The sequence below is a fragment of the Paroedura picta genome, chromosome 3, assembly GCF_049243985.1.
Source record: "Paroedura picta isolate Pp20150507F chromosome 3, Ppicta_v3.0, whole genome shotgun sequence".
In the NCBI taxonomy this organism is placed as follows: domain Eukaryota; kingdom Metazoa; phylum Chordata; class Lepidosauria; order Squamata; family Gekkonidae; genus Paroedura; species Paroedura picta.
The window spans coordinates 145,207,363-145,316,944 of NC_135371.1; the positions used below are offsets into that span (position 1 = coordinate 145,207,363).

Sequence of the window (109,582 nt, forward strand, 5' to 3'; positions counted from 1 at the left end):
AATAAGACCCATAAGGCCAATGCTCACATTAATTCTTTTGCATCATTTTGACATAAGAATTGATCTTCTGAATGTTCAAGCAGATGGTGACAGCACAGCTCATTTCATCCTAGAAAAACTTTGAAAAAAGGGTTGGGAGACCAGGCATTGAAAGTAGGCCTTGCTATTCTATATGGGAAAAAAGCCATTTCAAGGCAAGTTTGGATTAAATTGACTTTGATAGTTCCAAAACTGGAGAGTGCTCGTGAACACCTAAAAATCTTATGAAAGTGAGACAATCTTTAAAGAGTATGATGATGTAAACAAAAGTTTTTTAATTATTTGTTTGTTTGTTTATTTCTGGATTTCTAGTCCCCCACTCTCAAGATACTCATGGCATCTTAGAATTATAAAGTCTCATAGTCCAATAAAGCCCCTATAACAGTGGTCCCCAACCTTTATTAGGCTGGGGACCGGCAGGGCATCGGGCCGCGCCCGCGGGGACCGCGCCCGCGCGGGCCATGGCCACGCTTCGGGCCGCGGCCGCGTATCGAGCCGCGCCCGGCCGCGCCCGCGGATCGGGCCGCGCCCAGAAGCCACGCCCGCAGATCGGGCCGTGCCCGCGGATCGGGCCGCGCGGGCGCGGCCTGGACGGGCGCAGCCCGGCCCTGATTCCCTCTTCCCGCCCTCCCGCAGTAAGTAGCTTCCCGGGCCGCAAGCTTGCGGCCTGGGAAGTTTTTTACTGCGGGGGGGGTGGGGAGAGGGAGCTGCGGCCCGGCGCCATGGCCAAGTTGGGGACCACTGCCCTATAAAATCCTTGACAACCCCCCCCCCAAGATTGGCAGCCAAATACCCCCTGACCTAGATGTAAATGCCCAGCCTGAGGAGGAGCCATGTTGATCTTGGCCCTGGCCTCAATCCAGGACCTGGCAGAATGGCTCCATTTTGTAAGCCCTGTGGATCTGTGTCAAGGCCCTCACATCTCCGGAGCTCATTCCACCAGGTCAGGGCCAGGACCAAATAATCCCTGGCCCTGATCGAGGCCAGGCATACTACCTTAGAGCCAGAGACCTTCAACAAATTAATACCTGCAGAGTGAAGAGCAGTTGGGAAAACACCATGCTGATTTGAGCCTCCATAGATTACCCCCCCCCATAACTTGAGCCTTCATAGGTAAGGAGGAATCCAGAGTCACACCCAAATTCTTTGCAGAGGATGAGATGTTAAGATGAACCCCAGCCAAGGTAGGTAGGAATAGTTCCTGTCCTGCCACTTTTCTGCCCAATCACAGGACCTTCGTATTGGAGGGATTGAGTTTCAGGCAACTCTGCTCTAAGCATCCAGCCTGACAAATGTATCTGGGGAAGGGAGTCCAAGAGGATATAGTGCTGGGTGCCCAGCCCATAACTCCAGACTAGCATACAAACTATCTGCTGTGTAAATCTCATGCTGTTATTTTCTCAAAGGTTGGCGGGTGTCAACAGAGAGTAAATCTGAAATCTGAAGGAGCTGGGCAGTTCCACTTCCTTTGCTCCCCAAAAGCTGAATTCCTTCCCCAGTGATGCTGGATGGTGCATGTGGCAGTGTGGTGGCACACCAGATAGAGGACAGAGGAAAAGACACATAGGCAGATGGCTGGCAGATCAGGTATATGGACAACAGGTCCATGGTACTGAGGCCCACGAGAAGTCCTGGCAGCTGCCACATTTCAAGGTGTGCTGATGCTAGCCTTAGCCCAAGGGGTCAATTTATCACACTGGAAACTCTTTGCATAGCGGCCTACAAAGAGGACATATTATTTATATCCCGCCTCCCACCGGAGGCTTGAGGAGGGTCACATAAAACCAATCCCCTAAAACAATAAAAGCACAATAAAACATAATACAATTAATACAAAAGTTAAGACAAGAATGGCGGCAAAATTCAATATAACTAACCCAATTCCACACCCACTAAGAAGGGAAAGGGAGGGGGCAGATGACAGCATGCCCTGTGTGCCTCCTCCCTGCAAGGGCACATAGACTGCAGCTTCCCTGCCCTGCCCCTCTCAGGCTCACACTGCCATGCGGGGTGGACAGTGCCCTGGGCAGCCCCAGCGCACCCTGTGTGCCTCCTCCCTTTGGCCCTCCACCACTTCTGTGGCCTCTTGCAATCTGGCAGCCTTCAATTATGGCATAGCTGTGTTTGTTTTCATTTGGTTAAATTGGTAACAATTTAATTTTTTAAAAGTTTGCTGCTAGCTTGAACTAGATTTTTAAAAGCAATTCTGTTATCAATCTCAGGAACGTAATGGATGGAGAATGTAGTATATAAATATTTCAGACAAACAAGGGCACTAAAGAGTTTGCTTTCTACAGCAAACCCTACTATGTATTCTCACAAATTTAACCTTATGGACTGCCTGTTCACAGCCTCTCCTAAAAATCTCTCCTGGGCTGAGAAAGAGGGAAAGCAAGAAGAATTATTTGAAATCTCGCCAGTCAGCTTTTTGACCTCTTAACTTTGCAATGTTTTCTGGGATAATTGTTTCTTTTACCTCAAATGGCCAACTCTTGTTTGTGGTCACTGACTTAACCATGTCAATAAAATAACACAGATGAAGAGAGTTTTCTTGTTTTTGTTTAATGCCATGGTATTTGTCTTTTCATGGTACATCTGTTTGGATGTTTGGATGAACCATTCTTTTCAGTGTGAAACCAGTATGATTCATCAGTTCAGATAAGAACAAAAGAATATCCTAACCAAACGTCTATGTCGTTTTCTATTGCTATATTTCTATATAAATATGTCATTTTCTATTGCTGCAATGGATAGGTGTACGGTCTTGTCTCTATTTTTTTTTATTTTGGAAGACATTCCTGGCTTTGTTAACAGACTAGAAATATAATGATGTTTAGCACATGTTTGTGCACTTGCTTGTGCACTTGACAGTGCACATTTGTGCTTGCTTGTTTGTTTATTATATTTATACACTGCCCTCCTTTGTGGTTCAGGGCGGTTTACATAGAACATAGGAGAACATAAAGATAAATATTTTGTAATCCAGAATATCATCAATTGAACAACAGTGGTTTCATAACAATTCATAACTAACCGAAACCATATGCACCAAAGAAGATCATTTATCTATCCAATTGGATTTTCAAATTACAACTAAAATGCAATAAGAGTAGTAATGGCCAGACTATCACAGGTATGTAGAATACATACCTGCTTAAGGGCTCCTTTGTCCCCTCCCCCTCTCTCAGACACACACACACACACACACACAAACTCCCTCCCTCCCATTCCCCCCTGCCCTCACACACACACTTGCCTGCCCTCTCTGATCCCTCACCCCCTCTCCCTCTCTCCAACACAGACATACACAGAAACACAGACTCCCCCCCCAGATTCCTTCCTCCCTCCCACCTCCCCCCACCTAGACTCCCTCCTCCCTTCCACCACCCATAGGTGGAGATCCCATGTCCAGCCAGTAGTGCAATAACTCAGCTAGTTCCCAATTGAATTCCATATTAGGCTTAAGGTTTTGGTAATTACCTTCAAGGCCATATGTGATCTGGGCCCAGTGTACCGGAGTGACCATCTCTCTGCCTGTAAACCCAAAAGAGCACTACGCTTTGCCATTGCCAACTGGCTAGTGATCCCTGGCCCAAAGAAGCACGGTGGACCTCAACAACGGCCAGAGTCTTCTCTGTCCTGGCCCCCACCTGATAGAACAAGCTCCCTGAAGAGATCAAGGCTCTGCCTGAACTCCCAGGCCCATTCCGCACCAGGATCAATACGGCAAATTGGTTTCGGAAAGAAAAAACACAATTTTAAATAGTGGAATTCGTCGTTATGCATACCTGCCTTTGTAGTGGAATCCAGTTGCGTTTCAATCATTTCCCACAGGTTTCTGGTCTCGGCAAAAATCGCTAGAAAGGAAGTGATTTTTTCTGTGTTTTGTCCCGCCCCTGGCTGTCACTCAAATGAACAGCCAATGGGCGGCCATTATCATGCTCCCGAAAAGCCCCTTTCCCTTTAAGGCAGGTTTAAAAAAAACACACACACGTTGCAATGAATCTGCATTGATTTGTTGCAACGGAGAGACCCATCTAGCTGGCAGATGGCATGTGAGCTGCCGTTTCATCGTTGCCACTCTCCCCCAAGTGAAAAAAAATCCCCCCCCCCATGCACAGGCGCGATTTTCGGTTGAAAATAAAGGGAACCAGCAAACGGGACTGTGTTGTGCTTGGTGACTTAAAACAGCTCTGTGGAGGGACTGCAGCTGGGAAAGCCTCGCTGGGTGAATGAAGGCTTGCTGGTTCGTTGCTCTCCGCTCGCTCCGAGAAAAAAAAATGGCGATCGCTTCGCCGGAAGATCAGAGGAGAGAGCCAGGGGGAGGGACTTTGCTGAAACCGCAACAATGGTAACACAGAGAACTTTTTCGCTAGTGTTGCAGATTGGTTGCAAGAGTGTAGCACTTTCCAGAGGGTGAATCCACTTTTTGGGATTTCCCTGGAAGCGCTACAACGAAGCGTTTTGCTGATCAGTTTCAGGAGTGTGGCAGATTGTGTACGACATTGTGCATAACTGCATTTTAGTAGTGATTACAATTTGCCACACTCCTGCTACAATGAATCTGTGTGGAATGGGCCCCACAATTCCACAGGGCCTGCAAAATGGATTTTCTCCACCAGGCATTTGATTGAGGCTAATGCAACCCAACAACATCCATGAGTTCTCACCCCCCCCTCCAGATACCCCCCATGGCCTGAATGAACCAAGCAGGTTCACTGAGACTTCCTTCTCTTCTTCCCCATGACAGTGTTTGGAAGTAGCTTTGAGTCCTGTGTGGTTCCCAGCATCCAGTGCAGCCAGACTCCAAATGATTCCCAACAATCACCATGGCCAGGCTCCAGGGTTTTACTGCAGCTGCTGCTAGGTGCAACTGCCACAAAAGCAAAATAAGTGCACTGTCTGCACAGGCACAGACAACACTTCTTAATTTTAAAAAATCACTGTAATTTGGGGGAAGGTTAAATATTTCAGATTCCACCCAGGATTGCTTAAAAATCTGTTTAGAATCTCTGTGGCCCCAATCTGTTGATTTAACTATCTGCAGATAGGGGCCATATGTCTCTAATAGTACACAGATGAAGTATAGAAAGATGCAGAACACAGTAGCACAATATTCCATTCTCTCACTACTCACACACACACACAATATTCTTCTCTATGCCAGAGAAAGCACAAATCAAGCACAAAGGAGGAGCAGCTAACATCCCTATCTACTACCAACATGTTCCCACAGTGTTGGATTCTTGCTGCAATCAGGGTATATTCTGTCACATTATGTTAGATCAACTATTGTGTGCTATGATAAAGGCTAATGCACCATGCTGGAAATGTGAATTTAAAACAATAACCCATTTGTCATTTGGTTCATTAATCACTGTGGCTGTAACCAAGAATAGAAATGACATTTGGGGATATGAGAAATTGAATTAGTTAGAGTGCCATGAAGAATAATTTTTAAGCTCACTGTTCATTTAATTCATTGTTCTATAGCAATTCCAGTATCCGAGACCATTCAACTTTCTATAGGCTTTTGTGATTTTGCTACTCTAATCACTATTTAAAAAATCCAGGTATTGGTTAATCGGGGTGTTTTTTTAATTATCTCTGTTTCATCCTCTGCTGATTACTGAAGAGATGTTGACCAATTCCAAAGGATGGTGTTGGCATTTAGCAACTGTACTTGTTACTTCTTGTAAACTTAACTGGTCTACTGATATCTAAAGATAATATATTGCACATTTATGAATACTTCATATAAACTGTGCCACATAATTCACTATAACAAGCAAGGTATTCCCAGTTGGCATAGGACACTCCTTTTCACCAGGCTCATGGGCCCAAATCATCATGTAAAGAGATGACTAAACTACATGATATGATGGACAGAAGATCCTGTCCTCTATTCCTCTTCATTCAGCTTGAACCAGTCAGATTTGAAATGTTGGTTGGAATGATGCTATAACAATCCCCACAACATTCAAGGACACACTACAAAGGAGGGAATTGGATTTTGGAGGAAGGAACAAGAGTTATTGTAGAGTCCAATAGGGATTCCTTCCCATTGAAAAAGCAATGAAGTATTACAGACACATTATCTCAGAATAGGGAATTTTTGAAAATCTCACTAGGAAAACAGTGCCATATTCTCTCCTGGATCATGTCACATATTCTCCCACTGGGAAGAAAGGAGGAAAAACACCATGGGAGATGGAGAATGAAGACACCCCCACCACCACCACCACCACCATTACCTCTTCATAGCCCTCTTTCAGCTTTTCAAATCCCCTGGATTGCACCTGAGAGTGCTCAAAGAACTTTCTGGAGAGTTGCTGAACTTTTCTCCATCATCTTCACAACCTCTTGGAGGACTGGAGATGTGCCAAAAGATTGAGGGGGGAGGGAGCAAAGGTTATCCCAATCTTCAAACTAGAGAGGAGAGATTACCTGGGAAATTACAGGCCAGTGAATCTTACCTCAGTTTCATGGAAGACAATGGAGCAGATTTTAAAAGGGGCAATCTAAAAACATCAGAAGGACGAATTGTTGATCTGGGGAAGTCAACACAGATTTATCTCCAACAGAACCTGCTAGATGAACCTGATTTCCTTCTTTGACTGAGTGACAGGCTTACTAGATCATGGAAACTCAGTGGATGTTTTTTGCTTGGATTTCAGTAAGGCTTTTGACTAGATTCCCCATGATGTTCTGATGGTGAGGTCTGCAGAGTGGATTTTAAGATAGTTAGGTGGATACGGAATAGGTTAGGGAACCATACCCAAAGAGTAGTTGTCAGTGGTATTTCATCAGACTCGAGAGAGGTGAGCAGTGGGGTGCCACAGGGCTTGGAACTTGGTCCACTACTTTTCAACATTTTTTATCAATTATCAATTTATCAATTATCAATTATCATTTTTATCAATTATCAATCATTAACTTTGCAAATGATACCAAATTGGGAGGAGTAGCCTGGGTCAAGTAGCTTCACTCTTCATCTGGCACTGCTTTATCCCTCCAAGCACCGCTGCCATTTCTGCTTCCATGCTCAGTGACTCTGCCTGGCTGGGAGGAGGGAAAAAGGTGCCTCTGAGCACCAACTTGTGGCCACCCACACCCTCTGGATCCCAACAAGAGGGAAGAAAAAGATGGGGGGGGGGAGAGGAATCTCACACCCAGATTTGATAAAAAGGAAAGCAAAGGCGAGGAAAACTTTTCAAAACCCCCAAAAATAATTTAAAGGGATTGCTTTGCTCTTCAAGAGAAAGCTCACATCCTGCTTCTACATCAGGGCCAAAAAAACCTGGACATTTCTTGGGGAATCACAAAAACCAACAGGGATCACAAAAACCTACTCAACCCTGCCACTTAGAAGAGGAGGTTCTAACCAGGGTGTAAACTGCACGGAGCTTTTATTCCAACCCCAGATCGATTCAGTCCCTGCCCTCTACACAGAATGCGATTTCTGTTTGGATTTGGGGCGATTTAAATTTTCCTTCTGCAGCAAGAAGGATTGATCCGGAGTGACCCTACCTTTATTGTGCGATATGTCAGAGTGCTGTTAATCCTCAATATCCAGATTGGGAAAGAAAGCTCCGTGGTAGAGAACCTCTGATAGGCTACACCTGGTCATGTGACACACTTGCCTTAAAGGAGAAGCCCCTAATTTCTCTCAACTTCTGTCGGTCCTGGATTTTTTTCCCCCTCCTCTGCCTTTTTCGATCTTCTCCCCCACCCTCCAAGAAAAGAAAGAGGCTCCCTGCCTGGCTCCTTCCCCCCCCCCTTCAAGAAAAGAAAGAAAGAGGCTTGGCTCCCCCCACCTTCTGAACCTCCCTAACCACGTGCAGAAGACATTCCTGTTTCAATGGGGAGGAGGGGGGGAGAGGAAGACCCGAGTTCAAAGCGATCTGAATTCAACAGGATTGACAATGGAATAAACAAAGTAAGTGCAGACTCTGCCCAGGTGAGAGAGGAGCTTCTAATCAGGTCCTACCAGAGGATCACTGGAGAAATGTCTGTGCATAATTTTTACAAAGCTCTTCCATGTGCTACATTAGTCATATTTTCCCCTATTTCTTCAAATTCAGAAGCTTTCCTGTGAAGTATTCTAATTTATCTGCTTCTTGGATAAGCCAATTAAACAGCTTCCAGTTGGCCTTGAAACACTTCTGTTTACACACATGGTGCTACACAGCAGTCACAGCCAACATACAAATGTTTATTATTTGTGTTCTTCTGCCTCAGTATCTGCATTGCCTAAGCCTGGATGTCCGTCTGAAAAGTCCTTTTACTGTTTCCCTTCCAGTTCTGACACTGCAGAAGGATAAAAGTAATAAAAAATATTAATAACTTTAAGACCATATTTATGAAGTCAAATAAATTCTATATATGCCTGTGGGATTTAGTAGGCCTGTTCACATGGCGCGCACAGATAATATTTCAAACATAAAGATGTTAAGTATGATCTGTGACCGGTTTGTGTTTCCTGCACCCCATCAGTTCAGTTACTCTCCCAACTGCTCTGGAATGGCCTCATAACTTCTTAAACAGAGATGAAGTTATCTCTGAATTAGTCATCCTTTTCCTACTTAAAACACCCTAGGACTACAAACCTCTGATCTTTTCAGGAGTTCCTGATAGGGCACATCTATACTACATAAAAAATTGAAACCCCTTATCTTTTGAAGGATCCTCACCAAAAGAACCAATTCCTTTAAAAGGTCAAGGGCAATGACTTGCCAATGGCTTCAACAGTCTTGGTTTCTCCTTCATTCTTTTTGAATTAGCAGTGCAGAAGAATAGCAGGTATGAAGGTGAAATGCAGTAGAATTCCCTGTGCAATTTGCTGTAATCTGCACTGTAGTCAAAGCTCTTCTTTTTCCCCCTTTTAAGTTTCTCCACTTCCTTTTCTATGTTCCTCAATCACGGTGCACATGTGTAATCCCTGCATGCATAAAACAGCCCTGGAATTACTTCTGAGCCTCACGGGTTGGGATATATGGAACACTTGAAGGGCACTGACACAGTCCTATCATTTGTGACTCAAAGGCTACTACGGTAGTTTTAATGAGAGTGCTGTGTGTGTTTTAGGCAGCCAAGTGACCCTGTAGTGATTCTTCTGACTATCATATAATTTTAATACCCACTGTTGGTTCAGAGTAAGAGATGTATAGTGGCATCAAGTGCAGTGGGAAAAGTGGCTATTGAGTGGCAACCAGTGATGGAGGAAACAATGGCTGGCTCTGCCCCTTATGGCTGCTGAGTAGCCTACTGCAACTGGGATGGTCATGTGATCAGTCTGCATTTATTATTCACTGGGTATTACCGGCCAGTGAGCAGCTATGTACTTGTACACAGCTGATGAAACAGCTCCATGTGCATTATCACATCATGATGTTTGTCAGTGAGGATACTCCTCCCCACCTTTGCCTAATTTGTTGTTCAGAGGAAGGCACTGGCAAACCACCCCATATTGAGTCTGCCAAGAAAACGCTAGAGGGCGTCACCCCAAGGGTCAAACATGACCCAGTGCTCGCACAGGGGATACCTTAACCTTTAATGGCTACACTAGAAATGTATAGCCTTCTGTGGATGTTATATTCAAAAAGTCTACACAGTACTAAAATTCCCAATTTTTTGCCTTGGACGGATCATATGCAACACTCTCCAAAAATAATTAAGACTTTAATTTTACTGCACTTACAGTCTACCTTTCTTACTAAGACTCAAATAAGATTGAGAAAAATAGCATGAGCAATAAACAATGCTGCCGCTGTATAACATAAATTCAAAATTGATACAGTATTGTGGAATTAGGGAACAAGCCAGTCAGAATTAACCACGCTTCAATGGCAGAGTTAAGTGTATGTTCCCCAATAAAATCAGCAAAGTTTAAAATCACAAAGCATTGTTGGAACCATATTCTTATAAAATAAAAAAATGCAATAAAATATTGATAATTAAGGTAGACTTTCTACAAATACAGTTAAAGTGCGCCTTACTCCCACATATTATGGGTGTCTTCCATTAAGGAAATCTATTTACAGCATTAGGATATTGAAGGAGGGAAATATTAATGACATTAATATATTTTCAACATTCATAGGCAAAAGAAAGATTATGAACAAGAGTTATGAAAACCCTGCTTAATTTTTGTCCGCTTAATCATTCCATGTGCCTTTTTGAGACCATGCTGTATAGTCTTGAAATCTCAATTCATCCTGATCACAAGGACACCATTAATTAACATTAGCACCTAAGTGAAAAGTAAAGATGAAGCTCTTATCTAGAAGCTGTTAGTAACTTCTCTGAAGCAGCATAAGGCATTCCATGCTCTATTTTCCCCCCCAGGAATCGAGACTCTAGTCAGATGATTTCTGGTTACAGCTACAATCTTCAGGGAAATGTATTTCTTTTCCATCTCACCATTCTGATCATAGAAAAAGGTCAGGTATGTCAGAGTTGGTTAAGATTTTAAAGAAGATGCACACTGAATTGCAGAATACAGGGAAGAAAACAGTGTTCTGTGCGGTGCTGAAAGGCTTCATGTCCTGAGAGGCTACAATTATATCTGAATTTTCATTTCATTGCAAGAACTTGATTTGGCAGCTGGCTGATTCCTTGCTCCTCATCATCCACCTGCTGCCTCCAAAACATGAAGGAACAAGAGATTCAAGGATAACTTGTGAATGGAATTACCATATTAGCTTAGAAGAAGGGTTCTTGGTTTTTATATCCCACTTTTCACTATCTGAAGGCATCTCACAGCAGCGTACAATCGCCTTCCCTTCCTTTCCTCAAAACAGACACTCTGTGAGGTATGTGGGGCTGAGAGAGCTCAGCCAAGACTGCTCTGTGAGAACAGACCTGCTCTATCAGGCCTTTGACTAGCCCGAAGTCACCCATCTGGCTGCATGTGGATAGTGGGGAATCATGAAGCACAGCTGTCTCACCTTCCACCTTCCCCCTGAAATCCTGTCCTGTGAGGTCCCCTGTCTCTTATGAACAAGAGAAGATTTCAAAAAGTATTTCAGGATGCTGTGGGAAGGGCAAGTTGAAAAATGTATGCCCTGAGAGTACAGATCCCTCTGTTCACAGAATACCTCTAGGGAATCTAAGCCCTTATATCTACATCAACTAGGTTATGATTCTCCATCTTATGATTCTCCATCTTTCCTTGTTGCTTAAATTGCTGAGGGAATCTCAGAGGCACTGAAGCTTCCTGCACTTTCCTCCTTTTATGAGAATGATCTGGGGCCAGGGGACCAAGCCCTATAAGGAAAGACTGATGGACATGTTCAGTCTGGAGAAGAAGAGGTTGAGACAAGGCATGCTTGCTGTCTTTAAGTATTTGAAAAGTTGTCACTTAGAGGAGGACTGGGAGTGGTTCCTATTGGCAGCACAGGATAGGATCCTCTGTAATGGCTTTAAATTAAATGTAGAATGGTATCAGCTCTATATGGGGGTGGGGGGAATTCACAATCAAAGTAGTTCAGCAGTGGAATCACCTGCTTAAGGAGGTGGTGAGCTCCCCCTCACTGGCAGTCTTCAAGCAGGAGCTAGACAGTTACTTTTAATGGATGCTTTAGTCTGATCCTGCATTGAGCAGGGGACTATATGGCCCCTTCCCACAATAATGTTTGAGCTTATAGCACAGCCCTTGATTGTTTTGTGTTGAGGGGGTCACACATAGGCAACCTCATTGTCAATGGTGGGTATTGTTTAAGCTTGCTTTAGAAATACTTAGGCTAGTAGATCCATATATATATATATATATATATATATATATATATATATATATATATATATATATATATATATATATATGGATAGGGGAGAGAGAACAAGTGAAATTAAATATATATAACACATAATTAAGTAGGATATATCCCATTGTTAGTGGTTGACTAATAGCTACAGCACCTATGCTTACTACTGGTTAAGTGTACTCCAGCAACTTGACAACCAGAAAAAAATCTACAGAGGAATTGATTGTCATTTAAAATTCACTGATATGGAGATCTACTCTCAACCCTCCAGATTAACTAGGCATCAAAATTTTGTTTGCTCACTTTGAAATTCATCTATGGTGATGAGATTCCTCTGATAACCAAGGAAAAACCTCCAGATGTGCCTAGAAATTTTGCTTTAGACAAAACTTGGTGCCCATTTAGGGATTCTTGTGGGACAAGATTTGTTTATTAACTCTACTTGCATCCTTCAGAATTCCTCAGATGTTTCTTTAATGAACATTCACATTTAAAAATCTCTGGCAAAATTGGTTTCAACTTCAGCAAAAATGTTCATCATTAACAGCAAGGCTACTCAATATGCATGAAGGCATCTTGACAAGCAGAACACAGGAGTCAGACCATTGCTGTATCAAGGCCAGTACTGTCTCCTTCGACTAGCACTCTTCACCTTCTGTCTGAGATGCTACTAAGTGGAGACGGCAGGGACTAAACCTGGGACACTCCGTGTGTGAAGCAGATGCTTAGGGCTGCCAAGCCCATGATGTGGGTGAGGGGATCTGCTGCCCCATTTCCTGTTTCCTGCCAGAACTCAGGGAAAGCCAAAATGTGACATTAGCCCTCTACGAATCACTGGGAATCGTTTGGTTTTCCCACAGTTTCCTGTGATTTCTAGAAAGGGCTGGTGTCACTTCTGATTTCCCCCAGAAGTGATGCCATGACATAGCCTGGACAACCCCATGAAATGCTATGCTAGGAAATGAAACTAGATCCATAGGATATACTGTTGATCCATCATTATTCACATATACTTGCAGCAGCTTCCCAGGCTGTCACAAGCTCTTCTGTGTTCTGGGAGACACAGAAAGCATCCTCTGAATGAATGCCATCAACCTGCCATAAATCATTTTGATGCAAGGATACTATAATAAGATTTTGCCTCCATGAGGTTAAACTAAACCCCAAAGCCAGCTTGGGAGTGAGCGAGCATGAGAGAATCTATTTAGAAGTCTAAAGGCTCACTTCCCAAGCCAAAAAGAGTTTTTGACACTAGTACATGTGTAAAGGCCACTTAGTAAGTGGAGGTATCCTGTGAATCAGTTATCAAAATCTTATACAAGACAAGAAAGATCCTGATGGGAACTGAAACCTCCAGGGGTCACTGAACCTAGTTAATGAATGTATTTTGATTTAAGCTGTAATAATGGAATTGGACAAAGTTTGTTTAAATTTCTGAATAAAGAAAAACCTAAGGTCATTTTTAGGAGTGTTTTTTTTTCTAAAATGTGAAGAATTAGGGGATACATCTTTTATTTTGTTCCTAATTCTAGGTTGGTGTTGTAAGGTGTGAGTTTTTACTTTTACTTAATTTTTTTGAACACTTACATAATATAACAAACTGTTTCTTATTAGTCTGCCAGATGTTTTCTCCCTTCAATAGTACTGGGGCATGATCAAGTTTTTAAACATTTTAATCTGTTTTCATTATGAACCCTATGGTTCACTTGTATGTCTTTTAAACTGCTGTTAGCCACCCTGTAGCCTGCATTTCAGAAGCTTGGTGGGATATAAATAAAGGGCCATAGAAAAGGAGCATCAGGCAAAGACAACATGAGTGTACTCAAGCCAGGGTTGTCCAATAGTGGTGGAGCAAGAGGGGGCTGCTGGGCCTCAACACAACAGTGCCAACAAATCCCCAATAGACTCTAGATGTGCACTTGTCCATTCCATATATCCCTCACAAGTCAACAGCCCCATCAGGTGTCCAGCAGCTGCTGCCATGGACACTGCCATCCCCTCCATGTACCAGTGACCTTAGGAGAAAGCATGCCTCCACTTGCAGCAGTCTCCAGTCTCTCCTGCTTGATTGCAGCCCACACCGAAGAGAAACAGAGTGGTGCATGATGGTCATGGCCACTCTGCCTGGTCCTCGGGCTATGCTTCCAAATCCTTTCCATCTCAAGGGGGCACAGCAGCCATAGCACTTGGGGCCCAAGACAACTGTCCACCTCCCCACACCTCTCCACCCTACTCACCTCTGAAGAAACAAGAACACCTGCTGCATTGGTTCCCTCCAGCCATTAGCTCAGGAGGTCCTGTTATGACCAGCATCCAGAGGAGGACCTGACTTGTCTTGAAAGGATCAGGGGATGAAGATGGCTCTTTGGAGAATATCAGAACTAAGGGCTTTGATGGGGTTGGAGCAGTGAGCAGCACCTGAATCATTGAGCTTGACCATACCTTGCAACCTCATGACTGTGGCTCATGCCCACAACTAGCTCACCTTTCTCATTCTCTGGCTTCACAGTCCAGATGCTGTGGTCCACAGCCCCATCACTGACCTCGTCTCCTCATGGCTGTGGCAAAATGGGATTGCTGGGTGGGTCACTGTCAATTGCAGCCTTGATGGGGCAATCCAATGGGTTACATGATGTCCCAACAGTGGCACTGAGTTTTTCAGCCCCTAGAACTGAAGCTGGTTCCTGTATGCCCATGACACTAACTAACCCAGCCCACCTGTCAACAGCTTGGTGATACCATCCCCACCAAGTAACTCACTTTACAGGAAAAATGGAAAGGTGTAAGCAAGTGGCAAGGGAAAGTGGGAACAACAGTGAGGTGGAGTTGCTGACCTCAGTCCAGAGGTAAACTTTGGCCAAGACTCCTCATGCCACTGGACAAAATCTCAATGCCACAATCATCCACCACCACAGGCAAGACAGCCTCAGCTCTACCTCAGTCCTCCACAAAATTATAACAACGTTGAAATGACAAATGTGCAATCACTTCCATCTAAAATTGCAAGTACTTTTAGAAGAAGAAGAAGAGTTGGTTCTTATATGCCGCTTTTCCCTACCCGAAGGAGGCTCAAAGCGGCTTACAGTCGCCTTCCCATTCCTCTCCCCACAACAGACACCCTGTGGGGTGGGTGAGGCTGAGAGAGCACTCATATCACTGCCCGGTCAGAACAGTTTTATCAGTGCTGTGGCGAGCCCAAGGTCACCCAGCTGGTTGCATGTGGGGGAGCGCAGAATCGAACCTGGCAAGCCAGATTACAAGTCCGCACTCCTAACCACTACACCAAACTGGCTCTCAAATTGATATATTCCTTAACCAGAAATGTATGGTTTACTGCTCATACCAGATATTGAAAGACATGTAGTCATTCTCATCGAAGCATAAACAACATACAAAATCAAAAATTCCCCTTTAGGAAAATACAAGGAACATTTAAACTAGAAATAAGGTTTATCTTCTAATTTTATGCAAAGAAAGTGCACTGGTTTTATTGTATTAATCATGATAATTTAATTGCATGGTAAAAGCCAGAAAAGACATGTTTAGCTCTTATGTGGAACATGACTTTTTAGCTCTAGGCTAATTTCTCTCTCCCTCCATGGTAGTGATACATTGCAAGCTTTTGAAGATGAGAAAATCACTTTGCGCTTTACTTGAATACTGTGAACAAACAATGCTACACTGAGCTGCAATCTTTCCTCTGGATCTGGAAAAGACAACACCGCTCTGAAAAAAAAAAACTTAAATATTTTAACACACACACACACTCTGTATATTAAAGACTTCCAAGCTGCTTGGTTCAGACATATAGCAGGAAATTCATGTAACTCAAGACATTGATTAGGTAGATAAAACACCGTTTTGCCTGTTTCTTCTGAGATCAAGAATTATAAAAATTTCATGGGAGAGCCACAGACCTTTCAAAACTCAGTACCCATCTGAGGCAGATCTGTACACACAACAGATCCCTCAGGCTGTTCCTGTAATCAGCATTCTTCACTTCTATGACTCTGAGATTAACATAGTGAGCTAACGGATGGAAGCAGAGTGAAATAAAGGTGGAATTATTTCCGTATACTGTTTACCTCATTGCACTGAGGGCTCCATATCCAAGGGATTTACCATCATTTTAACAGGATTATGAATCTCATTGCACAGGTTGGTTCTGGGGTCCCCATCCTGCCTAACAGCCAAGCATGAGTTGTGGGTTTTCCTCAGTTCCTACACATGTCGTTCCTAATTTAGACTGGCACTATGGCACATGGAGTAGAAATTTTAGCCGCCCCCCCCCTTGTTATTTTGGGGCAATGCTGGTTCTGGGGCAATGCTGGCTCGGGGCGCTGCGTGCAGCGGTTGCTGGGAGTCCCGGGGCAATCGTTGTGTCTTGGCGCGGCGAGGCAGCGCTGGAGTGGGTGGGGGTGGGTGGTGAGGGGGCGGCACAGTCAGCGCATGCCTGTTGTGTGTGGGGGGGTGGAGCAGGGGGGAGGCAATGGGGATAGGAACCACCACTACAACAAGGTACGTCTGGAGCCTTTAAGAATGCTCCTATTCAGGATGCCATATTCCCTAAAAATTTATGCTGCCTTTTCTTGAAAGAAATAAGAGCCTTATAGATCCTTCTCACCAAGAGTAATCTATGCAGAGTACTGGCATCATTAACCTGCCATAAATACTGGAGGGTGATATGCACCTCTTTGCTCTCTTTCAGCAAACTAAACTTTATCACAACTGAAAGCAATAGAAAAGGAAGGCCTTGAGACACTAGAAATGTTTGTCATCAAGTCACATGGGTTTTTCAAGGCAAGACATCTTCAGACTGTCTTCCTGAACATCATGACTCTGGTATTCTGTTGTAATCTCCCTTTCAAATATTAGGCAGAGCCAGCCCTGCTTAGCTTCCGAGATCTGAAAAGATGAGGCTAGGCCTGGGGCTAGGAACAAAAAAGGCTAAGAAATCTAACAATTCTTATAATAAAAATACACACATTTTATTGTACAACGCTGAACAATGTCAATTTAAAACAATACATTAAAATCACAGTAGAAAATATGCAAAAAAAAAACATTTGAGTGACACATACAGTGCCAAAAATATGCCAGATACCAGAACAACCTGATGTATTTTGATCCAACTGGATCTTCTTCAGAGGTCAATTATCAACTCACACATACATAAATAAAATATCCATATATTAAAACCCCCACACTTTTTACACCTAGGGAGATCGTTACATAGGTCTTTACCGCTATGAGGTGCTAATAAATATCCTGGATCTATATCATGGGTGTAAAGTTTATGATCACTAGATTTTGTAAGCCTCTCCTGGACTTGAAGTGAAATAATCTCTGAATGACTTTGTGCATATCTAAGGAGTACTTAATCCTGGAGAAGTTTACAGAATTGTGTCTTCCTGTCTCTCTGTGCAGTCATGCGATTTAGGAGCAGTTCCAGCTGATCCTCCCTTATCCAGGACTGACTTGTTTTAAACAAGTCTGGACTGCTCCATATTGGCCCTTCTGAGCCACCAGTCAGCTACTGGGATGGGGCCTTTAATGGCTCTTTTGCCATTATCTCTGCTGTGCCCAGGAGCCCCACTGTAGTTGCCACCACTGGCACAGACCTGGCCTTCCTGGATCTTGCTGGCTGCCAGCATCTCTGCATTGTACCACAAAATCTTATTGACCAGTAAGTCATGCCAGTGAGAAGCATGGGGGCTGGCATGTTCTAATCATTGGATGAGTGTTGTCATCCTGACATACAAGAACAATAATTCCCTCAGTCATTTGTCTTATATTAGAGGCAAACTGACAAAAATGTTATACAAGGGTCTAACCATTAGGTACATTTGACCTATGATGGCCCTGGGGCCAAACAGGGTCCTTTTGCATAACCACATCAGACTGGAAACCTTTTAATATTTTTTTTATTTTAGCTGCAGCAAAAATAGGGCAGTCACAGAGGACTTATGTCCACTAAAGCAAGTGCAAGAACAAAAGGTCACATAGAATTTTATACATCTACGTCTTAGGGTTGGCTCACAGGGCTGGCTGTATCCCTGGATCAATGCAATAAGGCCAGAGCTTCAGAGTCATCTCCAGATGTACTTTGGTTCTCCCCCAAGGTCTCCAGGCAAGCCATGGAGCCTTGATCTCATACCTCTGATGTGGCAGGGTCACAAGGTCAGTGCTTAGTCCCCCAGATTTATACTATGGGGGACTGACCTAGGGGGTCAGCTCAAATCAGGTTCAGCTCCATCTGGAAGGCTGAATTACAATGATCCTTAATTTTAGTCAAAACATAATAGTGTATCTGGAAAGCACTCTGTAAACCATTTCTCCTATATTTCATTGTAGGAAAAAACCCCACAAAGTCTAGTCCAGTAAGCAACACTGCATACAGAGCAGAAATAGAAATCAGATCTTGGTCTCCAATATGGAACTAAAGGCAATTTCCAATAAGTGTATAATCAATTAGAAGGGTATAATTATTTCCTTTATCACCAATCCATCATCTGCTAGTATTTGAAGATACTGAAGGCCCCTAACCCTACATGAATTCTCCTCCACAGGGGTCAAACATCCTGTTGAACTGCTAACTTCTGGGTTAGCTTCAGAGTTTTCTGTGTTATAGCTGGAGATGTCTCTGATGCCAAAGAAGCAAATTGACTGAAGAAGGGAACTTCATAAAGGGAAAGAATACATCTTGGTTTGCTTTGAACTGGGGCACTCCCCTGGCACACTTATGAACTTTGTTTCCTACTAAAATCTCTGAAAACACTAAGTATTGGTACAAGTTCAAGCAAGTCTGGTTCTCTGGACTCTGCCAGTTCCTACTCACCAGAATCCAGATCTGATATTACTCCTCTTCCTTATTCCTTTCTTCTTTTCCTCTCTTTGCCTTCTTCTTAGACAAATAAACTTCACACAAAACTTCACAGAAGTTCAGAAGCTGATGCTTGGTGTAGTAGAGTGGCAGCTTCTACTCTGGAGAGCCAGGTTTGATTCCACACCCCTCCACATGCAGCCAGCTGGGTGACCTTGTGTTACTCACAGTCCTGTTACAGCTGTTCTCACAGAGCTCTCTCAGCTTCACCTGCACCATAGGGCATATGTTGTGGGAAGAGGAAGGCAAGGCAACTGCAAGTTGCTTTGATACTCTTGAGGGTAGAGAAAAGTGGGATATAAAACCCAACTCTTCTTCTGAGGAACAGTGCTATGCACATGTGACCCTTTGTAATGGGGAAGGTTCAATTCAATAAATGACAGCACCTTTATGGCTTGACAAAATGAGAAATTACTTCAAAAGAAAAGAAACCATTTCAGTCACTGAATAATTTTAACTATAACAATATTTATCATCAACCCCAGAACTGTAAAACTAGATATATAACAAAATCATAATGCTCTTTAGTTCTTCTTCACATTCTGCCATTACATAGCAACATTAATGGGAACAAAATCTTCAGTGTTCTTCAAAAAAAGGGCACTCAGAACAGAACCAATCCTAACACACTGGAAGAAGAAAGTCCAACTTGAAATTATAGAAGTGCCTGGCTGCTGCTTTTTATCTTCCACTTCAGGAGTTGACTTGCTGCTGCTGTTCAGGAGCTCACTCCCTGGCTTGGGCCTGCAAAAGAATTAGCAGTTCCCTCAGTCAAGCTCTGGGCCTTCTCTCTGCTGCTGCAGGGCCAGACTGACTGAGGGGTGGGGCTTTTGCAACTAATATATGAGCAACTTAACTTACTGATCATGCTCAGTAACCTTTGGCTACCTAGGCCTAAATCCTAAACTGATGGAAATCATTAAAGCAAAAATGACATGGGTTACACACACAAAGGTATAAAATTTTCTTGGATTTAAAGCTGCTTCAGACCAACAGGGCTGCCTACCTGAATCTAAGCTCATGCAGAATAAGGGGAATGTAACAGACTGTGTGGATTGCTGGAACTCAGTAAGTAGGAGTTCAAAATTTATGACAAAGAGAATTGCCTCCACTTTTAAACACACTCCCAATGGAATTATCTCATCCATTCATCTTCAACACACTTTATAAATCCCAAACAAGTTCTGAATTTTACTGCCACGGAAGCTATCACGATAATCCAGCAGCAACCAGTGAAATCACCACAATTGTTGCAGGTATTGTCCATTCAAGCCTTCAAGACTCAAGGTGGAAATGACCGCCAAAGTAAAAATAAAGAATTAAAGGAGATAAATTTTAGAACCCACTGAAGAAAAGAAAAACCTAAATAAAACATTAGAGCTATTCAGTCCTATTATAAAGCCTTAAAGTCCACCAAGAGTAAACTAGCAACCTCTGCCCTCTGATATCTTGTGCTCTGTGAACTGAGATTAATTTCCAATTCACACATTACAGAAACACACGCCACAGTCCAGTGCTTCCCAACTCATAGGCCCAACTCATGTTGGAATCATGGTGTGTAGGGGAAAGAGTTCAGGCTTCCCCTCCACCTTCTGCCATATATGACATGGATAGTCAGACATTTGATTTTAGGAATGAAAAGCCTTTAAGAAAATTCACCTATCAATATATTCTTCTTGCAGTATTCATAGTGATATTCTTATTACTTCAGCATGCTTGAGCTGGTTTTGCAGTCTGAAAACAACGTTCTGCTTTTCAGATGACACATTCTTTCACAATGCGTAAGCAAATACGAATTATGACAGAAATAAGTGCCCTGAGATTTACTAGATGGGTAAGTCTTTTGCACATATCCTGTATTAATGCAGTTGAACTAGTTTATCTTGTGTGAAGCATGTGCTCATCTCTGAAGAACAATCTGAGACAGGTTTAAATAACAGGTAAAGAACAAAATGATGATGGTAATTACCAGTATATACATTTTGCATAGAAGTGTGATTGTGCATCTCTTGAATTTAATTGCCTTTTGATACCACTGTTCACAGTTTTTCTTGTTGCTGCTGTGAATGTGTGTATGTGTGCACACTCTCAAACAAAATGAGAACAAAATCAATGCATAAAACAGGTTTTAGTCCATGAAAGCTTATGCCACAGCAAATGTTCTATTTGTTTTTCTTATTCATGATGATGCCAGCCATTTAGCCATGTCCATCTCTTGGCAATCCTACAGCTCAGCTATCGCCATGTCTTTCGATTTTGCTCTGTTTCTTTTAGTTGTGTAATACTCTGGCCAGTGTCTATTTTGATTGTGTCTAGCCATCGTGTTCTTTGTCAGCCTGGTTTCCTTTTACCACTGACTAATCTTTAACCGCTCCTGCGGTTAAATAAAGCCCTAAGGGCGGGCTCTGTTCGTGATAAAAACTCGGAGGGGCGAATCAGGATCCGTGAAGTGGCTCCTGATTCGCCCCGCCAAGTGCCACTCAAGGGCCAAGTGGCCAATGGGGAGGCGTGCGAAGCGCCTTCCGATTGGCCTCTCACCAGGACAGACCAAAATTCCATTCACCCAGCCCAGTCTGGCTGCCAGTCTGCTCCTGACCACCGCGGGGAGAGGACGTCAGTAGGGTTGCCAAGGGGGATGAGAACACAGGCTGTGCCAGCACTTTTTGCCCCAAGGCTGTCCTAACTGCAACTGCAAATTGCCTCAGAACCCTGACAGAGCTGGCAGGAGGTGTCCCCTCCCTTTCAGGCCTGCTGTGAAGGAGCCTCTGACAGGCCCTGACTGAGGGGAGGGAGGCCTTTCCAAGAGCAACGCAAGGGAGCCTGAGGGCCTTCCTTTTGAGGGTGGGGAACTTTCCCCCTCTGCCAAACAGTTGCCTGACAGGGAGGCCACAGAAAAGCCCCTTCTCACTTAAAATACTGCTCTGCCCGGAGGTTAGACACAGCCAAGCCATGTGTCTTTCTTCTTTGCAACTCTCTGCAGATTTGAGGTCACTGCACAGCATTATTCTGCAGAACAAACTGGTTCTTTTGTCTCCTGTTCTATCTGCACAACAACCCTGTGCAGTAGGCCTCAAGTCTTTCAATTCAACAACAACCTGTGTGGGAGGCATTAAATGTTTCTTCTCTACCTCAACCCTGTCCAAAGTTGCCCTTTCTGCTTGGGAGCTGATCTTTATACTCTGCAGGTGAACTGTAATTCCACGAGCTCTCCAGGCCCCACCTATAGGTTGGCTACCCCTGGGTTGGAAATATTCCTGGAGGTTTGGAGGTGGGACTTCAAAATCACACAATGCCTCAGAGTCCAGCTTTCAAAGGAACCATTTTTGCCTGCAGTTGGGAGGGAGTGGTGCAGGTGTGTCCCTCCTGGCCTATGGGTTATGGCCAGCATTTACCAGCAACCGTTTGTATTCTGGGGCACAGACAGGCAGACCAGCATTAGTCCTGTGAGTCTGGAAAGTGCAGGAAGATCTAAATAAATATTTACAGCCTGAAACTGTAAATAGAGAACAAGTAAATGTCTGGAGACACATGGTAACTGAAATGACTTATTGGCCTGGCAAATAACCTTGGCCTGGCAAATAAAAAAACAGTATAAAAAACCTTACTAAGGTCAAGACTGCTGTGCACAGAGAGTCTTCCTCTTAGGGTTGCCAGCTTCCCTGTGAGGTTCACTACCCCACCGCCCTCATGGGGAGTCTGCTATGGGGAGAGAAAGGGAAGACGATTGGAAAATTGTGGAGAGACGAATAGAAAAGGTGTTTGTTAACTGCTTTGCGACTCTTTTGGGTAGCAATAGGGTACAAAAATCCGTTCTTCTAAGGAGCGACCATGAAAGAAGCATGTGGGCACATAACATTTTATCAATAGTGAAAAAATGGAAAAGAAGGAAAAGGGTGAACACCTGTGTACTGTGACTACCCCATGTGTATTAGGGCAGAGGGGCATTTCGGTGAATGTGGCCTAATTCACACAAGAAGGGAAATGACGCAGAACTGGGAGGAATTGGTTGCCATGTAATCTTCCCCTAAGAAGAGTCTCCAGTCTGATTTTCCCTTCACATATCTGAGGACATGGCTCTGGAAAGCTCATCTGTAACCACTATGCCAAAATTCCCAAAGGTCAGTCCTCTCCCACACTCAACGAACAGTCCACACCACAGGTTCTTGACACCCATATCTCCACACCATACCCTCATATGCCACCACAACCTCCCACACAACACATACATTCAACCCCATGCCCTTACAGACTGAACAACTCCTCCCCTTCCTCTTCCCACTGCCCAGCTCTAGCACCCGTTGTATTTTTGGATACAACAGGCTTTGCCCCTAGTCCTAGCATAATTGATCAAGGTAGATCACATGATATGGCCAAAGTTAGTGAGCCAGGGTTTCATGATTTTGCCTTCCAGTGATATATCAGGCTTTATGCATTCTACTATTTCTTTGTTTGTGCCTGTCAATGGAATCCAAAAAAGCCTTCTCCAGCACCAGAGTTCAAGTGAATCAATTCTCGTCTTGTCCTCTTATTCATGGTTCACCTTAATCACTGAGATTCAGACATCAGTTAAATGAAGTGAGTTTAATCCTAAAACCAACTTCCGTGGATTGATAAGGACAAGTGAGGGGCCTGTGAGACTCACCAAAGGGGGGAATCCCATCTCCTCATCACCTAGCCTGGTGCAGCTCTGGATCCAACCTCCCACTGAGCTTATTAATGGTGCCTGGCAGCCACATCATCTCACACAGTCACTGGGCCTGGAGCTGCTCCCTGCAGCAGACACTGCCCACGCTACTGATAAATAGAGCTTGGGGGAAGAGGGGGCAATTTAAACATCCAATGTATTTTTGCTTTTAGAGTTTTCTGTTTGCAGAAAAATCTCTTTAGATCTCCGTAAATTTATGTGTGGCCCCAGTCCACAGATTTAGGTGTTAAGAGATAGGAGCCAGATTTTATTAGTAGATATATAAATGTTTAGGATTGCACTATAAACTGCAGCTGATTAAAACAACCTGTGCAGCGGATAATTGAAACCAGTAGCCAAGGTATGCATGTAGTCCTAGACTGTGTGCATGCCCTGGTAACATCTAAATTAAATGTAAGCATACCTAAAAGACCACCTACTCATATGAACCTACCTAACCACTGCAGGCATCTACAGAAGCTCTGATTTGGATGCCCCTGCCATCTGAGGCTAGATGGATAGGAACCCAGAAAACAGCCTTTGCAATGGTGGTACCAAAATTTTGGAATTTTCTCCCCATAGATTTACCTGTCTCCCTCTATTGTTGTCTTCCGTAAGTTGTGTGAAGAGAGAGGAAGTAAAGAAGCAACAAACATAACAGTGAGCACAATATATTGATGCTGCAAAAGAAGCAAACATCAATGTAATGTACCTTTGCCTCGTGCCCTCCTTTTCTCGTCTCACAATCTCTACAACTTTGCTAATATGTCTGACAAGTCCAAAGTCACCTGCAAGCACCCAAGGCAAAGCAGGGATTTTAACCTGCATTTTAAATATACATCAGCTTCCAGTCACATTACTCAGGTCTTCTCGTTTTTCAATAAGCTTGGTGGTATTGGTTCTTTCACCACTATGTCCCTTATTGAAAAGAGTACATTTCACTTTTAATTTTGGGGAAGACCCTGATCTTTATTGGAAGAAACAGAAACCAAGCAACTATTTTAAAAGGGATAAGATTATAGCAGTTGTTTATTTCACAGAAGGATGCTTCAGAACAGCATATAAAGCTCCACCTTCAAATCTAGAGCAAACCAATTGCTGAAAGGGGGAGAAAGTATAGCTGTGTTCCTCTGCTAGATAAGTGGGAGACAGCTGAAACAGAGAAGCTAAGGGGAAAAGTCACTCCAATGAAGTAATGAATGATGTCAACTGTCAAGAGAGACATACTTGCAAAGTTGTGGAAGATTTATTTTGTAAACTTTTATCCCACCTTTCTTCCAAGGAGCACAGGGTGGTCACACCATTCTCCCTTCCTCCATTTTATCAGGAAGAGGAGGAGGAAGAAGAGGAAGAAGAGTTGGTTCTTATATGCTGCTTTTCTCTACCCAAAGGAGGCTCAAAGCGGCTTACAGTCGCCTCCCCTTTCCTCTCCCCACAACAGACACCCTGTGAGGTGGGTGAGGCCTAGAGAGCCCTGATATCATTGCTTGATCAGAACAGTTTTATCAGTGTCCTGGTGAGCCCAAGGTTACCCAGCTGGTTTCATGTGGGAGAGTGCAGAATCAAACCCAGCTTGCCCGATGAGAAGTCCACACTCCTAACCACTACACCAAACTGGCTTTGTTAGGCAAGTAAGACAGAGGGACTGATCCAAGGTTATCTGAAAAGCTATCCTAAGTAGGACATATCAAAGTGGAACTGATGTCTAGTGGTGTACCTAGTCTATTTGGTGCATGAGGTGGGCAAGGGGGGCTTGGTGATGCAAACCACGTGCTACTATCACCCAACTATGGATGCTATCCTCTGCAAATTCCTAGGAGCCACCATTCAGCATCCTTCCTCCTTTCCCTGCTAGCTGCTGCCTATTGTCTCCTTACCTCTTTGCTTTCCCCCTTGTCACCAAAGGCTGCTCCCCACAGGGACCCTAATGGAACACCCACCCCTCTCAGAAGTGCCTTCCCCACTGCACATTTTATGCTAGTTGAAGCCAGCCAACTTCTCAGTGCTCACATACTCATAGCTGGCCATGACTAGGATGTAGAGTGAGGGTTGCTCCATCCTCCCACCTTACCTTCCCCACCTTCAGACAGAAAGCAGCAGTAAAGCAACCACCTGGCTTTATAAGTGACTGGAGGCAGTATCCCTTGTCTCGGCTTCTGTACTTCACTCCTCCTCTTCCTGGGTTTGTCATTGCCCTCCTTTCTCCTCCCCTTTGCCATCCAAGATCAGCCCATGTGTGGTGTGGCTCCTTCTACAGCTCTGCCCAGGAGGAGCTGGAGAGCCCTACGTGAAAGGGGGGGGAGGCTTGAGTCCACTTGGAATCCCACAGCAGTGGCAGAATCTCCCTGGGGAATGGAGGGCTACAAGCAGTGACCCCCCCCCCAGGGTATGTGCCATGGTTTTCATACCCTAAATATGCACCTGCTGAGGTCAGTCTAATGCAACTTGCTCTTCTACTGCAGATCAACACCTTTACCCTTTGAAACAATTCATTAAGACATGTAGCTTCCCAAAAAGCTTCATGAATTCAGCTGTCTAATTTTAGGTTAGTAGTTGTTTACATATTAAATCAAGACTGTTTCTAACCAACAGGATCCAAGACACAATACAAAAGAGTTAAAAAAACATTTCAAAATAAAACATCACAGCAGCATGTAACACACAAAACCATATAAGACGCTAAAAACAGCCTTCAGTCCAACCTCTAAAGACACACTCCTAAATGCCCTTTTGAAGAGTTTTGCTTTATGTCATTTCCAAGTACCCATGAGAGACTGTGCCTTCCTGACAAAAAGGGTTAGCTATAGTACAAAGCTAGTGCTCAGACAGAGGCAGTTCTCACCACTTTGCAGGTGGAAACAGACAACAAACCCTGCTGAGACAAACAGAACTTCTACACTTACTTCTAAATCCAGCAGCACTTACAGCAGTGTATCGGCTGAGAGGATAACCTGCTCCACCAATTGCCAGCTAATGGATAAAAGAAGAAGACATCTACAAAGGTAACATATGAGCATATGTGGCAGTTCTGCAAGCATGAGAGTCTCAGGCTGGGAAGGGTGTCAAAAGTTAAAACTAGTATGTTGAAATGAGCCCAGAAATGATCAGACAACCAATATGGAAAATCTGAAACCAGACTCAGTTGCAGCTTCTGAGTTGCTATGGACAGTCCCATGTAGTGTGTTACAACAGTCTAGTATTTAGGTTATTGTAATAGAAAATTTGTCAGAGTTCAGAAGAGACCAAGCATAACCAAAGAGCATTTTTTGTCATCACACTACATTTCTGTACCAGTGGGACTGAATCCTACGATGACTCCTACATTGCAATCCCATACACTTACTTCAGTTGAAGCCAGTTGGCTAGATGGGTTTATACAGGAACAACCCTACACACTTATACAAAATTGCATAGCTAAACCAGAGTCCCTACTTCTCTTCAACAGATTTCCCCTATTATGCAAGACGGTTCCTGATTTATCTTTATAGGCTTTATGCAGAACAAGCACAGAAATGGCCCATGCCATTCATACCACCTCCTCACCCTTCTCCTACAATTTCCTTTCCACTTGAAATGAGCAGTGCCCGAATCTGGCTATGCGTTCACGAGAACATCATGCAATTCGACTGCAAATTACCTTTCCCTAAGACTAGCCTCTAAAGTCACTGAGTAGCTACAGGAACAGCTGGCAAAACTAAGCTGCTACCTGTTTCTCGCTCCTCCAGAAAGTCGCCCTTTTCCATTAAAAAAAAATAAAAATCCGTCTACTCCGCGAAATACTTCCTTGCGCTCGGCAAGTGCCTTAAGGCTGCTTCTGGAAGCGCTCCCCTCCCCGCCACACAGCTGGGGCGCTTGTCCAGGTGCTGCGCGGGAGAGGCGGAGCTCCAGCCTGGGGCTGTGCCCGAGACCCCCTTCCTCAGATGCGCCTCCCCAGCTGTTCAGGCGGCGGGAAGAGGAGCTGCGAGGCGTGTGTGGCGGCGCGTGGAGCACGCTCGAGAGGGCGGCTGCGGTCAGGCGGAGGAGCGCCCAGACGCGACGCGGCAGCGCGAGCGATTCGGAGGGAAAGGCTCGAGGCTCGGCTGCTGCCCTCGCCTGTGGGCGCGGAGGGCTTTCCGCGAGGCACTTTGCCCCTTTCTTCGCCTCCGGGCCGAAGTCTCCCTTTTCTTTCCTTTGTCACTCCCAGCCCTCCGCCCATGTTTTGGCTTCCTCGCCGTGATCTGCGTGGATGGAAGGAGGGACCAAGAGGGGGCGAACGAGGGGGGAGAAGGCGGGAAAGCTGCCGCTCGGGCGCGGTGTCGGAAAGGCGGCTCTGGGCTCCGTCTGCCTCTAGCAGCCCCCTGAGCCCGTCGGGGGGAGTATGAAGCACCATGGTGTGGTGCGACCGTGGGGTCCAGATGCTGCTGACCATGGTGGGCGCCTTCGCTGCCTTCAGCCTCATGACCATCGCCATCGGCACCGACTACTGGCTCTACTCGAGCGCGAACATTTGCAACGGCACCAACGTTACCACCCCAGACGACACCTCGCAAAGCCAGCCCAAGAAGGTGAAGGGGGACCTCACCCACTCCGGCCTCTGGAGGATCTGCTGTATTGAAGGTAACCAGGCGGGAAGGGCGAGAGTGGCCGGGGGGGCGTGGAGGGGGGGGGAGGACGGAGCGGAGGAGCTGAGGAAGGAGAGAAAAAGAACAAAGAAAAAAAAAGATTCAGGAAAAGTGTCCAACTTCATCGACTGGCGCTGTTGGGAAGGAATAATGGAACCGGAGGCTAGGGGCCGTGGCCAAGCGCCTTTCTCGTTTCCCTGGCCGGGCTTTGTCGAAGCGGCTCCCCCTTTATACAGAGAGAGACCCTCCCCCTCCAGATTCAGCAGCCGAGTTGGTACCTCTGAGCTGATGCTGTCTGGGAAGGAGGATGTTGTTGCCGTGGCAACCGTGTATCTGATTGCTATGGGAACCGGACATAGGGAGGTGATGCTTAGCCCTGGGTGTCTGCTTGTCTCCAGCGCTGCACAGCCCTTACCCTTTTCCCTGGGCACCTTGGCATGTTGCACTGATGGGCAGAAAGAAGAAGTTGGAGATGGTGTTGATGCTGTTTTTATTCCTTGTTAAGAAAGTTTGTTATTCCTAAAGGTTTGAATCTTAATGACAGAATAGTAATAAATGCACAGGTTCTTGTAAGACTTCCTAAGTTTGGTTGCACTTTGATTAGCTAGACGTGTCCGGAGACAATTCAGAAGCAATTCAGAGAAGGAAATAACATGAGATGTTGAAAGGCATAAGCCCCAGATGTGGGGAACTGTGCCTACTAAGGATATGCCTAGTCTAAATTTCTGTCTTTGAAAGAAACCCACTATACAGTCAGCATGGGTTAAGAGCGGTGGCCTCTAATGTGGACAACCAAGTTTGATTCCCCACTATTCCACGTGTAGCCAGCTGGGTGACCCTGGGCAAGTCACAGTTCTCTCAGAGCTCTCTCAGCTTCACCTGCCTCACAGAGTATCCATTCTGGGAAGAGGAATGGAAGATGAAGCCACTTTGAGACTCCTTTAGGTAGTAAAAATCAGAGTACAAAAAAACCCAGCTTTATGAGAAATGAACTGCATATGCTGATTGCAGAAAATGGGTTCCTTAGTTGAAAGTTGCCATGCTTCAGCAGCCCCAGTTAATATTCTTCCTATGTTAGGAGAGTTAATAGAGACTCTGTGATGGCAGACAAGAAATAAGCTTAGAGGAGAAGGCTGGTCACTTCTTACTACCCTTTAGCTTCTGGGGAGGATGGGGGGTATTCTTTCCACATTAGTGCCCTTGACATATACCTCAGGCATTGCAACTTAGTGCTCACAAACTTTACAAACTAGGTTTTCCAGCTGGTTTTAAATCACAGACAGCTCAAGAAATGAAACCAAAGACCATCCATCGCTGCTGTTAAAAGTGGATATAATGATCTAGAATAAGCTTGTATAATTTTTTATTTTATATAAGGATTTAGGAATAGAGGCTGACCTTGTGAATTTTTAATTAGAAATAAATTCCATTATTCCATTGGGACTTACACTCAAAAGGCAAAATTTATTATACGGGCAGAGACCAGCAAATCATAAAATCAAATGATCAAAAAGGTTAAATTGCAGTGTAAGAGAAATGTAGCAAACTCTGTTTAAAAGGGAAAAAATCATAAGGTAAGTATAAAAATATTTAATTCTTATACTAGCCCTGAAGTCAGTATCAGTTGGTGGGTTTTGCAAGCTCTGTCAAGAAACTTTGCTTCCGGCACTGTGAATTTCGGGTTTCTGTCTTCCAGTAACAGCCTGGTATTTTCCAAGTTTGGAAGATGGTCATCCAACAAGCATTAGCTTATTACGAACCTCAGAATATAATGAGCAGCCAAGGAGGATGTGACTTACACTCAATTCACCATACCCAAGAACTGTATTCATACAATGCAGTCCTTAGCATACTAAGTAATAGTTTAATAGTTTAGACAGGAGAAATTATTGTTTTGGTTACATAGATACAGAAATGGATGATTATCCCAAGATGCTACATACATGCTTTGATTTAAAGCAGTGGTCCCCAACCTTTTTTGGGCTGGGGCCCGGGGGGAGAGAGGGGGGTACAGGCGCCAGCATGCCGGCAGGCGCAAACGTGCAGGCGCGGCAGCTCCGTGCCTGCGTATTTGTGCCCGCTGGTATGCCGGCGCCTCCCTCCCCCTGCCGTGGGCCGGTACCGAGAGCTCCACGGCCCAGTACCAGTCTATGGCACGGAGGTTGGGGAAGACTGATTTAAAGTACTTGGGCATGTTGTAATCCTGCTCACTTCATAAGCTAGCTTTGGTTTTTTAAGTTTTCTCAAAGAGTATGGTTTCTGAGCTTACAGTTGTGTAGAAAAGCTCATCCCTGATTCTTCAAGCTAACCCCTACTTCCCAAAACTTGCCCAGGTGAAGAGCAATGGCAGCAAAGTAGGCTGTTATGGAAGGCATGACAAGGGGCAAAAGCCTAATTTTAAAGGTCTAAAAATGCCTGCATATCCTGTTGCCACTGGGAGCTGGAGAAAAGAAGGGGAAAGTATTTGTATTAGGCTTTTCTGTATCTTGATGAGTTTCAAAGCAGCTTTCAATAACATTCCCTTCATTTCCTCACAAGGTGTCTGTGGCCAGGGCTGAGAGAGCTTTGAGAGGGCTGTGGCTGGCTGGGGATTGCCAAGCAGGCTTCATGTGGAGAACCTGGTTCTCCAAATTAGAATGGGCCCATCAACATGTTTTAGTTATGAATTTCTTGCTCAACAGTTCTCCATTTATTGTTCCTTTGCTCTTTGATGAATGATTAATGATTTCTCAGTATAGTTCCTGTTCCTATATTCCATGTAAACAGTCCTGAGCCTCTGGGGAGGGTGGTATATAAATAAACAAAAAAACAATTAAATACACACACCCCATGCTAGTGATGTAGCCTCAGAACTCCATTACTCAGGCTTCCTGATAGTAGCTGGCATGTTAGAATGTTATTTTCTCTGTTCATTGTTATTGATATTGTTACCCTTCATTTGTTATAATCACTGAGTTTGATGTATTGTTCTTGTTTACCTTCTATGTGAACCGCCCTGAGCCTTATGGGAAGGCAGTATACAAATACATAAATAAATAAAATTCCACTGCAATATCCAGCCTTTGCTTTGGCTGAAGTCCTGCATGCTAGCTTCCCCTTCTGCCCCCAAACTCTCCATCAGTTAATATTCTTCCTTGTCACTGATCCCCCCCAAATACACCTTTCCCCAAAATTTACTTTGATAGGATGTAAAGGCCATAACTTTAAGTGCGGAATGCTCCTGCAAAATGGTCATTGTGGTCAATGGAGACAAGAATAGGATGCTCTGTTTTTCAGGCTGTCTGATAGCTTTGGCTATTCTACAGAAATGTCCAGGCCTCAAAATGGGTTCTTTGTCACTTCCATGTTAGCTCTCGTCATCAGCCCCTCTCAGCCAGCTAAAACTGGGGAAGAGAACACTGGTGGCAAAGAATATGGACTGGTGGCCGGGATTGCTGGTGCTGGGATGAACTATTACAAGCTGAACTTAAGTTAGGGCTTGGCTCACATTGGGTGTTATTTTATTTCCCATACTTGCATTTTAGTATTATAATGAGTTGAAATGATAACTGAGATACCCTTTCAAAATTTGAGTCCAATACCATCTTCAAGACCAACTAAGATTTATTCAAGTGTGCAGGCATACTTCCTCAGACAAAATGGAACAAGAATCATGAGAGTACAGATGTATAAAGGTAAAGGTATTCCTTGTGCAAGCACCGAGTCATGTCTGACCCTTGGGGTGACGCCCTCTAGCGTTTTCTTGGCAGACTCAATACGGGGTGGTTTGCCATTCCCTTCCCCAGTCATTACCATTTACCCCCCAGCAAGCTGGGTACTCATTTTACCGACCTCGGAAAGATGGAAGGCTGAGTCAACCTTGAGCCCACTGCTGGGATCGAAGGGTTTGTAGGGTTTGTAGGGTGGAGATTTTTAAAAAGAGAACATTTCAATAAAACACCAACAGGAAGGAAGGACAGTGAGGGAACACTAAACAAAACAGAAAAATCTTCGCCTGTTGATAGAAAACAATAATAGAGAGTGACAGATAGAGAGTTCAATAAATATGGCACCATCGTTGATAAGACTCTTTCTTGAGTTTTTTAGCCTCAAATAGCAGGGGCAATCAAAGCAAAGTTTCTGAAGATGACTGCAGCAGACAGGTTCATATGGGAGTGGGCCATCCTTAAATATGCTGGTCTAGCTATATAGGGCTTTAGAAGTTATTATGAGCACTCGGGCTTGGAAGCAAATTGGGAGACAGTGTAGGTGGAGTAAAACTGGATGGATGTGGCCCCCATAACCCATTCCAGTTATCTTACATCTTTTCCTAAGCAGCTTTTAGATCTAGTATGCAGTAAGCCAGAACTGACAGAATTGAATGAGCTGGAGCCGTTCAATAGCAGATCACACAGATTTCAGATCACAACTGTAGGTTACAAGGTCTATAGAGAATCGGGGACAGATTAAAGCTGTGCATGACCTAAAAGAGCTCCTTTGTTGATCTGACAGAGCCTATAGAGATGTGACCTATATAATATATCAAAAACCTATAGAAGAGAGTGAGTGAAAAGAATTTCCTGTGGGGGGAAAAATGATAGTTTGCCAAGAGGCTGTGATCTTTGTCTGAATAGTTAGCTCTTCACCAATTTCAGCTCCTTTTATTGAGATGTGGTTAACTTTTGGACATCAGCTGAAAGAAAACCTAGTACAGCATGAGATTTCAGGTGGAAAACACAAGTAGGTTTGCAAGTATTCTCCTGGGACCAGAGGCAATGTGGATGTGGATCCCCCCCCCCCACACACACACACCAGTTTCCATCTCCCACTTCTTTTCCTACAAGTTGTACACTAAACCCAGAGCTTCCCTGCTATTTCCTGTTCTGGCATTTAACCTTGTGTGTGTTAAGTACCATCAAGTTGCTTCCAATTTATGGCAACCCTTTGAATTAAAAACCTACAAAACATTAGCAGCCGTGTTCAGGTCTTGTAAACTGAGGGCTGTGTTTTCCTTGACTGAGTCTTATTTAGTTTATTCAAAGTTGGAGTAAATCCAACTCATGCTGGATCATCCTCTATTTCCTACTGCCTTCCATTTTTCCTAGCATATTTGTCTTTTCATGTGACTTGTAATGTAAGCAGAGTACAATAACCTCAGTTTGGTCATTTTAGCTTCTAGGGAGAGTTCATGTGTGATTAGATCTAGAATTCATTTATCTTTTTGATTTGCAATAGAATTGATCTTTTTGTAAAACTCTCTTCTCAAACCACATTTCAAATGAAAATGCTTTGTTATTGTCAGCCTTCTTCACTGTCCAGCTTTCACACACATTCACAGAATCAGAGAATCACAGAATCATAGAGTTGGAAGGGGCCATACAGGCCATCTAGTCCAACCCCCTGCTCAACGCAGGATCAGCCCAAAGCATCCTAAAGCATTCAAGAAAAGTGTATATCCAACCTTTGCTTGAAGACTGCCAGTGAGGGGGAGCTCACCACCTCCTTAGGCAGCATATTCCACTGATGAACTATTCACATTCATAGTAATGTGAATGCTATTGTATGAAGTAAAATCATAGAATCATAGAGTTGGAAGGGGCCATACAGGCCATCTAGTCCAACCCCCTGCTCAACACAGGATTAGCCCTAAGCATCCTAAAGCATCCAAGAAAAGTGTGTATCCAACCTTTGCTTGAAGACTTCCAGTGAGGGGGAGCTCACCACCTCCTTAGGCAGCCTAAGATTAGCCTAAGTATTCTGATCTTGGTCACTAGTGATGCATCCTTATACTTAAGAATCTTTTCTAGCTCCATCTTGGCTGCCCTTCCCAGTCTCACTCCCCTTGTATGTAATTTCTTGGGTGTAGTCTCCCTATTGGTTGATGATTGAACCAAGGACTATAAGTACCTGTAGCTAGTAACTGACATATAAAGCCATATAGAACACTATCTTTTTGGTCATAGGCAAGTTCAGAGACTCTCCGCCACAAAAGCTCTCTCCCAGCCCTACCCCTCCGATGTTCCACATACCTGCTTGTGGTATACAGCCCCCTCTTCCCAAGAAAACCTGATTGGAGGTGCTTTTGCCCCCAGCATAGGTGAATTGAATGGGACTTGGGATGGTGATGCCAGGACAGGTAGGGAGAGCTTTCTAAGAGAAGGGGAACACCTCTTAAAATGCCTATGCTCACTGGCTCTTTGTTACAATATTCTGCTTAGTGAGTGGCCCGTATTTCTTTTGCTTGACTTTCTTGGTCTGCTGCTGACTGTCCTGGCCTAGACTCTTCTTGCCACATTTCTGCAACATTACATGACTTCCTATCATACAATTGCAGCTTGGTAGGCACCATTCAGCTGCCTGAGTATTACTTGACTGCAAACGTCAATCTAAAATGCTGATAGTTGGATACAGAGTCCTCTCCCTCCAGAAAAACAAGGAAAACAGAAGGAAATGTAAAACCAACCAACTGTGGCTTGGAGAATAAACTGCCATAGTTGGCCCAGTTCAAGCTTCAAGAGGTCTAAGCTAACCCTTCTGAGTTTAGAATTTGCCATTCACTAATCTTGTTCACATTACATAATTGTTAACTGGACTGACATACATCGAGGGGAAGGGGGGCAAGTATACCGATTCCATCCCCACTGTTAATCATGAAAAAAGAGTTTATATGCATTTATCTTATGTGCATTCCTGTTTGGTTGAGCATGCATAGAATGGGATAGGGGAAGAATACGTAGTCACAAAACGATGACTGAGAATATGTTTCCTCCTGCTCGCTCATTACCTGCATTTTCCTCTTCATTAATATTTTATGGTATAGTTATTCTACCCTGTTCTTCAAAGACTTCTTCAGGGTGCTTCATATAGAACATCAGGACTAGGTTTAGGGCAGGGGTAGTCAACCTGTGGTCCTCCAGATGTCCATGGACTACAATTCCCATGATCCTCTGCCGGCAAACGCTGGCAGGGGATCATGGGAATTGTAGTCCATGGACATCTGGAGGACCACAGGTTGACTACCCCTGGTTTAGGGGCTCTGAGGTTGCTAGGTAGGCAGCCCTGCGTTATAACCATGATCTGAAGCAGGCTTTCTCAACCAAGGTTTCATTAAATCCTGGAGTTTCTTGACAGCCCTGGAAGGGTTTCCCAAATGGGTGGGAGTTTTTAAAATTTATTAAACATTTATTATGTGATATGACCATATATGGTCATGTTGACCCACCCACCAATGATGGGCCCCGGGTGGGTGTGTCCACAGCTATGCTTCCCAACCATACTCTGCACAATCGTGCTACTTCTGGAGTTTCACAAAGCCCAAGGAATGTTACAGGGTTTTCTCAATTGAGGAAGGCTGATCTAAAAGTGTTATCAGAGGCAACTGGGTGTGTGAGTCACAATAAGAATTACTTGGGAATTAGACCTGGCAGAATCTGGATGGATTTGTGGATGAGTTATACATCTGAGTCTTCTTCCCTCCTAAAAATAAATTTTATTTCTTGAGATGGATAACATGATTTTAATCTAATTTTCTCAATTTGATTTCAGTAAGGCTTATTCCCAAACAGATCACCTGAAGATTCATTGGAAAGATACTTTTAAAAATCTGTAGAACTGAAAATTCCTCAAACTGCATGCTAAATTGACACTGACTTGACTAGCAGCAAAGGAACACAAGTTCATTTCAGGTTAGATGACATGTCGTGTTTGTTAAAATATTGGTTTGAAACTCTTGCATAAAAGAGTAGAGCTTCAGTGAGAGATTACATAATAACTTCATGATATTGTCTCTAGATTATCTAATGAGCATCATTGTTGATTTTATTTAGAAGTTAACATTAAAATGGTATAATGAATAGTGGTCCCAAAATGCATGGTCAGGTTGAATTGCTTAACAGTAAAATGGAATCGCGCTAGTTAATGTTTATAAAGTTTAAGATACATAGCTGATCCTTGATGCTGGCTTTCTACATCATCATTACAGAGTTTGAGTCCAGCGGCGCCTTTAAGACTAGCAAAGTTTTATTCAAGCGTGAATGCACACTTCCTCAGATACAGTGAAACAAAATATCTTCAACCATTACATATAGTTATGTATGGGGGGGTTTAATTGCCATGAAGTGAAAATGTATAATAGCTGAGTGAAAATGCATAATAGCTGAGATTGTGTGATAATAGCTGAGATTGGATCCAAGCAGTAATCAAGATCTGTAAATTGCGGTTTTAAAAAGCTTATGAGTAGCTCATGAGATTGTCTAGGTGTTAACAAACAGACATAAGGAGAAAACAGCCAAAAGTCAACCTGGCCAATGGGTGCTGTGGGCATTACATGACTTCCTATCATACAATTCTGGTAGATTCAGGACCACCATTTCCGTGTTACCTCCAGGAGGTCATGCTCTCAGGGCACAGAACAATGCTATCCAAACGGGCTGGGGGCGGGGGTCCTGGAAGCAATTGAGAAGATTGCTGCGCATGACCAACCCAGTTTGGTGTGGAGAGCCAGTTTGGTGTAGTGGTTAGGAGTGCGGACTTCTATTCTGGCATGCCAGGTTCGATTCTCTCCCACATGCAGCCAGCTGGGCGACTTTGGGCTCACCACGGCACTGATAAAACTGTTCTGACCGAGCAGTGATATCAGCGCTCTCTCAGCCTCACCCACCTCACAGGGTGTCCGTTGTGGGGAGAGGAAAGGGAAGGTGACTGTAAGCCGCTTTGAGCCTCCTTTGAGTAGAGACAAGTGGCATATAAGACCTAACTCTCCTTCTCCTTCCCCTTCCCTCTTCCTTCTTCAAGCCACATCATGACACCCTTTCAGGTTGGGTCTTAGGGCTTTGAGTCAATACATCTACATATGTCGTTGCAGCCTTTAGGTTTCTTCTGGTCTCAGGGATTCAAGTCACCACGTCTGCGTACCACATTACATGCTTTCAGGTTTGGGTATAAGGTAGACTCAGAGCTGTGAAAGCTACTGTCCCTTTCACCTGCTCCAATCATAGGGGCACATTTCCAGGCCACCATTTGGAAACACTTCTGCACCTTATCTGTCCTTCAAAACCTGTCTTTGGAGACTGGGGGGGGGGGTCTATCAACTCAATATGTGTGCTTATATTTCTTGAGTACAAGAATGATGATGTGCTTTGGACCTATATATTTCAGTGTGTGGGGGGGGGGGCTATAAGAGTTGTGAACATGCTTCGAATTCTTGTGTTGTCTGGCTGAGGTGTCTGCCAAGTTGCCATATGGTAGCTTTGGGGAACCCCTGTTGAAACTCAGAAGATGTCTTGTCTGCCCTTCTCTTTTCAACCTACCTTTGGGGGCTTGAGGGGCTGTGACTGTAGGGAGGGATGCTTATCTTGCTTTCAGTGTCTGGTGGGGGGGGGTCTGCCCAGGTGAAGTTTCCCTGTGAGTTTGTGGTCTCTAACTGCAGGTGTCTTTTCCATTGAGAGCACTCAGATGAGATAGCTTTTTGCAGGGACTATATTGGGGGACATAGATGTGTAATACACTCCCAATTTAGAGAGATCGTAGAGAACAGACAGCAGTGTGAGTTTCCCTCTGTGTTTGGTGTATGTATAGCTTGCAGGGGGTTAATTCTATACACTTCTGAACCTGTTCCTGCAATTTCACACAAAAACACTTTCTTGGCTTGACCTTAGTCCTGTTGGGTTTGCAGTGCCACAGTGGCACTGGTTCTGCGGAGTATATTGCACTGATTCTTCTGGGCTTGCAAAAATGCTCCCACCCTACCTTAAGTTTCTACTACAGAGATTCTCTGAGACTTTGATTCTATTCTGTGGGGCTTCTAATGCCCTTGCTTTTTTGCTCTCTCCTCCTTCCATTGGAAACAATAGAGGATGGGGTAGCCTCTTTGAGGGGCTCAATTCTGACCCCATAAATACAATCAACACGTAACTTGGAGGGCAGGTATGGGAGAATAAGCCAGGGATCCCCTGCAAGTTTGGTGTCACTAGCATGCTGGTGGCATTCTACTACATCACAAACATCATAATCAGTTTGGTTCTTATAAAGCCTTTTTTAGTTTGTGGCATTTTATGGTTTGGTTCATGAGTCTACCACAAACTGAACTGCACTTTCCTGGTTTGTGTCCACCCAACAGAACAACTGGATTTTGCCATCACGTTATGTCATTCTGTCATAGCAGGGTTAGTACCACTAGACCAGGACTACACCTATCTCAGATAGGTCATTATTCAACATGCAGAGAAGTGAAATAAGATGGGGTGTGGTCTGAATTAGAAGAAAAAAGGTGAAATGGCCTTAGAGTATTCCAATGATCACACAGTCATCTATCGGTACAAAGCTACACATTTGGTACTATGCAATCAGAATGAATGAATGCTGCCATGCCAAAATAATGGAACAGATGGATCCTAATTGCTTCATAGAATACTGTATTGATAATGCTACCACACAGTCTCCTTACTTCAGTGTTTGCCTTCGTCATCAGAATTCAAGCTACTGAACTTGCAGATTCAGGGTGATATGTCAGCCACTAGTGAAATTTGTTGTTGTGTGTGTACAGTTTAGTTACGCTGCAGCTGAATTATCGCAACCCCGGGCAAGAGGCTTCCAAGGAAAGTGAGAAGCAGAAATGGCGTGTGATACCTTCTTCAGCCAACCTCCTTGGCTTCCAAGATCTGGCTATGTCATGCTGCCTTCCCTCCTGTGACACAACGAACTGCCTCTAATGATCCTCCATTATTTTTGCTTTTAATTATTACTAGTTGCAATTTGCCATTTAAGTGATTGGTTGTTACCTTATTAATGTTCCTTGACTGGGATCATCCTTGATCCCAAATATTGACTTCCAAATATTGATTCCAATCAAGCATCCATATCTTTTCCATCTTTTCCACATAATATATTTCTGTTAAGGGCTTGGAGGAGGAGCTGGTCTCATGGCTTAAGTGCCACTCAGCACTTAATACCCTCTCAGGGTGGCTGTCCCACCCTGAGTGCCTCCTCCTCCTCCAACCAGCTTGCCTGTCTATCCAGTGGCCAGCCAATCACCTTCCATATCCCTCCCCTGACCACTCCCTCCTCCTTCCACTTCCCTCTGAGAATCCCTGCTGCATGGGTTCCCTAACAGCTGCCTGCAGCCTTTCCAGTTCCTGGGGGAGGGGGAGGCTGTCCACAGAGTTCTTCCACTCCACCCCCCAGATCTAGCGCCCATTGTATTCCTGAACGCAACGGGCTTGGCCCCTATTAAGTATATGGGGGCAGAATATTTACATCCCTATTGGAGAGAAGGTGATGACTTCTGATTGTTTTCCATGTAAACTTGATTATTTTTAAATGTTTTATTGCTTTATGATATGATTTAAATATTGTTTTATTATAAGATATGCTGTAAACCAGCTGAGCCCTCAGGAAGGGAGGCATAGAAATTTGAAAATAAAATAAATAAAAATCATGACTGCATTGCCATTTACTGTTTCTTTATATTAAGGGAAGTAATATTAATGTACACAGAACCAGCCAAATTTCTGTAGTTTAAGATTATCAGGATCAAAGCAATTGTGGAATGCAATCTTTAAATATAAAGTTCTGTTAACCTTCTAAGAGTCCTGGACAGTCTGTCTGTGAAACTTAATGTGATCCTAGAGATCTATGGGTAGGATCTTATATAGTTTTAGAAGAAGAACAAGAAGATGATGGACCACATTTAGATTCTGGTCATGGTCATAGAGATTGTGTACCTGTCCATTAATGGAGGTAGACTCTATGAAGCATATCTTCTTTCATTACCCCATGTATACCACAGCTCCTAACCACAGTGGATTGGACCCAAGAGCTTCTCATGAGTGACAAGCCTCAAGTCTCTCTACAGACAGCCAAATGTTGTGCCTCTGTGATTCAAGCCTGACGGAAGGAAACAAAACACCTCTAACATTTTTTACGAAGGCCAATTTTATTTTTTTATACACCCAACGAGTTTTAAAATCTTAATGTTACCATTTTTATTTTTTATATCCTGGTCTGACTGTATAAATAAATAAATGAAATGAATGAAAAACTATTGTGGTCATGGTACTAGGGCAGAAGTTAGCCCTTCTCCTATCTGGTTTTTCCAGTTTCATTCAACTTGTTGAGCTACTGTGTGCCACACTGAGAAAAACATACAGGAATCATATTGGTACCTATAGTGGAAATACCTGAATAGATAAGGAAGCGGGTGCCTCTTTAGCAGCTTCTTCTTTTTAGAAAAGAAAAAGATACCCTAATCATGGATCTCCTCAGAAAAGTCTAATGTCTCCCTGAGACAACTATATCTTTGGCCTCATGGTCTGATACTCCTTAGGTACTTATGAATAATTATGCTATGAGATGATATATTTGCTTTCACAGAATCATAGCGTTAGAAGCAAACTATGCTTCATTTTTTTCCTTTAGAGACAGATTTTTCCTCAAAATAAAATCTGCACCTTCACTGACTGAATTGGCCAAGTTTCTTTATTGAGATTAATAAACTTGACTGTCCCACCCTGTGTCTGAAAGATAATTCAGCTTTAACTCAACCCTGGAACATCATGGGAAGGTGTAGGAGCCCTCTTTATTGAAACTACTTCAGTGTAGTCATTGGATCGCTATCTGTTGGCAGTAAGGGGTAATTTAGTTAAAATAGGCCAGTCCATAGAGTTTGGAGACGAAGTTGTTTGGAGGATGAGGAGTTTGGAGACCAAGTCATATGAGGAAAACTTGCTGGAGCTTGGTCTGTTTAAGAAGGGGCCTCAAAGAGGCTAACAATCACCTTCCCTTCCTCTCCCCACAACAGACACCCTGTGAAGTAGGCAAGGCTGAGAGAGACTGCTCTGTAACAGTTTCTAACACGCCTGTGATGAGCCCAAGGTCACCCAGCTGGCTGCATGTGGAGGAGTGGGGAATCAAACCGGGCTCACAAGATTTGAAGCTGCCACTCCTAACCACTACACCAAGCTGGCTCTCTTAAACTGGAGAGAAGATGGCTGATAGGTGATATGATAACCATCTTCAAGTGCTTGAAAGACCCATCTTATAAGATGGAGCAGAGTTTTCTGTTTCCACAGAGGGTCAGACCAAAAATAATGGGTTGAAATTAATTCAAAATAATTTTTGGCTAAACATCCAGAAGAAGTTCCTGACAATTAGAGCAGTTCCTCAGTAGAATAGGCTTCCTCAGGAGGTGGAAGTTTTTAAATAGAGGCTGGCTAGCCATTGGACAGAAATGCTGATTCTGTAAACTTAGGCAGATTGTGAGTGGGTAGTCAGGAAGGGCTGTGTCAGTGCTTTGCTCTTGTGGCCCTTTCTTGCATCCCCGGGGAAATACTGATTGCCACTTTGGGGTCAGGAGGTGAGTTTCCTCCAGGCCAGACTAGCCAGGGATTCTGGGTCTTTTTTGGGTGGGGAGGCATCATCTGGGCACTGTGGGTGGGCAGGTAGTTGTGATTTTCCTGCACTGTACAGGTGGTTGGACTAGATGACCATAGAGATTCCTGCTAACTCTGATTCTACTAGGTCCAGTCAGTGAATCATAATTATTTTTATGCATAAATACATAAATGTGGAAGAGAATCCCAGTCTAAATTATTATCTCTTAAGGTCAAAAGAGTATCTTAATATGCCTTCTGGTCACTGTACAGGGTTTGGACCACCACATGTACCCCCCCATATATTCAGGGGGCTTTACCCTCGAAGAAGGCACACACTGTTTCTTGGTCCAAAGCCCAACACTTGTGCCAGCTGCTCCAGAGTGGAGTGCCCCCAGAACAATTGCTCAGTCAGACACTGGGATCTGGCTGCACCACAAAACAATCTTTGAACCACTGCAAAAGACACATTCTCACACTCTAAAGACTGTCCCCTGCAAGCAGACATATGGTGGTACCCAGTCTGGTGTTATGAGCTCCTTTTTGAACTATCCCCAGAGTCCTGTATTTCAAGAAAGATTTGAATAAGGAACTGGGAAGCCTCTATGCCTGCTGCAACCCATTATAAGGTTTGGATCATCATGAATCATATATACCCCCCCCCCCGAAACATTCAGACTTCAAGAAACCCCTGAAGTGGCATGATTGTGCAGAATATGCTTAGAAAGCATAGCTTTGTACATGCCCACATGGGGCCCTTCCCACCCCGTCCAAGCCCATTATTGGCCATTCCCACTCATTCAAGAAACCCTTCCACAGCCATCAAGAAACCCAAGGATTTCATGAAAGCCTGGTTGAGAAACCCTGTCCTGGGGGTATCCGATTTTGAAGCAGCTGGTGGAATAAACAGACTTTGAGCCAGGAAGCAGCACATGTCCTCTCAAAGGGGGGAGTACCCTGAATGTGGGAGTGTATGACATGTTGTGGTCCAAATCTTTTACATATTGTTGGTTGAATGATTTCATGAATACGTAACTGCAAATAAGGAATAAAGATTGCATGAACTGTTTTTTAGAGAATGCTGTCAGGAAGCATTGTTAACAGTTCTTAGAATAAAAGGCGTACGGGTTGGTAGTGAACCAAGAGGAGTTCACTGTGTTCATGCTGAGAGGTCATTGGAGAATTTTTTTTGGATAAACAAAGGAAACTGAAGCAGGAGATGAATGAGAAAGGGAAACCTTTAAATAGAAATGTGGGGCCAACTGAAAAGGCTGAAAAAATTGAAAGTAGTGGTACTAATGCAGAAGTAAAATGGAAATCAAAATACTTAGTATCTAAGAGAGAGAGATGGCTAAACTAAAGTTTACCCTTCAGCAAGCAGGGGAATTTAGCAGTTCAAGAATAAATTTTAGAATAAAGAGATCTGTAGCATCCAAAAGCCACAGTAAAATATTATGATGCTTTAATTGTGGACTAAGAGAACATTTTAAAAGTGTGACAATCAGCCAAATCCAGTATTGGTTCATCAGAATTTATTAAATGCAACAACCATCAAAATAAATTTGTTCAGTGAAAACAAGTAAGAGCAGTGAGTCAGTGGACATGTGAAAGGACAACTGTAGTCATGGGTGAAAAAGAAATATTGAAGGACTTGATAGGACACATATGTAATGATTATGTCTGAATGGGGCAAAATGTAACTGTTTAGTACAGCCTTTCTCAACTTTTCTACCATTGAGAAACCCCTGAAACATTCCCCAGGCTTTGAGAAACCCCATAAATGGCACAATCATGCAGAACATGTTTTGGGAAACATAGCTGTGTATATGCCCACCTGGGGATCCTTCCCTTCCCACCCCCTCCAGGCCCATCTTTGGCCATTTGGTGGGGGAACAGGACATGACCATATATGCTCATATCACAAGATAAATGTTTGACAGTTTTTAAAGATGTATTAAAAATCAGTTAACTCCCACCCATACAGGAAACTCTTTGTGGGCCATCAAGAAACCCCAGGGTTTCAAAAAATCCTGGTTGAGAAAGTCTGGTTTAGTAGTTCACAAATACCTGCATATGTGAAACCTTTTATGAGGCCCACTTAATTCATCAAAACTTGCACCCTTTTAGAAATCTGTTAGAAACAGAAACAGAAGAAACAGCAGAAAGTGCCCTATTTGGGATTCATAGTTTTAGACTTGCAAACTCTACATGATAATGAAGGTGATAAGGATCGTGAGATTTTGACTCTAGTGTGTCCAGATCAACACATCAATGGGTTTCAACTGTTGTTGGTACTAATGTATTTAAACATATAATTGATGTCAATATTAATTCAGATGGAGTTAGTTTCTCAACCAGCACAGGGTTTCCATATTGGTGGAAAGAAACTTGCAGTTATTATTTGGATAGTCAAAGAAAGAAGGCTGAATTGAAAGATGGAAGTGAAGTACAGTTGTAGTGAGGAAGTCCTGTCAGTGTGTCATCAGAAAGATCATGACAGGTATGTTGCAGACTTCACTACAGAGTATGGGAGCCACAATCCTTTTAGAAGACCCAGAAAGAGTGGGTGGATCAGTACAGGAGGGTTAGCAATTTTTCCACAGGCAGTGAAACTCATGGTGTCTAACACGAAGCTAGAAGTCCATCTCAAGAACTTGACCCCAGAGGATATTGTATTGAATCCTCATACGGTAGTGGCTAAAGTTTATGAAGTGGAGTCGGCAAAAGTCCTGGCCATGCCAAGTACGGACTGCAAATTTAAAAAAAAAGATTTTGCAGTTCTAAATTTTGAAGTCTCAGCATTAAGTAAATCAGAGCAAAGAAGGATTTCACAGTGTGTAGCAACATAAATATAAAGGGGTTTTAAAACACATGAATTTGACTTTGGGAGAGTTTTCAGGTGTGACTCACAAAATTTGATTTAGAGAGAACTAAATGAGTTTCACCTTCAGGTTTTGAAGATCTACAATAGCATTTGAGGGAACCGGCTACTTCAGACATAATTCAAGAGATTAGTAGCCCATATGAATCAACAGTAGTGATGGTAAGAAAGGAGGTCTTATTATGGTAGGAGACTACAGGAAACAAATAACTTGAGAAAGGAAGATGCCAAGAATAGAAGAGACTTTTGCATTGCTTGCAGGATCCCAGTGGTTTTCTCTTTTGGATTGAGAAAGTGGATATTATCAAATGCCAATGGAATCTGCAGATTATCACCCCATTTGGCAATAGGCAATTTAAGATGATGCCCCAGTGCCTAACCAAATGCTCCATCAACATTTCAGCAAATGTTAGAAAATATGATGCAGAGGCTGAATCTAACAGAAATGGTTGATGATTATATTCTCTGCAACTAAAGATAAACATAAGGAATGCCTCCAAGATTTTGCAAAGACTTCATAACCATGGATTAAGGATGGCTCCTTCTAAATGTAACGATTCCAATCCTCAGTAAAATATCTAGGTCATGTAATATCTGCATCCGGAATAGAAAGAGCAAGAAAAAGAAGAAATGGTACCGTCTGAGTCACCAGTTGTGGTTCCTCCCAATATAATGACTCCTGGAGAAATTAATAGTGAATGATCAGTATCAGTGCTCCTAAACTAGACCCTTCTTTGGGACAGCTGCCAGAGTCCTGTCCATATCAGCCAAGGAGAGTGGGCTGAGGCAGTCCAAAACAGGATCCTGAGACAGCCAAAGGGCCTCCAGTTCACTATGATCAAAATTGTCAAATAGATCCTGTCAGAGCAAAATGATTTTCACTGCAAAAAAGCTTCATTGCAAAAAATGTTTCATAGCTAATCTCGTAGCTAATAATTTAAGAATTTTGAACACTCCTTTAATAAAGATATCAGGAATTGAATTGTTTTAAATGATTGAGCCAGGTGTGCACTGGTGGAGAGAATAGAGGCCACAAAATATTCTCTTTTTGTGGCCTTTAATGCCATCTCATATGTCCTTGATACCTCATCATGAGTTTTCTACCAAATTTGCTCTAGATGTCACCACTCCTGTTTCCACTTGTGCAACTCAGATGTATACAAGTGGGCTGGCTTGGTTTGGTAGCAGAGAGTGATCTCATAGATGGCATCTGAAAGATGGCTGTGCCAGTCTTCCACCAACACATCACCTGAGTCACTGGGGGTATTCTGGAAACCAGCTAGATCCATAAGTCTCCGTGGGGAAGCATAAATCAGCTCTCCACCTATACAGGGAGGGAGCAGAGTATTGATTCAATTGTTAAGGGCAAAATGATCTGACCATGGCACTCCAGTCAATTGCACCAAACCAATATTAATGCTGACCTCAGAGAACAAGTCTACGGTGTGGCCTGCTTGATGTACTTTACCAGTAACAAATTGGGAGAATCTCAGTGTTGCCATAGCAGAAATTAGGTCCAGGTCCTGTATGGGGTCAGCTTTCTCTGAATATACTTTGAAATCCCCCAGAATTAACAGTCTGGGGAACTGCAAGGCCCACCCAGCTGCCAGCTCCAGGAAATTCAACAGGACATCTGCTGGGATGTTCAGAGGTCAGTAAACCAGACAGATTGCCAAACTTTCTACTGCATTCTGCACATTCAATTTCTACTGCATTCTGCACATTCAATTTCTGGGATTGTTGGGCCCTAAAGGTAAAATATTTTTGGATCAATATTGCAACCCCCCCCCCCCCAACATTTCGTTGAGGATTGGTTAAGGACTGGGATCACAGGTGGAGTTAGTTGTTTCAGGGTGATTGTCTCAAAACCCCATATGGTTTTTAAGGCAAGTGTTTTAAGCAAAGATGGTCTGTCATTGCCTTCATCTGCAAATCTTCCTTTGTAGGCTCCTATCCAAATATTGACCCTGCTTTCATGTGTGGGAGTGTGCACACGTGCCATTAAGTCACAGCTGACATTCACATGTGGTTTGCCATTGCCTGCCTCTGTTCCATGACACTGGTTTTCCTTGGCCATCTGCCATCTAAATGCTCACAAGGACTGAACATGCTTAGCTTCTGAGATTTGACAAAGTCAGACTATATAATACATCCCCCATCATGTCAAGGCACCCTGTTAAATCCCAGGACTGGGGGAAAGGCAAAGTTAATGTGCATGTTCTCTCTCTGAAGATTGCTGATATGCTTCTTACTTGTAATGGCTTTACTATTTAATTTGCATATTATTCAGTTATGCTCTTTGAATTCATATTTAATTGATCTCATTAGATTAGTGATAAGGAGCATTTCAAAGAGCAAGTCAGCATTTCAGCTTGAAATATTCTCTTTCCTCCCTTAAGCATCCCAGACTTGATCAATAATGAAGATTAAAGATCAGCATCCTTCTTTTCACAAACCTAAAATATCTAAAGATATTGATAACTGAACTTTCTCTTGTCCCAAATTGTAACGTGTAAGTTAAAACTGTCAGAACTAAAGCAGTTCCACAGGGCCTGCAAAAGGGAGTTCCTCCAACAGGCATTTGGTTGAGGTCGACCTGTCCATCGCTTCCAATTGGCCCCCAAGCCCTCCCCTCCTACCATGACTGTTAACAAATCCAGCCAACCCCTGGGTCTCAGTATGAGTTGAGCTAAGGCTCTTGCAGTTTCACCTTCCTTTAATGTTATTGTTATTATGTAAATGTTGTTACCACCTTACTGTTACTTGAATTATGTTACCTGTACTATTTTGTTGTTTCATGTAAACCGCCCTGAGCCTTTGGGGAGAACAATATATAAATACAATAAATAAATAAATTAAATTATGCCCACTGGTCATTTCTGCTCTTGGGAAGAAAAATAGGTGTTAATGGGAAATAAACACAGTGCTAGACCTGACAAGAATATGGGCCCCTGCTGATGGGCGAAGATGGTGTTATTCTGTTTGCACCTGTTTTGGTGACCAGTTGGCACCGTATTTAAACTATAAGTGTTTTTTTAAGCATCTAGTACAATAGGCATTATATTCAACATGCATCAAGCATGCCTTTAGGCTCCTGCCTGGCAAATGCAGTATTTTATAATGACCCCGATGGCTCCCAATAGCATCCTAACATTTTTTTTACATAAATGTAAATGATATTGTTGTGTCACCAGTTTATAATTAAGATATACCTGGATTTGAATGTTGGAAGCTTCAGTTAGCCAGCATGACCCTGCTCCCGGATTTACTTCCCAATGAAAAACAATAATAACAAGCTCATATTTGTCATCAGACCCCCCCCCCCACTCCTCAGAGCAGCGTATTTAAATGTGCTCACATCTGACCCTTTTCACCAAAGAATTTTTTTTGCATCAGCAGTCTGGCATGCCATACAAAGGCATCTCTGATTTTTATTGATATTTAACCTCCTCTAACATAAAATGATTTCTGTTTCATTATACAACATATTTATTCAATTCCCAGGTGCATGGGTTATTCAAACACTAAATAGGTCATTAACTATTTCAAGCAGATCCCCAATGAAACATGAAAAATTCTCTACAAAAATGCTTTGATTTCACTCTTTGGAAATCGTCATTATCCTCTCTTTATTATCTCACATTATCAACTCCATTTGAACTATCTAAGTGAACTTATTTATATGGTAGAACAATGAAGATGTCAAAATGATGTTCTGGGGCATTGTGAAAATCTGATTCTTGAAGCATCGTTGCTGTTGCTATGGAGGAAATGTACTCAATAGTGAACTGTGCTTCTTTGTAAACCAACTGGATTGAAGGGACTTGTCTCTCTTAATATGCTATGCCAGTGCATCTTGGGCATCAGAAACCTTTAGCAGTTGATTTAGTTAATAATGGTTTATTTGGGGAGAGAGGAAGAAATCTGATGAGCAGTATAGACTCTAGTGATTACAAGAAGAACGAAAGGAGTGCCAGTTACCTTGGATCCATCCAGAACAATAGTATTATGTTAACTGAGCATCAGTGGAAGCATTGATTTGGTGACATTTTAATCCTACAGTATATATTTATTTTAACAATTTATATGCCCTTTCCCTTAGTATATAAAATTACTATAAATTATTCTTATTACTTATTATGTTACCCACTCTTTCTCTTAAGACTCAGGGTGGGGAACATTGTAATAAAATACAAAAGAATAAAATATGTATAAATATAAACGTAAAGGTATCCCCTGTGCAAGCACCGAGTCATGTCTGACCCTTGGGGTGATGCCCTCTAGCGTTTTCATGGCAGACTCAATACGGGGTGGTTTGCTAGTGCCTTCCCCAGTCATTACTGTTTTACCCCCCAGCAAGCTGGGTACTCATTTTACCGACCTTGGAAGGATGGAAGGCTGAGTCTACCTTGATCCGGCTGCTGGGATCAAACTCCCAGACTCATGGACAGACAGCTTCAGACAGCATGTTGCTGCCTTACCACTCTGCGCCACAAGAGGCTCATGTATAAATATAGCATACAATAAAAACTAAAAATTGAAAACAATTCAGTTCTTCATTGCTTCGAGACTGTATTTGGAGACCCCATGGCACAAAACGGGGTTGGGGGAGAGAGTTGAAAAAAATCCCAAAAAATTGAGGGGGGGATGAAATACATGTAGCATTTACTCTCTTGTTTGTTTGTTTGTTTGTTTGGATGTTTATACCACCCATACTTATGGCTCTGGGCAGTTTACATAGAACATTGCATAAATTTACATGGAATATTATAACAATCTACAATTTTCAATAGAACAACACAACAATCTATTGGTAACAATTACAACACAACGTAAATAACAACAACACTGGGGAGATCAAATTGTTCAGTCATGGAAGGGTGCCTGAGGGGGGGCCAGCAGATGTTACGAGTCAATCGGCCTCAAGCGAATGCCTGGTGGAGGAGCTCCCTTTTGCGGACTCTGCGGAACTGTGGGAGTTGAGGCAGGGCTCTGATTTCCTCAGGGAGCGCATTCCACCAGGTGGGGGCCAGGACCGACATTTGATATATTTAGAAGAAGAAGAAGAGTTGGTTCTTATTTATGCAATTTAAAACCAAAAACATTTCCTTAAGAAGCTTTTTACACATTCCAAAAAAAGAAAATATTTCATGGAATATTTTTTAGTACTCCCTCAAATTTTCCAGTTTTTTTATCAGAAAAATCAAAAACAATGCAACGATAAAATCATATGACAAACATTAAAATTATTGCTGTTAACCAACAATAAGAGCTCACTATAGACATAAAAACAATGTAAAACAATATTTAGTGAGTGCTCGCTTCGGCAGCACATATACTAAAATTTAAAACAATATTTAGTGCCATAAAATAGAATCCTAAAAAATCTTCAGGCTAGCAGCAGCTATAAAAACACAAACGCTTCTCTGTGATATTAAAGAGATGAGCAAAAATACAACTTATTTTAGGTTTAGAGTTCACGTACTGATCCTTTCAATTACCTTGTTGTCAATTTGGCCTGTAGTCTCTATCAGACCATGTGTCTGTGTATGACGAGTCTCTAATGCACATTTCTCTGGAATAGCTGCTTTTCCGTGACTATCGTTAAGGAATGGCTTCCCCCTTTCTTTAAAGGAGCTATTTTTTCCTCATTTTTCTGAGCATTGCAAAATTATCAGCAAACTTGGCATCCAGCGGAGTGCTGAAATTAGCCCATAAAACCTTATAAATGTATAACTGAGGCTGTTACTTTAACCTTTGTTTCATCATGCTTTTCACTCTTTCATTAATAGGCTGTGGACACTATAGCAGACTGATCATAGTACAGATTTCAAAACAGTGGTTGGCTGGCATTGCTGAGATTAATATCTGGAGTGACATCATTTCATCCTTTTTCACTGCACTTTATTTTCATATGCGCTGTGGAAGAATGGTTCTTCCCTTTAAAAGATAGCATTAAAGCCATAAAAGGAAATTTGGATAGTTAGAACAGGGGTCCCCAACCCTTTTCAGCTAGTGGGCACATTTGAAATGTCAACAGGATGCTGAGTGCCAGCACAGAATGGCTTCCACATCTGGCATTACCTGTCTTCATTTCCTGGCTTCTAACACACTTATGCAAAGGTGGGGGGGGGGACTTTTCCTGGCTGCTTCCTTGCTTTAGATGAGCCATTCTCTCATGAGCTTAGACATTTTCAGCCTGCAATATTTCTTTTAACAATGACGGTTGGTGCTCAAGGGCTGGTCAGAACTCATTGCTTATGTAATGTGTGCAGTAAGAAAGATCCTAGTCAGATTTTGATAGGAACATAAATAATTTTTGCAGGGGTACCAATATATGTATTACAACCTATTACGAAGAGTAAAAATTTTAAACATAATATTTAAACAAAATATTAAAGCATCACAATAAAGACCAACCTCTCTCCCCTTTTGCATGAATATTAGATGCTTGCAAAATGGGGACAGATACAGCAAGATTTCTTAGCTAGCTCAGGTATAGTTATTAAATGTGCATGCAAGAATATGTTTTTAAACAATGTTAATTTTAAAGACATCCCATTAAACAGAGCTTCTGTCAGAAATGCTGAAGTACAATTTTAAGAATTCTATATAACCTCAGTCCTTGATATTATTTAATTGGCTCCACCTTCCATGGAAGCCATCTTGTGGTTGGTTCCACCACCTGTGAAAGCCATTTCATGGTTATGTCTCTTGCCTCCTGTCAGCATTCCATTTATGTCCACAGACTGAGGAATGTTGGGAACCCTTATTTTAAGCCTATAAATAAAGCTGGGTAAAATAAGAACAGTCTTAATTAGCATGTAAATCTACAGAGGATTGCCAATATATCTTCTTTTTTCTTGACTCGCCCCTTTCCTCTCTCCATTATAATTTGATGTCAGCAGGGTGAGATTCCACACAGACAAACATCTTATACATGAAAAGCCACAAAACCTTCAGCCCTAATGTGGACTTTAGAAAAAACTCATCTAGGACACCAACCAGCTTTCCTCCCAGGAATTAGATAGAAGAGATATACTTCCCCTGTTTAAGCTAGTCAGGCTGATTTTGCACGGGCAGGAAAGACCAGGGTGACATCAATATGAACCCGGGGATAATCCCTGTGTCCATATGATGGTTGCCTCCAGGCCACCACCCTCCCGGGCCTGGTGCGGATTGGGCCCCAGAAGCCCAGTGCTAAGGGAACGCAGATTCTTCCACATTCCCTTTTGGTACTGGGGTGCCAATGGTGCCTGCCCTGCAGTATGCTCATCTGGATGGGAAGAGCTGGGCCTCCAGACCAGCTCCTCCCCACCCTACGGAGGCCTGCAGGGGCAAAAATGTCCTGGAGCTTCATGGCGCCACGGGGCAGACCAGGGCATATTTGCTTTATTTTGCAGGAAAGTGGGATTGTGTGGAACTCCCCGCTGTCACCCCCATGTGGAAGAGCCTTCCTGCTGCCACTGTGTTTCCCAGGCATACGCATTTCAGTGCTGGAGAAGATCCAGAGCTGAAATATATCCCCTGTGGGGACACAGCAAGCTGCGGAGTATGCAGCTCTGCAGCAACACACAGGCAGCAGTCTGGAGTGGCGCCGCTGGTAAGGAATCAACATCAGTGTGCTTTCATCACTGTTGTGCCGCTTGAGACAGAAAGTAGTCAACTGGCGAGAGGGGCTTCCCGGGGGGGGGGGGGGGGGTTCCCATCCAAATTCAAAGTTTCCAGTCAGCTTTCATCTCAGTCATTGGAGAGAAGCGCTTTACCCTCCTCTTCAAGCCAACTGGCCTGGTTTTGTCCAGGGTGCTGCGGTTTGAGTTGGAAAACAGCAGGTGTAGGGAAAAGGTAGCCAGCTTGCTTTTGTTCCAAGCACTGCTACTCAGGATGGAAAATAGCCGGCTGACTGGGCACGGGGCTTTGCACCAGTGTTCAAATCCACCAGCTTGCATTAGCACAGAATTGTTACACATTAATATTAAGAACAAGTACCAAAAGTAATATTATTTACCATAAAAATATGAGTACAATATGGAGAAGAAAATAAAATGTTAACTGCAAAAACAGGAGATGAAATTGTTCACTCTAGTGATCACAGCCAAGTGATATTTACCTAGAGTTTGCTATCCATCAGACACTCCCACTAGTCTGGCAGAAATATAAAGAAATTTTGCTACCACATGAGAAGTGGTTGGAACTTTACCCCTTAACTAAAATTTGACTAAGGTGTTGCTCTAATATGTGAGGATAAAGATAAAAGTTTAGTATAATGTGACAACAAAGGGAGAATCAAACTATCCCTGATATTGCTATAAAATGGGCAAGATAAAAAGTATTATTATTATTATTATTATTATTATTATTATTATTATTATTATTATTATTATTATTATTATTATTATTATTATTATTATTATTATTATTATGCGATTTATTGCCCGCCACTCCCTTGCGGCTCGTGGCAGGTTACAACATTCTAAAACCCCATAAAATCCATTAAAATCCGTTAACGATAACTACAATCCCCCAATTAATAGTTAGCAAGCTAACATAGCAAGATCGGCTCAACTTCTCCCTCCCCCTACTAGCAGGTGGAGAGGGGATACTGATGGTCCCATCCCCAATCCTAATTCCAGGTCCCGGGGGGGGGCATAGATGTTAGCCTTGGCCTCAACCATAAACCTGGCGGAAGAGTGAGATTGGGGCAGTGAAGTTCCCAGTGCATAAACAGTCATAGTGCTGAAAGTCAAAAGCAAACCAGCAGTTTTTCAACACTAAATGTCTAAGTACTTTGTTAAAGCAGGAGAGAAAAGGCTAAGCAATTTATCTAACTTTTCAGTAGAATATTCAATACTATGTTGTTGTTGTTGTTGTTGTTATGTGCGAAGTCGTGTCCGACCCATCACGACCCCATGGACAATGATCCTCCAGGCCTTCCTGTCCTCTACCATTCCCCGGAGTCCATTTAAGTTTGCACCTACTGCTTCAGTGACTCCATCCAGCCCCCTCATTCTCTGTCGTCCCCTTCTTCTTTTGCCCTCGATCGCTCCCAGCATTAGGCTCTTCTCCAGGGAGTCCTTCCTTCTCATGAGGTGGCCAAAGTATTTGAGTTTCATCTTCAATTCAATACTATAAAGAACGTAATATTTTGCCTTTTTTTTGGGACCCCTATATCCTCTGGTAATCCCTAGCTACCTGAGAATTCCACTTTTGTATTAATTATAACAGCTGTAATTTTATTTTTTATGAACTTGAAATGGATATCAGAAAAAAGAAAGAAGTGAGTGGATATTGAATTTAACTCAATAAATACAGTATAATGCCAGCCACTCATGGTTAGAGGTAAGTGGATAATGATTACTAGCAAACAAATGTTCATAAAAATTTTCATTACTGTGTTTGGAACTCAAAAAATAATCTATCATGCTTGATCCCTTATTTGAACAATAAGTAAATTCTCCATTCCTCTGCAGTGGTCCCCAACCTTTTTCGGGCCGGGGACCCGGGGGGGGGGGGGAAAGAGGCCTGGGGACTGGGGGGGGGGAAAGTGGCATGGGCGCCGGTGTCTCTATTTAGAATTGTAAGCCTAAATTAGTCACAACATTTGACATATTGATCCCTGAATAGTTTATACAGGGTTCTTTAGAAATATGAGATCTAAGTTGAGAGAGCAAATTAACTGTGTGCTTTAACAGTCCATACATCAGGTTTGCAGGTGACACCAGCAAATATTAAAATTGCACCAGGTTGATTTGATAGCAGATTTAGTATGTAGCATTCTAATGTATCCCTTTGACCATCTATTTCTCCTGTAGCTTTGGGAAGGAGATATATATTAATCAAGATTATCAATTTATTGTTAGCTATTATCTGAATAGCAATAGCAATATTACCATTAAGGGGCAGAAGAAATAAAGTTTTGTTGGGTGAATTTATGAGAAATGTGGTTTTACCACTACTGAGACTGGTGGTTTGGCCCTTGCTGATGAAACCATCTCTCAACCCACGGGACCCCTTTAACTACAATCTGGTCTTGCATCTAGTGTTTTGGGTAAGGTAGTTGAACAGGCAGGCACGGATCAACTGCAAGCATATCTAGAGGAAGCATTGATATTTGACCCCTTCCGGTCCAATTTCTGGCCTGGTCATGGGCTGGAAATAGCTCTGGTCACTCTTATAGATGACCTCTGGGTACAGTTGGAGCAAGGTGGGTTAACACTACTGGTGTTGTTAGATCTCACAGCAGTGGTGTTTGACATAATTGACCATGATCTTTGAGTTCACTGCCTTGTTGATGTGGGGATATGGGGATCAGCCTTACAGTGGCTGGTCTCCTTCCTCCAAGGTTGGGGAGAGAGGGTAGCCATTGGGGAAGAACAGTTGTGTTGTTGTCCTCTTCCATGTGGGGTGCCACAGGGTGTGAATCTCTCCCTGATGTTATTTAACATGCACATGCACCCTCTTGCACAGGTGGTCCAGAGATATGGGCTGGGATACCATCATTACGCTGATGACATCCAGCTCTATCTGTTGATGGGCAACCAGCTGGATATACCCCCAGATTCACTGGATGAATACCTGGAGGCCGTGAAACTAAACACTGCAAAGACAGAGGTCCTGTAGCTGGGGAAGAAAGGCCTGAGAGGAAGCACATCTCCTCTGTCTAGACAGAGTACAACTGAGACTCTAGTGCTCTGCCAAGAACTCGGGGGTGAGCTTTGATGCCTCCCCTTTAAAGGGAGGCCCAGGTCACAAACGTAGCTTGCCAGGCATTTTATCCGTTTCACCAGGTCTCTTTGTTCCCTACCTGGCTCCAGATGACCTAGCTACAGTGATCCATACAATGGTGGCCTCCACTGGGTAACTGGAACTCACTCTATATGGGAGTCTTCAGAAATTGCAACTGATAAAGAGAATACCATGAAGGGTTCATTTCTAACCTGCCCTCCAACAGCTATGCTATGAAATGTTTTTTTTTTACAAATGCATCAGTCCCTTACACTTAATAATTTGGTATCGTACATGGGATTATTCAAACTGGCAGTGTCTTTTGGAAGAGGCAGGAGGTAAATGATTTTTCTCAGATCTGTGCTAATAAAATATTGGCATCACATTAATGAATTCCAGCAGCTCTCCAACCCAGAGCTGTAGCGGAAGCTGGAAATTTGGAAAAATGCCCTTCTGCTAAGTGTTCCAAATTAGGCTGGCTATCAAAATTATACATCAACAGAGTCAGGGGGCTGTGCCCTGCAAGTGTGTACATGCCACTGTTAGGTTCAACATGTACAAACATCCTTAGCAATCTTTCCATGGAAGCAGTCATTTTATGCTAAAACCAGAGGTGTTGCAAACTCAGAGCAAAGCTTGGAGTAAGAACAGTCTCTGGTTTTGTGTCCTGCATGTCGCTTCCCTTGGCATATGTCACAGGACCCAGGGGGATCATGTTGCTGCTGTGGCTGTTGCTCATTTTTCACATATAACAGATTCCACATGGCACAAGGTAATCTGGGTTTTCACCATTATTAGCTGTGGTTTCCCTTTCACACCAAATGCAGATTACATATGCTTACATATCCATGCTGTTGTCATGCCACTGTCATAATTCTCTGGCCACCTTTTTATTCTTTTGTGCATGTGTAGCACTGCTCAAGATTATTTCAATACTACACTTTAAATTTTAAAAATTAAATGCAATTTCATAGCATTGCTCCAGAATAATGCAGTATATGAATCCTTTGGTAATAGGAATTGCTGGAAGATACACTGGGAAGACTAATTGGTCTCCTCCTGCTTGGGGGAAGAGCGTGCACTTCAGCAACTTCAGACGCTAATTGAAAGAGCAGGGAAAGACACTTGCCACTTGTATGGTTGTAATGTAGGACAACAGAGCTAGGATGGTGCCCGGACTCCCCTTCTCCCATAAAAAAAAAAAATCTCAATTTTGTTGCTGTCAGTGAGGATACTGAATCAGTTAATATGAAAATGGATAGGGAAGGAACAAAGGGGAACATGTCTTTTCATTTGAATAAGAAAAGCTGAGGGTTTTTTTTTTGTACTCCACTTTTCACTACTTGAAGGAGTCCTACAAGTGGCTTACAAACATCTTTTCTTTCCTCTCCCCACAACAGACACCCTGTGAGGTAGGTGGTGCTGAGAGAGCTCTAAAAGAACTTCTCTGCAAAAACAGTTCTAAGAAAACTGATGAGCCAAGGTCACCCATCTGGCTGCATGCTGAGGAGTGAGTAATCAAACCCTAGATTAGGGTCTGCCACTCTGTAACACTATACCATGCTGACTCTAAACAGCTCTGGGTTGGGAAATACTTGGGGATGGAGCTAGTAGGGGATGGGATTTGGGGTAGGGAGGAGACCCAATGAAGTATAATGCTATGGAGTCCACCCTCCAAAGGAGCCATTTTCTACTGGGGAATTGATCTCCGTCACCTGCAGACGAGCTGTAAAACTGGGGGATCCCCAGGTCCCATCTGGAGACTGGCATTCCAAGCATGGACACATGAAAAAGATACTCTTCACCATGCCATACCAGGAAAGATCTTTTTTTGGTTTTAAAAAAACAACCCAGAATTTTTAGGCAGAGTGATTCATGATTTGGGCAGGAGAGGAGGTGGGCATCTGCTGGAAACAAACAAACAAAAGGCACGTGGCTTGAGTGACTTAGATGGAGACCAGCCTCCATGTGCCTTGCTCCCCTCAAAGCTATTTTCTATCAGATCACTTCCTACTAACTGAAGCCAAAGTGAATGACAGAGTTATTTGAGACAGTATGCTATTTTATAGCATTCTCTTCACATACTTTCAAGATGTTTTCTAGGGTGACGCAATAAAACAATATAATATACTATAACAATGGAAAATAAGAATCCCGGCATCAAATGGTTAAAATCTTAATGAAGACCAGCACCAACAATTGAATGGAGACACTGGATTGAAATGTCCCCAAAGGTTTGAGCTTGCTTAAGGAGTATTGATTTTATTGCACCATATTTTTCACGAGGATGGAATGCCCCCCAGGCAACGTTGCTGTCCTTTCCCAGAGAGAAAGCGTTGTCTGTATTCATTAAGTTAAAAGCATAAGCACAATGAATTGGCGGTGCTAGAGTCTGAGCACTCCTCGTGCAAAAATGTAGAACAGCTACCCACGACCCCATAATCATTGACTTGCATGTTTGAGTCATAAATGCATGCAGCATAAAACTAGGCTGGACCTCACTAATTATTGGGGCTTCAGCCATATGAAAGTATAGTTTCCCACGTGCAACTGTACATGTACATGATGGCACCTTTAAAATTCTGCATTAACGTATAAGGAATAGCTATTTCTTCTGGCTCTGAACAAATAATCAGTAACATGGATTCAGGTCACCACATAATGGCTGAAAAATTTCCATTCTCTTGCCACTCTGTAGATATCCTGATTGCGCGTGTAAAAGTGGAGTGGCATAGAGTAGCAAACGATCTGTGTTCGGGGTGATTGCTCTTTATCAGCATTAATATCTCACAAAGAATGAAGTCAAAGAAGGCCTGAGAATAGAAGAATATGACTTGAGAGAATACTACATAAAAGAATGCTATAGATCCAGGGTATGTCTAATGTTCTGAAAGTTGGTTCCCATTTTCGTACATGTGTGTTCTGTTTGATATTAGAGAGACATTTGTTTACCCTCCGGAAGCTGTCTTTGCTCTTTTTCCTACAAGGTCAAGACTGCCTGTTGCCCTGAACCCCAGAATTTAAGTCTATTATACTTTATTATTGATATTCTAGTATTTTGTCCTTCCCTAGTGGCTCAGAGCAGATCCCAACAATTTCAAAATCAATGTTTAAAATACATAAATTAAGCATACAATAAATTAAATCATAATTATACATATTAATTTAAGATTTAAAACAACGAAAAGCTACCACCTCACCACAGGGAGTTAAAACTAAACAGAACTTAATTGGGGTGGGATAACAGTTTGTACAGGTTTTATTTGATGGGTGGGTTTAGGCACATTATGCTTTGCTTTTCAGACATGGATTACTTGCAACTAAATCAGATTTCAGAAGGATTAAGATTGGAAAGGTTTCTGTAAGTAAATAATGTTGTGTTTCTTAGTTAGCAGAAACTAACATACATCTGTAAAGCCTTAAAACATTTAAAAGGATGGGCCTGAAATGCTGTAAAAATACCCATCCAATGAATAATTAAAGCTAAAAAGCCACATATCTCCTTTTGGTTCATACTTTGAGCATCAGAGTTTGCATGAAAAGCAATGTTTCAGACTGAGGAATCCAAGAAATGCTCTTCCTGAAAGCCGGACTTCTTGGCAGTGTGTGGTCAACTGTAAGCTTTAATGGTTTAATTAAAATGCTAGGCATGGGGAATTAAAGGCTTCAGTTGCAGGCAATTCACTTACTAGACCATCTACATACACATAGTGATCATGTCACTATGGGAGCACAAAGCAAGACCATCACAAATAATGGGCAAAGGTATGCTTGCTGATTTCTGCCCAAACTTGCATATTGCCAAGGAGGCCTGCTGAAATTAAAGCCAAAGACCGACGGGTGCTCTTTCTCTTCTTCTTTCATCATCTCGAGCTTTTCTCTTAGTTTATGGTGCACCATCTCTCCAAGCTCCTTTGACATGAATTTTATAGATTAGTGGATTTATATTACTGTCATAGTCAGTAAGCATAACACCCTTGGATAACACCCTAAATAAGCATAATTACTAACTAGAAGGCAATATAGAACAATTCTTAACACGCCCGTGGCGCCACAGGCGCCGCGGACTAAATAATCCGCTAAGAGCTTGGTGGGAGGAGTTAGGGCAGGCTTTGTCCGTGATGAGGAAGGGGCCTGATTGGCCCCTTCCTCCAGACAGACCATCGGCCGGGCCAATTCCCGCCCTGCTGACAAGGAAGCAATTGCAAGCCGCACAGAGCGCGGCTCGCAGTTGCTTCCTTGCCGGCGGCCAGACCGCGTCAGGCCACAGGCACAGGGAGCTCCCGGCAGCCACGCGGAGCGCGACTGCCGGGGGCTCCCTGGCCTAGCGCCCGCTGTATTTAAATTACAGCGGGCTTGATTACTAGTATGTCTATAAATCGTCCTGCTACGTTTTGTCAAAGATCACTGAAGGATCAGAAGTAATATAAAACCTGACTTTTGAGACGTGTTGTGTCAACAGTAGGAAATAAATTCTTGACTTCCTCTACCCACTTTCCCCATTATATATATTTATAAGATTATGAGACCAGGTCAGCCTGTATTTTGTTCTGTTCCAATGCTTAGGTCTTGTGTTCCTTTGTTGTGCTCAGAAATTTCAAACGACACCATTGTTGAGCCCATGCGGAAAGTCCCATACAGCAGAAAATTCAGCACAGTTTGATGGCTTCGTATAGAGAAAAAATTGCTAGCAAGCCTTTCAGTTTGATCATCATGTTTTTTTATTTTGTTTACACTTCACATGAATATACAAGGTTTAACAAAATTTCTACTTCTCAAACTCTTTAAACCCTGATCCACACAATGAAATTCTGAATACTGAGCCATCAGTTTCTTTCCTCTTCCTTTAATTGCTCTCTCTCTCTCTCTCTCTCTCTCTCTCTCTCTCTCTCTCTCTCTCTCACACACACACACACACACACACACACAGACACACCATTGTCGTCTGTTTTCTGCATAACTAGATATGCATGATCAATCCCCAGAGACAGCCTGGTCCAAAAATTAAGACAGCTCTCTTGATTCAGAATGAATGCAGACCCAAATCAAGGCCATTGCATTATAACTCCAGACAGTATATTGTAAGCATTCCTTTCAATTAAAATGATTTATGGCATGATAACTTCCTAACTGGAGGAAACATCCAAAAACGAATGTCCTTTGATGACTAGCCCCAGACTGGAGAGGAATCTATGCAGAGTATGCACTCTGTTTTGCTGCACTGGTGAAAAAGATGAACTCTGTGGGGCATTTCCCACGGCTTAAAAATAGCACAATGGTTGCTGATTGAAAACGCTACTAATTTGCCATAACGCACGACGTCGTAAACAATCTGCAACAATCCTGAAACCGACCCGCAAAAAGCGCTTCGTTGTAGCGCTTCTAGGGGAATCCAGAAAACTGGATTCACCCTCCGGATAGCGATACACTCCTGCAACCAATCTGCAACAGTAGCGCTAAAGACCTGTGCGTTACCATTGTTGCGGGTTCTTCAAAGTCCCTCCTCCCGAGCCTGTCCTCCAAACTTCCGGCGAACTGTTCGCCATTTTTTTTTTCTCCGAGCGAGCGGGGATCTACGAGGCAACGGGACAGCGACTGGCTTTCAAGCACGATCACTTTCGGAAATTCTGCCCGGACACCACAAGAGTTTTTCACAAGCACAGTGGCACACACCGTCACGTTCCCAAAATTTGCCCAAAGCTTAAAACCCCGTCTACCATCGGCCAGTCCTAGCGGAGTCAACGTACAGGGAGCATTTTAAAAAATTTTCCTCTGAGCGTGCCAACGAACATTCGCCGTTCGCAGTCTCCTGCTTAGCTTAGAGGGGTTCAATAGACATGATTCGTGGTGATTTCATGAGGGGCGGCTTATGTGTAGTGGGTCTTTGTGTGGTTCCCAGTGCGTGCTTGTGCTTGGGTGCGGACAACCCCTTCCATTGGCGGCTAGACCTCCGGCAAGCGGAGTTGCCGTCCCCCGTTCATTTTAAAAAATTTTCCTCTGAGCGTGCCAACGAACGGTCGCCGCTCGCAGTCTCCTGCTTAGCTTACAGGGGTTCAATAGACATGATTCGAGGTGATATCATGAGGGGCGGCTTATGTGTAGTGGGTCTTTGTGTGGTTCCCGGTGCGTGCTTGTGCTTGGGTGCGGACAACCCCTTCCATTGGCGGCTAGACATCCGGCAAGCGGAGTCGCCGTCCCCCGTTCATTTTAAAAAACATTCCTCTGAGCGTGCCAACGAACGTACGCCAGTTACATGTCATGTTTGGTTGATTTATGCTGTGGCTGGTGAATATTATTGGGGAACTGCCGAGTACTGCCGCACTTGCTCTCGGTTGAACACCGGCATGCGTTTGTGTAATGGCGGACATTTTCCTAAAATGGCTCCCGCTGCATGTTCAAACTGCTCTTCTCGCGTGTAAACGAATACGCGCATGCGTTAAGTCAAACAACAAGGGCGCCAATCTGGCCATTAGGAGCAGATCCTGTTCCCGCGCGAGGAGTTTTGAACGTGACATGTGACCTGATGTGGCCAATGTGCGTGTCCCCTGCTGCCCTCCACCAATCAGGAGCCGGCTAGTCCCTTTGTCTTTGTGTGCGGGAAGGTATATGATCCGTTGCACCCTGCACCTCCCACCACCATTTTGCTCAGCTACTAGCAAAAGCAACATGGAATCGTCTTCTCAAGCCTCGTCCGTCCCTGCAACCGGCCGTGGCCCAACTTGGAGGGACGCGGAGATCAGGGACCTGATCGGGATTTTCTCGGAGGAGAAAATCCAGGACGCGTTCCAGTCCTCCCACAGGAATAGGGAGGTTTTTGAACAAGTGGCTATTAAGATGCGCGCCCTGGGCCACAACAGGACCGGCCTTGAATGCCGGTCGAAGACGAAGACAATGAGGGCAGAGTACATGAGAGCCGTGAACCATAACAAGGGTTCCGGCAACGAAAAGGTGACCTGCCCCTACTTCGAGGAGCAGCGCCAGCTGTACGGGGACGGGGAAGGATCCGGCAGGCCGAAGCGCGTCGGCCGGAGCCTTAAGGTGGTTCGGAAGCCGGCTGCCCCGGTCGAGGAACCACCCGCTGAGGAGGATCCCGGCGAGGGAACCTCCTCCAGCTTTCGCCCTCCACCCCCCGTCCAGCAACGAGCCGCGGAATCGGTAACGCTGGACCTGATCGCCATCGTTCCTGGGGAGCCAGAGGAGGCTCCTGAGCAAACGCCCCTTGCCTCCGGTAAGTGATTTTCTTTTTATTTTATATTTCCTTTTAAGCAAATGTGTGTTCTGACGTTTGGGCATCGTTTTCTCGTGTGTTCGTTGCAACGCATAATACGGTAGGCTGTGGAGAGCTTGCTGTGGTTACTATTTGAAACGGTTTTAATTTTATAATTTTATAATTTAATTTTTAAAAGATTTTAAAAGAAGGTAGGCTGTGGAGTGCTTGCTGTGGTTACTATTTGAAACGGTTTTAATTTTATAATTTAATTTTAATTTTTAAAAGATTTATTAAGATGGTTGGCTGTGGAGTGCTTGATGTGGTTAGTATTTGAAACGGTCATGTTTAACCAACAGCCCCAAAATATTTGCAGCATGCCTCGCCCATAGGCCTTCTGCAGTACTTTGGCTCACAACTTTGGGAGCTTGCTTTGTGGTTCATGGTGTATGCTTGCTCGTTTTTCACTATTTTCTGCTCTTGTCCACAGAGACACAGTTGCCAGGGACGGGGCCCCTAGAGTCTCCAGCAGCACCTGACGTGGATAGTGATTCGGGGGCATCAACTAACATTGGTAGGTATTAGTAAAAATAGGGGGGGGGGCTGTTTTAACTGCTTTGTGCTTTTCTGTTTGTGCAGGGCAGCAGCACTGCTAAGAGAAAGAAGAGAGTCCCTCTGCGTTGCTGGTGTAGGCTTTGAAGCTGGCTTTGCCACCCTTTGGTCCTAGATCTGTTTTTTTTCCTTTTTTTGCAGATTTCATACCCGGAACACAGGAGGAGGAACAGCCTAGGGTGCTTGGACCTCCTGCCCGGCGCAGGCGGATACAGATTCAAGATGGTGAGCGTGCATGACCTGTTCCTTTCGAGCCATAGCTGCAGGACAATGTCGCTAGGCACTAACCATGTGCTCCCTTTTAATTGTTGAGAGTCCTGCTGTGCAAGTAGGCAAAAGTAAAAGCACACCATGGGCAAACAAACAATAGCCATGTGCTCGCCGGGGATTGTTTAAATTCTTGGCAGGAAAACACGGGGACAAAAAAGAACACCATGTCCACCATGGTGTGTTTTGACTTTTTGGATGTTACTAACAGTTTTGTTTCTCATTTTTTGCCAACAGAGGTTCTTTCAGATGAGGAGGAGGAACCACCCCTGGCTCCAGGCAGCCCACCACCTAGAGGTGCGCTCCCAGCAGAGGAGAGGCTTACGAGGGAACGCGGCAGGCTGAGGCGCGTCTCCGTCTTGACAAGCGTGGGAGAGAGGCTCCTTGAGCACTGCTATGAGGAGTCACGGCGTGCCGCGGCCGCTGACCAAGCCATGCTCACACTCATTGCCCAGGAGGGGAGAAAATTGAGGGCAGTCCTTAGAGAGACAAACCAAATCCTACGCGAAGGCGTGGAGGAGGTGCGTCTGATAAGGAGACTCATGGAGAGGGCTGTAGCGGTCATGGAAAGGGCCTACCCTCCACAAATCGCCCCCCCACCACCACCCACACCAACACCACCACTTCCAGCACCCACCCCACCGACTCCCTCTCAGAATGCCTCCACCCAAACAAGAAGGAGGACTATTCTCGGAAAGAGAAAAATAAAACCAGCAGACAAGTACTCCCCCTCCTAGTTTTGCCCACTTTTTCTATTTCATGTTATCTGTGTTTTGTTGTTTGTTGAATAAAGTTTATATTTTTGACTCTGTCTCTGTGTACCCTACTGTAGAATCTGCAAGGCTGAAAGCGGCCTCTCTAGTGATTGTGTATATTGTGGTTCTGCTGTGTGGGTTGGAGGTTGGAGGGGTGTTAGTTCAAGGAGTTTTAGGAGTGTGGTGTGGGGTTAAATATGTGCGAGTTTAAGAAGTCACACTGGAGTCTTGTTATAAAATTTGCAATAACATTTTATTTTAAAAAACATTTTAACAGGGGAAAAACATTAGGGAATGAAACTTGGAGCCCCACCAGCACCACCACCCCCCACCCCCCTGGAAAACCAATTTTTTTTAACAAAAGTATACATTTAACAGGGGAAAAACATTGGGGAATGAAACTTGGAGCCCCCCCCCCCCCAACCCCTACCCCAAAACACAAACAGGAAACAAAACTCAGGTCCCACCGCTCCCCTCCCCAGCCCCTTCCATCGCCCTAACTCTCCTGCACAGCCGTCCCACGGTCCCCCTAACTTTGCGCCGGAAGAGCTCTTCGTCCTCCTTCTTCTTAACTGTGGGGAGGGAGAAAAAGTACACATTAGTACCACACATATTTTCAAATTTCTTTAGTTTACATGCATACACTTTTAAGTGGCCTTAGCCACAGTGTGAGAAGAGTTGGGCAGTGGGGAACATAACCTACGCTCTTCCGCCTCCCTCTGTTGCCTGTGCTGCTCAATCTCCCCTTTCAGCTCCGCCACTTGAGCCTCCAGGGAAGTAACTCTGGCCTCCATGGCACGCAGCCTTGCCTCCACAGTTTCAGCTATAGAAATCAAACAAAGAATTTGATCACACTCCAAAAGGAAGCATCACATCAGGCTCCCATATGGCTCCGTGTGGGTACACACACATGGGTCTCCCTCACAGACATAAAACTCTCACCTGCAGCCTGTCCCGAGGTGGAAGGTCCCTCTTCCTCCCCCTCCTCACGCTCAGGTGCTGTTGCCAGCTTGGATGGTGATTGTGTGGCTGGGCAAAGAAAAAGACAAATCATAATTAAAAGCACACAAAACAGAGATGAAACACAGCTGGTGGACACACCACAGTTAGAGTCTAAGCGCATAACCAAAGTGGTTCTACAGTACTGGCTGGCTAAGTCTGAGGGGGTTGACAGCATCTAAATACTTTCTCGAATTTCATTGGGGACAGTAGGGGAAAGAGGCAGCTAGTCATTCCATGCATGTTTAAGGGCAAAACACAACGAGGGCAGCACTCACCCATATGCCTCCTCATGTCCAGGGGGGGCTTCCCAGCCTTCTCCCATATTTTCACCATCTGGTCGTGGAAGACCGTCCTCCCACTTGGCTGCGGGATCCCCCCCCACTGTTCCAGACTGTTTAGGAAGTCCAGCTTAAGGCGCTTGAATTTTGTCCGGACCTGCTCCCAGGTCCGGACATAGCCCCTCTCCCTCAGCTTTGAAGCCAACACCAGGTAGGCACCCTTGGTGTGGCAATGGGTGCTGGCCATTAGGCGGCCAACACTTTTTGATTGTAGCACCAGCTCCAGAAGTGCCTCAGCCTCGGCGCGCTGCCAGAAGGAGCCCTTCCGTGGCTTCGGCATCTTCGGAATGACGGTTAGGGAACGAACGTGCGTTGCTCCGATCGACCACCCCGTTTTTTAAATGTATCAAAGCTGCCCACCAATAAAATTATTCCTTGGAACATGAGTGGATTGATCCTCCGGTTTGACAGGGGTCGCCAATACTTCCTGGCTACCCGCCTCCCCGAACTTTCCCCATTCAGCGCTTCCGTATTGTGTTTGTCAATTTCAGTGGGGAGTTAGCATTTAGGGCTGTCAAAGTGCTTTTGGACCAGAGAATCCCCGTTTTTTTGCTGGCAAAGTACACAAACCGCACAAGACAAGGTTAAACAAAGAACACAAAACTTTATTCAACAACAGAGTAGGAAAAACAATTAAACACGCCTCCTGTTTCTGTAGATGTGGGTGGCTATGGCGTCCCGAACCTTGCACCCCTCAGCATATATCCTTTTTCTCCTTGCTTCAGGGATGTCCTGTGTATCCTGAAGGACTACAGGTTCAGGTTCGTCCTCAGGGAAGGGGATGTTATGTCCCTTGTCCTCGCATATGTTGTGCAAAATCACACATGCGATTATCAGCGGAGTCACATTGTCAATATGTACATGGAGTCGTGACATTAAACAACGGAACCGTGACTTCAAACGTCCAAAGGCACGCTCCACTACATTCCTTGCCCGGGAGTGACTGAGGTTGTAGTGGCTCTGCACGTCCGTCCTTGGCCGCTTGTAGGGAGTCATGAGCCAGCGTCGTAATGGGTAGGCTCCGTCCCCGAGGACCAACGCCGGCACACGCACGCCCTCAATGGTGGCGGTGGGGTTTCCTGGAACAAAGACCCCTTCGTCCATGGCTTTCCTGAGGTTGGATTCCCTGAAAACAAGGGCATCATGCCTCCTGCCACTCCACCCCACCTCGGCATCGATAAACCGGCCGGAGAAGTCCACTGTTCCTTGCAGGAGAACAGAGCAAAAGTCCTTCCTGTTCCCGTACTCTTTTATGCTTCCCCCGGGGGCACGGATAGGGATGTGGCTTCCATCGACGGCCGCAAAACAATGCGGGAATCCAAGCCTGGCAAACCCGTCCATACTCTGGAATAAGGGAAAGAAAAGAATATAAGCCATGGCATGTCAGCGTGGGGTGTATCGCGTCTTCGTTGCTGACCTGTCAAACAAGAAAAAAAATTTAAAGGGCAAAGGGGATGGAATGACACTCACCGCTCCAAGCCGGTCTCCGAGGCACACGACTTTGCTGAACAATTCCGCCTCCATGGCGAGGCAGAACTCCTTAAGGATATCGCCAACCGTAGTGACTCCGAGTCCGAATTGCTGGGCTACTGTCCGGAAGTACTGAGGGGTGGCCAAGTACCACAATGCGGCAGCCACCCTTTTTTCAACTGGAACGGGGCGCCGCATGCCAGTGACTTGCCTCTCCATGCGTCCACGTAGAGCCTCCACGAGTTCAAAAAATGTCCCCCTCGACATCCTGAAGTTGGCAATCCAGTGGTCATCATCCCAGCGAGTCCACACAAAATTCTCCCACCAGTCAGAGGATCGTTCGTCCACCCAGAACCGGGGGGGGAACCGGACCTCTGCCAGAGCTTGCCAGCGTTTCTTGGCCGCCATGGTTACCCTTACAGAACGTCTTCTGCTGCTGGTCAGCGTTCCGGCCACCCGTTCTCGGTACTCCGCGATAGCATACGTCCGACGCGACAAGGCGGTATTCATGCGCTGGACCACCGCGAGCATGTAAGCCAGCAATTGAAAAATAAGCCTCTCCATTGCAACGTTGACCTGTGCTGCGGGCAGTAGGCTACGCAAACAAAAGAGTGAGGCCGACCGCGTGTCTGCCCAGGTGCATATAAGCAGGTAACCTGTGGGCGTGTACTGTGGGCGGGGATTAACCAATCAAACATGTCAATGCATCTGGTTCCTAGAAAACAATAGAAAACACGTTCCAAGGGCGCCAATGATCGGACGATAACGCGTTGCTACGGGGTTTCCTGGGTTTTTTAAAAAAAAAGGGAACCCCGACAAGTTCGGCTTCAGGGTCGAGGTCAAAGGTGTGCCTGCAGTTTGATTGACGGGCACGGGAGGCCAGAAGCGCTAAAAAGGGACCTCCTTTGTAGCGATAAGACGGAGAACCGGAAGCCTGTGGGTTACGAAAGTGGCGAGAAGTGAAAGTGCCAAATTCCGCAAAAACCGCAGCTGTGCGTTACGGGCACGGCTAGTTACATTTCGCTACTTGAAGTAGCGCTTTCACAAACGGCAACCAAATAGCAACTTTGAGCTCTGTGCGAAATGGCCCACAGGGCCATTATTAGGAATTATTATTAGGAAAGGGACTGTGAATAAAACAGTTGATATTATAATGCCCCTGTATTGATTTATGGTACGGCTCATTTGGAATACTGTGTACAGTTCTGGTCACTGTATCTCCAAAAAGACGTTGCAGAACTGAAAAAAGTACCGAGGACGGCAACCAAGATGACTAGGGGGAGGACCTTCCCTATGAACAAAGTTTGGAACTTTTCAGCTTAGAAAAGAGAAGGCTAAGAGGGGACCTAATAGACTTTTATAAAAATTATGCTTGGAGTAGACAGATTTGACAAAGAGAATTTTTTCTCCCTCTCCAAAAATTCTAGAACTCAAGGGCCTCCAGTGAAACTGATGGGCAGTAGATTTAGGATGGACAAAAGGAACAGAGAGTAATTAAAATGTGGAATTCACTGCTGGAGGATGTAGTAATGGCCACAGGAATAAATAACTTTAAAAGTGATTAGCTAGTTTCATAGATAATAAGTCTATCCATGGCTACTAGCCATGGTGACTGATGGGAACCACCACATCAACCGTTTCCACATTAGGAAACATACCTTATTTTAGCCTTGCTTTGGGTTTCCTTTGGATGCTGCGAGTCGACTCTAGTCTTTCTGCATTTGGGCTTTCCTCCCCTCATTTCCCAGGCTGAAATTTGCCATATGCTTTCTGCAGCTGAGTCAGACAGAGGTAGTCTCCCATGATACTTTGCTCCTTTCCACTTTTCCAAAAATGTTTTTTCTGCAAAATGGTGCCTGCTTGAACCTTTGATTTCATTGTGATCCTCCATTCTGCCACCCCCTTTCCCCCCAAGTATACTGGTTTTGTTTTTAAGTGGGTTATTGCATTACAGTGCTGCTGCAATTCAATGTGGAAGAATGCCACTGTTTTTTATTGCTAGAAACAGTGTTGAAACACAAGAACCCTTTTTTTAAAAAGTGTATGTTTCGGTACAGAGGGAGGGAATAGAGGAAGAAGGGGAAGGGAGATGTTGATGTGGAAAGGGACATGTACAAATGACTCAAGATGGCCACGGGGAAAAAAACCCAAATGCAGCCATTTCTCCATTGGGCAGATTCCACCTTGACCAATGAAATTGCTATAACCAGAAATTTCCAAAATGTGCAGTAGTTCTGAGGGTACTTTGGGTCTGCACCTGGAAAGGCAGATTTTAATGAGAAAACAGATGGAAAACTTGGCCCTTTAAAAATGCAAATCCTAATAATATTGCTAGTACATAAATGGTTATGATTATGTACGACTGGATCTGCACTATTTCTCTGAATCCCAGAGCTAGTAGGCAACATTAGGAGAGGGCCTTGGTTTCTATGCTCCGTGTTTGGCCCTCCAGAGAAACTGATCAGCCATTGTGTAAGACAGGATGCTGGACTACTGGTCTGATCCAGCAGGGCTCTTCTTATGTTTTTATGACTCTGATTATTAGTGTTCTGCTGTGTTACATATTCTTAAATTTATTATTTGCATTTTAAAAACTCATTGTGTAAGACATGCATATTTGCATTAGATCACAATGTATATTATCTTCCTTCAAATTAGCACCAACCCTTTTGTAAAGCCTAATTTTGGAAAATCTTATCAACTTTGCGAGGTTTCCCTCAAACTTTTCCTTGTCTAATACCTAACTTTTCCTTATTCTGATTGTTTTGTATTACATTTAGGCTCCACTTCTCTTAGAATTCAAGATGCCATGTGTAAGGTTATCTGGTGGTTGACAGTCCAGGACCCATATCAGTTTCTGAAAGCCTGTTTTATATGCCTTCTTCCAATCATATTTTGGAGTCCTACATGTTACAATGCTGAGGTCTTAGGTAGCCAGATGAAAGCAAGATACATAAATTCCTCAGAGGCCTGTGACACAAGAAATAGCAGGAACGTGGGGAGAAAACTTATAGGAGCCAAGTCTAGTCAGGACCACCTTGCACTCCCAGACTGAAGGCAGTGCACACATTGTGCAGAAAGTTCTAGAGCTTTTACAGATAGGAACCCTTCTGCCCCCTACCCAAGGTAGTGTGATTCTTCACTCTGTACAGGAACTGGTCCACTACATGGATGCAACAGGGAATGTTTAATAGGTTGTAATTATCTCCTTTTTATCAAATATGGTAGTTATTTCTGAAATAATCTGAATATTAGTACAGAGGCTCACTCTTTGTATGTATTACTTCACAGGGCAATCAGGCATTACTTCCACATTAGGCCCTCTGACTTAGACATTCCTAACTCAGATCAAGCTGTTTCTTGCTTGGGGAGTCCCATAGTGACCCCACCAGAAAATCCCTTAGGGATTTCATAAGAAGGCACATCAGGAATGACAACAGGTAGAATCAAGAGTGGGAGAAAGTAACAGCTACTGAAGAAATAAGATCACATTTTGGGGTACCCAACATTGCCACTATACTGAGCTTTAGCCCAACAACATGGTCTGGAAGGGAGGAGCCTGTGATTACTACCTGCCATCACACCTTGAAGACAGCTGCAGTGGTATGCACATAACCTAGAGCACACAACAGGCAATGGTTGCATGATTCTATATGGTCAATGCAGGAATTCAGCTTGGATTGATTTGTTCTAGGGGCAGCCATGTGGTAAAGACTTGGCACTTAGTATTAAAAAAGAGAAAATAAAAGGAAGGGAGAAAATATCTGAGACGTGTCTTTATGTTCTAGGCCCTTCATAGGGCAGTAAACCATAACCAAGCATCCTCATATTATTGTCCAAATATATAAAATAACAAGGACTTCTGGAATGACATTTCTGTCAATTCATTGCTATTTTCTCCTAAAGAAATGACAGGACTTGATGCAGGCTATAGGGATGAGTCCATCAAATCTTGGGTGATCACCATATTAATGAGGGAAAATGGATGATAGTCTGGAGGATATGAAACCAAAGTGATTAACATAACAACCCCAGAGGAAGACAATCCCAGCACTGCTGCCATAGTCGGGTTGGGATGTAGTTTGACAACCTGAAAATAAACATGGATTTTCACTTAAGGCATATGAATGCTTCATCAAGCAGGCTGCCTACCCTCTTGCAAACTTTTATCACATGCAGTTTGTTGTTCCAGGCCTTTCACTTTTCTGATGCACTGGCAGCACCTGATTTTCTGCTCCAGTGCATGTGAAAGAGAGGCTATAGTGGCTACAGTGGGACCTGTACATTAAAATGGCTTTTGGTAGTTGTGTACAGAGGCATATGAGCGCAAACTAATTTTGCCAGGACAATATTTTGAGAGCAAAACTGTAATTTTCTGAATCTGAAAAAATATTGTTAAATGCAGCAGGTAATTTTTCTGATATAATAGAGTTAATTGTGATTTCTTGGGATTGTGTTTTTTTCTTCGATGCAGTTTAATATATTGTTGATGAACACTTAACAAAAATTAGTTCCCCAGAAAATGTTATTGAGATTACATTGGTAAAGTTTTTGCAGCCTTCCTCCTTTCAGGAAGTGCAACCTGGGCAGAGTCTGCACTTACTTTCTTTATTCCATTGTCAATCCTGTTGAATTCAGATCGCTTTGAACTCGGGTCTTCCTCCCCCCCCCCCCATTGAAACAGGAAAGTCTTCTGCACGTGGTCAGGGTAGTTCAGAAGGGGGGGGGGAGACAAGCCTCTTTCTTTTCTTGAAGGGGGGGAGAGGAGTCAGGCAGGGAGCTTCTTTCTTTTCTTGGAGGGGTTCTGCATATAACGGACAAAAGAGGATATAATGAATTACATTTGTGAGGACAGGCTAGCTCACATCTAATTTCCCCAACACAAACACGCCATGACACTAACTCAAATAGCGTATCAAGCCTTCCCTGGGAGGATCTGCGATAACATCTCTAGTCTCTTCCTGCCCGGGTCACACCAAGGCAACACTGGGCCAAATTGTCAGATGTGCATATATTTTCTATTGCATAGCCAGGACACTTCAAAGGTGCCTTGCTGGGTATAAACGGAATTGGTTGCTTAGACAAGCAGCCTCGTTCTCTCAGATCCTAATTTCCATGAGGAGGGATCCTGCTAGAGAACTACAATTAACATAATCTTCGCCTGTCTCCCAGCTGTAGGGGGGATGGGATTAGACAGGGTCTTCCTTTGCTTTCTGTCACACAGCATCTCTGCATTGATTCTCTGATTTATGTAACTCTGGAATGATTTAAAGTAAATCCTTTCCTTCTTTCAGCTATTTTGTCTCAGCGTGGTTATTGGCTCTCTGTAATCGATGGAATCCACAAAGGTTTAAGCCCCCCCCCCAAAAAAAATCTTTCCTTACAACATTCTCCACAAACGCAGTACCACAAATATGCAGATATACATGTATAACAACCAGTTAGATAAGGCGTTTGCATGGTCTGAAAATAGCTGTAAAGCCCATTGTGAGATTAGGGAGAGTAAGGTATGTACTTCGAAGAAGGAGGGAGCGAAATTGATTGCTGAAATGGCTGCTAGCCATTTAAATTTAACAGCCTGACTGGTCCATCCATTAGTGGCTAAGTTTCTTTTTTTCTTTCTTTTTTCTTTTTTTGCTTTATTGATAATATATTTCCATGTTAACAAATCTTGTAGTCTTTCAATATAACAAATTTAAACTTCCAGTAACACTTTATACAACATACTGTATAATTTTCCCACACTGAGACAAATACAACTACACAAATTTTGAACCACCTGTTTAAATCTCAATTGAGGATTCCCAATCCAAATTAGTATATGTTTTCCCAATATAATTCCAAAATGATCTCCATTGATGTTTATAATTTTCTAAATCCCTGTCCTTAAACAATGCTGTGAGTCTTGCCATCTTTAATAAATCCAATAGTTTCATTAGTGGCTAAGTTTCAGCGGGAATACTGTGGAATAAATGAACTTGATCTTGGTTGCCAGCAACACATTCTAGCAATCTCAGTCTCACTTTTGGTTGATGATGAAGCCAAGGAATAGAAAATCTTGAATCATATATATTGCTACATTGCTAACCTTAACTTATTAGTTCTCAGTAATCATTATATTTTTATTTATTTGTTTGTTTGTTTAGTTATTTATTTACTAGGTTTATTCCTCGCCTCTCCCCGGAGGCCCAAGGTGAGTTACAAACACAAAAAAACACAGTAAAACCATACAATAAAACATATCATACATAAATCCCCAGACAATAGAACAAGATGTGGTAAAAAAACTCAGTTCATATCTACTCTACCCCTTGGTAACGCAGTATCGAGGGGGAGGGATGCCTTTGCTACTGCCACAGTAAGGGGGGCCAGATCTTCCATGCGGCCCAGCCTCACCCCTCGTTATGGGGTGTTAATGTTAAACAGTAATGTTGCTTTAGCACTTTCTGCTTTATTTTTTATCAGTAGTGATTTCAAGTCTTCATTATTTTTCATCAGAAATGTGGTGACATCTGCATATCTCAAACTGTTAATGTTCCTTTCACCAATTTTTATCCCACCTTCAGCTAAAACCTATCCAGTTTTTTTTATTCTGCATATAGACTGAATAGACTGGGAGTCAAAACGCATCCTTGTGTGAACCCTTTGCCAATTAGAAACCATTATGTGTCTCCATATTCTGTCCTAACAGTAGCTTCTTGTCCAGAGGACAGATTGCAAATTAAAAATTCAGATCTTGCAGGACAACCCATTGTTGTTTTTTAAACCAACCACACTCTATCCTAATCCACACAAATTCTTTGCTGTATTCTATGAAACACAAACTGATTTTCTTTTGAAATTTTCATGTATGTTCCAGTAACCAATGGAAATTTGCAACATGAAGGGAGGTGCAGCTCATACAAACTACTAAATGTCTGAAGCAAGGATCTCTTCATCCATGTCCTACAATCTTGTCAAACCCAGACTCTGGGGATTGCACAGAAGCAGGGCATTCTTTACTGCCTCAGAAGGAGAGTAATTCAGTTCTGGACTATGCATATATCTTTATCCTTCTGCAGTACAACAGAAAGAGAGCCAGTTTGGTGTAGTGCAGCAGTTCACAACCACTCTTACCATGCGACCCCAAATGCAGCGGTGGTGGGGTCGAGGCAGCGGTGGGCGCACGTATGTGGGCTGCATGCACATGCATTGCAGCAGCGTGCATGCCGGCAACCTACGCAGGCGCAGGCACAGAACAGTTGGACAGCGTGGAGGCAGCCATTGGAATGGCTTTGCTACTGCCCACTGTCCACCACCGCTGCCTTCTGCTGTCTGCCAGCACATGGCACCTCCAGCACCAGCCACTGCTGCTTGCCGTTGCCACCACCGCCACTTGCAGCGGCCGCCGCTGTTTTGCCTCCACCACCACAGTGGTGGCAACCAACCTGGGGACCCCAAAGAAGGGACCAGGTGACCCAAATTGGGGTAGCAACCCCTAGGTTGAGAACCACTGGTGTAGTGGTTAGGAGTGCGGACTTCTAATCTGGCAAGACAGGTTCGATTCTGCACTCCCCCACATGCAGCCAGCTGGGTGACCTTGGGCTTGCCACAGCACTGATAAAGCTGTTCTGACCGAGCAGGAATATCAGGGCTCTCTCAGCCTCACCCACCTCACAGGGTGTCTGTTGTGGGTAGAGTAAAGGGAAGGCGAATGTAAGCCACTTTGAGACTCCAGGGAAAGAAAAGCAGCATATAAGTACCAACTCTTCTTCTTCGAGCAAAGGGCGAGAAAATGAAGCTGCCAGTGATAAGAATGTAGGGATCTTCAGCAGCATCAAATAGTGCCCTTCCTTCATAAGAAAGAGCAGTTGCAATAAAAACAGTGTTAGAAGGGGCCCTGCAGGCGCTCTTGTTCAAACTCCTGCTCAATGTAGGATCAACCTAAAACGTCAGTGGCAAGTGTACATCCAACCACTGCATTCAGGGGGAGATCACCACCTATGTAGGCAGCCAATTTCACTGCTGAATTTTACTTACTGAGGGGGAAAACCCAACTATCCAGCCAATTCTTTTCAGTCCATCATTTAAACCCTTTATTTTGAGTCCTGTCCTCTGCTCTTAACAGAAACAGCTCCCTGTTCGGTGACAACCTTCCATATACTTAAAGAGAGCAATCCTTTTCCCCACTCCACCTCCTCTTCTCTAAACTGAATATTCTCAAATACCTCAGCCTTCCTTTGTAGGGCTTTTTTCTCCAGTCCCCTGATCTGCACCCACTCCATTTTAAAGTAAGGCTTCCAGAACTGCACACTGATTTCCAGGTGCAGTGCATAGCAGAACTATGACACATACTGCTACCCTGAAGTGTGTCTCCATCCTGTATGCTTGCTTCTTATTTTTGTTACCCAGATGGAGAAATCTGCAGTCATCTTTGGAGAGTTGCTTCTTATTCATATTCTTCCACTTTTCTAGTGTGTCAGACCTCATTGAATTCATTGAATTCACTATCTTCCAGGGTGTTCACTACTCCTCCCATTCTGGTATCATTTGTAAATTTAATTAGTATTCCTTCCACTTCCTTATCCAGATCATTGATAAAAATATTTTAAAGTACCTGGCCCAAAACTGAGCCTTTTGGCGCCCCACTGGATACTTCCTCCAATCAGATGAAATGCCATTGACAACTGTTCTTTGGGTCAATAAAATCAGAGTCCAGTAGCACCTTTAAGACCAACAAAGATTTATTCAGGGCGTGAGCTTTCAAATGCAAGCACTCTTCTTCAGACTCGAAAGCTCACACCTTGAATGAATCTTTGTTGAAACCTTGGTCCTTGCTGAACAATGTACAGCGATTTAATATCCCATTCATTCTTTTGGTATTGTTACATTTTATAAACATCAATTAAATCGCAAAACACAAATGTTCCTCAAAGAATTATTCTTTTTGCAGTAATGCCCATAACAACATTCAAAAAAGAAATAGCTACACTGCCTGACAATAAATATTAGTCCTTGGAAGCAAGCCCTGAGTTTAATGGGGCCAAGTTATACTTTACTTTTTGAAATCAGATGCCAGAAGTTCCCAAGTTTATGTGACAAAATATGCACAGCGTGTCGATTTCAGACGGCACATGCATGTTTAAAGAGCCAAGTCTCTCTGTATAATAAATAGAGTATAGTGGGAAGGCACATGATGTAGCAACTATTTTAAAACTTAAGCAGGTGTGAGCCTGGTCAGTGCCTAGAGGGGAAATATTCTTGGAACCCTAGCTTATACCATATGAAGCTGCCTATCAAGGTCAGTACTTTCTACTCTGGCAGCTGTTCTCCTTTCACAGGACTTAATGCCTAGTCCTTTTAACTGAAGATGTTGGGTTAAGAACCTGGAACATTCTGCATATAAATCAGATGCTCTACCACAGAGTCCAACACACTCGTGGTTACATGCTGGTATAAATGTAATAATGAAAAAATATAGAAAAAAATAATAATGAAAAAACAGGATTTTGTGGGTATTTATTGCCGAGAAGCACACAAATAAGCATATGCAATCTACATTTCATGGCACCACATATCTATTTTGCAAATTTAGCACAAATACATGCAAAATCAAAATTCAAAATGCCTATTGGCTCTCCTTAAGTGTGCTAAGCATTATAGTCATACTAATAGTAAAGTGTAATAAATATTTCAGCATTACCTCTGAAAGGCTGAAAAAGGCTATTCTGTATAGTAACAGTTCTCCAAGGTTTTTGCAGTTCCACTGTACCTACCAATTAAGTGCAGCCACAACTGGAATTCTGTATGATCAGTTTCCCCACACTTTCTTTGTTCATATGCCTTTGGCAACCATTTTTTAAAAAATCATTAATTGATGTCCCTATCTTTAACCGCTCCTAGCGGAGCAGATTAAATAATTCGTTAAGGGCCCTGAGGGCAGGCCCTGTCCGTGATGAGGAAGGGTGCTGATAGGCCCCTTCCCCCGGACTGACAATCGGAGGGACCTCTGATTGTCAGTCCGGTGGCTCGCAATTGGTCCCTTGCCGCTGGACTAACTAATCGGGCAGCGGGCTTATTTACTAGTAGCATTATAATACCATATCATGATCTGTCAATTACCAAATTTAAAACTGAAAAAGCCCTCCTGTGGTATGGAATAGGGAGAAAGCAGGGAAAACGTTGCTTGGGGGGAAGCAAGTGGTTGCAATGGTAAGAAGAATTGGGAAACTTCAGTTCAGATGTCTGGATTCAGTAATCCATCAACACAAGGATCCTATATTCTGTTATACTTCCTTCTCAGAAATCCTTGTGATCTTGGAAAAGTTGAACACGCATAGACTAATAGACACGTTGGTCCAGGGTGGAGTCTGCAAGGAGCTTTTATTCCAATCCCAGGTCTTTTCAGTCCCTGCCATCTCCACTGAATGCGATTTCCATTTTGATTTTGTCCGATTTAAATTTTCCCTCTGCAACCAGCATGATTGATCCGGAGTGACCCTACTTTTATCCTACAATATTTAGGAGTGGAAATAACCCTCAATATTTTCAGAATCGGATTGAGAAAGCATGAGAAACCACGTGGATCTCCAGCTGGTTCGCATCTGTTGCCAAACCTCCGTGGTAGGGAAGTCCTGATTGTCCAAGGCTGTAAGCTTCTTTTAAAGGGGAAGCCCTAATTTTCTCTCAACTTAAGCTCTGGAAGCCCTAAATTCTGTGGGTAGAGATTTGCCTCGTGTTTTTTTCTCTCCCTCCTTTCCTCCCCCCCCCCCCACTTCAAGAAAAGAAAGAGGCTCCTGCTATGTGAGGCTCCCCACTCCCCTTCTGAGCCTCCCTAAGCACGTGCAGAACATTTTTCTATTTCAATGGGGGGGGGGGGAGACTGAGTTCAAATTGATCTGGATTCAGCAGGATCTACAACGGAATAAACAAAGTAAGTGCAGAATCAGCCCAGGTGACTTCGATGTGGAGTGAGAAGGGACAAAATTGCTACCCCGTCCCTGTTCCACATGCAAAGCTCTGCTGAATGCAGTGGGATGAGGGATGGTCCCATGAGAAGTCTGTTCACATCTCTGATGATCAAGTTAACTAATTGGAAACTAATGTGTGATGTAGTTCAATGGATCCTGTTCAAGAGGAAACATTTATTCATAATGTTTACAGTGAAAATTTTTAAAATTTTAAAATAAATATTTTATTTATTTAAATATTACCCTACAGATTAAAGGTAAAGGTAAAGGTATCCCTCGTGCAAGCACCGGCTCATGTCTGACCCTTGGGGTGACGCCCTCTAGCGTTTTCCTGGCGGAATCAATACAGGGTGGTTTGCCAGTGCTTTCCCCAGTCATTACCGGTTACCCCCCAGCAAGCTGGGTACACATTTTACCGACCTCGGAAGGATGGAAGGCTGAGTCAACCTTGAGCCGGCTGCTGGGATTGAACTCCCAGCCTCATGGGCAGAGCTTCAGACTGCATGCCTGCTGCCTTACCACTCTGCGCCACAAGAGGCTCACCCTACAGATTGCAGATCTACTATTATGAAAAGCATTAAGCTGCCTTTTTGCAATACATAAAGAAAAGAAAAATACACATTCCGGCAAACATCATCATAATACCACATAGAGCAATATTTACATACTCAGTCTATGAATAAGTTATTACTTTCATCTCATTCTTACTAATCAATATAATACAGGGATTCCCAACTAGGATTCCAAGGAACCCTAGGGTTATATGAGAGCTTCCAAGGAATTACATGGCCTTTCCCAAAAGTCTGAATGGCTGCTGACATCACTAGATGTGTCTGGAGCCCACTCCCATGTTACCCTGCAGGCATTTGCTCTTTCACCATGGAAATGGTAAATGATCAATTGAATGACTGGCTGGCTCTCACATCTTCTATGCCCACTTATTTGAAGGGACATGTCACTACTTCTGGGGTTCCTCGAAGCCTGAAAAATATTTCAGGTGTTTCTCCATGGTCAAAAAGTTGAAAAAGACTGATATGATCTAAGATTGGACTCCATTTTTTTCTAAAATCTGATGCTGATCTATTTTGCATCAAATATGCAAGTCATGCTGTTGTTGCATATTTGATTTATTTAATCTGTTCATAAGATCTGGTAGAGTTTCTTTTCTTTTTCTACTCTTGATTAATATAAAATCCTAGCAGTTGTTACCATGCACTTAACAAGCTCAATATACATTTTAATATTATTTGGTACCATATTTAATATCATACAATTTGAAACTTATACAAATCTAATTTTTAGTATCTTTTGCATCTCATCATGGATCAAAATCCAATATTCCCTTTCTTTCTGATCTCCCCCCCTTAACTATCTTACACTTGGGGCGTTAGGATTTCCTCCATTTGCTCCGGGATTTCTCACCACCACCATCCAAGGAGGCTATACATCCAAACCAAGGTCCATTCCACACAGTGTTAATGTTGCTGAAGTCTTACCATTGTGCAATGCTATTTTTTTAACACTACACACGATTAAGCACGATGTCGTACACAATCTGCAACATTCCTGCAACACTCTCGCAAAAATCTCTTTGTTGTAGCACTAGAAAAAAACCACTAGACTCTTGAGAACAACCTGCAACACATGTGCGTTCTCAATATAGCGGTAGCAAGCATGTCCCTCCCTAAGCTCTCGCACCCGAGCTTCTGGCGTCACGATCGCCATTCCCCCCCCCCTTAAACTGGCAAAAGCAATGAATAAGCGATGCTTGTTCGGCTGAAATCTCTCCATAAGCAATTGTCAGTAAAGTTTCTTAGCACAATACAGCCCCCTGTTCGACACTGCCCTTAATTCTGGCCAGAAATTGCGGGGGTGGGGGGGATTTTTTAAAAACTTTACTTTAACTATTTTAACTTTAGCGTGCAAACAATTATACGCCATCTCCCACGCCAGCAAAAAAGGTCTTTCTGATACATCGAATGAACAAATATGCATTGCTACAGGTGTTTTCAGGTTTTTAAAAACAGTTTTTAAAGGGAAGCACAAACACAACAGTTAATTGGCTGTTCTGTTTGATTGACGGCCAGGGTGGGAGGAAGCGTGGAAAAATATCGCCTCCTTTGTTGCAATTTTGGCAAGACCGGAAAATTGTGCGTTACGAGAACAGCGCTAGTGGGAGAGCCTTTTTTCCGAGAAAAACGGCTGTGTGCGTTACCGAGACCTGCCACTATTGATTGCAGCGCTTGTCAATAGCGCTTAGATTTAGCAACATTGCCTGCTGTGTGGAACGGCCCCAGGTTTTCTTCCAAGTTGAGCAAACCAAAAGCATGCAACAGCGTTGGGCGGCAAGAAGAGAATGCAGCAAGCTTCACGGGCCAGAGGATGCGGATGGTGGCGGCAGGGAGGGGGGCGTGTGTGCTTCTCTTCCCGTTCCCTTTCTTCCTGCACCGGGCGGGTGAAGGCGGGTCTGAAGTGCCTCGGCTCCTCTTTCTGATGTCACGCGATGCAGCTTCTGGTGCCTCCAATGCCGCCCAGTCCGGGCTGAAGCGAAGCCACTTCCTCCCTCTTGGCGGGGAGCAACAAGCAACCATGAGGCCGCAATGCCTGCACCTCGGCCTAGCCTCCTCCCTTCCCTCACCTTCCTAGAAACAGGCGCCCTCCACCATTCCCCCTCGCTAGGCTGGCCCTCAGAGGCTATTGCATGGTGCCCCCAGGGTCATGAGGCGCAGACTGACCAGAAGCCAGCTTCCGCTTCCACGCAGCCGTAGCAACTGCCCACAGGAGAAAGTGGTCCCGGAGCCGAGAGCAAGCAGGCAAGCAGCAGCGGAACAGCATCGACGAGTCCCCCAACGAAGATCAGCCCAGCCAGCCAGGAATCCAACAGAGCAAAGAGAGTTAATGCTGGGCTGCTGGCGAGCCAGCAGCGGTATTTCTTTTTTAAAAAATGGAACTCTTTGAAAACGCCGCGGGACCCGGGACTAATTATTAATTATCGTGACATTTTCAGTACGTCTGGGCACCAACGTTTATTTAAAGTATGAGCTTTTGTGTGCACATACACATCTTCAGATACAAACTGTATCTAGTAACCTTCTAGTAACCTATTGCACTTGTAATTGGGAATCTCCCAAACTACCGTGTTCTCCTTTTTATGGCTGGTTCTGACTAGACTTTGTCTTAACTGAGACTTTTGCTGACTGTCTGTTTGTGGCTTGAATGTTCCTTGGTTAGCACATCCTGTATTACAAGTTAAGTAGGAGAGGTAGAGTGTATTTTTGCTTCAAGCTATCTTGCCCCATGCAATGCGTTAAACATCCGTTTTTCCCTTACAAAATTATGTAAATTATATTTGGTAATACTTAAATAGTTTGAGAGGACCAGTTATTCACGTGGTCTTTTCATTAAGAAAAACATGTTCTACAAGAAGCCAATAGCAGGTTGGGAAAAAAAAACAAAACTAGGGCCCCTGACCATTTGTTAATGTGGTGCCAGGGCTGTGGTTTTCACTTCCTACTACAAGTTAGTTGATAAAGTTTAAGATATTTTTTGAGTGTGCAAAATAAAGGAAGAAGAAAAAATGTTTTTTTTGTAATGTATGGGCATTAGATTCAAGAAATATAATTCATATCTTTTCATTTATAGATATCAAAAGCAAAGTGAATTTGGCACTCTTATTCTTAACAGATACTTATACAGTGTATACAATTGCAACAATTAAAAACATAAGATCTGAATATCAGACTACATGGAACATCAAAATGAACTTTACAAAAGTTGTAGTAATTTCAAATATACATCATATATACAGTTGATGAATATATTCAATGACCAACAAGATCATATGGGTTTCAGCCTATAAGGCCTTTCTCAGTGGTCAATAATATATGCTATTTCAAAAGCACACATATTCAGCAGTTAATGTATGAATCCACACCAGGAGTTGCTTGCTGAGAGTTAAATAAAAGAAAAAAGCAAAATTGTTATAATTAAATATTATATATATTAATGAAATTAATTTTTAAAAATTCTACTAGAAATAAAAATCATTTGTACATCATGTTTTGGGGTTGCTGAAAGTTTATAAAGCAGGCCATGGACTATTCCCATGGTAACTGCACCCCTAACACAACCTAAAAGGTTTAATATTAACAGCGAGGTGGCGGCTTCATTTTTCCCTGCATCGTTTTTTCCACTTGTTATTCCAAGTTAATGTCAAAGTTCCTCCTTCTCTACCTTGTCTCTCTCGTCTCTCTCCTTTCCTCTTTCTCTTCACCACCACCATCGCCACCCCTGCCTCCATAAAAATAGCACAGAAAGCTGTGCGTGCCAGGTCCTAAATTCTCATGAAATTTTGAACTCTTGTGAGATTTCAGAGAGTCTGGGGAATTAGGAACTGGCGTGCTATTTTTAGAGGCCTAGGGAAATGGAGAAGGAGGAAGAAGAGATTAGCCTTGGTTCACCCTGTTCCTGATAACACCCTTTATTCCTGTCTTCTGTCCCCCATTATCCCCCCCCCATTCATCTCCTGCTCTCCTATTTCTCCTATATACACCATTCCAACTCTCTTCCTCCTGTAGCCTGAAAATTGGTTTTGGTGTTTTGGGAGAGGGGCATATTCAGAAGCTGCAGAAAAGCATGCACAGATATGTGCCTTTGATCCTGCAAAGGAGACTATTAAGCATTCCATTGCTGAGGGATGCATATTGGTTATTTTTATGCAACATGGTAGTCCTTGAATTTCTCATCACCAATAACAGCTGGAATTAATTCAGCATGTCCCTGACACATAGAGCCCATTCTGTGCAAGTTTAACCAACTTGATTGTTTTGCCTGAGGATAAGTGAATTACACACCAAAGAATGCATGTGTCATGATAGTTACATGAAGACCATCAAGCAGCCTTGCTCTGAGTTTGTTCTAATCTGTATCCTTCTTTTCTTGTTTTATTACTTTCCAGGAATATATAAAGGACACTGTTTTCAAATCAACCACTTCCCTGAAGATAATGATTATGATCACGACAGCTCTGAATACCTACTCCGTAAGTAAAATAAGCAGAAGTATCTTTAAATAATTATTAGAAACAGGGGTGGATCTTTGGGGGGGTGTTGAACAGGAGGTTGAGAGGGGACATGTCTTTAACGGTCTTTAAGCAGCAGCTGGACAGATACTTATGGATGCTTTAGGCTGATCCTGCATAGAGCAGGGAGTTGAACTAAAAGGCTTCTATGGCCCCTTCCAACTCTATGATTCTATGATTTTATCAGATAAATGCTTGTTGGAGTCACTCTAATTGAAAGTGAAATCCTAGTATTTATTTTTATACAAAGTTGCTGCTGCCTGTTTACTTCATAAAACCCAAACTTGATTTAAACCTAACCACTTCTTTTCAAAGTTAAAAAAGAGTATTTTTGAACTATCATTATCAAATACTTTCGGAATTCAGAGCTTAATTTCATATCTTACTAAATTGAAGTGATATCCCTTTAATCAATATCCTGTTCCTGTACTCTGTACCTATCCTCTTTTACAGATTTTCTCCTCTGAATTGCAGGGTTTATCTCTGCACACTAATAAGAAAATTTGGGTTCTGAGATCCTCCCCCCCGCTTTTTTTTTTTAGTTGTTGATTGGTCTCTGCTGATTGGTTTCTGGCAGAATCAAAGCTTTCATTTCCAGGCTTTGCATTTTAGTGCTGCCTTCATTTTGACTCAGCTTCTATGCTGTGAAAGCATTTTCCTGCATTATATGTCCCCTTAAATAATGTGATAAGCTTTAATTTCTAAAGAAGTAAAAATGAGCTTGTCCTTGCTTCAAGCTGCTTCTTACTTCCTTCTCCCTGTCAATACATGCTTCATAGTGTGTATGTGCATTGCGGGGAGAAATGCTTTCCAGGGCTGCCCTTTCTCTGGTTTTACTCACTGCCCTTTCCCTCCCATCTTGGCAATTTCTTTTTGTAAGTTACAGTGATGCAGTATGCTAAGATTCCTTTAAAAAAACTATTCTAAGGAGCCATTTCATTTCATTCTTTAAAAAAAGAGTGAGGAAACTGCCAGATAACCTGGTATATAAGCTTTATAAGCTAGAAGCTGAGGGTGGCTTAGTCATTAAGGTGCTTGCCTGGTGATCACAATTTTCAAAGTTCAAGCCTGACTGTGAGTCTAAATTTTTTCCCCATGCAGTATCTTTTTACTTTTGAAAATTTCATGTTTTAGAAATGGACAATTTTTAACTTTTGACCATTTTTTAAAACTTTTAAAACACTCATATTTTAAAATGGGCCATTTTTGAAATATGAGCTTTTCAAAATTAAAAAAAGGCCCAAAGTTAGAAATCCAAAAAATATAGTACTTCTGCTTTGAGAAGAGAATGTACATTTCTCTGATGAAGCAAAGAAAATCCACTCCTGGATATCCTGGGAAATAAGTGGAGTGACTCCATGGTTGATCCTGAGCAGTGCAGTTTTGGGGGGACTGGAGATTGGGATCAGGTGAAGACTTTTTTTTTTAAATCGAGACCATTGAAATTCAAAAGCCCAGTGCAGATAAGACCCAGGACAAAAAGAAGGATTTTAGTCTTTCCCCTCAGTTCCTTGGCTGAGTCATCATCTAACAATATGTATTCAAACAGCTGGGTGAGACACTCAAAGAAAAACAAAGAGGAAAAAGGAAAAAGGGGCTGCTCAGTAAAAAAAAAAAAAAAACAGGATAAATGGAAACCCTGTGAATGAAGGCAAAAATCACCATAGGGGTCTTTCATTTTCTTTCCCATCTATGCTTGTAGATATATAAAACACAAATGACAAATGCAGTTGCATTTCATGTGTGTACAGGAGCATAAATAAGGCACGCTCTGCCTTTGTGCTAAAAGTACAACATATGGTATGGGTTTTTTTCCCCAAAAAAACTTTCCCTTACCTTTCTGCACAAATATTCAACAGGCATATTTTTCATTAATTTTCTCTTTCAGGGCAAGAAAAAGGAATAGTACTGTTAATGTTATTGTGCATTATGCATTATTATGTATTCTTTTGAAAATATATCCCCAAAAGATAAGAAAGATTAGATATATCAACCATGATACTATGCAATTTTTTTGAAGATGAGGGAAACATCTATTTTTTAAATTATTCTCTTTTTTCCTTTCTGTTTGCTCGGAAAAGGTGATGTGATACTGTATTAATAACAATACACTATTTTATCATATTGTTATGTTTTATAAAAATCAAATAGTGGAATATTTGCAATTAAAAACAAAAAAGCAAAAAATATTTTTCTGTAATGTGTAGTAATTATAAGATTGATATTTTAAGTGGATAGGGAAAATTCTTTTTTAATTTTTGTAATTTTTCTGATTGTTTATATGGAAGGCAAAATGCAAATGTTGGAAATGTGTAAACCCTGGACAAAATGCAACAAGTACTCTGTTGTAATATTCATGAAACAAAAGGGGAAAATATATTATACAGTGTAAAATATCAGCTTATATTCTTATTTCAGTAAATAAAATATGTAGTACCTTTTTTCTTTTATTCTCTCTATTATGTTATATCCTATTTTCTTGTTTGAATAAAAAATTATTTTACAAAAATAAGCATCAGACAACCTATATCCTTGCTGGAATGCATTCAATTTCAAAGCTAGCCTGTGTAGAAGAACTGATGCTGGACAGCATAATGACTGAGACTAATTTCTGCTGATTGCAGCAGGTGCAACCATGCTGGAAGCAATCTTCTTTCACTTCTGATGTTGACATAAGATATCCAATTAATGTAAAGAACTAGTGGGTTTGTATGTGCCTACCAGACTGAGTTGACAGCAAGACTTGAATGCTAATCTCCCCTTTTTGTGGAGGATAAGTTCTAGATACCTGGACATACTCCTGACTTGTGGCCTTTACCATTGTGCATTTTACACACCAGAGGCATAGTAGAATGTACAGTTGGCACATCTTTGCCATGTGTCATAATTTACAGTGAAACTTTTATTGGGATTTTTACTAGATTGAGATTGGGACATATTAGTTCCTTTGACTGTGCAGTTATTTCCCTTGTGTATATCAATCTGCAGAATTCTTAGACTAAGCTGGCTGGAAGAGTCTCCATTCTAGACTAGTCTCAATTGTGCAGAGGGCAGAATTGCAAACTACCTCAAATCCGTGTGGTGTCACACTCACTCAAGACCTTAGTGAGCTCCTGGCTGTAGGGAGTTAGCCCACTCTATTAGAAATCAGTGCTTCTAAACCACTGGATCTATGGCTCACTTTCACTGAAGCCCTTGTTACTAAAAGTGTAATAAGAAGAAGGATGCTTAAATTTTTACAAAACAAGGAGGAGAAATAATTCTTTTGATTTTTCTTGTAAGCTAACATTTTATTACTAGGAAGTAAAAATGTAAAATCAACAGGTTATGTTTAATAAATTGCTACAGGTAGGCTCAAAGGACTTCAATGTGAGACTCAGTGGTTTAGTTGAGCCTCATGCGTCTTGCTTCCATTTATGCCCAGTTCTAGATACTTGGGCATACTCCTATCTTGCGGTCTTGTGGAGTGTGACTGCAGTAGAGCAGGAGTAGTCAACCTGTGATCCTCCAGATGTCCATGGACTACAATTCCCATGAGCCCCTGCCAGCGTTTGCTGGCAGGGGCTCATGGGAATTGTAGTCCATGGACATCTGGAGGACCACAGGTTGACTGTCGTGAACAGTCATGCCAGCTAAGTTTCGTTTTCTCAAAAGCCTTTTAGTCTCTCACCAGCTTGGCCAAGCCAAGGCCATAAAACAATAAATCTGTCCGTAGCCTCTATCCTCCCTTCCATTTCCCAATGGGAGTGGTTCAGTTGCTGATGTATCCATCTCACTATAAGTGTCCTTGCGGAGACAACTCAAGTCTCAACAATGTGCCAACTGCCTAGATAAGATTCCGGGCCATCTGGTCGCCTGGGAATCAGCTCACCTTTGCTGCCCTCTCGCTCTCCCGCCAAAAATGCCTATGTACCCCATCCCTTATGTGATGGGCTCTATATCTGCCCTGGGTTTCCTATTGTTCTTTGTTATTATCAAGATCTTTGCTTAGGAAGATACTGGCTTGCTTCAGCGTTCTGTGGACTCTGTCTAATAAAGCTCTCTTTGGATTTACAACTGCCTGTTGGATCTTGGATGTGCCTTTATCACGGACTCTGCAGGCTAGGCTCAGCCTGGTTCCTGACATTGACTACCTCTGCAGTAGAGCACTCCTCCCCTATTGATATGTCACCCTGAGGTCTTTGAAGCAAAGGGTGTGATTGATAGATAGTTGCTTATGTTGCAACCCAAAGAGCCAAAGTATCATCCCTGACTAGAGGAACAGTCAGAAACCCAAGACTGAAACCTGAGTTCAGTCAGTAAACTTACAGAATTCCAGTGTGACTCTTAAGCAGGCGATGTGTACTCATATCTTCTATTTGGTGATAAATTCACAAGGCAAGCAGACTTCTTATTTATCCTTGAGATGAGATGAAATTGTTTTTCGTCAGGATGCGGTCCTTTCAGCCTCTGCATATCTTTTAGTGTACTCCTTTTTTCATGACTAAAAGTCAGTTTGGGAGTGGAGCTCTTCATGACAAGTTGTGAAGGGCAGTGCAAAGTTCACTATCGATTTCTGCTAATTGAACATTATCACAGAGAGAGAGCGCAATTAGTACCCTGCTGGATAAGGAACAATCAGGGCATGAAATAGTCAGGCTTGCTGAGGACTATTTTCAGCCATTTTAAAATACCATTTGGTCTTGTAGATATGAAACATTTTACCCCTGGGATACTATGCCAATAGGTAACTACTCTTTTGCCTCCAGGTAGTTGCAAACATGTCTCTAAACAGTGACATAAGGAGATTCACTGGGGAATAAGTGAGGATTTGCAGTGGAAATTGCAGTTTCTCCTTTAGAGTAACAGAGAGGACTATGACAACCCACTGACTTTCTAAAAACACTTGGTGGGCATCAGGAAAGGTGTTGGTGAGCACCAAGGCACTCATAGGCACCCCAACGGGGACCTCTGTTTCAAAATATATTTGCCCTCAAACTTTGAAGCCTTGTCCTCTTTAGTTTTCTCTCCTGTATTTTTTCTTCTTTTTTATGTCTGCCTTTGCTATTGTACCTCACTCATCCTTTCGTCTTTCACTGACACCTTTTGATGTCCACCCTTCCTCACTGCAATTTCATGGAGGAATTAATTTCCTGAGACAAAAAGAAGCCTTAGGAAAAAGCACAGTGTTTATGTGGAATGATGTGGTCGAGGCCAAAAGATTCAACAGGAGTAAATAAATGAGCCTTCTAAATGAGTGAGTGACAAATGATCCTGATCATCGAGGGGAAAAAACACAAATACTTCTTAGAAGCTATTCTAAAATCAAGGCAAATGGGCTTTGTTACTATCCAGAGTGAGAGGAATAAGTGGCACTCAGCAATCCAAATTTACATACATGAAGTGGCTGTCCATAATGTCATCTGTGTGGAATTATACCATCAGTAGCCAGCTCATACATTTTTCATTGTTCTTGCCTGCATTAATTTATGGGCTATTCTTTATAGCCCCTTTCACTGCAAGCTTGTCGGAGTATGTTTCCACATACAAGGAATGGCTTTGAGAATCTGATTATAGTTATAATAATACCCGTTTTTTTCCCATCAAAGAAAGAACCTAAGAGTGTTCCTCCTTTTCGACTCACAGGTATTGTCCGTGCCTCCAGTGTATTTCCGATACTGAGTACAATATTACTGTTACTTGGAGGACTCTGCGTTGGAGCTGGGAGAATTTACAGCAGCAAAAATAACATTATCCTCAGTGCTGGGATTCTTTTTGTTGCAGCAGGTATGTTGTTTCTAATGTTGTCTTTTTTATTTTGTGCGTGTTTCATCTTTAGTTTTTAACTTCTGTTTTTAACATCTACAGGGGGAGGGAATAATGACCCACCCCTTCCTAAATCCTCACAATAAACCTGTAAGTTAGGCTAAACTGAGCAATAATGATGGGACCACGATCATTATGCTGCCTTGGAATTTGCATAAGTTTTACTGTCATTGTAGCCTAGGTCACTCACAGACCGCTCTGCACCGTATTGTCTTTAGCGTCCGTTTTGACTGAGATGTTTGTTTCCTTATTATAACCGAATAGAATACATTCCTGTTATCTGCTGTGGTACCATAAGAGAATGTCCTCCTAGCTTGTTCTGCCTTCCATTTTAAGGGCACAAAACTTCATTTTGCGAGACAGCCTAGCAGGTAGCATTCGCTGGCAGGGGCTCGTGGGAATTGTAGTCCGTGGACATCTGGAGGGCCGCAGTTTGACTACCCCTGCTATAGCATATGTGTACATGATGCCTTTCTAGGTTAAATTCTGCCCTCCACACATAATGACATATATCACATTTATTTTCAGCAAACCTCTCCAAAAGTATTTCTATATTATATATAGTCTGCTCTTCCCTCCCTAATCTATTTTGCTACTAGACAGATATGTGTTTGTCCAGCTCTGGTCCCAGACACTTCAGACTAGGGTCACCAAGTACAAGCTGAAGGGTTTTCCAAGAATAAAAACTGATTTCCAGACTACAGCGATTGGTTGTACTGGAGGAAGGGGCACTCTTTATACCGTAAAGTCAGAAGAAACAGAAGTCCTTCAGTAATAGCAGATCACCTGCCCCAAACCTTGTCCTCCCCAGAGTTGGCAGCCATGCTTCAAAGTCAAAAATATTTGTTATTTATTTATCATATTGCAGAGTTACACACAGGAAGGTATAGTCAAGTATGAACAATAGTTAGGCAGACAGACTGGCCAATCCCCCTGAATACGAAGTTTTCAATCCATTCTGTTGCAACCGGAGAGAGTACAAAGAGCTCCATCACATCTCCCTGGAAAGCACAATGCTTACATTCCTGTAGTACAATCACATATGCTACCTGTTATTTTGCCTAGTTTAAATGATAGATCTGTGCAACTGCCAAAACTGTTCATGTTCTGTTAGCCATCTTCTATACTTTACAGGGCAAGCCAAATCCTGCAGGCCTTTCATTGGTGTTTTATCAGGTTATGCAGTATTGGGGTGGAACTTATTTCAGCCATATTTACAACCATTCCTTAGGTCAAAATTTTGTGATTGCAGGATTTGTGCAGATTTTATTGCCAGTTGTTGAGAATTTAGTCTGGATAAGCCTGTATCAGCCATGTTTTTGTAGGTGAGCAGCTCTCTGTTTTCATTGATCTTAGGGTGTGGCGATCGTCCAGGGGAAACTTGGGATTTCCAGTGGCTGCAGCAGTCCACTATATACTTGAATTCCCCATTCTGATCTCACTACCAGTACTGGATAATTATCTCCCTCTATAATGGAGACAGGAATCCAAGATCTGAGTCACCTCATATGCTGCCTCCGCAGCAACCAGAATGAACAGTGGCAGAACTTGCTGACCTCAGACAGGCCAATGACGGGTAAATGGCCAAGGTGGGAGGAAGATAGAGACAAAAGGCCACAAGGTTCACCTATTTCATGGCAGGCTAGAGGCCTCTGAAGCAGATGTTGAACTACCCTTAATGGGGACATGCCAGTACTTTGTGAACTGTGTTATTATGGGCAAAATCTGCAAATAGCAATTAATCAACTTAATCGTCTTGCTAGTATTTGATAAAACTCAGATTCTGTTCTACCCCCAACAGTTTAAGGAACTCCGACCAGAACTTGGAAATGAACTGGCTCCCTCTGTCAATGACTACTTTAGCCGGCACTGAGTGAAGGTGAAAGATGAGTAGAACGAATGAAGCTGCCAGCTTCAGGGCAGTTAGTTTGTTCAGAGAATAAATCAACAATAGCCCACATGACAGTTTTCCTATTAGCTAGGAGGCAGATATGTGAGAAAGTCCATGGAAATCACTAACCAGGCCATTAAATTGGTTTGCAACAGCCCTTTCTGCCATCTTCCCCAGAAACACTAGGTGCGAGACAGGTTGGTAGTTATCAGGCTCTTGTGGATGTGAAGATGTTTTTTTCAGTAGTGGACATACCACTGCCTGGACCAGCAGGATGTAGTCACTAGTGAGGACATGAGAATCAAATCCAAATATTTACTATTTGTACACACACTTCCTTCCCTAAAGTCTAAGTCTCTTCTGGCCTGAAGGAAATGGGGGGGGGAGGGGGGAGGCTGAAGGGGAAGCCAGAAGAGACTTAGACTTTAGGGAAGGAAGTGTGTGTACAAATAGTAAATATTTGCATCTGGCCCAGGAAACAACTGACCAGTTTGCTGTACCTTCAGAAGTTGCATAGAGTTCGGTCTGTAGTAGTAGTAGTAGTAGTAGTAGCAGCAGCAGCAGCAGCAGCAGCAGTTTATTAGATTTGTATCTGGCCCCTCATCAGCATCTTGGGGTGGCTAACAATTTAATATTAAATACAACATAAAATACAACATAGAGCCTCTGGTGGCGCAGAGTGGTAAGGCAGCGACATGCTGTCTGAGGCTGTCTGCCCATGAGGCTGGGAGTTCAATCCCAGCAGCCAGCTCAAGGTTGACTCAGCCTTCCATCCTTCCGAGGTCGGTAAAATGAGTACCCAGCTTGCTTGCTGGGGGGTAAACGATGATGAATGGGGAAGGCACTGGCAACCACCCCGTATTGAGTCTGCCATGAAAACGCTGGAGGGCGTCACCCCAAGGGTCAAACATGACTCAGTGCTTGCACAGGGGATACCTTTACCTTTACAACATAAAATTACATTAAAATACAATATAAACATCTTAAACTGTAAAATACATCCAATTAAAAGCCTGGGCAACCTACTCAAGCGCCTATCGACCACAGACATAGGTTCACCCAGTCAGTTTGGGCAGCAATTTCCAGTGCTATAATAGTACTTTTATTGCCATTGCATTACTCAGTGCCAAGAAGCACTGGAGAGTTGTGTGATTCCATGCTTTAACTAAGCTGTCAGTTCCTTGGCTGCAGACATACTTCATGTAATCCTTGCTATACTCTGATTCATAAGTTTTTCAGATGAATTTATTTTCGGACTTATGCTGTAAGCACACTGTACAGGACAGAGAATGTAAATTGTTGTACTCATATTAGGGTCTCTGAATGGCAGAGACGTGTCTACTTCAAATGTGAAACTTCTTGGTTTTAGTGTCTGCCTGTGATGGCAGCATTCAGCCATGAACAATTCTGGGGATGATCTCCATTAGTATTGGAGGTCTGCTTCTTCTTCTAAAAGAGGACATTGCTTAAATTAGATGACCTAATTTGCCTCTGTATTGCTCTACTATGGATAAATCTTATGGTACAAGCCTACGAATCATCATTACGATGATTTCTAACTAAGCATTATTTTCCTAACAAGACTGTTTTTCCCCCCTTCTTTCCAGGATTGAGTAACATTATAGGAATAATTGTCTACATATCAAGCAATGCAGGTGATCCTAGTGATAAACGGGATGAGGACAAAAAGAACCAATACAATTATGGCTGGTCTTTTTATTTTGGAGCCTTGTCTTTCATTGTGGCTGAGACTGTTGGCGTTCTAGCTGTGAACATTTATATTGAAAAGAACAAAGAAATGAGGTTTAAGACCAAGAGGGAGTTCCTTAAGACTTCTTCCTCTTCTCCTTATGCCAGGATGCCAAGCTATAGATACAGGAGGAGGAGGAGGTCCAGGTCAAGTTCACGATCTACAGAGCCTTCTCCATCCAGGGATGTTTCTCCTGTTGGCATGAAGATGGCAGGTTCGGTTCCCATGAATGAGATCTCCATGTACACACTGTCCAGGGAGCCCTTGAAGGTCACAACAGCTGCAAGTTACAATATGGAACAAGATGCTGGTTTTCTTCAAGTCCACAATTTCCTTCAAAAGGAATTCAAAGAAGGACTTCATATCAATATGGTCAACAGGAGAACCACACCCGTTTGAATGGACTGCTTGCTTTGCTGAAACAAACAAAAAGAAAGCAAAAACAGGATCTTTTATACACAGAAAGGGGAATGTGGGGGGGGGGGAGGCTTTAACACACTACAAGGTAAAACTATATGGTTGCAAGCAGAGATACTGAAATACTACCTGAAAATACAGAACACATTTCTATCTGATTTTATAAGCTCTTTTAGAATTTGTTTGATTAAAATTGTCAGTGTTACAAAAGCAATTAAAATCAGCAGCTCTTAGCCCAGAACTTTTGTAGTATGTACAGTGTAATTTGTGAAATGGAAAATGTTAGCTATAGTAGATTTTAGAGCATTTCAGTGTGAGCTTTTTTCTAGATCACTGTCTCCATGGAAAGATAACTCACAAAAGTATCCTCGTGTTCTGAGCTGCAACAAATGGTAATATATTTCTGCCCAGAAGCAATTACATTGTAGAGAAAAAGGCAAAACTGTTTGAGACCAGCATGAAACTGTACTGTATCATTTTACTCTGGATTCAACATTGACAGGGCAAGAAGAAAACTGAATCAATATTCTGCAAATAGGTCTTAGGTACACTTGAGCAGAAACTAATCTGGTTTCTTAATTAAGACAACTTATGTTGCAATATGCCCTAACCTGAGCTCATTCTGCACACATAGGATGATGCACTTTCAATGTGCTTTGGCAGCTGGATTTTCCTGTGCAGAACAGGAAAATCTACTTCTAAAGTGCATTGAAAGTGCATTATCTATTGTGTGCAGAATAGGCCCTGGATGACTCCGGCTAGCCCAAACTTGTCAGATCTTGGAAGCTAAGAAGAGTCGGGCCTGATTAGTATTGGATGGGAGGCCAATAAGAGAGTCCATACTTGCTTCTCAGAGGCAGGAAATGGCATGCCCTATCTGAACATCTCTTTCCTTGAAAATCCTACAAAAGGGTCTTTATTAGGGTTAGGCACTTCGGCTACCGGAGCAGCTGTTCCAGCCTGAAGCAGCCATTGCCGTAGCACGGGGGAAGGGGCGGTGGCAGCGCACCACTCAGTGCTTGCACACAGGTGCCTGCGTGCGGGCACCAATTGGTACACTGACACCAACTGCCCTCCCCCCGCACCACAGTGCTGGCTGCTTTGGGCTGGAACGGCCGCTTTGGTGGCCGAAGCACCCAACCCTAAAGTTCACTGTTACTTGACACTTTCCACCACCATTTTGCAGTACAAACACTGGATGAAAGGAAGTCCAATAGGCATTAAGGTGAACACTGTGAGAAAGGAAAGTTCATTTATCATCAGAATGTTTCCTTTGCTACCGGAATGGAGGAGAGAGTGTATCACCAAGCTATTCAGTCCCTTCTTAACTTGTATGACTTGTCTACCCATACAGATAATCAAACAATATTTATAGACCAAAAAACCTACTTGTTAAAAAATGCCATGTACCTTGAACCTAGTCAATTAGTGCATAATAGCCACCAGGTGTACAAAAAAAAGACTCTGGTATTTTTTCAGTTTGGGTCTATTTGAACTCGGGTCTTCCTGTTCCGCCCCCCCCCCCATTGAAACAGAAAAGTGTTCTGCACATGTTTAGGGAGGCTCAGAAGGGGAGGGGGAGCCAAGCGCAGCAGGAGCCTCTTTCTTTTCTTTTCTTGAAAGGGGGGGAGAATTGGAGACAGCAGAGGAGGGGGGCGAAACCATGAGGCAAATATCTACCGACAAAAGTTAGGGCTTCTGCAGCTTCCGCTGAGACAAAATTAGGGCTTCCCCTTTAATAAAAGCTTACAGCCTTGGCCAATCAGGGCTTCTTTACCATGGAGTCTGCATCAAATTCGAAACAGCCAGAGATCTTCATGCTTTCTCAATCTGACTCTTCAAATATTGAGGGTTAAAAGCACTAAGATATTGCAGGATAAAGGTAGGGTCAGTCCGGATCAATCATGCTTGTTGCAGAGGGAAAATTTAAATAGGACAAAATCAAAATGGAAATCACATTCAGTGGCGATGGCAGGGACTGAATCGACCTGGGATTGGAATAAAAGCTCCGTGCAGACTCCACCCTGGACTGGCTCCCATTGCAGCTCAATATAATCTGAGCTACAAGGGGAGCTGAGGTGATGCAGAGCTCTCAGCTCCCATCACCCTAGCTGATCCTTGGTATAGTTCAATATATCCAAATAAAAGCAAAAAAAGAAAAAAAATTAGTTCAGCTGTACCATTGGTCAATCAGATTTTCTGATCTGTATTTGGTTTAAATAATACCCCCCAAATACAGGTAAATACTGGTGAAGTTTTTTTTCCCCAGGGGGTGTTGCTTGGTTTATGCTGAATGCACATCCCTATTAGCCATATCTCCCAGAAACAGGAAAAATTTGACTTCCAATATGAAAATCAAAAAGGGGGTGACCAAATGCATAGAAGTGAAGTCCCCAGTTCATAAAGAAGATACACTATATATTTCTAAACCCAGAATCACAAAAATCATGCCTTCCAGATGCCCCATTCCGATAAAATCTTTATGCATGAATGAAATTAGACATCTAATGGAATGAAGATATACTATATGGAGTCGAATCCCTGCCCTATCTGATTCAGTATTTTCTGCTCTAGGTTAGCAGCTCTCTAGGGTATTTGGCAGCGAGCTTTGCATGAAACCAGGGATATACTGTATGCAAAGTAAGTCCTTAAAATTAGTCATGGATATGATGCTTAGAGCAAAACCAGGAAATTTCTCAGAATTGAAGTTGCCGTCTATTCCATTTAATATCAGTGGCTTAAGCAGTGCATAATTAATACAGTTACTGTCTGATTACATTTATCCAATTCAGGTCTAAAGTTTAAGCATATCCATGAGTTCTGTTTTCACTTCACTTTTTTAGCTGATCTGAAAAGAGGCAATTTAAGAAATATTTGCAAGCTCTTGACAGCTCAGAGATCTCTTTCAAAAGTAGAAATAAACTGAAGTTTGGATGGAGATGCTACTTAGGAACATAAAAATGCCTTGTTATATTCAACTGAGTTATGTTTCTAGCATTGAATCAAACATCTTGTCTCTACCATTGGCTAGTTTCCTGGGGTTGATCGTTATTAGCAGGTAATCAGTTTCAGTGAGTAGCTGTGTTGCTTTGCAGTAGCCATTAAAGATTCCCTGCCTCTACACAGGAAGGTTTCTTATAGATAACTTGGCTAATAGCCATTAATACATTAATACAATTCTACTCCATTAATTTATCTAATCCTTTTTAAAACTAGCAGCCACCATATCTTGTCCTGCCATTTATCTATTCTTTTATTTAAAACAAAGTCAATTTGCAGGTAAGGAAATTTTATTTCATGCTTTCTGAAAATTTCCCAGGATTTTATTTTACCACAGACATGTTTAAGTTTTCAAATGATGAATTATTGGGGGGAGGGGGCTTTCCTAAAATTTAAAACAATGGGTACAATAAGGGAGAAAAGAAAATATGAAGAAGCAATCTGTGTCATAAATGTGCTATACTGAAGCTCTTGCTATTTTATACGTCTTCTTGTCACTGTGGTGCTGTTTTCCTGAATTATGTTTTTGCATTGTGTTAATAAACTAACGGGTAGAGTTTAGCATTCATTTGTGTTTGCTGTAGTTTAAATATCCATAGATAGGGAAAAGATATATTTGTTCACTTTCAAAAGATTTATGTAAGGTTATCTTTTTAAGAATTGTCTGCATTGAAATGAAAGCTTACTGTGCACACTTTGATTTTCTTTTTTCAGAAAGAAGGAAATACAAACCGTTCTTCCATTGGCAATATTTTTGTTAACTTTTGACTGGAATCTGCATAATTGTGTATATATAGTTGTACAATTCATTTTTCACTGGTGTCTAACAAAAATCTTGTTTACGTCCTCTAAGAATCATCTCCTGCCCATTGAGGGGTTTACTGTGTAGCTATGTTGTATACATGAATCATTAGGAAATAGTGATTTGGTTCAAACATAATGCAAAATGTTAACTGTGCTTATTCAAACATGGACCCACTATGGTTCATTTGGAGACATCAAACCAAAATATAAACCAAAGGATCTGAACCATAGTTTTCATGAGAAAAAGGAGGAGGAAGGTACAAGGGAGAGCAGACCTTTTTATTCCCAGTATTTTTTATGATGGGCTTCATCAGGGGATCTAATAAAATAAAGTTAAAGTAGATACCACAGCAATATAAATAACACATAATACATAAATGCTGATACAAATATTTTGTCATGTTTAAATTGTTTAAAATAGATTTGCAAACAAAGAATTCTTTTAAATTTTTAAATTACATTCTGAGCATAATATAAAGTATCTAACATTCACTAGTATGAAAACATGAAATAGGACCATATGATGTATTATACATTCTATTTATCTATTATACAAGAATTAAAGCCCGTTGTAGGTGATACAACGAGCACTAGCATGGGGGGGAGATCAGCAAAGAGAAAGAGGTAGAAAGAGTGATGATAATATATATATATATATACTAGCTTCAAAGCCCGTTCCTAAGAATGGGCCTTGAAAGGGCCTCCTCCCCTGGCCTCTGGCCAAGCAACTTAACGTGCCTTTGGGCTGCAGCTTGCAGCCAGATCAAGTGGGGCAGGTGGGGGCTAGCTGGCTCGTTAGCAGGCCTGGGACAGAGCTCCTTAGCAGGCAGTCAGCAGGCTGAGAGGCCCTCGTTAGCAGACCCTGCTCAGCAGGCCAAGAGGCCCTCGTTAGCAAGCCTTCCACCACAATCCTTTGCCCAGGGCCCTCTCCCCTTACCTGCTGCTGGCTCCAGGCACTGAGCCGCGTCTGAGAGCAAAGAGGCTAGAGTCCAGGGATGGAGGGCAGGAGCTGCAGGGACAGGACCCTGATTGGCCCTATTCCAACTTGGACAGCAGGACACGTCCCACCTCCCAGGCTGTTTCACAAATATATAGAGGAAGCATGGATAAGGGTATATAGATAAATAGAATTATAGTGAAAGAGAAAGAAAGAGAGGGAGCGAAGTAAATGGAGAGAGAAAGAAAGGAAAAAAGACAGAGATAGAGAGGAAGGAAAAGGAAAAGCCCCACCAGCTGCACTTACCTGTGGCTGGGATGGCTGCCTAGCACAGCGTCTTCCAGAGTTGGCGGGGCTTTTAGAGAGGAGGAACTCTGTTCCTTGTCCCCCTCAGCCCAAAGGACAGCAAGCCTGGTAGCACGCCAGGCTGCTGTCCTAGCTGCAATCACCCATGGCCTGAACAGCCCTGTTTGGACCAGCGGGGAGTGCAGGCAGCCCTCCCAGCTGCAGTCACCAGTGGGCCAAAAAGCACTGGCGCAGCCTCTGTGAGGGCATGACAGGGCTTCTTGGCCCATTGGTGAGTGCAGGCAGCGCTCCTGGCCACTCCCAGGCACGCTCACTGATGGGCCAAGAAGCCCTGGTATGGCAAATCTCACCTCGCCCATAGGGCAGGGCAACCCACCTCCTCTTGCTACGGTGGCCAGGAGCACAGTGGCAGCTAGTTCGCCAGAGCACTCCTGGCCAAGGTTGTTGGGGGCAGGCAGTAGTTGGACTGGGCCAATCAGGACGCACACAGTTTTGCTGTGCACATCCTGATTGCCCCAGAATCCTCCACCCATGCTCTGCCCAGGAGCGTTCAGCACTTTTATATATATAGCTAATGGCTACAGATAGATAGATTTTTTTTCTATTCTAACCCTACCTAACAGATCCTCTGATGTAGCTCATTGTGAAATGTATTCGGATCTAAAAGATATAATAAACTCTTGTACCTTGTTCTTCTGCTTTTCTCTTGCTCAACAGCATGGCCTTATTTTTTCTCCAGTTTCATATGATAAAATCTGGTGAATCATAGAATCATAGCGTTGGAATGTACCTCCAGGGTCATCTAGTCCAACCCCCAATTCTGGCTTGTTTTCTTGTGTTGCCCTTTGCCAGGATACCAACCAAGTCTCTGCTGTAAAGAATCTTCCATTCACAGAATCACATCTTATTCACTCAATAGAACAGAAACCTGGAATCCAGATAAGGGGTAGAGTTGCTTGTTTTTTATTACTTTTATTATTTAAAAAAAATTTAATTTCAAAAGACAGCATCAGTTAGAACTTTGTACAAACACTGAATGCCATCTACTAGCAATTGCTTATGTATATGAATATAGGTTCATTTCATTCCTTGGGCCTTTTGGGTTTTTAAAAAAATTTCAGCCATAAAGTCAAGGCTGCTTAATTTAATTCTTTTAATACGATGTTCATTGTGCAGTCATTATTCAGTTGTGCCCCAGGTTGCAATCCTGTGGTGAAAGGTGTGTGTGTGGGGAACCAAAACAAGAAAAAAAATTTCAAAGTGAAGTTTGATACTATATAGCTGCCAAGTTCAATGAAGTTAATTAAGCTTCAATGAAATGTTGCTATCTGAAGGTTTCATTTGATAATGGGATCTTGCTGACTTATGGTCATAGATTTTTTAAACTAAGGTTCTTTGAAAAGTGTGGCTGGTTTTTGCTATTTTCACTTCATTTTGTAGCTAAATAGTCTTTTATTGGCTGTGAACTCTTACGTGTGTTTTAGGAAATTTCTAAAATCAGTATTTTTCCTCGTTCAAGGGGCAGCACAGCATGCTGTGGTTTGGTTGCACTCAGATCTTCCAAGTGGAAGGAAAATCATCAGTGAAATTTAATTGAGTGTCAGTTTTTCATTGTTACCCTCATTTTGATGCTTTTCTCCCCCCCCCCCCTTGTATTGATTTTACAAACACTTTTCAAAGTGATGGAAACTGTTAAGCATAAGTCTATCAAAAGAAACAAAGTTCATGAGTTGATTTCACAGTGGTGCTTTAAGGTACTCTATGGTGTTTCTATCCCATCGCAAACATGGAATAACAAAAAGGGCCAAATAAAAATGAAAACAAATCTAAATAAAAAGGGTTCTTTCAATAGCTCAGTGCTATCTAAATTTTATAAACTGGATTTTGATCAAAGTTTCAGAAAGAAAGTGCTAAGCATTTTTGCATTGTGATTATTTTCAAGATCGGATATTCTTATGCAGTTCACTCTTGTCATCCATAAGAACACTTTAGCCCATGACTAGTTAAGACTAATGGCTACATATTGCTAATTTAAAACTGAGTTTGATCCCTGGCATCTTCTGAGCAGAGACTCCTCTGTCTTTGAGACTCTGGAAAGCTTCTGCCAGTCAATACTGAGGCATATGGACCAACAGTCTGGTGGTATAAGGCAACTTCATGTTCTTCCCATCCAGTAGTATTACACCAACACTGTAGGGATCTTACTCCTATGGCAAGAACATTTACGATCAAATTTTAAATACTTCATTGGTTGCAATGCCTGTATTTCTCATTAAATATGAAATTCAAAAGGTTGTGTGGGGATTGGTGATATCTTAGGCAGGACCATTCTTTATTTTAGGAATTGAATATGTTGATATCTGACACCAAGCCAGGGACAGCTGTAGTTCCACTAGAGGTAGGCTGGTTACTTCATAAATAGCCTTCTGCTGTTGATATGAGACTAGTACCCCAGTGAAAAGGTACAGGGAACAACCTTCATATCTCTCTGCATGCATATTATATATATAATGGTGCTTTGCAATTTTGTTTTGCATCAGAGTATTTGAGAGAGTCCATTACTGTTCTTTCTATCCACAAGGGCTAAACAGGTTCCTAAAATGTTGTTTTAAATGTAATTCTGTTTCGTCTTTATAATTATATTGTGTGTGCTGTACTTACTATTTGTTTTAATTAAAAAAATTAAACTATCATTGTATCTGTGTTGAAACAATATTCAGAATCTATATATGGCCATCACTATTTCACAGGCAGTAAATTTCACAATTTATTCATAGAGCTAAGAAGAACTTCCTGAACCTATTTGCCACCAGATTCATTAGGTACCCCCCAACAGTGCCCTTAATAGGAGTCTGAATGGCACACAGTATGCTTTAAATAAGGCGTTACAATATTGATTATTTAATATTTTATTTTATATTTATGTATTCCTAAAAAGAGCCTCTTGTGGCGCAGAGTGGTAAGGCAGCCGTCTGAAAGCTTTGCCCATGAGGCTGGGAGTTCAATCCCAGCAGCCGGCTCAAGGTTGACTCAGCCTTCCATCCTTCCGAGGTCGGTAAAATGAGTACCCAGCTTGCTGGGGGGTAAACGGTAATGACTGGGGAAGGCACTGGCAAACCACCCCGTATTGAGTCTGCCATGAAAACGCTAGAGGGTGTCACCCCAAGGGTCAGACATGACTCGGTGCTTGCACAGGGGATACCTTTACCTTTACCTTTATGTATTCCTAAGAATTTTTTACGTATTTCTAATAATGTCCTCATAATTCCTAATTCACCAGTGATGCACATTGGATTGACAGTTTAATTTCACTAGTACCGTTTGTGCATTGCGGTTGAAGAAACAACATAGGGAAAGCATTTTGCGGAATCGTGTACCCCAATTTTGCGCAATCGTGTACCCTCATTTCATCTACTTGTATCCCCTTGTACTCAACCTGTTCTATAAATACTAGAGTGTTGAATGTAACTGTCAAGGAATTCCAATCTGGACCCCGTGCTCAAGAAGCAGACTTTACAAGTTATAAGATATCAGTTTATCAAATAGGCAACACAACTCTCTAATAAAAGCAAGCAGGTTCAGAAAATAAATGCTAACTTAACTATTTTTAACACAATGAAAGATTGCATTAGATGGCACATTCTTACATTCATGAAGTCTCTGGCCTTAGCTTAAGCATTCTCTATAGTATTGTCCATTTGAAAACAGATCAAGGGCTTGTTCCATCAAAATCCAAGCGAGCTAACTTGACTCCAAATTCCTAAATGAGCTAAAGGTTTTTGTTTACATGGGTCAGATGATGATAATGAACCAGTCAGAGAACATTCTGGCTAGACTCCTCTAGAAGATTACTTCATCACTCTTTACATTCCCCTTCCCATCATGGCTCACAAGTTCTCACATAGAGCCAGTTAGCCCATTCCACACTTTGGCCTTAAAGAATATAAGACTTGTGGCTGCAGAGCTGAATCAGTAACACCTGCAAGACAGAACCAGTTAGTACATAAATTGACTCTTGAGAGTGGTCTCCAGAATGCCAGGCAAAAAAGACTGCCATTGTGAATAATAAACTTGGCAGGCAATATCCCAGTAATGCTGACTTGCCATTGGACCATGCAGCCATTACAACTATTGAGACTATACAGTTATAAAGACCATAGGATGGCACATGCTGTACTGGTACCTTGAATTCAGAAGCAAGGCATGTACAGATTTAGGGCCCCTGTTTTTTTTTTTTCAGACCCAGTTCTGTAGGCAAAACATACTGCTTGTAGGGAAGATAATGGAGCAGATATTAAAGGGAACGATCTGTAAACATCAGGAGGACAATTTGGTGATCCAAGGAAGTCAGCATGGATTTGTCTCCAACACGTCCTGTCAGACCAACCTGGTTTCCTTTTTTGACCAAGTGACTGGTTTGCTGGATCATGGAAATTCGGTTGATGTAATTTACTTGGATTTTAGTAAAGCTTTTGACAAGGTTCCCCATGATGTTCTGATGGATAAATTGAAGGACTGCCATCTGGATTTTCAGATAGTTAAGTGGATAGGGAATTGGTTAGAGAACCGCACTCAAAGAGTTGTTGTCAATGGTGTTTCATCAGACTGGAGGGAGGTGAGTAGCGGGGTACCTCGAGGCTCGGGGCTCGGTTCGGTATTTTTTAACATATTTATTAATGATCTAGATGAGGGGGTGGAGGGACTACTCATCAAGTTTGCAGATGACACCAAATTGGGAGGACTGGCAAATACTCCAGAAGATAGAGACAGAGTTCAACGAGATCTGAGCACAATGGAAAAATGGGCAAATGAGAACAAGATGCAATTTAATAAAGATAAGTGTAAAGTTCTGCATCTAGGTCAGAAAAATTAAAAGCATGCCTACTGGATGGGGGATACGCTTCTAGGTAGCATTGTGTGTGAACGAGACCTTGGGGTACTTGTGGACTGTAAACTAAACATGAGCAGGCAGTGTGATGCAGCGGTAAAAAAGGCAAATGCCGTTTTGGGTTCTTTCAACAGGGCATCACATCAAAATCACAAGATGTCATAGTCCCATTGTATACGGCACTGGTCAGACCACACCTGGAGTACTGTGTGCAGTTCTGGAGGCCTCACTTCAAGGAGGACGTAGATAAAATTGAAAGGGTACAGAGGAGAGCGACGAGGATAATCTGGGGCCAAGGGACTAAGCCCTATGAAGATAGGTTGAGGGACTTGGGAATGTTCAGCCTGGAGAAAAGGAGGTTGAGAGGGGACATGATAGCCCTCTAAGTATTTGAAAGGTTGTCACTTGGAGGAGGGCAGGATGCTGTTTCCATTGGCTACAGAGGAAAGGACGTGCAGTAACGGGTTTAAACTACAAGTACAACAACATAGGCTAGATATCAGGAAAAAATTTTTCACAGTCAGAGTAGTTCAGCAGTGGAATAGGCTGCCTAAGGAGGTGGTGAGCTCCCCCTCACTGGCAGTCTTCAAGCAAAGGTTGGATACACACTTTTCTTGGATGCTTTAGGATGCTTAGGGCTGATCCTGCGTTGAGCAGGGGGTTGGACTAGATGGCCTGTATGGCCCCTTCCAGCTCTATGATTCTGTGATTCTGCTTGTATGTACATAGGCTGGTTCTAAATCTGAGCTGTAAAAGCATGTGAGATGCTAGTATCCTCTGTGTCTGCCTAAGCACAACATCTGCATAGTCTTCATGGAGACTATTGATTATTTGTCAGTTTCAATCGCAGCAACCATAATTCCAATGAGAAACATGTAATCTCATTTGCAGGCAGAAGAAGTAATACTTATAGGACAAACAGAAATATGGCAGGTTTGTTACTCTTTTCAAAAGTCTAATGACACAGCTGGTTGTAACTTTTAAAATATATAAAATATATATGAAATATAAAATCCCCAATAAAAATACATTCTTGACAGTTTTGATGACTTAGAGCAATGACTATTAAGAGCTAAACATGTTTATTCAAGTCCATTGCGGTTTGGACTAGTAATGTGGCCTCTGATGCATATGCAAACAACTTCAATAAATTAAAGCTGATGTATAAGAACTTTACAGCATTTCTTAAACATATAAAAGGCCCACTTTGTTTATATTTAGCCATAATAAAGTTGAGTTGGTGTGTAGATGATGCACACACTACCCAATTGGCCCTCAGTGGGAGATGATGCCTATAGGGAGAGGACACTCCCCCACTGAAGACCAATCAGAGGCTTCCCCACGCTCCTACTCACCCTCCTCCTCCTGAGCAGGCCAGAAGAAGAGCCTTCCCAGCTAGAGGGCCTGTGACAACACTGCTTTTTGCCTGGCTTGGCATCCTTTGGTCCCCTTCCTGGCCTCCAGGCAGCTGGGCCACAGAGAACTGGGCGACAGCCTGATGGCCTACAATGGCACACCTTTCACCCAGCTGGATGTTCTTTGGTCCCCCTCCTGGCTTCCAAGCAGCTGGGGCTTACTGACCTCCGCCGTGGCTTAGGGCCTGGAACAGCACACCTTTCACCCAGCTGGCATTCTTCAGTCCCCCTCCTGGCCTCCAAGCAGCTGAACCGGGGACAGCTGGGCTACATGGCGTCCACCATGGCCAGAGAGACTGCAACAGTGTGCCTTTCACCCGGCTGGGTATACTTTGGTTCCCCTCTTAGCCTCCAAGCAGCCAGGGAGGTGAGCTGGGCTACTGGCTTCCTACTCTGGAAGAGGTGAAACTTCCAGCCGCTTGGAAATCAGCTTTCTAGTAGAATTACAGTGGCTAGGGGGGCATCATTAGGGCTTCTTCCAACATTTGGGGAAAGCATCAAGTATTATGAACTGCACCAAAAGAGTAAATGGTAACCCACTGTGATTTTATACAGCAGTACATAAATACACTATGCACTTACCTAAACGACTGAAACTCCAGAGTAGGAATGGGCATAAATTTGGCTCAGTTTGTTAGCCCCAAACCAATGTTCAGGAAAGGTGCTTTCCTGAGCATTTACCAGATTTTTGTCCACTTCAGCTGCTCGGACCATTTAAACCTAACAGCTAAGCAGGGCAGGTCTACCCATCAGCTGCAAGCAATTTAAACTACCTATTTCACCCTCTCCACTTCCTTGTGGGGGAAGTGAAATGGACCAATGAAATGGCCCACAACCATTTCAGCTTAACAGTGAATGGGTGTCCACACCTCACTGTTAGGCTGAAATAGCTGTGAGCCATTTAACCCATCCATTTCACTTTCCCACTTCCAGGCATGGGGGAGTGAAATGGACCAGTGAAATGATTTGCAACCATTTCATCCTAACAAGAGATGGACACACAAACCCCATTGTTAGAATGAAAGAGCTGCATGACATTTTACCAGTTAGTTTTGCTTCCCCCCCCGCCCGAATTGTAAGTGGGAAGAAACAAAACCCACCAGTTAAATGACTGCATGTCTGTTTTGCTATCCTCCCCCCCCCCCACTTCAAAGTGGGGGAAACGGAAGTGAATGGGTTAAAAGACTGCCAGCCATTTAGCCTTCCAGGATGATTCCCCTGAACTGGCCAGTTAAGTTTGAGAACATTTCAGCTGGGTTTGGTTTGGGATTTGGTTTTGGGATCACCCTGAACCCAAACTGAATTAGAATTTTTAGGTTCATGCCCATCCGTACTCGAGACAGCAGCAGTAACTCCGTTTAACTGTCATTGAGTTAATTTCACAGTCTGGCTTTTTGTTCTGATACTGGATTCTGTGCTGGATTCATGCATAGGGGCACTAGGTTACATCAAACAATGATGTCAAATGGCCTGAGACAGCCAGACCTCCACATGAATTGCAGGCACAATTGTTAAAAATGGAGCAGTTGCCTTACACCACCTAGAGCTTGAAGAATTAACTAATGATTTAATAGCAAATACTCTCTAGGTAAGAAACAATTAAAAGCAGACTTGCAGGCACTGAAAGCTTGTTTGGACTGCAGATGCCTTGATTTGCTTCCATTGCAAACATAATTTGACATTGGTATGCCTGACTTGCAAGGAACCCATGGAGTTTACTACCCTGAGTAGTAAAAGGGGAAATGGAAGCAGATATGAAGCTCATAAAATTGACTGGTTCCAAACAAATTGAACAAGAGGCTACTTCAGAAAGAAACATCGTTAAATGTTTAATGTATTTGACTTCTTCACTCCCTTTAGGTTTTATCTCCTCCATCTTTTGTGAAATCTCTTAGCTGGAGTTAAGAAAAAAAGCCTCAATACTGTACATCTCCATCTGCATTTGACACAATTCCATTTTCATACCTCAAAAAGCATGGCATTTTTCAGCCATTGGAACATCAAGCTAGGGACCAATGAATTGCATATATATCCATCAGAAAAAGGCTGTAAACAAAACCTGACTGTTGAAACTGGATTTTTTTTTGGCAAGGCCTATTCCACTGAAACCTATAGTTTGACTACTTGTACAACATGTCAACTCATTTGCACATGTTAGCCTGAGGAGTCTTCCAGCAATTAGCTGACCACAAAGAAAGAAGTACAAAAGGAATACCTGTTGGAGGGGAGAGGCATGGCGGAGCCACTGTCAGAGACTGAGTGATGTGAGTTCTGGTTTAATGAGAGTGACATGCACTCAGCCCAGTGGCTATTTGAAAAAAACTCCATGCAGTTGCAGGAAACAAGAGGGCTGAGTAGAAATGCCCTTTTGGGGTTCTTTGGAGGGGTATGGACAGGAACTTCTCATCCCTCTACCACACAGCAATTACCGCATCTGAAATTGCTGGGAGCGGTATTCATAGCTGGTTAAGGCCTAAGTGGCAGAGGTGGGCGGGGCCAGTCCGGATGAGGGGCAAAACTGGCTGGAGTTCAGCGGGGAGCAGCCCGGGTGGCGGAGGCTTCCCTGCAGGCCTCCAAGCAGGCCCACCACGTCGGGGACATGGTGGGCCTGCTCCGAGGGGTGCGGGAGGGGGGATGGTGGGTGGGGGTGCACAGGGGGCCTGGGGGGTGCTGGGGCTGCCGCCACGGCCCCCCTTTCAAAGTCTGCTCTTATGAGCAGGCTTTGAAGCCTAGTAATAACATAAAACCAAAAATGTATTAAACACCAGTAAATACTGTCAGAGGCCACATCAGCAGAAGGAAAACAAGTAATCATACTAAGTGCTGTATTGGGTTTTTACATACTAAGAGTGAAACCCCTGGTTCATTAATTTCAGTCCACAAATAGCCTCAAAGATACTCTTCTATGCGGAAAGCTGAAAAGATAAAAGGGTACTTATTTGAGAAAAGTGTCAGCTACCACACATTTCATGTGAAAAAAATAATGTAATGTAATCTCTCCTGCTCAGAAGCAACATCCCGCCCTTTCCCACTCTGGTTTTTCATTTAAAATGTAGTGAGGTGTGTGTGTGTGTGTGTGGGGGGGGGGGTTATTCAGGAAGAAAGTGATTTGCAAAATCTCTTTGTGGTGACATTATCAGATAGCATTCCTGTCCAAATAATGTTGGCTATTTCCTTAGCAGCGGTTGCAGCTACTTGATGGATTTCTTTGACATTTATGACTGATAAATTTAAGATATTGTGTTGAAATGAACAACAGTTTTAGACTTCTTGATATGCAGGGGGTTGAGTTTATAAAACAGTAGGAACCACATACTGAAAGCGGTGGCACAACTTGAGGTTGTTCGCTGTCATGAAAAAAGCAGTTTCCCAGATAATTGTGGGAGACTATGTTCATTTTGCAATATAAAGTATAGCTCATCTATGCAATAAGCACATACCACATGCCAGTTTTCCAAAGCTAAACCAGTCTTTCTTATGGAGAACAAATATTTATGGAAAGTAAGAAAGGCTTCATGGCTAGTACCATATTATACTCTGAAAATTCCAGACAGAAAAAAGTCACAAGTAGATGACCTAGAATACTCTCAGATTTCTACATCCTAGAAACACCCTACATACTTAAAGGCTGATGATATAATGAAGATTATGAAGTGATGATTAGGAGAAAAGTTATATTTCTCATTTTTCATTTCTTTTTTTGTATTTATAATGTTTATATAAAGATTTAGATAACATCTCTATTATAATATATATTCACAACAGTTTCATTATTTTAACAATATAAACATGTTCATTGTAAACTCTTTATAAGTTATATAATATTTTTTTTAAGAGAAGGGCAAAAAGAATGGCAACTGGAACACGTCAAAAAGATAAAGGGAAAATAGAAGAAACTGGTGAAGACAAAAAAATTCCAAATAATTGGTGGAAAAGTTATCATGAATATTGGTGAATCAAATGTAACTAGTTGGGGAAAGAACATGCAGAGTACCTTAAAAAGCATCCCAGAATCTGAGCCTGACAAATTACCAAATGTTTTAGAAGAGATATTTGAATATATGTTGGTGGCATCTAGAATAATCTATGAAACAAAATGGAAATCTGATATCTGCCTGAGATAGAATAATGGAGTAATAAATTGACCAATTATGAAGCAATGGTGGAATTAATATCAAATTTGAAAAAAAATAGATCACTCAAAATCTGAGAAACATTGAGACTATTATGAAAGGAAAAGACAAATTTAAAAGAGTATGTAAATATATAGCAAATGTATTCTAATGTTAAGATGAATGAGAACAAAATTTGAATATAAACATATAAAGAATTGTAATGATGAAAACTAACAATGTAGTGTTAAAATAGCTTAGTTATAATGTGTAGAATTCAGCATATTTGAAATGAGAACTATTGTTAAGATTATAAGGAGGAGGATGTCAGGGAGAAATAGTTTGCTTTCTTGTTTGTTTATTTTAGGTACCCTGCAATGCATAGTGAATGTTGAATGCTATGATTTGTCATGTATAACTCCTTTTCTCTTATGGATCCCTCTTGCATTTTTTCTTTTTTACTAAACTAAAAAATATTTATCAAAAAAAGAAGAGTCATATAATTATTGATGGAGTACCATTGACCTGGATGACTTGGATAGCCCAGGCAAGCCTGTTCCTATCAGATCTTGGAAGCTCAGCAGGGCTGACCTGGGTAGTATTTGAATGGGAGACCTCCAGCAATTTGGGTGCAGAGGCAGGAAACAACAAACCACCTCCAAACCTCATTTGCCTGGCTGCCAGACAATCCTCGGGTCTTCTGGCTACCCTACACATGGCACACAATGCAATGCGTTCCTGGCCCTAGGGAAGCACGCCTAGCCTTGACCAGTGCCAGGGCCTTTTCGGTCCTGGCCCCCACCTGGTGGAATGAGCTCCCGGGTGAGCTGCGGACCCTGCGGGACCCTTCAACGTTCTGCAGGGCCTGTAAGACGGAGCTCTTCCGCCAGGTCTATGGTTGAGGCTGGGGCTGCTGGGGTACATCGACTGCTCTCCCCCGGGCTTCTTGACATCATTGACCTCCTTCTCCTCCACCCCCCCTTTTTTAGGAATGGGGGTAGGAAGGGGATCTTATTATTGTGCTGCCATGCCATGTTGTGACATTTTACAGTCTTTTAATGGGAGTTTTAATGGTTTTTTTAAAGACATTGTAACCCGCCGCGAGCCATTTGGGAGTGGTGGGAAATAAATCGAAATAATAATAATAATAATAATAGATAATAAATGTTTGAAACATATTGTGCCGTCCAAATTCTCCACTTATGTCCCCAAATAGAAACTTATTGCGATAAGAATGAGAAATAAAAGTGGGTTTTTAATGTAAAGTAATAAGGTAAACGCTCAGGAGAAACTCAACACCTGGCAAGATATTGTTGTTCTTAGGTGCGAAGTCGTGTCCGACCCATCGCGACCCCATGGACAATGATCCTCCAGGCCTTCCTGTCCTCTACCATTCCTCGGAGTCCATTTAAGTTTGCACCAAATGCTTCAGTGACTCCATCCAGCCACCTCATTCTCTGTCGTCCCCTTCTTCTTTTGCCCTCAATCGCTCCCAGCATTAGGCTCTTCTCCAGGGAGTCCTTCCTTCTCATGAGGTGGCCAAAGTATTTTAAATGAAGAAATATTAGAGATATTAGAGATGAAGAAATCAACATTCAATGGCTACTACATTAGCAATCCATTTCAAGATTAAAGAAGATCTTCATCAAGAAG

The 109,582-nt window shown here is 42.9% G+C and overlaps 2 protein-coding genes across 2 annotated transcripts; both read left to right on the forward strand.

Moving 5' to 3' along the window:
* Window positions 1-27,275: 27,275 nt before the first annotated feature.
* CACNG4 (calcium voltage-gated channel auxiliary subunit gamma 4) lies at window positions 27,276-99,349 on the forward strand. Its single transcript, XM_077328391.1, has 4 exons — window positions 27,276-27,967; window positions 82,482-82,565; window positions 88,230-88,370; window positions 91,908-99,349. Exons 1-4 carry the CDS (start codon window positions 27,739-27,741, stop codon window positions 92,447-92,449), a joined length of 996 nt encoding a protein of 331 aa, XP_077184506.1. The 5' UTR covers window positions 27,276-27,738; the 3' UTR covers window positions 92,450-99,349.
* On the forward strand, window positions 50,419-64,172 carry LOC143833790 (uncharacterized). The gene is made up of 5 exons (XM_077330017.1): window positions 50,419-50,424; window positions 54,667-54,810; window positions 62,462-62,705; window positions 62,885-62,968; window positions 63,248-64,172. Exons 1-5 carry the CDS (start codon window positions 50,419-50,421, stop codon window positions 63,745-63,747), a joined length of 978 nt encoding a protein of 325 aa, XP_077186132.1. The 3' UTR covers window positions 63,748-64,172.
* Window positions 99,350-109,582: the final 10,233 nt, after the last annotated feature.

Bases quoted from the DNA above. Each gene is read 5' to 3' on its own strand.
- LOC143833790 (XM_077330017.1), top strand. The intron at 62,706-62,884 runs GTAGGTATTAGT...CTTTTTTTGCAG, and splicing joins GGGGGCATCAACTAACATTG to ATTTCATACCCGGAACACAG. The intron at 62,969-63,247 runs GTGAGCGTGCAT...TTTTGCCAACAG, and splicing joins GCGGATACAGATTCAAGATG to AGGTTCTTTCAGATGAGGAG.
- CACNG4 (XM_077328391.1), top strand. From the start codon at position 27,739: ATGGTGTGGTGCGACCGTGGGGTCCAGATGCTGCTGACCATGGTGGGC. The intron at 27,968-82,481 runs GTAACCAGGCGG...ATTACTTTCCAG, and splicing joins GAGGATCTGCTGTATTGAAG to GAATATATAAAGGACACTGT. The intron at 82,566-88,229 runs GTAAGTAAAATA...TTCGACTCACAG, and splicing joins CAGCTCTGAATACCTACTCC to GTATTGTCCGTGCCTCCAGT.